The sequence below is a fragment of the Coregonus clupeaformis genome, chromosome 37 (genome assembly GCF_020615455.1).
Source record: "Coregonus clupeaformis isolate EN_2021a chromosome 37, ASM2061545v1, whole genome shotgun sequence".
Classification (NCBI taxonomy): Eukaryota; Metazoa; Chordata; class Actinopteri; order Salmoniformes; family Salmonidae; genus Coregonus; species Coregonus clupeaformis.
In genome coordinates, this window is record NC_059228.1 from 25,811,011 (window position 1) to 25,955,189 (window position 144,179).

At 43.2% G+C, this 144,179-nt stretch overlaps 2 protein-coding genes across 3 annotated transcripts in view; one reads left to right on the top strand and one right to left on the bottom strand.

The window, feature by feature from the left end:
* The window catches only part of LOC121553419 (filensin), a 14,946-nt gene extending 8,544 nt beyond the window's left edge, over positions 1–6,402 (top strand). Inside the window, exons 4-8 of one of the 2 annotated variants that reach the window (XM_041866514.1) lie at positions 2,145–2,237; positions 2,946–3,059; positions 3,930–4,150; positions 4,620–4,711; positions 5,054–6,402. In XM_041866514.1, the coding sequence (XP_041722448.1) occupies positions 2,145–2,237; positions 2,946–3,059; positions 3,930–4,150; positions 4,620–4,711; positions 5,054–5,994 (1,461 nt within the window). In that variant the 3' untranslated portion in view covers positions 5,995–6,402. The remainder of the gene's footprint in view (positions 1–2,144; positions 2,238–2,945; positions 3,060–3,929; positions 4,151–4,619; positions 4,712–5,053) is intronic. The other variant, XM_041866515.1, reaches the window with a different exon arrangement.
* A 3,202-nt stretch (positions 6,403–9,604) lies between these two features.
* On the bottom strand, positions 9,605–104,000 carry pcsk2 (proprotein convertase subtilisin/kexin type 2). Its single transcript, XM_041866442.2, has 12 exons — positions 103,559–104,000; positions 100,238–100,342; positions 88,817–88,930; positions 88,293–88,401; positions 82,666–82,703; positions 71,467–71,543; positions 70,085–70,173; positions 65,961–66,136; positions 38,076–38,291; positions 34,361–34,461; positions 30,793–31,020; positions 9,605–10,214 (listed from the first exon to the last, which is right to left on the bottom strand). The coding sequence occupies exons 1-12, from the start codon at positions 103,742–103,744 to the stop codon at positions 9,728–9,730; spliced, it is 1,926 nt and encodes a 641-aa protein (XP_041722376.1). The 5' UTR covers positions 103,745–104,000; the 3' UTR covers positions 9,605–9,727.
* Positions 104,001–144,179: the final 40,179 nt, after the last annotated feature.

Genomic DNA, 144,179 nt, shown 5'->3' on the forward strand with positions numbered 1-144,179 from the left:
AAAATGAAACGCAACATGTAAAGTGTTGGTCCCATGTTTCATGAGCTGAAATAAAAGATCCCAGAAATGTTCTATACGCACAAAAAAGCTTACTTATCTCAAATTTTGTGCACAAATTTGTTTACATCCCTGTTAGTGAGCATTTCTCCTTTGCCAAGATAATCCATCCACCTGACAGGTGTGGCATATCAAGAGGCTGATTAAACAGTTTGATCATTACACAGTTGCACCTTGTGCTGGAGCCAATAAAAGGCACTGTAAAATGTGCAGTTTTATCACACAACACAATGCCACAGATGTCTCAAGTTTTGAGGGAGCATGCACTTGGCATGCTGACTGCAGGAATGTCCACCAGAGCTGTTGCCAGAGAATTGAATGTTAATTTTTCTACCATAAGCTGCCTCCAACATCGTTTTAGAGAAACCGGCCTCACAACCGCAGACCACGTTTTAACCACTCCAGCACAGGACCTCCACATCCGGCTTCTTCACTTGAGGGATCATCTGAGACCAGCCACCTGGATAGCTGATGAAACTGAGAAGTACTTCTGTCTGTATTAAAGACCTTTTGTGGGGGAAAACTCATTCTGATTGGCTGGGCCTGGCTCCCCAGTGGGTGGACCTGGCTCCCAAGTGCCCACTTTGTCAGGGGCGCAAAATATTTTGCTTGTCCATTCCCAGCGTGTCTCTCCAGGGTGCTGTTGGAGAGACTAATCGCTGCGGCGTCCACCAACGTTCCGTCAAAAAAATCCTCTAACATAAATCATGTAGCTGATAGGATATGGTAGAAAGAGTTTGTGGCCTTTTCTGTAGCCTACAGGCTGGAGATAAAATATATGCAATGTAATGAGATAGACACTTTTTACATCATGCAGGTTTCTCCGATCAAATAGCCTAAATAAACCTAAATGGCGCTCAATCCCCCCCAAAAAAGTGCTGTTATGTTAACAAACAACATATCCTAAAAACAGGACAGGTCAAAGTAAAATGGAAAATATGGAATGGACAATCACAACTGTTGTCCAGGAGTTTCGCCCCATTGTTATGATCAGTGGTTTCAAGTTTGTATCCGTACATTTTTGACAAGCTGATCATAGCGAAAAAGAAAATACTTTTTTTGTTTTACAAATTGTGGGCCTACCACATGGATGGGCATTCATAAAATTCCATTGTGGGCGACATGGTAGGCTACACCCCAGTAAGCATGAGCCAACGTCTTTGGACCGGACATTTTTTGTGGGGTGTTTTACAAATGTTAGGATTCCACATAGATGGGCATTCATAGATGGGCACGGCGATGCCTTTTGGACGTCTTTTTTTTGTGCAGTCTTGACCGGCCTTCATTTCCACATCCACGGACATTGGTTTTTGATCCGGTCCGGACCAAATCTAACCAATCATAGACATCTATGTTTGGTTCAGATTTTGTCCGGTCTGGACCAGCCTTGATTTGGCCCAAACATAAACGTCTATAAATTACTTATTTTCAACTTTCATTCAGAACCAAAAATGAGCCTGATTTCTACATCTGGAAAATACATATTTCCAACGTCTGGAAAATACGTATTTTCAACATCCGGAAAATAAGTATTTTCACCTTTCATTCAGAACCTAAATTGAAGCTAACTTCAACGTCTGGAAAATACGTATTTTAGATGTCTTTTCAATGTAGTTTTGTGGGGGTGGCTTTTTATTTGGTCTCACCTAGGGCGGCAGAATGGCAAGGACCAGCCCTGCTCCCAACCTTCAATATCAGGGCGGACCCTAACCACACGGCCACTGAGTTGGTTATGGATATTGTGTACTGTACTGACCCTGGATTCCAAATACACAATGCACACATAACACTGAGGAAAATAAAGGGATGGCATACAGGATGGATTTATTTCATAAGGTTGGGATTAGAGTACATAGACATTGTGTACTGTACTCTAATCCCAACCTAATGAAAAACACCCCCACCCTGTATGACAGTCCCCTTTATTTTTTATAGTCCAGGATCTAATATTGTCTTGGGGAACGTCTGAAATGCAATGTTTGTGTTTTAAAGGCAAAGTTGATATGTCATCTGATACAGCAGCAGTATGTGTCCAAGACAATTTCCCCTTCAAGTAAAATATAATGTTAACTCACTCACCCCCCTAGAACCTGGCAGAGATCCAGACCTACGTGAACATCCTGCACCAGATCAACCAGACAATAACCCTGGTGCCCAACGTGGCCGTGGGCATCTCTGAGGTAAGGTCACCAGGCATCTTTCTGTGTCCAGGGGAACCAGCTGAGTCAGACCAGGTGTGTCAGACCAGGGGTGTCAGACCAGATAACAATAGAGCCGCAAGGACGCCCAGTGGAATCAGCTACGTGTGCTGAACTTTGTGGATAACCATGTGTCTGTGACTGGAAAATGTGTTGTGATGTGTTCAAATGTGTTAATGTATACTGACATTTCTGTGAAGTGCGACTGCCGTTTATAATAAGCTTCTGTTTGTTAATATGACAGTTCATCCCAGCTCTGTGTGTCATGTTGTCCCTCTACAGAAATGATGTTGATGCTGTCAGTCTGTAAGCTGTTTGCTTGTCTGTCTATGAAGTTGCAAGTAAAGCACTGTAATCTAATACAAAACATACTCTTTCCATGACAGACTGACTAGGTGAATCCAAGTGAAAGCTATGATCCCTTATTGATGTCACTTGTTAAATCCACTTTAATCAGTGTAGATGAAGGGGAGGAGACAGGTTAAAGATGGATTTTTAAGCCTTGAGACAATTGCAACTCAATATTAGGAAGTTCGTAATGTTAGGCATACTCAGTGTACATGTACCTGTCTAGTTGTTCAGTGTGTATTATAACTGGCCTGTGGTCCCTTTGTGTGATCACTATGTGTTATAACTCGCCTGTCTTGTCTCTGTGTGATCATTGTGTATTGTAACTGGCTCTGTGTGAAGGAGCAGGAGAAGCAGCTGGCCCAGAGGAGAGTTCCAGCCCTGCAGAGTCAGCTGGAGGAGTACAAGAGCGCCCTCTGCCTGCTCCAGGCACAGAAGCAGCATCTGCAGACCGAGGTAGGTCCCTGTCTCCATCACTATGATGACTTAGTGACCATCTCATGCTCAAGTGTTTGAAAGTGTCACATTCCAAATCAACCCCTAGGCCCTACTCCCTATGCATATTAGTGAGGACGGGAGATGAGGTAGCCACTTGACTTGAGGTAGACAGTTTATATGTACGCATGGAGTACAGTACATACATTGGTTGTAGTTGCACAGGGGCGCCAGTAGGTGCCGGTCATCACCTTTAGATTAGTGAGTAAAGATGATACAAGCAACAGAGAAGCAGGAAAATACAGGTGTATCTCTTAGAAAAATACTAGTAAAAACTAAAAGACATAGAAGTAAAATTGTGTGAATATAATTGTAGGAAATCTGAATATTTTACTGAAATAATTATCATATATTTCTCTAAAAACTCTAAAGGTTCAATTTTCATTCAGAGACAGGTTGCCATGAAAGGTTGAATACATGGGTTGAACAACTATGTAGTACTACATTTGTCACCACAACATCCCCAGAGAGTACAGTCATCATGATGTTCTGATTTATTTAGTATTTTTATAGCCAGACAGCTGGCACGTTAGCGTAGTTCGATGACCACGGTAATCATTTAACTGAAGTTTATTCACGTTCAGATGCAGGAATGACAACGATTGCATAAATAAGAGTTAGGCAAAAAATTAAGTTTAACTTTTCTATATGACATCCATTCTTTTTTTTTATAAGCAGGTTACAGTAGCATACCATATTATAAAATGTTTCTCTCTCTCTCTCTCTCTCTCTCTCTCTCTCTCTCTCTCTCTCTCTCTCTCTCTCTCTCTCTCTCTCTCTCTCTCTCTCTCTCTCTCTCTCTCTCTCTCTCTCTCTCTGTGTGTGTGTCAGACGTCAGTGTTGGAGAATTCCATCAAGAGCACCCAGGAGAGCTATGACGATGAGATCCAGCTGTACAACGAGCAAATTGAGTCTCTGAGGAAGGACATCGAGGAGGCCGAGAGGTCCCTGGAGAAATACACCAACGAGTGCCGCCACCTGGCCATGTACCAGATCTCCCTGGAGAATGAGCTGGAGAGGTACAAGAGGATCATCGAGAACGAGGACAACAGGTAATTACTAACCACAACACACAGTGACCAGTGTCCTGCTACTGGACATTAGGAAGCACTTCAATGTATTGACGCTGTGAAATCCTGTAGGAGAATATATCAGCCACTTGATGGCAGTGTTGGATATTATATTTACATTTACATTTTAGTCATTTAGCATATTTGTGTGTTTTCCACCTCAGATTTGTTAAATCATGGTTGAATATCTCTTCAGAGGGTTATTTATTTTTAATATAATATTTAATCCCCTTTAATATGGCCTAATCCTTATTTTGTTTACTTTATCAACACATATTTTAAATTCAGTCTCACAATGCGAAAATGGGAAAGTAATTAGAAAAAGGACAAAGGAATTTTCCTCTTATAATTATTAGTATAGTGTTTAGTACTAACACATGCAAATTCACTATCACATGCTGCTGCTGTGGTGGTGACCTAACTGATGTTTCTTTGTCATTCTCTTCCACAGGTTGAATTCAGCGATAATTGGGACTCCCATTACCTTGTTCACCACCAATTACCGCTTTACCCACACACCCACCGTGTCGAGCAGAGGCAGAGGTGAGGACATGCCACGTCTCGTTCCACAGCTTCTTCACACTGATAGTCTCCATACATACAGAGCAGACATGTAACAGCTCATCGTCATCATAGGCTATAACCACACTAGCTAGAGCCCTAATGAATACAGCCACACAGTCATGTGATTCCCACCCACTCAGAGACAAAGACATTAGAACAACAAACAATAGATCCTCCTGAGATCTATTCATGGCAGATAATGGTGATCATGGTTAGGATGATCTATGTCCTGCGGGAGTCCTCTCCCCGTTCTATAATGTGTTTAGAATGTTTAAAGAGTGTTTTGTCTTTTATAAGGTGTTTATTTTGTTTATCTGCCAGACATCACCCAAGCCATCCAGGACATCAGCAGTGTCAAGCCTCGCCAGAAGAACCTGGCCAAGAAGGTCCTGAAGAAGAAGGAGATCAGCCCCAAAGACGTGATGGACAGCAGCCAGGATGAAAGAGTCGTTGGAGCTGAACAAATGGAGGATGAGAAGCGAGGGATGGCGGAGGAGGAGGACGAGGTGAATAGAGAGGAGCAGAAGTCCCAGTACACGGGCGTGTCCCCCCAGGACGTCCCAGACGGGGCTCAGATCAGCAAGGCCTTCGACACGCTCTGTAACATCGTCAGAGACCGTATGAGGAAGTATAAGAAGCCCGAGCCAATCGCTGACTTCTACACTAAGGGGCGCTATGTGCTGGTGACGGGCGACGGCAGCTACCCCCACCCCCATTTCTACACCTCCAGCCCCTCCGCCGGACACGTCTTCGTCACCATCTGCGACGGCATGGTCTCCCCTTATGACCCCTTCAGTCCATACACCCCCTCCCCTGACCCCCCTCATCCACAGCCCATGCCACCCCCTGGCCCCCGTATCCCCACCCCACCTTCCGACGGAGAGGGAGGCAAGGGTGACGATAAAGGCGGAAAAGGTGGTGGGAAGGGGAAATCTAGGGGCGTAGACCCTACTCCCCCCCCACAGCCCAACCCTGCTCCAGCTCCAGCTCCAGCTCCAGGCCCTGACCCCAAAGACCCCAAATGCCCCAGCAATCCCTCCGGACCCAAGGGGGGTAAAGATGACAGTCGCCGCAGGGGCCCTCCTCCCATGCCCTCCCCCCGCGGCGCTAGCAGCATGCCGCCTGACTCCATGAGCTACGAGAAGGTGGAGATGGTGGAGTCAGTGGAAAAGTTCTCCAACGACCGCAAGACCAAGGGCTATGAGGAGACGGCCATGGTGGTGGAGACCATGATTGAGAAGACCAGCAAGAAGAAGCACTGAGTCTGAGATAAGATTGACCTCGACCAAAAGAGCTGGACAGACTCCTCACAAGTTCCGCCTCACCTTATGCCAGCAAGAACAAACACTGAGTACAATATGAGACTCTGCTAAAGACATTCTAAAGACACTGTTCCACCGTGAATGAGACTAACCGCTAAGAGCCAGTCCTCACGTAGGAGACTGCTAAAGACTCCTTCAACATTCCTGATACTGCTCCTCCATTCACTCATGCTATCTGGCTTTGTGTTCAGCAAGAGTTAGCTGGTTCCATAATGCTGCTGTTGTTGTTTCTACCTACGCCGATACATTATGCCTTTAATGTTTGAAAACTCAAAGTACGAACATCAAAACTACAGTACAAGCCCCCCCCCCCAAAAATAAAATAAAAATAAAAACATGACTGATGTGTGAAAAAAAAGTATATACAATTGCCATTTATACATTGATTACATGCTACTGCCCTCATGGATGTTTGCCACCCTTCCAAATCAAACCTTGCCCCAAACTTCCACCCAATACTTAATTTGTTCAATTGGATGCCATTGACTGCCCTCAACACAGTCTTGCTGTGTATAAAACTGCTTTAATAATAAAAAAGAATCACATTTCAAAAGCACAAAGCTCTACTGTCTTTGTGTTTCAATGTTAAGACCGCTGTTATGACACACTGTTGCTTTACAAACGAACACCCCCAGTCCTTCTCATTATCTCATTTCATTCCAAAAAAGATTAAATTATTCATATTACACTACCGGTCAAAAGTTTTAGAACACCTACTCATTCAAGGGTTTTTCTTAATTTTTTGTATTTTCAACATTGTACAATAATAGTGAAGACATCAAAACTATGAAATAACACACATGTAGTAACCAAAAAAGTGTTAAACAAATCAAAATATATTTTATATTTGAGATTCTTCAAATAGACACCCTTTGCCTTGATGACAGCTTTGCACACTCTTGGCATTCTCTCAACCAGCTTCATGGAATGCATTTCAATTAACAGGTGTGCCTTCTTAAAAGTAAATTTGTGGAATTTCTTTCCTTCTTAATACGTTTGAGCCAATCAGTTGTGTTGTGACAAGGTAGGGGGGGTATACAGAAGATAGCCCTATTTGGTAAAAGACCAAGTCCATATTATGGCAAGAACAGCTCAAATAAGCAAAGAGAAACGACATGAAGGTCAGTCAATACGGAACATTTCAAGAACTTTGAAAGTTTCTTCAACTGCAGTCGCAAAAAACATCAAGTACTATGATGAAACTGGCTCTCATGAGGACCGGCACAGGAAAGGAAGTCCCAGAGTTACCTCTGCTGCAGAGGATAAGTTCATTAGAGTTACCAGCCTCAGAAATTGCAGCCCAAATAAATGCTTCACAGAGTTCAAGTAACAGACACATCTCAACATCAACTGTTCAGAGCAGACTGTGTGAATCAGGCCTTCATGGTCGAATTGCTGCAAAGGAACCGCTACTAAAGGACACCAATAAGAAGAAGAGACTTGCTTGGGCCAAAAAACAATAGCAATGGACATTAGACCGGTGGAAATTTGTCCTTTGGTCTGGAGTCCAAATTGGAGATTTTTGGTTCCAACCGCTGTGTCTTGTTGAGACGCGGTGTGGGTGAACGGATGATCTCTGCATGTGTATTTCCCACCGTAAAGCATGGAGGAGGAGATGTTATGGTGTAGGGTTGCTTTGCTTGTGACACTGTCTGTGATTTATTTAGAACACACTTAACCAACATGGCTACCACAGCATTCTGCAGCGATATGCCATCTCATCTGGTTTGGACTTAGTGGGACTATCATTTGTTTTTCAACAGGACAATGGCCCAACACACCTCCAGGCTGTGTAAGGGCTATTTTACCAAGAAGGTGAGTGATGGAGTGCTGCATCAGATGACCTGGCCTCCACAATCCCCTGACCTCAACCAAATTCAGATGGTTTGGGATGAGTCAGACTGATGAGTGAAGGAAAAGCAGCCAACAAGTGCTCAGCATTTGTGGGAACTCCTTCAAGACTGTTGTAAAAGCATTCCAGGTGAAGCTGGTTGAGAGAATGCCAAGAGTGTGCAAAGCCGTCATCAAGGCAAAGGGTGGCTATTTGAAGAATCTCAAATATAAAATATATTTTGATTTGTTTAACACTTTTTTGGTTACTAGATGATTCCGTATGTGTTATTTCATAGTTTTGATGTCTTCACTATTATTCTACAATGGAGAGAAAGAAAACCCTTGAATGAGTAGGTGTTCTAAAACTTTTGACCGGTAGTGTATATTCTTTGAATAATAACAGCTGATGTTTCATATTTGTACTTTCTATGTACTGTATGCAGTTTAAGCACACTTTACTTACTTTATAAAGAGGATAGAAGGGTAGAGGCGATGGATGCCTCGTTTTTTAACTGATCACCTTGTTTGACTTAGATACTAGAGGAATATTAATTGCACCAGAGTGATGACACTAGACTAAGTAAGCTAGTGCAGTGTTTAGGAAACTTCGGGAGTCTCTCAGCCCAGAGTGAAAGGTGTTACTTTGAACTCTGCAGCTACTGAAGGAAAGACATAAATGTTTCATTGAGGTGATCTGGAGGAGCAGACAGCGACCTCTGAACTCTGCATAATCCACTCTCCCTTAGAGGGACAGACAAGAGAGAGAGAAAAAGAGAATGATAGAGAGTGTGTGTGTTTGTGCGTGTGACAGAGAGACAAAAGTAAGACAAAAAAAGGGGGAGAAGGAGAAACTAATAGTGTTTTACACTATATTCCCGGTCTCTTTACCCAGTGTGTGATCTAAATGTCCCTGTACTTTGTGCTCTTGGGTTAACAGATAAGGGCTTCCCATTTCTGCATAGGGTTCAGTTGACTGGCAATGACCATTGTAAGGCAAAATGACTTACCTTAAAAAGTGGAATTGGAATACAGAGCCACGTACCCAGGTTCTGACCTCTATCTCTGTGTTGGTCTTATTTCTGATCCTTATTCAAATGACAAAGAGACTGCCTGTGCATTGCCGAGTGAGGCAAATCACTCAAGTGCTTTAACAAACAGCTGAATAGATTTATTATAGCATACGCTTTGAGGAGCACAGGCGGCAAAATTAATCACACGTTCCTTGTCTTGTTTATATAGAAACAGTTGCTTGTCACAAAAATATAAACAGAAAGAAGTATCACTGCTCTGTTTGCAAGATATTAAACTTTAAGAATGACACAGAAAATTGTTTACAGCCACAAACTGTACAACAGTTGTTTTACCAGAGGTGGAGGGGCGGGGAAAAGCAAGAACACCATATAGTGGATATATTCTGTTTATATACATTTTAGTAAAGTGTAAAAAACATAGACAGAAAGCAAGATGGGATCTTTTAGTTTTCTCTATAGAACAGATTATTTGAAGGTTACACTTTTATCATATCGGATTACAAGAAACATCTATCGGAAGTGGAGGGCTAAACACAGAAAAACTAAAAGCAGAGAGAAAAGAGTGGGAGGGGAGAGAAGGAGAGAAAGAAAATGAGAGAGAGGTGAGAAAGGGAGGGAGGAGAGAAAGTGTGAGAGAGAGCAAGAGAAAGAGAGGGAGAGAGGAGAGAAAGTGATTTAGATGAGAGAAAGGGAAAGTGAGAGAAAGATTGTAGAGATGAGAGAGGGGGAGTGAGAGAAAGAAGTAGAGAGAGAGACAGAGTGGCCCGGCATGCAGACCTGACCAGATGGTGTTTAGTTAGCTACGTCAGCTAGTTTTTACTCAGCAGGCTCTTCAGACTCCTCTCCACCGCCTCGTCCAGCTCTTCCTCCAGCTCCTCCTTTTTGGACATGGCTAATTTGGACTGGTAGTCACGCACTATCTGGTCTATGTAAGGGGCACTTTGTGTTCCATGCAGCATGAGGGTCCACTCCTTCAGGACCCCCCTCTGTGGCTCGTTTCCCTGGAAGCCCACCTCCAGGACCCAGGTCCCGCGGGGGTCCTCTCCCCAGGTTTGGGTAGTCATGAAGGGCCACTTGTCGAAGCCCACCTTGGCATCGTCGTCCCGGGGCCGGCGGCTTAGAAGGATGGACTTGGTGCCCATGGGGGAGGTCATGTTGATGTTGAGGTCACCACGGCGACTGCCATTGACGGTGACTACGGCCTGAACATGTTCCAGGTAGCGGACAAAGTTGTCCTTCCCCTGGCAGGAGTCAGTGGAGATGGCCAGGATCAGCTTGTCACCCGACTGGATCTTACTGCAGGGAGAGAGGGTTGGGGGGAGAGAGGAGAGAGGAGAGAAGAGAGAGACAAAGGGAAATAAGAAGGTGATAAAGGTAAGATAATGAGAAGGGACAACAGAAAGAGAGATGTAAAGAGAGATGTAAAGAGGGATGTAAAGAGAGATGTAAAGAGAGATGTAAAGAGGGATGTAAAGAGGGATGTATAGAGAAATGTAAATAGAGATGTAAAGAGGGATGTAAAGAGAGATGTAAAGAGGGATGTAAAGAGGGATGTAAAGAGGGATGTAAAGAGAGATGTAAAGAGGGATGTATAGAGAAATGTAAAGAGAGATGTAAAGAGGGATGAACAAGACTTGTGGAAAGGGAGACGAAAGTTCGGAAAGGCAGGGTCAGAGAATGAGAGAAATACCGGGAAATGGAGAAAGGAAAGGAAGATGGCGGTAGCAAAAAAAGAGAGTGAAATATAAACATGTATTAAGGAAGAGAGAGGAGAGAGAGAAATAGTAACATTATCAGTATTCTGGTCAGCTCCTTGAGAACGCTGGTGTCCCTGTATCTAATTCAATCTGAGATTTAGCCTGCGGGTGCAGAGTATTTACCATAGCCCAGTCTGTCTAGTTCTGTCTACACCTCCGCCCTCAAATATCCTGCTATTACCTGACCTACTTAGCATGGACCCAGTAGACCCTGACAGAGCACTGGTTGTGCCTCAAATCCTGCTCCCCCACAGAAACACAACAATGACAGAAACCACGCTTTCTTTGCCATTACAATTATTAGAATAAACCGAAGCGTGCAGGCTTTTTGGTTAGGCTTAGACTAATATGTTACCATCCTGCTACCACTATCTTAGCTGGCAATCTTTATTAGAAATTGAAATGCACTTGATCCATCAAAATAAAGCATTACTACATCATAAAATATGTAATTGTATGAATTTCTTCCAGAAAAATAAAGATCTTAAATACTATAGCTAGTACCTGAAATAACTCATGCATTTCAAAATGCTTTGAGGATGTTTCTCTCAAGGACACATCACTGTTTGTGCCCAAGGCAATACCATCGACAACACCATTATCCTTGCCCAGAGAGACCGGTTCTTGAATAAGCAAGAACTGTTACGAAAATGTTAATGACTAAGTGGTGAATAATGAATAGAGGAGAATGAGAAAGTGTGTAGCACAGTAGAACTCCATGGAGACGCCCTGAGGCCAGCCACAGGCACTAGGACCACCCTAGAAAGAACAATACTATGACAGAGCCTGCCTCCTATTGCCTACCATGTAGTTCTAACAAATATTAATAAATGGATGGATAAACAATCTAGGTCCATTTAAGAAATCGTCTTCATAATATGTAATTCAGAATCATTTGTCATGGCATGAAAGCTCATGAAATGTATTCTTACTATGCTATGTAATGTTTAGGATTAAAGAGGACTTCTGGTTTATTTTCCTTTCAAACATTGAACTTGGATCCTACTTAATGTATTTAGAAATGGACTTAGATTAAACAAGAAAAGGACAGAATAAAAAAAAGAAAACTAAATGTCACTCTTTTCAACAGTTTTTTTCTCCATCTTGTCCAAAGCAACAGGCTGTACTACACAATCACGCCTACAGCCTTTCACTGTTTATCCCTCCAGGGTTAAAAGGGCCTAGCAACCCACAATCATATTGGACCACCTAAGAATTCTATTATCTTCATTCCTATTCAACTCATGGCAGAGAGCTGGTGCAGGGAGATCGCCTTGTCCAGATTGAGGGTCACCAGCCAAAGCCTTAGGGGCAGGGATGTTATGTTGTTATTCTCTGGTTCAGAGGCACACACAGGAACCCTGCTGACTCCCTGCTTTGTGGTGAGGGGGTGAGGGGGTGAGGGGGTTTAGAGCTCACTCGGGCAGGGGTGGACCACTGGGTAGATAGAGAGATTGGAAAGCAGAGCTGAGGAGAGGACGATGGGGGTAAAGTGGAACTAATGGCATTATTAGAGTCAGGGGCCACATCTCTGGGCCATTACAGCTCTCTCAGATGAGCACAGCACATGAGAGAGAGAGAGAGAGAGAGAGAGAGAGAGAGAGAGAGAGAGAGAGAGAGAGAGAGAGAGAGAGAGAGAGAGAGAGAGAGAGAGAGAGAGAGAGAGAGAGAGAGAGAGAGAGAGAGAGAGAGAGAGAGAGAGAGAGAGAGAGAGAGAGAGAGAGAGAGAGAGAGAGAGAGAGAGAGAGAGGTATGTTCTGGGAAGCACATTGGTAGAATAATATCCTGAGCAGAGAGGGGTGCTGAGGTCTGATGGTAAGGTGGTTATATTAGGGGTGATTTAGTGGGTCAATGGGATTCAGTACAATACACTGTCGTGTGGTTTCATAGAAAACCGGATGGAGTCTGTTACGGCTCTGACCTACAGTTAATGAGTTTTATCAGCGAATTAGCTGAGTGCTTTTCTTGTTTTCTGATAATTCATATGAGATATTATCAACAATACCTTCAAAACTGTTTTTAATAGATGTTATCATAGATAATAATAAATACATTCTATGTGTAGATTCTTACATGTTTTTTATTCCAATATACCTTTACAATAGAAATACAAATTGAATGAAAAGTTAATGTTGTATGAACTCATTTCAGGCCACTATGTAATATGTAGATGCTTTGATGTGACTGTATCATGTAGACCCATAACCCAGAATGCATTTCAGCCCGGTGGCCCAGCTGGGAAGTTAATGAGTCGAACTGTGAACCTCATTGGTGGCCCCTGTCCGCCACCAAAATGTCACCGGATCACATCACATCCTGAGACAGGAGGGATATTGCATTCTGCACTGATATGACAGTATCTATCATTGAAAAGCAGAATGTGTGTGTGTGTGTGTGTGTATGTGTGTCTGTCTGTGTATGTGTGTGCACAAGTACATAATATGTGCTGCTCTGCGTGTCTGGGCTCATGAATGTGTGCAGAATTCAATTTGTCGTCAAAATGGTTTTCCTGAACAGCAGGTGCAGCGATCTCATCAGATAATGTGTGAGAATAATGAATCCCTATGGTTATAAACCACACCACTAGTGCTTCCCACGCCTCGTCACAACAACGTCACACTTTCGTGTTGTCTCCGTGCTGCTGTGCTGTTTGTTGTGTCTTGACTACCTCGGTTTTTACATTTAATAACCGTTTAATCAAACCTCTGCATTTAACACATTTATCAATGTCTTAGTTTTTGGTGGAGTTCGATGGTGAGCTATATATCTGTACCTGGGGCAAAGACTTTATGTTTTCCTGGGGCAAAAGTTCAGGATATCACCAGGTTGCTTCCCGAGGCTGTGCATCAGTCACCAGGGGCTGATTCTGTCAAAATTTTTCATTCAACTTTTTCACCACGGACGCTTTAGTACCTAGATACCAACAACCGAGCCAGGCTACCAAGAGCTCAACTCATACAACGCTCTATATAGAACTACTAAAGGAAAGCGCTTATTTCTAGCGTGTGAGTCTGACTACAATTGTTGGCCAGTACATGCTGTAATTGTATGTTTTGTGTCCCCAATTACTACAGAAACTGGGGACACACCCGACACAACTGTGAGAGGCTACACCAAATGCTACCACGCAGCCGGGCCGGTGCGTAGCAAGGAACAGCCAGCGACCTGCCACTGTCAACCGACCCAGCCTTCAGGTGGCCTTCGACTCCAGGTGAGTGTAAATGGATGCGTCGGAAGCAGAAAGAAGGAGAAGAATCGTTCTCGGCGCCCCTGCCTTCTTACCCCGCGTCCGGACTTTCAAATCGCTTAGAGCTTCTGCCGGGGACTTAGATGTTCCCTCCATGGCTGTGGATGCCCCTCCAGCTACCTCTCCCTGTCCTGAGGATGGCTCACCCCTCACAGTTCTGGGTGACTTTAACCTCCCTACGTCTACCTTTGACTCATTTCTCTCTGCCTCCTTCTTTCCACTCCTCTCCTCTTTTGACCTCACCCTCTCACCGTCCCCCACTACTCACAAGGCAGGCAATACGCTTGACCTCATCTTTACTAGATGCTGTTCTTCTACTAATCTCACTGCAACTCCCCTCCATGTCTCCGACCACTACTTTGTATCCTTTTCACTCTCGCTCTTCTCCAACACTACTCACTCTGCCCCTACTCAGATGATAATGCGCCATCACAACCTTCGCTCTCTCTCTCCCGCTACTCTCTCCTCTTCCATCCTATCATCGCTTCCCTCTGCTCAATCCTTCTCCCTCCAATCTCCTGATTCTGCCTCCTCAACCCTCCTCTCCTCCCTTTCTGCATCCTTTGACTCTCTATGCCCCCTATCCTCCCGGCAGGCTCGGTCCTCCCCTCCTGCTCCGTGGCTTGATGACTCATTGCGAGCTCACAGAACAGTGTTCCGGGCAGCCGAGCGGAAATGGAGGAAAACTAGACTCCCTGCGGACCTGGTATCTTTTCACTCCCTCCTCTCTACATTTTCTTCCTCTGTTTCTGCTGCTAAAGCCACTTTATACCACTCTAAATTCCAAGCATCTGCCTCTAACCCTAGGAAGCTCTTTGCCACCTTCTCCTCCCTGCTGAATCCTCCTCTCCCTCCCCACCCCCTCCTCCCTCTCTGTGGATGACTTCGTCAACCATTTTGAAAAGAAGGTTGACGACATCCGATCCTCGTTTGTTAAGTCTAATGACACTGCTGGTCCTGCTCACACTGCCCTACCCTATGCTTTGACTTCTTTCTCCCCTCTCTCTCCAGATGAAATCTTGCGACTTGTGACGGCCGGCCGCCCAACAACCTGCCCGCTTGACCCTATCCCCTCCTCTCTTCTCCAGACCATCTCCGGTGACCTTCTCCCTTACCTCACCTCGCTCATCAACTCATCCTTGACTGCTGGCTATGTCCCTTCCGTCTTCAAGAGAGCGAGAGTTGCACCCCTTCTCAAAAAACCTACACTCGATCCCTCCGATGTCAACAACTACAGACCATTATCCCTTCATTCTTTTCTCTCCAAAACTCTTGAGCGTGCCGTCTTTAGCCAACTCTCTTGCTATCTCTCTCAGAATGACTTTCTTGATCCAAACCAGTCAGGTTTCAAGACTGGTCATTCAACTGAGACTGCTCTTCTCTGTGTCACGGAGGCTCTCCACACTGCTAAAGCTAACTCTCTCTCCTCTGCTCTTGTCCTTCTAGACCTGTCTGCTGCCTTTGATACTGTAAACCATCAGATCCTCCTCTCCACCCTCTCCGAGTTGGGCATCTCCGGCGCGGCTCACTCTTGGATTGCGTCCTACCTGACCGGTCGCTCCTACCAAGTGGCGTGGCAAGAATCTGTCTCCGCACCACGTGCTCTCACCACTGGTGTCCCCCAGGGCTCAGTTCTAGGCCCTCTCCTATTCTCGCTATACACCAAGTCACTTGGCTCTGTCATATCCTCACATGGCCACTCCTATCATTGCTACGCAGACGACACACAACTAATCTTTTCCTTTCCCCCTTCTGATAACCAGGTGGCGAATCGCATCTCTGCATGTCTGGCAGACATATCAGTGTGGATGACGGATCACCACCTCAAGCTGAACCTCGGCAAGACGGAGCTGCTCTTCCTCCCGGGGAAGGACTGCCCATTCCATGATCTCGCCATCACGGTTGACAACTCCGTTGTGTCCTCCTCCCAGAGTGCGAAGAGCCTTGGCGTGACCCTGGACAACACCCTGTCGTTCTCCGCTAACATCAAGGCGGTGACCCGATCCTGTAGGTTCATGCTTTACAACATTCGGAGAGTACGACCCTGCTTACACAGGAAGCAGCACAGGTCCTAATCCAGGCACTTGTCATCTCCCGTCTGGATTACTGCAACTCGCTGTTGGCTGGGCTTCCTGCCTGTGCCATTAAACCCCTACAACTCATCCAGAATGCCGCAGCCCTTCTGGTGTTCAACCTTCCCAAGTTCTCTCACGTCACCCCGCTCCTCCTCACACTCCACTGGCTTCCAGTTGAAGCTCGCATCTGCTACAAGACCATGGTGCTTGCCTACGGAGCTGTGAGGGGAACGGCACCTCCGTATCTTCAGGCTCTGATCAGTCCCTACACCCAAACGAGGGCATTGTGATCATCCACCTCTGGCCTGCTGGCCCCCCTACCTCTGCGGAAGCACAGTTCCCGCTCAGCCCAGTCAAAACTGTTCGCTGCTCTGGCACCCCAATGTTGGAACAAGCTCCCTCACGACGCCAGGACAGCGGAGTCACTCACCACCTTCCGGAGACACTTGAAACCCCACCTCTTTAAGGAATACCTGGGATAGGATAAAGTAATCCTTCTACCCCCCCTTACCCCACCCCAAAGAAAGAAAAAAATAACATATTGTAAAGTGGTTATCCCACTGGCTATAAGGTGAATGCACCAATTTGTAAGTCGCTCTGGATAAGAGCGTCTGCTAAATGACGTAAATGTAAATGTGCTGCTGAGTTGTCATAATGCTTCAGCAAATGTACATTATCCCAGGGGCGTTAGAAGACACAATGAAAGTAACCAAATTTATGTCCCTCTTACTGCCCTGAATTTTTATTTTAATTTTTTTATTTTACCTTTATTTAACTAGGCAAGTCAGTTAAAAACAAATTCTTATTTACAATGACGGCCTACACCGGCCAAACCCGGACGATGCTGGGCCAATTGTGCGCCACCCTATGAATGCCTCTGCTGATCCTACAGCTATTGTATGCAGTAATCATGTGCCTATGAACCAGAGTTGTACTGTTAGCACTGAGGCAGTGTGCCCTAGCAATAAGTCTACTGTGTGCAGCTCACCCTGCGCTAACATAAATAACCTGAGCCCGTCTACCTCTGCTAAGCTTCCCAGTAAAGCAAGAAAAATGATTAAGAATCCCAGAAAAGTGTTAAAAACAGCCCACGTTAACATATGTAGCTGAAGAAACACGGTTCATGAAAACAATAATTAGCTAGTAACAGATTACATTCATATTCTGACAATCTCTGAAACTCACTCATCTGCCTCACCTAAAGCCCATTATGGTGGGAAGCTGCTGTAGACCACCAAGTGCTAACAGTCAGTATCTGGATAATGTGTGAAATGCTTGATAATGTATGTGATATCAATAGAGAGGTATATTTTCTGGGTGATTTAAATATTGACTGGCTTTCATCAGGATGCCCACTCAAGAGAAAGCTTCAAACTGTAACTAGTGCTTGCAATCTGGTTCAGGTTTTCAATCAACCTACTAGGGTAGTTACAAACAGCACAGGAAGGAAATCATCAACATGTATTGATCACATCTTTACTAATGCTGCAGAAATGTGTTTGAAAGCAGTATCCAAATCCATCGGATGTAGTGATCACAATATAGTAGCCATATCTAGGAAAACCAAAGTTCCAAAGGCTGCGCCTAATATAGTGTATACAGTGGGGGAAAAAAGAATTTAGTCAGCCACCAATTGTGCAAGTTATCCCACTTAAAAATATGAGAGAGGCCTGTAATGTTCATCATAGGTACACATCAACTATGACAGATAAAATGAGAAAAAAAAATCCAGAAAATCACATTGTAGGATTTTTAATTGAATTTATTTGCAAATTATGGTGGAAAATAAGTATTTGGTCAATAACAAAAGTTTCTCAATACTTTGTTATATACCCTTTGTTGGCAATGACACAGGTCAAACGTTTTCTGTAAGTCTTCACAAGGTTTTCACACACTGTTGCTGGTATTTTGGCCCATTCCTCCATGCAGATCTCCTCTAGAGCAGTGATATTTTGGGGCTGTCGCTGGGCAACACAGACTTTCAACTCCCTCCAAAGATTTTCTATGGGGTTGAGATCTGGAGACTGACTAGGCCACTCCAGGACCTTGAAATGCTTCTTACGAAGCCACTCCTTCGTTGCCCGGGCGGTGTGTTTGGGATCATTGTCATGCTGAAAGACCCAGCCACATTTCATCTTCAATGCCCTTGCTGATGGAAGGAGGTTTTCACTCAAAATCTCACGATACATGGCCCCATTCATTCTTTCCTTTACACGGATCAATCGTCCTGGTCCCTTTGCAGAAAAACAGCCCCAAAGCATGATGTTTCCACCCCCATGCTTCACAGTAGGTATGGTGTTCTTTGGATGCAACTCAGCATTCTTTGTCCTCCAAACACGACGAGTTGAGTTTTTACCAAAAAGTTATATTTTGGTTTCATCTGACCATATGACATTCTCCCAATCCTCTTCTGGATCATCCAAATGCACTCTATCAAACTTCAGACGGGCCTGGACATGTACTGGCTTAAGCAGGGGGACACGTCTGGCACTGCAGGATTTGAGTCCCTGGCGGCGTAGTGTGTTACTGATGGTAGGCTTTGTTACTTTGGTCCCAGCTCTCTGCAGGTCTTTCACTAGGTCCTCCCGTGTGGTTCTGGGATTTTTGCTCCCCGTTCTTGTGATCATTTTGACCCCACGGGGTGAGATCTTGCGTGGAGCCCCAGATCGAGGGAGATTATCAGTGGTCTTGTATGTCTTCCATTTCCTAATAATTGCTCCCACAGTTGCTTGTTTGCAGGTGACCAAATACTTTTTTTCCACCATAATTTGCAAATAAATTCATTAAAAATCCTACAATGTGATTTTCTGGATTTCTTTCCCTCAATTTGTCTGTCATAGTTGACGTGTACCTTTGATGAAAATTACAGGCCTCTCTCATCTTTTTAAGTGGGAGAACTTGCACAATTGGTGGCTGACTAAATACTTTTTATTACCCACTGTATGTTGTTGATGTAAAGAATATTTGTTGGTCCGTGGTGTTAATGAGGAGCAACCAGACGCTGCACTAGACACATTTGTGAAATCGCTTATCCCAGTTACTAATAAGCATGCACCCATTAAGAAAATGACTGTAAAAACGGTTAAATCCCAGTGGATTGATGAGGAATTGAATGATTGTATGGCTAATTCTTCACAAACCCCACTGATATTGCCAACTACTTTTAAAAAAATTTCATTGGCAAGATTAGCAAACTTAGGCATGACATACCAGCAACAAATGCTGACACCACACATCCAAGTATATCTGACCAAATTATGAAGGACAAGCATTGTAATTTTGAATTCTGTAAAGTAAGTGTGGAAAAGGTGAAAAGATTATTGTTGTCTATCAACAATGAGAAGCCACCAGGGTCTGACAACTTGGATGGAAAATTCCTGAGGATAATAGTGGAAAATATTGCCACTCCTATTTGCCATATCTTAAATTTAAGCCTACTAGAAAGTGTGTGCCCTCAGGCCTGGAGGGAAGCAAAAGTTATTCCCGTACCTAAGAATAGTAAAGCCCCCTTTACTGGCTCAAATAGCCAACCAATCAGCCTGTTACCAACCCTTAGTAAACCTTTGGAAAATATTGTGTTTAACCAGGTACAATGCTATTTTACAGTAAACAAATTGACAACAGACTTTCAGCACGCTTATAGGGAAGGACATTCAACAAGCACAGCACTTACACAAATGATGATAAAAAAGATTGTGGGGGCTGTTTTGTTAGACTTCAGTGTGGCTTTTGACATTATTGATCATAGCCTGTTGCTGGAAAAACATATACAGTGGGGAGAATAAGTATTTGATACACTACTGATTTTGCAGGTTTTCCTACTTACAAAGCATGTAGACGTCTGTAATTTTTATCATAGGTACACTTCAACTGTGAGAGACGGAATCTAAAACAAAAATCCAGAAAATCACATTGTATGATTTTTAAGTAATTAATTTGCATTTTATTGCATGACATAAGTATTTGATCACCTACCAACCAGTAAGAATTCCGGCTATCACAGACCTGTTAGTTTTTCTTTAAGAAGCCCTCCTGTTCTCCACTCATTACCTGTATTAACTGCACCTGTTTGAACTCGTTACCTGTATAAAAGATACCTGTCCACACACTCAATCAAACAGACTCTAACCTTTCCACAATGACCAAGACCAGAGAGCTGTGTAAGGACATCAGGGATACAATTGTAGACCTGCACAAGGCTGGGATGGGCTACAGGACAATAGGCAAGCAGCTTGGTGAGAAGGCAACAACTGTTGGCGCAATTATTAGAAAATGGAAGAAGTTCAAGATGACGGTCAATCACCCTCGGTCTGGGGCTCTATGCAAGATCTCACCTCGTGGTGCATCAATGATCATGAGGAAGGTGAGAGATCAGCCCAGAACTACACGGCAGGACCTGGTCAATGACCTGAAGAGAGCTGGGACCACAGTCTCAAAGAAAACCATTAGTAACACACTACGCCGTCATGGATTAAAATCCTGCAGCGCACGCAAGGTCCCCCTCATCAAGCCAGCGCATGTCCAGGCCCGTCTGAAGTTTGCCAATGACCATCTGGATGATCCAGAGGAGGAATGAGAGAAGGTCATGTGGTCTGATGAGACAAAAATAGAGCTTTTTGGTATAAACTCCACTCGCCGTGTTTGGAGGAAGAAGAAGGATGAGTACAACCACAAGAACACCATCCCAACCGTGAAGCATGGAGGTGGAAACATCATTCTTTGGGGATGCTTTTCTGCAAAGGGGACAGGACGACTGCACCGTATTGAGGGGAGGATGGATGGGGCCATGTATCGTGAGATCTTGGCCAACAACCTCCTTCCCTCAGTAAGAGCATTGAAGATGGGTCGTGGCTGGGTCTTCCAGCATGACAACGACCCGAAACACACAGCCATGGCAACTAAGGAGTGGCTCCGTAAGAAGCATCTCAAGGTCCTGGAGTGGCCTAGCCAGTCTCCAGACCTGAACCCAATAGAAAATCATTGGAGGGAGCTGAAAGTCTGTATTGCCCAGCGACAGCCCTGAAACCTGAAGGATCTGGAGAAGGTCTGTATGGAGGAGTGGGCCAAAATCCCTGCTGCAGTGTGTGCAAACCTGGTCAAGACCTACAGGAAATGTATGATCTCTGTAATTGCAAACAAAGGTTTCTGTACAAAATATTAAGTTCTGCTTTTCTGATGTATCAAATACTTATGTCATGCAATAAAATGCAAATGAATTACTTAAAAATCATACAATGTGATTTTCTGGATTTCTTTCCCTCAATTTGTCTGTCATAGTTGACGTGTACCTATGATGAAAATTACAGGCCTCTCTCATCTTTTTAAGTGGGAGAACTTGCACAATTGGTGGCTGACTAAATACTTTTTATTACCCACTGTATGTTGTTGATGTAAAGAATATTTGTTGGTCTGTGGTGTTAATGAGGAGCAACCAGACGCTGCACTAGACACATTTGTGAAATCGCTTATCCCAGTTACTAATAAGCATGCACCCATTAAGAAAATGACTGTAAAAACGGTTAAATCCCAGTGGATTGATGAGGAATTGAATGATTGTATGGCTAATTCTTCACAAACCCCACTGATATTGCCAACTACTTTAATAATTTTTTCATTGGCAAGATTAGCAAACTTAGGCATGACATACCAGCAACAAATGCTGACACCACACATCCAAGTATATCTGACCAAATTATGAAGGACAAGCATTGTAATTTTGAATTCTGTAAAGTAAGTGTGGAAAAGGTGAAAAGATTATTGTTGTCTATCAACAATGAGAAGCCACCAGGGTCTGACAACTTGGATGGAAAATTCCTGAGGATAATAGTGGAAAATATTGCCACTCCTATTTGCCATATCTTAAATTTAAGCCTACTAGAAAGTGTGTGTCCTCAGGCCTGGAGGGAAGCAAAAGTTATTCCCGTACCTAAGAATAGTAAAGCCCCCTTTACTGGCTCAAATAGCCAACCAATCAGCCTGTTACCAACCCTTAGTAAACCTTTGGAAAATATTGTGTTTAACCAGGTACAATGCTATTTTACAGTAAACAAATTGACAACAGACTTTCAGCACGCTTATAGGGAAGGACATTCAACAAGCACAGCACTTACACAAATGATGATAAAAAAGATTGTGGGGGCTGTTTTGTTAGACTTCAGTGTGGCTTTTGACATTATTGATCATAGCCTGTTGCTGGAAAAACATATACAGTGGGGAGAATAAGTATTTGATACACTACTGATTTTGCAGGTTTTCCTACTTACAAAGCATGTAGACGTCTGTAATTTTTATCATAGGTACACTTCAACTGTGAGAGACGGAATCTAAAACAAAAATCCAGAAAATCACATTGTATGATTTTTAAGTAATTAATTTGCATTTTATTGCATGACATAAGTATTTGATCACCTACCAACCAGTAAGAATTCCGGCTATCACAGACCTGTTAGTTTTTCTTTAAGAAGCCCTCCTGTTCTCCACTCATTACCTGTATTAACTGCACCTGTTTGAACTCGTTACCTGTATAAAAGATACCTGTCCACACACTCAATCAAACAGACTCTAACCTTTCCACAATGACCAAGACCAGAGAGCTGTGTAAGGACATCAGGGGATACAATTGTAGACCTGCACAAGGCTGGGATGGGCTACAGGACAATAGGCAAGCAGCTTGGTGAGAAGGCAACAACTGTTGGCGCAATTATTAGAAAATGGAAGAAGTTCAAGATGACGGTCAATCACCCTCGGTCTGGGGCTCTATGCAAGATCTCACCTCGTGGTGCATCAATGATCATGAGGAAGGTGAGAGATCAGCCCAGAACTACACGGCAGGACCTGGTCAATGACCTGAAGAGAGCTGGGACCACAGTCTCAAAGAAAACCATTAGTAACACACTACGCCGTCATGGATTAAAATCCTGCAGCGCACGCAAGGTCCCCCTCATCAAGCCAGCGCATGTCCAGGCCCGTCTGAAGTTTGCCAATGACCATCTGGATGATCCAGAGGAGGAATGAGAGAAGGTCATGTGGTCTGATGAGACAAAAATAGAGCTTTTTGGTATAAACTCCACTCGCCGTGTTTGGAGGAAGAAGAAGGATGAGTACAACCACAAGAACACCATCCCAACCGTGAAGCATGGAGGTGGAAACATCATTCTTTGGGGATGCTTTTCTGCAAAGGGGACAGGACGACTGCACCGTATTGAGGGGAGGATGGATGGGGCCATGTATCGTGAGATCTTGGCCAACAACCTCCTTCCCTCAGTAAGAGCATTGAAGATGGGTCGTGGCTGGGTCTTCCAGCATGACAACGACCCGAAACACACAGCCATGGCAACTAAGGAGTGGCTCCGTAAGAAGCATCTCAAGGTCCTGGAGTGGCCTAGCCAGTCTCCAGACCTGAACCCAATAGAAAATCATTGGAGGGAGCTGAAAGTCCGTATTGCCCAGCGACAGCCCTGAAACCTGAAGGATCTGGAGAAGGTCTGTATGGAGGAGTGGGCCAAAATCCCTGCTGCAGTGTGTGCAAACCTGGTCAAGACCTACAGGAAATGTATGATCTCTGTAATTGCAAACAAAGGTTTCTGTACAAAATATTAAGTTCTGCTTTTCTGATGTATCAAATACTTATGTCATGCAATAAAATGCAAATGAATTACTTAAAAATCATACAATGTGATTTTCTGGATTTTTGTTTTAGATTCCGTCTCTAACAGTTGAAGTGTACCTATGATAAAAATTACAGACCTCTACATGCTTTGTAAGTAGGAAAACCTGCAAAATCGGCAGTGTATCAAATACTTGTTCTCTCCACTGTATGTTATGGCTTTACACCCCCTGCTATATTGTGGATAAAGAGTTACCTGTCTAACAGAACACACAGGGTGTTCTTTAATTGAAGCCTCTCCAACAAAATCCAGGTAGAATCAGGAATTCCTGCAGGGCAGCTGTCTAGGCCCATTACTTTTTTCAATCTTTACTAATGACATGCCACTGGCTTTGAATAAAGCCTGTGTGTCTATGTATGCGGATGACTCAACACTATACACGTCAGCTACTACAGCGACTGAAATGATTGCAACACTTAACAAAGAGCTGCAGTTAGTTTCCGAATGGGTGGCAAGGAATAAGTTAGTCCTAAAAAAAAGCACTGTATTTGGGACAAATCATTCACTAAACCCTAAACCTCAACTAAATCTTGTAATGAATAATGTGGAAATTGAGCAAGTTGAGGAGACTAAACTGCTTGGACTAACCCTGGATTGTAAACTGTCATGGTCAAAACATATTGATACAACAGTAGCTAGGATGGGGAGAAATCTGTCCATAATAAAGCGCTGTTCTGCATTCTTAACAGCACTATCAACAAGGCAGGTCCTACAGGCCCAAGTTTTGTCGCACCTGGACTACTGTTCAGTCGTGTGGTCAGGTGCCACAAAGAGGGACTTAGGAAAATTGCAATTGGCAAAGAACAGGGCAGCATGGCTGGCCCTTGGATGTACACAGAGGGCTAATAACATGCATGTCAATCTCTCCTGGCTCAAAGTGGAAGAGAGATTGACTTCATCACTACTTGTATTTATGAGAGGTATTGACATGTTGAATGCACCAAGCTGTCTGTTTGAACTACTGGCACACAGCTCGGACACCCATGCACACCCCACAAGACATGCCACCAAGGTCTCTTGGCAGCATCTAATGGGGATCCATAATAAATACAGAGGAGAATAGAGGAGAGAAGAGGCTTCTGAAATGAGACACCAGGCAAGATTGAAAAACACAAACCCAGCCAAGCAGAGCCGAGGCCACTACATCAGCAGCACTGATAATCAGAAGTTCTGACCCAGGTACAGTGAGGGAAAAAAGTATTTGATCCCCTGCTGATTTTGTACGTTTGCCCACTGACAAAGACATGATCAGTCTATAATTATAACGGTAGGCTTATTTGAACAGTGAGAGACAGAATAAAAACAAACAAATCCAGAAAAATGCATGTAAAAAAATGTGTAAATTGATTTGCATTTTAATGATGGAAATAAGTATTTGACCCCTCTGCAAAACATGACTTAGTACTTGGTGGCAAAACCCTTGTTGGCAATCACAGAGGTCAGACGTTTCTTGTAGTTGGCCACCAGGTTTGCACACATCTCAGGAGGAATTTTGTCCCACTCCTCTTTGCAGATCTTCTCCAAGTCATTAAGGTTTCGAGGCTGACGTTTGGCAACTCGAACCTTCAGCTCCCTCCACAGATTTTCTATGGGATTAAGGTATGGAGACAGGCTAGGCCACTCCAGGACCTTAATGTGCTTCTTCTTGAGCCACTCCTTTGATGCCTTGGCCGTGTGTTTTGGGTCATTGTCATGCTGGAATACCCATCCACGACCCATTTTCAATGCCCTGGCTGAGGGAAGGAGGTTCTCACCCAAGATTTGATGGTACATGGCGCCGTCCATCGTCCCTTTGATGCGGTGAAGTTGTCCTGTCCCCTTAGCAGAAAAACACCCCCAAAGCATACTGTTTCCACCTCCATGTTTGAGGGTGGGGATGGTGTTCTTGGGGTCATAGGCAGCATTCCTCCTCCTCCAAACACGGCGAGTTGAGATGATGCCTAAGAGCTCGATTTTGGTCTCATCTGACCACAACACTTTCACCCAGTTCTCATCTGAATCATTCAGATGTTCATTGGCAAACTTCAGACAGGCCTGTATATGTGCTTTCTTGAGCAGAGGGACCTTGCGGGCGCTGCAGGATTTCAGTCCTTCACAGTGTAGTGTGTTATCAATTGCTTTCTTGGTGACTACGGTCCCAGCTGACAAGATCCTCCCGTGTAGTTCTGGGCTGATTCCTCACCGTTCTCATGATCATTGCAACTCCACGAGGTGAGATCTTGCATGGAGCCCCAGGCCGAGGGAGATTGACAGTTATTTTGTGTTTCTTCCATTTGCGAATAATCGCACCAACTGTTGTCACCTTCTCACCAAGCTGCTTGGCAATGGTCTTGTAGCCCATTCCAGCCTTGTGTAGGTCTACAATCTTGTCCCTGACATCCTTGGAGAGCTCTTTGATCTTGGCCATGGTGGAGAGTTTGGAATCGGATTGATTGATTGCTTCTGTGGACAGGTGTCTTTTATACAGGTAACAAGCTGAGATTAGATTTATTTATTTATTTATTTATTTGAGATTAGATGAGATTTTTTCTGGAATGTTCCAAGCATACACAGTCAACTTCTGTCCCACTGGAATTGTGATATAGTGAATTATAAGTGAAATAATCTGTCTGTAAACAATTGTTGGAAAAATTACTTGTATCATGCACAAAGTAGATGTCTTAACCGACTTGCCAAAACTATAGTTTGTTAACAAGAAATTTGTGGAGTGGTTGAAAAACAAGTTTTAATGACTCCACCCTAAGTGTATGTAAACTTCCGACTTCAACTGTATATTCATGGAACACTAATAAGAAAAAGTTTTAATGTAAAGTTCTCTCAATACTACCATAGAGTAGAAATTCAACAATAACTGCCCACACCCATGGAAAATCCCAAGGTCACGTCGGAAAGGCCCGATGATTGTAAGTGGAACAAAAGCGGCCAGCTCCCTCTCTCTCCCAGCAAAATTATTACGTTTTACAACTAAGGTCATATGTCTCTTAATTGCTGTCAGCTATTTCAACAAAAGCATATTATAGTCTGCATACATGTGAATACATACATTGCCTACTGTTTATGTCAACACATATTCCTGATCATTTAATAAAATCAGTTTGAAGTGCAGCTCGCTCCCTCCTGCACAGGCTAGCCGGCAAAGGGGCGTTAGATTGTAAACTTTGAGCTAGCATGAGTTAGCCTTGTTTTGTTGCTTGGGTTACCCTCCTGTCATATGGGAAGAGTTCTGAAACAAGGTCCAGATGCAGTAGAAACATATGAGGGATGTAATTACATGGTAATATTGTTTAGAACCATAGGTTATTACACAGGTGGAACAAGGTATGGGGGAGGGAGGACTCAAGGGGAGGCGTTCTGTAATAACGTGTCAAACTGTAATTACATTGCAATTACTATTTACCTACATTGTTGTTACTAAGAGGATTACTATGTAGTTTCTATATAACATCAACTCAATTTGTAAGTCGCTCTGGATAAGAGCGTCTGCTAAATGATGTAAATGTAAAATGTAAATGTAAATTAGGAGCACTCCCTTTAAGAGTGTGCTCCTAATCTCAGCTCGTTACCTGTATAAAAGACACCTGGGAGCCAGAAATCTTTCTGATTGAGAGGGGGTCAAATACTTATTTCCCTCATTAAAATGCAAATCAATTTATAACATTTTTGACATGCGTTGTTCTGGATTTTTTTGTTGTTATTCTGTCTCTCACTGTTCAAATAAACCTACTGTCACGATCGTCAGGAACAGATGAGGACCAAGGCGCAGCGTTGCAGGCAAACATACTCTTTATTGAGCGAAACACGATCAAAACAACAAAGACGGTAACGTGACAGTTCACGGTCAAACACAACCAACTTGAAACAAGAACCCACAAAAACAAAGGAAAAACCGACAGTTTAAATATGGCTCCCAATCAGAGACAACCAGCAAACAGCTGACACTCGTTGCCTCTGATTGGGAGTCACTCAGGCCAACATAGAAATAGAGTACATAGGTCTACACACCCTGGCTCAACATAACCGTGTCCCCAGAGCCAGGGCGTGACAGTACCCCCCCCTAAAGGCGCGGACTCCGACCGCGCCAACTAAATACCACAGGGGAGGGACCGGGTGGGCACTCCGCCTTGGCGGTGGATCCGGCTCCGGGCCTGATCCCCACTCCCTCTCCAACCCCCCAAAGTACCCCTGGTCCGGTCTGGCCCCGCTGGCCGGAGCCGGACTGACGACACGCACCCCTGGCTTGGTGCGTGGAGCAGGAACGGACCGGACCGGGCTGACGATGCGCACCCCTGGCTTGGTGCGTGGAGTAGCAACTGGCCGGACCGGGCTGACGATACACACCCCTGGCTTGGTGCGTGGAGCAGGAATGGACCGGACCGGGCTGACGATGCGCACCCTGGCTAGTGCGTGGAGTAGCAACTGGCCGGACCGGGCTGACGATACGCACCCCTGGCTTGGTGCGTGGAGCAGGAATGGACCGGACCGGGCTGACGATGCGCACCCCTGGCTTGGTGCGTGGAGGAGGAACGGGCCGAGCCGGGCTGACGATACGCACCCCTGGCTTGGTGCGGGGAACAGGCACGGGCCGTGCTGGACTGACGACGCACACCACTGGCTTGGTGTGGAGAGCAGGAGCGGGCCGGACAGGGCTGACGAAACGCACCACAGACTTGGTGCGGGGAGCAGGAATGGGCCGGACTGGGCTGGCGACGCGCACCACAGACTTGGTGCGGAGAGCAGGAACTGACCGGACCGTACTGGGGACACACACCACTGGCCCTACACCGGGATCTGGAACGGGCCGGACCGGACTGGTAACACACCCCAGTACCTCTCGCCGTGCCTCTCCACCTTCCATCCCCTCTTCGACCAGTGGCCCCCGTAACCTGGCGGCCTCCTCTGCCAACCCGTTGGACCGCTCTATCGCGGCCTCCTGCTGCCCCGACGTCGTGAGCCCCCCCCTAAAAATTTTCTGGGGTTCTTTCCTACCCGTGGACCAGGTCTCCATGTCTCTAGCCAGACACTCACTCCACTGCTTCAAAGTCCAACCTTTCTGCTCCTCACTTGGCTTGGCCCAGTCGAGACTCCTACTCCACTGATCCCAGGTCCATCCTCTCTCCTCTTCACGCTGCTTGGTCCTGTCTTGGTGGGTTCTTCTGTCACGATCGTCAGGAACAGATGAGGACCAAGGCGCAGCGTTGCAGGCAAACATACTCTTTATTGAGCGAAACACGATCAAAACAACAAAGACGGTAACGTGACAGTTCACGGTCAAACACAACCAACTTGAAACAAGAACCCACAAAAACAAAGGAAAAACCGACAGTTTAAATATGGCTCCCAATCAGAGACAACCAGCAAACAGCTGACACTCGTTGCCTCTGATTGGGAGTCACTCAGGCCAACATAGAAATAGAGTACATAGATCTACACACCCTGGCTCAACATAACCGTGTCCCCAGAGCCAGGGCGTGACACCTACCATTAAAATTATAGACTGATCATTTCTTTGTCAGTGGGCAAACGTACAACATCAGCAGGGGATCAAATACTTTTTTCCCTCACTGTAGCTGGACCGAAACGCACACAGCAGTCGGTGATGTTAAGTAGTGGTGTGTGTGTGTGTGTGTGTGTGTGTGATGTGATACATTCTCCATTATCAGAGGGGCTATCCAGTCCTGATGCTCTGTATTATAATTCCTTCTCGGTCACAATGGGGACTGCTGCACTTTCCCTTTCCCTCATCTCAGCCCAAAAATAATGCTCTGATCAAAGACCCTCTGCATTTCAAACTAGGACATTTCTGGCATCTCTGCCATCTTTCCCGTAAGAATAATGAATATTTTATTCATTAGAATCTCCCAGTATCTGAACTACAAAGAGCTCAGACACCATACAACGTTATCCTTTATGTTATTCATAATATCATGACTGTATGGATAGAGAGAGACATCCATTGTGGCTGAAGATGGCCATGCCACTGTATTTGACTCAAACAACCCACGTATGAGCAGAGCACATTCCACCCACATGTCTATTCACCAGAGGTGTGTGTGTGTGTGTGTGTGTGTGTGTGTACGTGTGTGAGGGCAGACTCTCTTTGTGTCCTCTCTCTGTGCTTTTCCACACTAATGAATGCTTGTGATTTCTACCGTATTCGTATTGTTCCCAAGAGTGTAAAAGCAGCCTCCTGTACACTGGACTTAAAGGCTTTCATTACAGGAGCTTAGATACACACCTTATCTTCACACACACATACACATACCAGCGACGGACTCTGCCATGACTGGGCTCCTCTGAGACACACACACACACACACTCTCATTCTGCTGTGTTGCCATGGCTGTCCCAACTGTGGACCACTGATTAGGAAGGAAAATGAGAGGGGTGATATTCTATTGAAAGGTCAGCATGGGAAGATGTGGGCAGTCACACACGCACGCACGCACGCACGCACGCACGCACGCACGCACGCACGCACGCACGCACGCACACACACACACACACACACACACACACACACACACACACACACACACACACACACACACACACAAACACTGACTGCCCCCCCAGACACACACAGAGAATCCACCCTCACACCCACAGACAGGCATGATGTCCCTCCACGCCTGTTACTCAGTCTTATTGACAGGGTTGCTAGAGCAAGCTGTGCCAAGCGATGTGATGGGGTCTAATTATAGTGTGTGTGTGTGGGTGCTTGTGAGCCTCACGCAGGGAGACACTGGAGGACAGAAGTCCAAAGCTCCAGAAACAGGCTGATGCAGTACAGTGAATGAGAAAGAGAGTGGGAGGTAGTGGGAGACCAGGGGCAGACACGCAGCTGTAACAGGTAGGTATGGATCATATCACAGAGGCTATCCCCCACAGCACACACCAGATAAACCCACTGTAATCAGCATCAAAGCACTCTGTAACCCACAGGCATATTCTGCAGACAGATAGAGCTAACTATTTGGGTCTAACTGCAGACGGACCACACAGTCAGGTACTGGAGCAGACTTAGCTAAATACAAACAAAGCTATTGAAACAAACTAACATCTTAGTACTAATTCTAGTTTCAGCCTGGTCTGTAATTTACTAAGTCTGAACAGCGCCCAGTCACTTACTGGACATCCTGCAATGATCCAGCCACGCAGTGAAAACGCTCAGGGACGGTCTTCCACTCCTTGGCCATCTTGACCATGCCGCCAGCGTCCAGCACACCGTAACCAAACAGGTGGTTGAACTCCAGGCCCACGCCATTCCTCCGCCACTGGTGCACCTCATCATGAAGCTGGTTCCTCTTGGAGGTCAGAACGGACAGGTGCTGCATGTCCCTCCATGTCAGGTTGGGGCTGGGGAGTGAGGAGGGTAGAGGAGGGGGTGTAGGGGGGGAGAGGAGAGTTATATGTGTGTACCAGTTGGTGTCTGATCAGGCATTAGGGATATAATATAAGCTTTCATCACTACAGTACTTCACAGACAGGGGCAGTAGATGATAACATGTTAATTAATCTATTCTATTCACCTTGACAAGCAAGCAAGCTATCAAAACCACCCATCTACAGCACAGTACAGGAAAGTATCATATGGCGTATCTAGCAAATCAAGTGCTACAGTGCCTTGCAAAAGTATTCATCCCCCTTGGCGTTTTTCCTATTTTGTTGCATTTCAACCTGTAATTTAAATGGATTTTTATTTGGATTCCATGTAATGGACATACACAAAATAGTCCAACTTGGTGAAGTGGAATAAAAAATAAATAACAGAAAAGTGGTGTGTGCATATGTATTCACCCCTTTGCTATGGATCCCCTAAATAAGATCTGGTGCAACCAATTACCTTCAGAAGTCGCATTATTAGTTAAATAAAGTCCACCTGTGTGCAATCTAAGTGTCATATGATCTGTCACATGATCTCAGTATATGTACACCTGTTCTGAAAGGCCCCAGAGTCTGCAACACCACTAAGCAAGGGGCACCACCAAGCAAGCGGCACCATGAAGACCAAGGAGCTCTCCAAACAGGTCAGGGACAAAGTTGTGGAGAAGTACAGATCAGGGTTGGGTTATTAAAAAATATCCGAAACTTTGAACATCCCACGGAGCACCATTAAATCCTTTATTAAAAAATGGACAACCCTGAAGGAGCTGCAAAGCTCCACAGCGGAGATTGGGGTATCTGTCCATAGGACCACTTTAAGCCGTACAGTCCACAGAGCTGGGCTTTACGGAAGAGTAGCCAGAAAAAAGCCATTGCTTAAAGAAAAAAATAAGCAAACACGTTTGGTGTTCGCCAAAAGGCATGTGAGATACTCCCCAAACATATGGAAGAAGGTACTCCGGTCAGATGAAACTAAAATTGAGCTTTTTGGTCATCAAGGAAAACGTTATGTCTGGCGCAAACCCAACACCTCTCATCACCCCGAGAACACCATCCCAACAGTGAAGCATGGTGGTGGCAGCATCATGCTGTGGGCATGTTTTTCATCAGCAAGGACTGGGAAACTGGTCAGAATTGAAGGAATGATGGATGGCGCTAAATACAGGGAAATTCTTGAGGGAAACCTGTTTCAGTCTTCCAGAGATTTGAGACTGGGACGGAGGTTCACCTTCTAGCAGGACAATGACCCTAAGCATACTGTTAAAGCAACACTCGAGTGGTTTAAGGGGAAATATTTAAATGTCTTGGAATGGCCTAGTCAAAGCTCAGACCTCAATCCAATTGAGAATCTGTGGTATGACTTAAAGATTGCTGTACACCAGTGGAACCCATCCAACTTGAAAGAGCTGGAGCAGTTTTGCCTTGAAGAATGGGCAAAAATCCCAGTGGCTAGATGTGCCAAGCTTATAGAGACATACCCCAAGAGACTTGCAGCTGTAATTGCTGCAAAAGGTGGCTCTACAAAGTATTGACTTTGGGGGGGTGAATAGTTATGCACGCTCAAGTTTTCTTTTTTTTTTGTGTTATTTCTTGTTTATTTCACAAGCAAAAATATTTTGCATCTTCAAAGTGGTAGGCATGTTGTGTAAATCAAATGATACAAAAAAATCCATGTTAATTCCAGGTTGTAAGGCAACAAAATAGGAGAAATGCCAAGGGGTGTGAATACTTTCGCCTTCTAGATCACAAAGTAAAGGAAATGATCAACACATCCGATAGAAGAGACTGAATGGATTCTGGTGCATTTTATCATAAAAGTGATGAATGGAATGAAGGTCTGATCTCTTGATACACTTTGATGATAACGGCTCAGATGTGTGAACATTAAAGGGTGTCTGCTTTGAGACAGCTGGCAGCACGTCTCTACTGCTTACCTCTACTCTGAAACAACAGTTTTATTCTGTGCTGACTCACTGAATCCTGATACCACACAGTCCAAGTGTGTTTGGCCAGTAAAAAGGGTCTCGGCACTCACTAATACACACCAGCTTTATACCTCTAGCCAGTGCTAGCATCCGCTGCCTCTGACACTAACATCATTATTGTGTGTTAGGCAAACAGCTTCTCTTTACACAATCCTGGTCTGTGCCATTGGCTAATGGCATAGAGAACAAAACCACCAGCCCTTAATATGACAAAAAGGCTGTCTGAGTTAAAAAGATTGAAAACGATTGGGGACAGTGGGTGAAACCTGTCTAGAAACCCTTGTACTTGCTTCTTGTACTTGAGATAGAATGTTCAGAATATACTACTTTTATATAGTTTTTTGGACCTTATCCCAGCCTTCTGGGAGCAGCTGTACCCTGGAGCCTGGCCTAGCTCTGTTCTGTGGCAGGACTCCAACCTACATGCTCCCACAGTATCTAAAGTAACGATCAAGTCAAATCTATTATATTATTCAGATCAAATGTGCCAATTGACTTCACTAGCATATGTTTTACATTTTCGAGACCATAAGGACCAAATGAAGCTACGTTTTCACATTGGCTGTGAATTCATGATGTATGAAATGAAAGACTCGTAAATGTTGCTGTTGCCACAGTGCTAATCTTTGTTGAACATAATAAAACCCCAAAACAAAATGATGCATTATTAATTATGGATTTTATCATTGTCTAAATGGGCTGAGGTATTTGTCCGGTTCACTCGGCAACATCGTGACATACACGTCCCGGCTGGCTATGCTGGGAGAATACTCCACCAGCATCTTACATCACCAGCTAGCGCTGAGTCGCTCTGGTTCATGTATATGGGCCATTCGGTAATTTATAAAACATGAACGTGCACTTTGGGCCAAATCTACAATATAAACCTTGTGTTTCAGCCATGTAACGAGGTATAAAGAACACACGCCGGGCCAAATATGATTTGTATCCCTGGCATGAACACAGAGAATTAATAATAACTGGGCGAGACAACAAACAGCTTTCCCTGTTTCATGGAGTAGGTCTTTTGGTTTAATGGTAGCTTTGGTAAATATGTGATTCTGTGAAGAGGGAACATATGAAGTGGTCTGGAGAGAAGGACAGAAATGGAGGGGGGAGAGAGAGAGAGAGAGAGAATATGGGAGAGAAAGACAGTGAAGGGAATAGGTAGTTTGTAATGACACAGCCATGGTTTCAGTCAATGTGGAGCTGAAGTTATGAAACACATCTCATCCATGTTAATAGAGTTAGAACAGCTGTAGCCATATTCTCCTCTAATTGTAAGACCTTCAGACACTGACTAGTAATGTGTGTGTGTGTGTACATACTTGGCCTCCAATGCCAAGGCAAACACTCCGGCTGCTTCAGGAGCTGCTGCTGATGTCCCAGAGTGGCGCAGGGTGCAGTTTCCATACAGGTCCGTGGTGGCCTGGAGAGTGGAGAAGAGAAGAGGACACTTCAAAAATGCAAATTCTTCAGTAAACATGTGAATCATAATGAGTAATTTAATTACAGATAATTAGAGATCAAATCAAATCATATCAAATGTTATTTGTCACATGCGCCGAATACAACAGGTGTAGACCTTAAAGTGAAATGCTTACTTACAAGCCCTTAACCAACAATACAGTTTTACGAAAGAATAAGTAAAAAGTAATAATAATAATAATAATATAAAGAGCAGCAGTAAAATAACAATAGTAAAATAACAATAGCGAGGCAGTGGGGAAAAAATGTATTTAGTCAGCCACCAATTGTGCTAGTTCTCCCACTTAAAAAGATATGAGAGGCCTGTAATTTTCTTCATAGGTACACGTCAATTATGACTGACAAATTGAGAATTTTTTTCCCAGAAAATCACATTGTAGGATTTTTAATGATGGTGGAAAATAAGTATTTGGTCACCTACAGACAAGCAAGATTTCTGGCTCTCACAGACCTGTAACTTCTTCTTTAAGAGGCTCCTCTGTCCTCCACTTGTTACCTGTATTAATGGCACCTGTTTGAACTTGTTATCAGTATAAAATAAACCTGTCCACAACCTCAAACAGTCACACTCCAAACTCCACTATGTCCAAGACCAAAGAGCTGTCAAAGGACACCAGAAACAAAATTGTAGACCTGCACCAGGCTGGGAAGACTGAATCTGCAATAGGTAAGCAGCTTGGTTTGAAGAAATCAACTGTGGGAGCAATTATTAGGAAATGGAAGACATACAAGACCACTGATAATCTCCCTTGATCTGGGGCTCCACGCAAGATCTCACCCCGTGGGGTCAGAATAATCACAAGAACGGTGAGCAAAAATCCCAGAACCACACAGGGGGACCTAGTGAATGACCTGCAGAGAGCTGGGACCAAAGTAACAAAGCCTACCATCAGTAACACACTACGCCGCCAGGGACTCAAATCCTGCAGTGCCAGACGTGTCCCCCTGCTTAAGCCAGTACATGTCCAGGCCCGTCTGAAGTTTGCTAGAGTGCATTTGGATGATCCAGAAGAGGATTGGGAGAATGTCATATGGTCAGATGAAACCAAAATATAACTTTTTGGTAAAAACTCAACTCGTCGTGTTTGGAGTACAAAGAATGCTGAGTTGCATCCAAAGAACACCATACCTACTGTGAAGCATGGGGGTGAAAACATCATGCTTTGGGGCTGTTTTTCTGCAAAGGGACCAGGACGACTGATCCGTGTAAAGGAAAGAATGTATCGTGAGATTTTGAGTGAAAACCTCCTTCCATCAGCAAGGGCATTGAAGATGAAACGTGGCTGGTCCTCTGTAGCTCAGCTGGTAGAGCACGGCGCTTGTAACGCCAAGGTAGTGGGTTCGATCCCCGGGACCACCCATACACAAAAACATTTATGCACGCATGACTGTAAGTCGCTTTGAATAAAAGTGTCTGCTAAATGGCATATTAAATTATTATTAAATTTCAGCATGACAATGATCCCAAACACACCGCTCGGGCAACGAAGGAGTGGCTTCGTAAGAAGCATTTCAAGGTCCTGGAGTGGCCTAGCCAGTCTCCAGATCTCAACCCTATAGAAAATCTTTGGAGGGAGGTGAAAGTCCGTGTTGCCCAGCGACAGCCCCAAAACATCACTGCTCTAGAGGAGATCTGCATGGAGGAATGGGTCAAAATACCAGCAACAGTGTGTGAAAACCTTGTGAAGACTTACAGAAAACGTTTGACCTGTGTCATTGCCAACAAAGGGTATATAACAAAGTATTGAGAAACTTTTGTTATTGACCAAATACTTATTTTCCACCATAATTTGCAAATAAATTCATTAAAAATCCTACAATGTGATTTTCTGGAAAAAAAAATCTCATTTTGTCTGTCATAGTTGACGTGTACCTATGATGAAAATTACAGGCCTCTCTCATCTTTTTAAGTGGGAGAACTTGCACAATTGGTGGCTGACTAAATACTTTTTTCCCCCACTGTATATACAGGGGGTACAGGCACAAAGTCAATGTGCGGGGGCACCGGTTAGTCGAGGTAATTAAGGTAATCATATACAATTAGTCAGAGAGAGAGAAGCCCATGAGGGAATTCCTGGCTCTCTCAACCGTCATTGGCTTCCTGGTGAAAGTCAAAACACTAAATGCGGTTCTCATATAAGAGAGAGACATCTCTTTAAAATCAATACACTGAGAGGGGGATTTATTTGTCAGAATATTCTCTGTGATTGAGTAGCCTTGACTGAACATGATCAAATCAAATTGTATTTGTATAGTCTTAAAAAGTTGCCTACGAATTACGAATTACAGAACAAAAAAAAAACAGAAGAACAAGCTACTGTAGGGCAAAGTGGCAAGAGAAATCTCAAAAGAGTAAGTGAAAGGGATTTGTATGACCAGAATGACTATAGTATGACCATCAAGGTCAGATGGTCTTCTCTCTCTCTCTCGCTCTCTCTCTCTCAGAGCATTTATCTATGGCACAGATGATGCACACTTTGTCTTGTGATAACTCTGCCCGGTGACACAATTCCCCAGATAAATACCGTAATAACAACAAAGCAGACAGTTATAGCCCATCTGTCTCTGCTAAGTCATTGTCCCAATCCTCTACTCTGATGACAGATATGAAACAGTCACAGGGTTGTTGAGCAACTGGCTTGTCTTCTAGACCTACAGATCATTTCAGTGACAGAGTTTGTTCTCAATATATCTTCTATATCTTCTATGTATTCTAACAAGAACAATAACCTGAACAAATCCCAGACCACATACAATCTACAAATGGGGAACAATAGTAAAATGTACTGTGTCTAGTCTACATCTTCCTTATAGCAAAATCCTATTTTATACTTGTATGTCCTGTTTGACAGTAAGCAGAGATGAAAAGGGTTTAACAATCTCCCTCCCGTCCTCTTTTCTATCTTCCTTTATTATCCATGAAAACTAGACCATGAGGGGACCTTAATCGGGGACCACTAGATTGTGAGCTGTCTATCTCAGTGCCTGATATTTCGAGGACCCCAGATGTTCTTTGTTACACAGTGTTAGAAAGATGGATGTATAACTGATCACACATCTGCCCCCTCAATCTCCACCTGGTATTTCACATCCAAAGTGAAATCACAGGCTTATAACCTCCCTTGTCTCATCCCAGAGCCTTTCTTCTGCTGAATGGGCTGAGATACATCTGAATAAGGAATAGATTGAATGCCGTGCATCTCTGCGGATTGTTCAAATGAAAGAGGATAGAACAATCTCTCAATCAATCACAGAGAAAGACTGCATACAACTAAGGACAGGTATTCAGTCTTCAGTGAATAGTTAATGTCTCGTAGCGACACAGAACAATGGAAAGTTGGCTGAAAAGACCATGTCATTATGCAACCTTGTCTTTGTTGGGTTGGATTCAAGGATGGAAATCGTACAAATCTGAGCACTCAGTGTACTCAATGTACTCAGACTGAGGATAACAATGGTATGAACTTGGTCAACCATACACGCATGCGAGTACTCTCTCTCTCTCTCTCTCTCTCTCTCTCTCTCTCTCTCTCTCTCTCTTTCTCACACACTCACCACGCCAGCCTCAGGGTTCCTCTTGCGTCCATTGCTGAAGGTGGATGCGAGGGTGGAGGAGCAGCTCTCGTCGTACAGAGCCGTGCGGCCATCGTTGATAGCTGAGTTGATGGAGATGGTCCACATGCTGGAGGCGTAACCATCACAGTTACAGTCGTCATAGCTACCGCCGTCTCCAGAGGCCCACACGTAGATACTGCCTTTCCCTCCTCGACCCTACGAGACAACACATCAACTGACTTCAGGATGTGTGATAGTGGTAGAAGCAGTGGTAGTGGTAGTGGTAGCAGTACATTAGCAGTAGTGGTCCAACAATTAACATTCAAAACTGCTAATATTGATGATTACAATCATGCTATACTGAACAAAAATATAAACGCAACATGCAACAATTTCAAAGATTTTACTGAGTTACAGTTCATAGAAGGATATCAGTCAATTGAAATAAACAAATGTCCTTAATCTATGGATTTCACATGACTGGGCAGGGGTGCAGCCATGGGTGGGCCTGGGAGGGCATAGGCCCACCCATTTGGGAGCCAGGCCCAGCCAATCAGAATTAGTTTTTCCCCACAAAAGGGCTTACTTACAGACAGAAATACTCCTCAGCCCCACATGGTCTGTGGTTGTGAGGCCGGTTGGATGTACTGCCAAATTCTTTAAAACAACATTGGCGGCGGCTTATGGTAGAGAAATTAACATTAAATTCTCTGGCAACAGCTCTGTTGGACATTCCTGCAGTCAGCATGCCAATTGCATGCTCCCTCAAAACTGTGGTATTGTGTTGTGTGACAAAACTGCACATTTTAGAGTGGCCTTTATTGTCTCCAGCACAAGGTGCACCTGTGTAATGATCATGCTGTTTAATCAGCTTCTTGATATGCCACACCTGTCAGGTGGATGGATTATCTTGGCAAAGGAGAAATGCTCACTAACAGGGATGTAAATACCTTTGTGCCCAACATTTCAGAGAAATAAGCTTTTTGTTCATATGGAACATTTTTGGGATTTTTTATTTCAGCTCATGAAACATGGGACCAACACTTTACATGTTGCGTGTATATTTTTGTTCAGTATAATTCAACGTTGCCTGACTATCACTACAACTGCTACTATGACTATTACCACTGCTACTACTGTCAAATAACACAGCAAAACATTTGCTGTTGTTTATTTGTTTATTTGGATCGCATTAGCTTTTGAACAAGCAGCAGCTACTCTTCCTTTGGTCCACAAAAAAACACAAAACATGACAAGTAACAAAACACTGATAGACAAGGAAAGTCAAACAAATGTAAAATTCAACGATATACAAACAATTAAAACTAAAAAAAATATACAAACAATACAACTCAATTATAGTGTGTGTGTTAGAGTGTGTCTGTGTGTTGTTTTTTAATCAGTTTTTTAAAGGTTATTTTGCTGTTTGCTTGAGTAATTGGAGATGGAAGGGAGTTCTATGTGATATGGCTCTGTATAAAAATGTCCGTTGCTGTGAATTCATTTTGGACTTGGGGACTGTGAAGAGACCCCTGGTGGCATGTCTTGTGGGGAACTGTATGTATGGGTGTCTGGGCTGAATGTTATTTGATTATTATCATCAAAAAGGTTGTTTTTCCTAAACTTTAAGCACTTTTTCCATTGACTAAGTACAACACACAAAATCACACAGTAACTTTATCACCAAACCTAATCAGTGTTTCATCTAAAAATAACTTTCATATAAAGTAATTGCCTTTCACAATGCAATGCTCACAATACTTTTCAAATGATTCTCTTCTCATTTGTTTAAATACATTTTACCATCACTTAATCCAACTGCGCTTAATGGTTAATCACTTAACTGTTTGGTAAACCTATAGATTTTAAACTGGTTTGTCTACTATATATGGATATTGAGAACTACAGAAATAAAATATGTGTTTGTAAAGTATAAACATGTAAATTACATGTATGATACATGATAACCATACATAATGACTACTCAAAGTCTGCAGGATATGGACTATGCTTTACCATTATATTTACAGTTAATTACATATTGTAATGCATGTAAATTCACAAAACATGTTACAGTATTCTTACAGTATGATCTATTGACAGTTTTACCCTCAGAATTGACAGAAGACCCCATGGTGGTGGCCGTGTGCTGACCGACCAGCATGGGTGGGCAGTTGTGGAAATGGTGAGGGCCAGGAATGACAACCAGCTGTCCAAAATAAAGCAGGCCATTGAGGAGAACGATGACACCTTTGCCAATGTGGCATCCCTCAGCCTACCAACAATCGCCCGCCTTTTGAAGAGGTACCAGGTATCTATGAAACACATTTACCTGGTGCCTATTTGAGAGAAACAACGATCGGGTGAAACAATTGCGGGCAGAGTATGTTCAGGTACAGCACTATATACTGTATTACTGTTACTATTTGATGCACATGCTACTTCACAATATCATATTGGAACTATACTGTAAAAAGAACTAACCAAAATGTGTAGAGGGTGATGGTGCTTGATGTTGCTGTGAACCATCACAAGTATATCTTTGTTGATGAAGCAGGCTTCAACCTGGCCAAAACTCAGCGCCATAGGCAGAACCTCATCAGCCAACCGTCCAAGTGCCTGGACATCATTGGGGAAACATCTCTATGTGCACAGCTACCACTGAAGATGGTGCGGTAGGACGTAGACCATTACTTGGATCCTACAACGCTGCACACCTCATTGTGTTTCTCAATGAACTCGAGCAGGCCTGTCAAGGTGAAGAGGTCACCTATGTCATTTTTGTGGGACAATGTCAGGTCCACCATACAGAGGTGGTTCAGGCATGGTTTCGGGCCCATCTCCGATTCGTGACCTTATACCTGCCCTCGTACTCTCCTTTATTCAACCCTATTGAGGATTTTTTTTCAGCATTGAGGTTGAAGGTGTATGATCGCCATCCCTCATTCTGCCATGGATGAGGCATGTGATGACATGCAGGCTTCATGCAAATTAATGCGTGCTAAATGTTATGTTTTATTTTCATTCATTTAATTTGTTTCATTTAATTTCTTACATTTGATTACAGACAGTACACCTATGTTGCAATTATATCTGAAAAATAAAATGTTATTTTTTTGTTGCATGAATGATTGTAGAGAATGTCTTCATTGATCATACCTTTGATTACCCATTGGATAGATGTTATGGAAATTATAGATTTTCTGTCAATTTTGTTGGGTAATGTAAGTGTATTGCCTAATGTGAAAATGGTGTAATTTACACTACTGCATATTACTTTCAACACTTCTAAGGGCAATTTGAAATGTGTATCTTGCATTGTTTGCTAATTGATTAACTTTGAGTTAAAATGACTAAATTGAAAATATATTATGTTGCATTTTGGTGATTAAGCCAATTTTCTCATTATATTTCACAATAAACTTATATTTTGAATCAATGGTTGTGTGGTGAGAGATGTTTACAATCCAAATGAATGCACAATGACAGGTTTTGAATGAAAGACTGGCTGTAAAACAAGTATGACCAGTTTGGAATTTTGTACTAGGAGCTGTGAAAATGTACCACATACTTGTGAAAATAATACCAAAGTGATAATTTTTAAAAAATAGGATGGGACAAGACCAGAGCCTGAACAACTAGTACAGTTTATATATTTATTTTTTTTAAATGCGGAATCTCTTTTTATTACAGTATCCCTCTCCATCTTCACAACAACTTTGTCAATATGACTTGCCCATGATAATTGACCATCCAATGTTATATCTAGGAGTTTAGCATCCTCAACTTGCTCAATGGTCACACCCTTTATGTACAACTCCAGTTGAGCTTTAGGTCTTAAGAGAATGTTTGGAACCAAATACAATGCTTTTAGCTTTGAATATATTTAAGACCAGTTTATTATTAGTGACCCATTCTGATACTGACTGTAACTCCTTATTTAGAATTTCAGTGAGCTCACTGGCTTTTGGTGCTGACATTTAGTGTGTGGAATCATCTGCATACATAGTCATTCTAGCTTTGTGTAAGACCAGTGGCAAATCATTTGTAAAAATAGAGAAGAGTAATGGCACAAGGCAACTGCCCTGAGGGACACCGCACTGTACATATGTGATGTTAGAGAAACTTCCATTGAAAAACACTCTGGGTCCTATTGGATAAATAACTTTCCAACCATGTGATGGCAGGCAAGCCATAGCAAGTGAGTTTTTTAATAACAATCTATGATCAATAACATCATAGTCTGCACTGAAATCTAACAATACAGCTCCAACTATCATCTTGTTATGCATTTATTTTAAGCAATCATCAGTCATCTGAGTAAGTGCAGTACAAGTTGAGTGCCCTTCTCTATATGCATCATGAAAGTCAGTAGTTAACTTGTTCTGTGAAAAATAGCATTGTATTTGGTCAAACACAATCCTCTTCAGTTTCCTAAGAACAGACAGCAAACTGATTGGGCGGCTTTTAGACCCTGCAAAAGGTGCTTTCCTATTTTTAGGCAGTTGAATTACTTTAGCTTCCTTCCACTCCCGTGGACACACACACTCCTTTAGGCTTCAGTTAAAGATTTAGCAAATAGGGGTGGCAAGACAGTCTGCTACCATTCTCAATAGTTTCCTATCAAGGTTGTCTGCACCTGGTGGCGTATCATTATTTGGATAACAATAGTTTTTCCAGCTCTTCCATACTAACTTGACCAAATTCAAAACAGTAATCCTTCTCTTTCATTAGTAGATCTTTTATACAAAAATATGATGGTTCACTGTTCAATGTGGTCATTTCACTTCTGAGTTTTTCCACTTTATTAGTGAAATAGTTTAAATGATTGGCAATATAAATAGCCCATTAACTTCAATGAACGATAGAGATGAATTGGGTTTTCTGCCCATGATATCATTTAAGGTCATCCAAAGTATTTTTCCATTGTGTTTTATGTAATTTATCTTTGTTTGGCAATGTCATTTCTTCTTATTTTTGTTAAGTTTAGTCACAACATTTCTCAATTTACAGTATTTTGAGCAGCCTGACCTGTTTGCCACCTCTTTTGCATTTTTTTAAGCAGTTCTCACAGTTAGTTTCTTAACAGGTGCATGCTTGTCAACAATTGGTATGAATCATTTTACAAATACTTCCAGTGCTGCATCTGGAATCCCTTCCTCATACACATCAGACCAACAAACTGTACATTTTCAACAAAATAATCCTGAGTAAACATTTTGTATGATCTCTTATAAATTACTTTAGGCCCAGCCTTTGGCACTTTGGCTTTCCTTGTTATTGCCACAATTGTATGGTCACTACAGCCAATGGAAATGTATATTGCATTGGAGCAAAGCTCTGCAGCATTATTGAAGATATGATCAATACAAGTGGATGTCACAGATCCAACACTATTGGTATGCTCTCTAGTTGGTTGAGTGATGACCTGGGTAATATTGCAGGCATCAGTCACAGTTACAAGCTTCCTCTTGAGAGGACAGCTAGTTGCTAACCAGTCAGTGTTCAGGTCACCCAGGAAATAGACCTATCTGTTAACATCACACACATTATCAAGCATTGCACACATACAATATTATCCAAATACTGACTGTTAGCACTTGGTGGCCTAAAGCAGCCATCCAAGATGAGGCATGTAAACTTGCAACCACAACACTTCAACAACATTTGACATGAGATCTTCGCTAAGCTTTACATTAATAAGGCTCTGAACACCTCCTCCATGGGCATTCCTGTATTTTCTATAGATGTTATATCCCTGTATTGCTACTGCTGTATCATCAAAGGAATGATTTAAGTGAGTTTCAGAGATGGCAAGTTTATTAATGTTATCCGATGTTAGCAAGTTAATGATTTCACTAACATTATTTCTAAGGCTACATATATTTATATGGGCTATTCTTAGCCCTTTCCTTGGTAGCTTATCAGCGATAGATATAATATGGACAAAACATAAATACATATGTGTGTGTGTGTGTGTGTGTTTAAGTGTGTGTAAGTGTGTGTGTATGCGTGTGTGTGTGTGTGATGTTGGGCTGAAGCTACAGACCCTGAGGCTCTCTCATTCCTGCCAGGCGTTTGGGAGGGTGGAAAATGAGTCTGTCATAGCGGATGTAAGCAATGTTCCCATGCTCTCTGGCAGCTTTCATAGTTGTGTTAAGTTATTTCCACCTCTGGATGCTCATATTTTAAGGTTTTTATACCACGACCTGTAGCTACCTTGTCAGAAAGACATCCATAACGTTATAATGTAGAGAAACACCAGTGTCAGGCTTTTAGTTTGTAGTTTATTTTCATCCAGCTCTAATACCTGACACATCTTTGTGTAATGATAGCTCTCATCCTCTTTGCTAACAATCAGTTACATAAAGAAAGCGAGACAGAGGTGGGAGTTTGAAGAGTCGTGCAGAGGAAAGCTGTTAGAGAGGGGGAAAAATGCATGTTGGAGATGGAGAGAAAGACAGTCTTTTATTCACTCCAGCAACAGTACAGATAAAGTGTATTTTAGTGCTAGTGTCACAAACCAACCAAAACAAATCCCAGGTTTAGTCAAACACTATAATTGTTTACTCATTAGCTCTAGTTGTTGAGCTAATAATGTGTAGAGATGTGGGAGGGAGCCATTCCCGGTTGCACAAACAAATACCCGTTTGTTTGGGCACAAACTAGTTGAATCAATATTGTTTCAACATAATTTGTTAACGTATTGTGACGTGGAATGTATGTGGAAAACACATTGTATTTGAAAAAGGGGTAACATTTTTACCACCTGATTATATCATTATGGTAACCAAATGTCAACATACACAAACCTTACTTTATATAAAATATGTTGAATTTGTCCCTTTAAAACAATGTCAGATCTTCAACATTATATCCACTATCAGAAAAGAAAAAAACGATATATAGGCTGGGTAGCACCTCCTACTGTACAATGTGCTATCAATGTGCGTGAGAATGATTGTAGAGTGATCTCCACTTAAAAACTAAATAGGTTTACTGTTGCTATCAAAGTCATTCCAAAGGGTAGGTTTCACAGAGCAAATGAAATGTGACCATACCCTATCATTCATGCAGTATATCATCAATGATGTTATTTACGACTACAGTATATAGTGTTTGAAAGTCATCAACCGCTATTCTTTCAATTCAACCCAGGATTCAACTAAAGAAATACAATGCATAGGCCTAGGATTTTAAGCTCTGGTTGATTTAAAATGTAATGATATGTAGTGATATTGAATTGTGTTTGGTTGTCAATGCAACCAAATATCAACATTTGAAGATGGATGGCTGATAGTTCCATCTGTGCCACTGACTTAGTCTGGCATTAATTCCAGTTTGTTTTTAAATTAATAACTGATATGTTGGATTCAGGTCTTCATCTCAACCAAATATCTAAGTTAAAGAATAGGATGAAATCAAATCAAACTTTATTTAAAGTGCATTGAAAGTTTGATTTTATTTGATCTAGTCCAATTCTTTATCTTAGATTTTTGTAGATGTGAATCCAACATATAAATTATCAATTCGTCGACAAACTGGAATTACAGTGCCTTCAGAAAGTATTCACACCCCTTTACTTTTTACACATTTTGTTGTGTTACAGACTGAATTTAAAATGGATTAAATTAATATTATATGGCTGATATAACGTTTTTTATACAGTATTTGTTCATGTCTTTGATCATGAGCTGTATGGGTGCCAGAAGGTCTGCGTGCCAAGATAGCTTGGGGGCCACTTGTGCTAACCTTAGAAGGAGTACATGATGGAATATCCTGGCTAGGGTGCAACACAATACCATGTAGAGGGATCCTACTGTAGGTGATGAGTGACACTCAATAATGGTTGGCAACTGTTGGATGGAATTAGCTTGCAAAGCCGTATATAAACTGAGAGGTTTTCTATGTAAGTCATTCGGATGACAATAGGCTACGCCAGTACCGCTTGTCATGCGATTCCAGTACTGTAATATTAAATAACTCTGAATCAACTCTCCATCTAAGTGTTTAACTATTCTCTTACATCCTGAAGTACTCGATACCAGAGAAACTCGTCATAACAGATTGTCGTCACGAACAGCATGCAGTTCAGAGCCGAACTAACAGGTAAGCAGACTTTCATTTTTTGATTAGGTTCAATTCTGCTTCTCTGTGGTAAAGCTGTGATGTGACAAACGTTTAAAATTCAATATTTTTTTGAGGGGAACAGATTAGTGGTATTCGAGTATGTATCAAATTAGACAATGACATGGTGCTATGATTCTAAACAGGGTTTGTTCAGAGTAATGAATAGGAGAAGGAGAGTGGGTTTAACAAGATTGGGCATAGGGTCTTTTAATGGGTACGACATTATAAAGTCCTGTAATGTGAAAAAAACATTATAAAGTTGTTCAGAGGTTCAAGTCCTCAACATGACGAGATCATGAAGTGTGATAAAGTGAGGTTTAAGTCCTGTGGTGTGAAAGAATTATCATAAAGTGTGATAAATAGGTTTCAGTCCTGTGGTGTGAAAGAATCATCATAAAGAGTTAGATGTGAAGAGGTTCAAGGCCTCAACCATATTATAAAAGCCCTATGAGAAAATGAATCCATTGTGAAATTACTCAAAAGGGTCAGGAGAGAGAGAGAGCAATAACTCATTCTGCATAAAGAATCAGAGCAGATACAATTAAGCATGTTGAATCATGGCACCAATTACAAAATAGGCAAACAAAATATTATTAAAGATCAAGTTGGGGATTTGATTCAAGTATTTGATTACTAATATTGCATGAACTAATAAAAGTAATGGATAGCCAACTTAGTAGACTGGTATCTGGAAAGACAGTCACCATTAAGAGTAAATCAGAGCTTCATTTACCTCGAAGAGAGAGAAAGGAAATGACGAAATGATTACAGACAAATCCGCATTTAAAACAGACAATGTGTGAATGGATGTTAAGTAAATTAGGATTTTTATATGGGGAACCATATATCAGTGATTTATCAGCATGGACAGATAATGAGGATCCTCAAGAAGGTATTTTTAAAGGGGATAGGTTAAAGATAGCGCAAAAAGTCAGCTAACAAAGTTAAGTAATTGAATGGCACAACATAGGCTATATTATGAACAAAGAGCAGAAAGTAATTTTAATCTCAAGGGTGCATAATAAATTATAGAAGTTTTGACAATTTGATATACATTTGTATAATAAGCTTTGATATAACATTATATTGTGGTTCCGTACATCAATGCCCATCATATAATATCAAGGAGTGGTATGGAGAGCGTGAGGTTATTTTAGAGTGTAGTGGAAAAGTCTATGTTTTAATGAGAGGCTTGACTTTGACAGGGTTTCCTGGAGGTTAGAGAACCGGTGAGGATCCCATGACAGGAAGGTCAGTATCCGGGAAAATAAAGTTGTTGTTTTTGGTTCCGCTGGGAATATGTTTGAAGAAGTTGATTTGTGTCGATTGAGAATCGTTAAAAAAACACGAAGGGATTGTTTGATGTGAGTACCTAGGAGTTTCTAACTTTCTATATGGATTATGTGAAGATATGAAAATAGGATGAATTTTATGTGTGTGTAATCGATTACTAGAGAGGTGATAAAGTAATAATTAGAATAATATATATGTATTAACTTCCTCACCCAAACGTAGACGTACGTCAGGGTTGGGAAATAGTAAATAAAGGTTTTCTGAGTTTGTGCCGTTGATGGATCATTTGATAGAGATACGGTTTAAGAAATGAACTGCCCATAAGGACTGGAATTTATAGAAGTAACTTATAACATAGTACAAAGCCAATTTAGGGTTTCCATTAAACTAATTATCATTGCGGAGCTAACGTGATGAAGTGAAGGAACTTCATTTTGTATGAGATGGTAAGACGATAAACCAGTGTATTTGGGCTATTTGCGGGATTTCTTTGTCATTCAATGGCATAGACTGAAATCTGGGAAGTGAGTGTTGTATCTTAATGGGAAGTGAAGCAAGGGGGACAAAGAGAATAAAAAGAGTATTAAAAAACACCAGGAATAATGAAGCAGTGTTGGACAGAAGCAGAGTATGAAAGATAACATTAACTGAGGAATATAGAAACTTTTAGCTGAGATCACTACAGAAATATTACTGACTCAATATGGTAACAGAGACACTGAACCAAACATGAAGCTACTACAGCAATATAGGATTGTGAAAGTTGTCAAGTTACTTTTTAACCCTACGATAGAGGTAAATGAAGAACGCTGTTTGAGAATGTTTTTTCTTTGTTGTCTGGAGAGTTTCCAGGTGTTGGTCTGCGGGTGTTAGCAACTGGGGCTCGGTGAACGTGAGAGAGCTGTAAGTGTCATAATGGGTTAAGTTTGGTTTATTGGGATCACTGGTTGCTGCGGAAAATTAGGAAGTAAAAAGGGGGGTGAGTGTTACCGTAGTGAAATGGCTAGCTAGTTAGTGGTGCGAACTAGTAGCGTTTCGATTGGTGACATAACTTGCTCTGAGAACTTGAAGTAAGTGTTTAACTTGCTCTGCAAGGGTTGCAGGTTTTGTTGAACGATGGGTAACGGTGCTTCGAGGGTGACTGTTGTTGATGTGTGCAGAGAGTCCCTGGTTCAAGCCCATGTAGGGAAGGAAGCAAACTGTTACACTGATGCTGTTGACCCAGATCACTGGTTGAATTGATACGATTATACGAAAGGGATTGTACTACTAACCCATGGCGGCTAGGATAACATAATACTTTAAGTGGCATCCCTGTGAATGGATGTTGGGTTTTTTTCACTATAACTTAACAATAATTTGTCACCTGCTAAAGTACCGTTAGATGGAAAGACAGCGGTAGAGGATAATAGAGATTGTAGAGGGTTTTCTGTGTTAAAAGGAAAGTAGGTTAATTGGGAGATGAGAAATGTCGAATTGGATTGTTTGAGTAGACTGGTATTAAAATAAGGCTTTCTAGTTATGTGAATGAAAATATATTATTAGGTAGTAGTGGTTTGTGGATAGAATTTACTAATGCCATGATTTAGTCCGCGGGTGAAAGAGAGTCGTGCTCGCTGGGCTATATCGGGATGTAAAGGACGCAAAGGGTAATGTGAAGCAGAGGTCTGAATAGTTGAATAGTTAATTCATGCTAGAAACGATAATCTGTTTCTGTTACGTTGAACAATGGGAGGTAGTTTTTACTTTTATGCTGATGAATAAGTATTTTTATTTTTATTTTTTGTAAGTTCTGGATTTATTAAACAATAGGTTTATATTTTAATACATCAATGCAACAAGTTGAGATGATTAAATTACCGGAAAGGGTTTATAGGTTTATATTAGAAGGTGTAGTCAACTTAATGAAACATGGTATTATCTGATGTGTTTTGAGTAGGATTATTTCCTATAGGATTGGTGGAAGTACCCTACAGTATGTATGTTAAGGAAGACGTAGGAGATCACATCTCAAACACCTTTTTAATAGACGCTTGGAATCAAATATCACTAATTCTTTACGCGTAGTAATTGATTATATTTGCAAATGTCTCCAATATTACATTTAGAGGGGTGACAGGAACAATCTAAGGGGAAACAGATATTTACTATGTCGGTGAAAAGTTATCCAGTAACAATACCATGATAATTTGATATGGGATCAAATGGAGCCGATTTTGGGGTGTAATAATCATTGTGAGAATTAAAAAGAATGAAGTCTAAAGGTGATATGATGTTTTTATGGTATAATGATGTCATGTCATAGTATCATGGGGAACAGGTTAGAGTTACTAGATAAGTGGTTAGGAGACAGAAAGTCTACATTCCATTGTGTCAAAGGAGATTACTGATGTTTAGGATAGCATGAGTGATGGGCAGGATAGTGACTTGGGGTAAAGAGTGATGAACATCAAAGACAGGGAGTGCCCATGGAGACTTGCCAGATGTATGCCAGTAAGAGGGTAACAGAAGGGTATATAAGGTAGAGTGTCTTCTTTGTTCAAGTTGGTTCGTAACATCAAGGGGCAAAGCTCTGGTCATTGTTGTAACGAACCCGGTACCGATCATTAAACATTTGCATTAACTATCTACAAAGTGTCTAAGTATAGCCTTGCATCCTTGATTCTTTGACACCCGAGAAACTCATCATAACAAAAGGGTAATCAATTAAAAAGACTAATTGTAAACTCAGAGAACCTTGAGCATTTTTCATCTTTTGATAGATTTCATGTAATCTTCTTCTGGAGTAGTTATGAGGAATTAGATTGTAACAAACGATTATTGATGTGAGGTAGAACAGTGTATATCTGCATCATGTTTTGTGTGTAATGAATATTTTTGGATTGCTGATTATAATTGAATGTTAACGAAATGTATACTCTCTCTTCTAGGAAAATTGGGATTTTCTTATCTCTCCTTGGAATGTTTCCAAAGTCTGTGAGCTACGGGGAGCAGTTAGTCAAATTTGGCAGTCTTATAATTAGGTCATAAGAGGGTGCTACCAAAGTAAATAAGGCCTGGCCATTTTTGTTTGTTGTTTGTTGTTTTCCAATAACCACACACAACCCACCTATTATAATGGTTATATAGGGTTTTTATTTTTATTTTAGGGGGTTTTAATGGGATAGAGATGATAAGACTTAAAGGGACTTTAACTTTCAGAAGTTTTTTGTTTTATGAGTGAGTTTTGGGTAAACACGTGATTTCTTTTGAGAAGAAATGTAATGAGGACTTATTGTAAACTTGGGATACAACATTTATGAAATGTTTTGGCTGTTGTTATTGATTAGTATATACTATAGAATGAAACACTTATTTGAAGGGTGTGAATGACCTCTGAACTCTGTCCTGACTTTCTAGTGTGAATTGATCACCCACACTGGAAAGCCAAGAGGCATAGGAAGAGGAAATTTTGTCATTTTAATTTCATTAATTATTTTGGTTTAACAGGCAATGTTGTTGTTTTGTTTTTTGAATGCATGAATCACGATGTGAGTAATGTGTCCAAAGGGGGGAAGTACTGGTCGCATGGGGCTTTTTGGTAAATGTGCAAATTGTATTAAGAATATGAGCAGTAGTGATTAATATGTTATGGGTTAGATTAAATGTTTTAGGTGCAAGTGTATTTGTGGTAGGAGGCAGGGTGTAGAGGAGGCCTGTCTAGGAAACTAGTGGACTGCAACATGCTGCAAGAATGTGCACTTCCTAATCTCAAGGCTTCTCCTGACTGATAAGAAGACAGGGTATAGTAGCATACGGTGTCTCACCTAACAATGTTCTTAAGACTTTCTTCCCACAGGTGAAGGCTTCTCTGCCCAACCTAACAGGAGAATCTGGGCATTGTCTGTTTGTCTTTGCAGCAGGGACTCTCAACTTCCCTATTGGTATGCTGCCAGATGGACACACTCCACAGAACGATGTTGATGAATGGAGAAGGACTCTGCATGATCCGAGACCCTAATGACGGAAGAAGGTTCAGAGCTCAAGGGACCATACATCATCACCCAGGCTACGCCAACGGATGTACGGGGAGAGGGGAGATCGACCTGGTATCATCTAATCCACTGCAACAGAGTACTACGAGGCTGAGGACGCTGGAGCTGACAAGAATCAGATGGTGTCTTGATGCATAGCAGGGATAATTTGGCTTAGAAAGTTGTAAACCTAAAAATAAAAAAAACTCTGAACCGGCTGAAGATGAACATCAGATGCGTTGAAGACGTTCCTGTACAGCACCACTTCTACCTGCAACCGGTCTACAACTGCCAATCGAAGCTATCAAAGGATTTTATCTCATGCTTTTCTCGCAGAGTGAGGATGGAGAGAGATCTGTTCAAATACAAAATGTCTCATATTGTTGGTATACAACACGATACCATGTAGGGGGATCCTATTGTAGGTGATGAGTGACACTCAATAATGGTTGGCAACTGTTGGAATTAGCTTGCAAAGCCGTATATAAACTGAGAGGTTTTCTATGTAAGTCATTCAGATGACAATAGCCTACACCCGTACCACTTGTCATGCGAATCCAGTACTGTAATATTAAATAACTCGGAATCAACTCTCCATCTAAGTGTTTAACTATTCTCTTACATCCTGAAGTACTCGATACCAGAGAAACTCGTCATAACAATGGCCTACACACAATACCCCATAATGTCAAACTGGAATTATGTTTATTTAAAAATATATATAGAAATTAATTAAAAATGAAAAGCTGAAATGTCTTCAAGCAGTAAGTATTCAACCCCTTTGTTATGGCAAGCCTAAATAAGTTCAGGAGTAAACAAGTTGCATGGACAGTATAATAATACTGTTTAACGTGATTTTTGAATGACTACCTCATCGCTGTACCCCACACATACAATTATTTGTAAGGTCCCTCAATCGAGCAGTGAATTTCAAACACAGATTACACCGCAAAGACCAGGGAGGTTTTCCAATGCCTCGCAAAGAAGGGCTCCTATTGATAGATGGGTTAAAAAAGGCAGACATTGAATATTCCTTAAAGCATAGTGAGGTTAATCATTAAACTTTGGATGTTGTATCAATAAACCCAGTCACTACAAAGATGCAGGCGTCCTTCCTAACTCAGTTGCCGGAGAGGAAGGAAATTGCTCAGGGATTTCACCATGAGACCAACAGTTACAGAGTTTAATGGCTGTGATAGGAGAAAACTGATGATGGATCAACAACATTGTAGTTACTCCACAATACCAACCTAATTGACAGAGTGATGAGAAGGAAGCCTGTACACTATAAAATATTTTAAAACATGCATCCTGTTTGCAAAAAGGCACTAAAGTAATACTGTGTGTTATGTTTGGGGCAAATCCAATACAACACAATACTGAGTATCACTCGCCATATTTTCAAGCATAGTGGTGGCTGCATCATGGTATGGGTATACAGTACTTGTAATCATTAAGGACTGGGGAGTTTTTCATGATAAAAAATAAACGGAATGGAGTTAAGCACAGGCAAAATCCTAGAGGAAAACCTGGTTCAGTCTGCTTTCCACCAGACACTGGGAGATGAATTCACCTTTCAGCAGGACAATAACCTAAAACACAAGGCCAAATCTACACTGGAGGTGCTTACCAAGAAGACCTTGAATGTTCTTGAGTGGCCGAGTTACAGTTTTAACTTAAATCTCCTTGAAAATCTATGGCAATACCTGAAATGGTTGTTTAGCAATGATCAACAACCAATTGAATTTTTTAAAGAATAATGGCCAAATGTTGCATAATCCAGGTGTGAAAAACTCTTAGAGACTTACCCAGAAAGACTCCAAGCTGGAATCACTGCCAAAGGTGCTTCTACAAAGTATTGACTTAGGGGTGTGAATACTTGTGTAAATGTGATAGAGTATATCTGTATTTAATTTTCAATACATTTTCTAAAATGTCAAAAAAATATGTTTTCACTTTGTCAGTATGGGGTATTGTGTGTAGATGGTTGAGAAAAAAATAGATTAAATCCATTTTGAATTCAGTCTGTAACACAACAAAATCTGGAATAAGTCAAGGGCTATGAATACTTTCTGAAGGCACTGTAAAGCCAGACACTGGCACAAATGGAACTATCCAAGCAGAAGATAAATCTCCTTCAATTGTTGATATTTGGTTGTGTTGACAACCAAACACAATTCAATATCACTTTTGAAATACAATAAATAGCCTGTTACCTTGTCGACAAGTTAAAACTGCTTAGGCATTAAGTCCCATATGGGGGAATTTTAGAGTTTCTGGACCGGTTCCAACTGACATTTTGGTGTATGAAGCGCTCGGTGAACATCGTAGGGTCCCGTGCCTTATAATGCCAAAAAGCCCCATCTGTCTGCTCTCCACTACCACTCTCTCAGCGGAGCTGATTTGAAGTGTCAGGTTTCAGATCACACATTTGCATAGGGAGTGACGTGTCAAATTTTCTGGCCTATCCAGACAAAGAATCGATTCACTCTCCCTCTGAGAGACGGAGCCCAGCCTGGGAGACTGCAAAGGCTTCAGTCGAGCGAATCCAACAGTTGTGGTTTAATCTAGCTGTGATATTCTCAGCTGGATTTTGAGCTTTCAACATGAACAAATACTAAATCATTCATAGAATTTAAACAAGACCACTTTCTCTTAGTCACAGACAGACAAAATCACTTCATGCCTAAAGCTGAAGTTATAACGCGTCTACACACATTTGAATGGTGTCTCTGCGCCACTCAGTGGACACTTAGGAAAAAAGTATCTGTCATCAATTATATTTCACAGTTACAGTGGCTTGCGAAAGTATTCACCCCCCTTGGCATTTTTCCTATTTTGTTGCCTTACAACCTGGAATTAAAATTGATTTTTGGGGGGTTTGAATCATTTGATTTACTCAACATGCCTACCACTTTGAAGATGCAAAATATTTATTTTTGTGAAACAAACAAGAAATAAGACAAAAAAAACAGAAAACTTGCATAACTATTTACCCCCCCCCCCAAAGTCAAAACTTTAGGGTCATTGTCCTTCTGGAAGGTGAACCTCCATCCCAGTCTCAAATCTCTGGAAGGCTGGAACAGGTTTCCCTCAAGAATTTCCCTGTATTTAGCGCCATCCATCATTCCTTCAATTCTGACCAGTTTCCCAGTCCCTGCTGATGAAAAACATCCACACAGCATGATGCTGCCACCACCATGCTTCACTGTGGGGATGGTGTTCTCGGGGTGATGAGAGGTGTTGGGTTTGTGCCAGACATAGCATTTTCCTTGATGGCCAAAAAGCTCAATTTTAGTCTCATCTGACCAGAGTACCTTCTTCCATATGCTTGGGGAGTCTCCCACATGGCTTTTGGCAAACACCAAACATGTTTGCTTATTTATTTATTTAAGTAATGGCTTTTTTCTGGCCACTCTTCTGTAAAGCCCAGCTCTGTGGAGTGTACGGCTTAAAGTGGTCCTATGGACAGATACTCCAATCTCCGCTGTGGAGCTTTGCAGCTCCTTCATGGTTATCTTTGGTCTCTTTGTTGCCTTTCTGATTAATGCCCTCCTTGCCTGGTCTGTGAGTTTTGGTGGGCGGCCCTCTCTTGACAGGTTTGTTGTGGTGCCATATTCTTTCCAACCCTGATCTGTACTTCTCCACAAATTTGTCCCTGACCTGTGTGGAGAGCTCCTTGGTCTTCATGGTGCCGCTTGCTTGGTGGTGCCCCTTGCTTAGTGGTGTTGCAGACTCTGGGGCCTTTCAGAACAGGTGTATATATACTAAGATCATGTGACAGATCATATGAAACTTAGATTGCACACAGGTGGACTTTATTTAACTAATTTTGTGACTTCTGAAGGTAATTGGTTGCACCAGATCTTATTTAGGGGCTTCATAGCAAAGGGAGTGAATACATATGCACGCACCACCTTTCCATTATTTATTTGTATAGTCATTTTTTTCATTTCACTTCACCAATTTTGACTATTTTGTGTATGTCCATTACATGAAATCCAAATAAAAATCAATTTAAATTACAGGTTGTAATGCAACAAAATAGGAGAAACGCCAAGGGGGATGAATACTTTTGCAAGGCACTGTATAAGAAAGGTGAAATCTTACAGTAAGTTGTTTATAATTAGATTGTTACAATATTTAGAAAGTATTTCAGTCATTTCAAGCCCTATTACCCCACTTTTATTGAAATGGAAAACATTTATTTTCATCATATTTCTACTATATACTTGAGCTTTTGTCCTCAAAAGTGAGTACACCTCAGTAAATTATAACAATTTTTACCAAAAAGGTGAGTTCCAGACCTTTTTAAAACTATGCAACATTTCCAGTTATTGTTTATGGCCATCTCATGAAAAATTATTACATTTGGGTATGTCTATTTAGGCGGAAAGCAACATTTTAACAAATTATACTGTCACGGTTTCGGCCGAGGCTGCCTCTCTTCCTTGCTCGGGCAGGCTTCGGCGTTCGTCGTCTCCGGAATACTAGCTGCCACCGTTGCATGTTTCTATGTTCGTTTGCTTTTGTCTGATTGTTGTTACACCTGTTATCGTTTAGTGTCATTAGTGTCCTATAAGTTCTCGTTGTGTTTGTCAAGTGTTGTGTGTGATTGTTTTACTGTCGTGCGGTTGGCTAGTATTCTACTGTTTGCTCGGTTGAGCTATTCTCCATAGTGTTTGGAGTGTTTTGTCGCACCTGTTAGTGCGCCCGTTTGTTTTCGCCTACGTGCGGAGTTCTCGCCTCAGGGCATTTATTCGTGCTTGTGTTTTGTGCATCTACTAAAGTATTTTGGACTAACGTTCTGCGTCCTGCGCCTGATTCCACCACCACACCCACCTACAGCTACACTGACAGAATCACACACCAGCTCGAATGGAATCAGCAGGAGCCGCAGCCGCACAGGAGACGTTGGAGGACAGAGTCCGGGAGCAGAATGACCAGATCCTGCGGATGGGGTCCGCCCTGCAGGAGGTGATCACCACCCTCCAACGCTGGGAGACCCGAGGGACACCGCCAACGCCATCTTCCCTGCCCTCACCGTCGGCAAGTCAGCCCCTTCCCGCTCCGGAACCCAGAGGAGTTCGACTCTCGCTCCCGAGGGCCTACGATGGGACCGCTGCCGGGTGTCAGGGCTTCCTGCTCCAGGTGGAGCTTTACCTGGCCACCGTGCACCCGGCGCCCTCGGGACACGAGAGCGTGTCCGCCCTGATCTTCTGCCTTTCCGGCAAAGCGTTAGAGTGGGCCAACGCTGAGTGGAGGAGAATAGACGCTACTACCATCACGTACGCCAAGTTCTCCCGCCGCTTCAGGGCGGTGTTTGACCATCCCCCGGAGGGGAAAGCGGCGGGGGAGCGTCTGTTCTGCCTCCGGCAGGGGAGGAGGAGTGCCCAGGAGTTCGCGTTGGAATTCCGGACTCTAGCGGCGGATGCAGGGTGGAATGAGCGGGCCCTCATTGATCACTACCGCTGTAGTCTACGTGAGGACGTCCGTAGGGAGCTGGCCTGTCGGGACACCAGCCTCTCGTTCGACCAGTTAGTCGACATGTCCATCAGGCTGGATACCCTGCTAGCTACCCGCGGACGTCCCGAGGGGGGTCCGTCCATTTCACCCTCCAGCGCCTCCAAGCCGTGCCCCATGGAGCTCGGGGGCGCTGGCGCTAGAGAGAGGAGGGGTCGGAGTACGAGGGGGTCCATCTCCTGCACCAACTGTGGTCGGGGGAGGACACACCGCGGCTAGGTGCTGGGGATGGCCTCCTCGGGGAGAAGACGACAGGCCCCGCACTGGGGGAGCCCTTCCAGGTGAGTAGGCGCCCCCACTCACCCAGAGCTCTCTGTTGCACACTTCTGTATACCTGTGCGTTTTCCACAGGTCGCACCTCATTCCCAGCATAAGGCGCTGGTAGATTCAGGCGCGGCTGGGAATTTTTTTGATAAGAGATTTTGTTTAGCCTTAGGGATTCCCCTTCTCCCTGTTGACGTCCCCTTCCCCGTTCATGCCCTAGATAGCGGTCCGTTGGGTGCGGGCTTGATCAGGGAGGTCACGGCGCCACTTAGGATGTGTACGCAGGGGGGTCATCAGGAGATGATCCAGCTATTTCTGATCGACTCGCCTGCGTATCCGGTGGTGCTGGGCATGCCCTGGTTGAGTACCCATAACCCGTCTATTTCGTGGCAGGAGAGGGCTCTGATGGAGTGGTCTGCCCAATGTGTGGGTCGATGTTTAGGCGTTTCCGTAGGGGCTACCTCGGTGGAGAGTCCAAACCAGGTGCCCGCATTGCACGTTCCCCCTGAGTATGGGGATTTGGCTATTGTGTTCAGTAAGTCGAGGGCGACGCAGTTGCCTCCCCATAGGCAGGGAGATTGTGCGATAGACCTCCAGGCAGGAGCTGCGCTCCCACGGAGCCATGTGTATCCTTTGTCTCAGGAGGAGAAGAGAGCTATGGAGACTTACATAGACGAATCTCTGAGACAAGGATACATACGGCCCTCCACTTCCCCTGCGTCCTCGAGTTTCTTTTTTGTGAAGAAAAAGGATGGTGGGTTACGCCCGTGCATTGATTACCGTGGTCTCAATCAGATCACAGTGAAGTACAGTTATCCACTCCCGCTGATTGCGACCATGACGGAGTCATTGCACGGGGCGCGTTTCTTCACGAAATTAGATCTCAGGAGCGCGTACAACTTGGTGCGCATTAGGGGGGGCGATGAATGGAAGACAGCCTTTAGTACCACCTCGGGCCATTACGAGTATCTTGTCATGCCATACGGGTTGATGAACGCTCCTTCAGTTTTCCAATCATTCGTGGATGAGATCTTCAGGGACATGCAGGGGCAGGGGGTGGTCGTGTACATAGATGACATTCTCGTGTACTCGCCTACCCGAGTCGAGCATGTGGCCCTGGTGCGCCGAGTGTTGCGGAGGCTGTTGGAGCACGACCTGTATGTCAAGGCAGAGAAGTGTCTGTTTTTCCAGGAGTCGGTCTCCTTTTTGGGTTATCAGTTGTCTGCGTCAGGGGTGAAGATGGAGGTAGACCGGGTGTCAGCCGTGCGTAATTGGCAAACGCCAACCACTGTGAAGGAGGTGCAGCAGTTTTTGGGGTTTGCGAATTACTACCGGAGGTTTATCCGGGGTTTTGGACAGGTGGCAGCTCCCATCACGTCTCTTTTGAAGGGGGGTCCGGTGCGTCTGCAGTGGTCAGCCGAGGCGGACAGGGCGTTTGGGAGGCTGAAGGACCTGTTTACCTCGGCCCCGGTGCTGGCGCATCCGGATCCCTCTTTACCATTTCAGGTAGAGGTGGACGCGTCAGAGGCCGGTATAGGAGCCGTGCTTTCGCAACGGTCCGGCGCGCCACCTAAACTCCGCCCCTGTGCTTTTTATTCCAAGAAGCTCAGTCCGGCGGAGCGAAATTATGACGTAGGGGACAGGGAGCTGTTAGCCGTGGTACAGGCTCTAAAGGTGTGGAGGCACTGGCTCGAGGGGGCTCAACACCCTTTCCTCATTTTGACGGACCACCGTAACCTGGAGTACATCCGGGCAGCGAGGAGACTGAACCCTCACCAGGCGAGGTGGAATATGTTTTTGACCCGGTTCACATTTAAGATCACGTACATCCCTGGGTCACAGAACGGTAAGGCAGACGCACTGTCTCGGCGGTATGACACGGAGGAGAGGTCCGTGGAGCCCACTCCCATACTGCCGGAGTCTTGTCTGGTGGCACCGGTAGTGTGGGAGGTCGATGCTGAACTCGAGCGGGCGTTACGCACCGACCCTAGTCCACCTCAATGCCCGGAGGGTCGGAAGTACGTTCCGCTCGATGTTCGGGATCGATTGATCTATTGGGCTCACACGTCACCCTCCTCTGGACACCCTGGTATCGGCCGGACAGTGTACTGTCTTAGTGCCAAGTACTGGTGGCCCACGTTGGCGAGGGATGTAAGGGTTTATGTTTCCTCCTGCTCGGTGTGCGCCCAGTGTAAGGCGCCTAGACATCTGCCTAGGGGTAAGTTACTACCCCTGCCCGTTCCACAACGACCATGGTCTCACCTCTCGGTGGATTTCCTAACTGACCTTCCTCCTTCACAGGGGAATACCACTATACTGGTCGTTGTGGACCGGTTTTCTAAGGCCTGTCGTTTGCTCCCTATGCCGGGCCTTCCTACTGCCCTGCAAACCGCCGAAGCGCTATTCACCCATGTGTTCCGGCACTACAGGGTACCCGAGGATATTGTGTCTGATCGAGGTCCCCAATTTACCTCCAGAGTCTGGAGAGCTTTTATGGAGTGGTTGGGGGTCTCGGTGAGCCTCACCTCGGGTTACCACCCGGAGAGTAATGGGCAGGTGGAACGTGTGAACCAGGATGTGGGTAGGTTTCTTAGAACATACTGCCAGGACCGGCCGGAGGAGTGGGCAGGTACGTTCCCTGGGCCGAAATGGCCCAGAATTCCCCTACGCCATTCCTCCACTAACCTAACCCCTTTCCAATGTGTGTTAGGTTACCAGCCGGTTCTGGCACCTTGGCAGCAGAGCCAGATCGAGGCTCCTGCGGTGGATGAGTGGGTGCGGCGCTCGGAGGAGACATGGAATGCTGCACACGTCCACCTGCAGCGGGCCCTCCGTCGTCAAAAGGCGAGCGCCGATCTCCACCGCAGTGAGGGACCGGTGTACGCACCTGGTGATCGAGTCTGGCTCTCTACCAGAAACCTGCCCCTCCGCCTGCCCTGTCGGAAACTGGGTCGGCGGTTTGTAGGGGCCATTTAAAGTCCTGAGAAGATTGAACGAGGTGTGTTACAAATTACAACTACCTGTTGAGTATAAAAGTATTAACCCCTCGTTCCATGTGTCTCTTCTCAGGCCGGTGGTAGCTGGCCCACTCCAAGAAAGTGAGATCAGGGAGACTCCTCCGCCCCATTGGACATCGAGGGGCACCGGCGTACTCCGTGCGGTCCATCTTGGATTCGAGACGTCGGATGGGGGGTCTCCAATATCTAGTGGAGTGGGAGGGGTACGGCCCGGAGGAACGGTGCTGGGTGCCGAGGAGAGACATTTTGGACCCGTCTCTCCTGACGGAATTCCATCGTGGGCACCCGACGCACCCTGCTCCGCGTCCTCCTGGTCGTCCCCGAGGCCGGAGTCGGCGCACGGCTGGAGCCGCGCGTCAAGGGGGGGGTACTGTCACGGTTTCGGCCGAGGCTGCCTCTCTTCCTTGCTCGGGCAGGCTTCGGCGTTCGTCGTCTCCGGAATACTAGCTGCCACCGTTGCATGTTTCTATGTTCGTTTGCTTTTGTCTGATTGTTGTTACACCTGTTATCGTTTAGTGTCATTAGTGTCCTATAAGTTCTCGTTGTGTTTGTCAAGTGTTGTGTGTGATTGTTTTACTGTCGTGCGGTTGGCTAGTATTCTACTGTTTGCTCGGTTGAGCTATTCTCCATAGTGTTTGGAGTGTTTTGTCGCACCTGTTAGTGCGCCCGTTTGTTTTCGCCTACGTGCGGAGTTCTCGCCTCAGGGCATTTATTCGTGCTTGTGTTTTGTGCATCTACTAAAGTCTTTTGGACTAACGTTCTGCGTCCTGCGCCTGATTCCACCACCACACCCACCTACAGCTACACTGACATATACATTAGATTCACGTCTCGACCAAAAATAAAAGTAAAAGAATGGGATGAAGCCAGTTGCTCAGATGGAGATAATCTCATTTAAATGTTAATATTTTCATGTCAACAAAACACAATTCAATATTACTTTCGTAATACAGTAAATAGCCTAAAGTTAAGGCTACCTTACAAACTAATGTAACATTCAACCTTAAAATGATTAACACATCCATGGCACATTTTGAAGTTAAGTGTAACTATAAATGTCTTCTTAAGTAATCACCGACGTCTTGCTCCCGAACAAGCTAAACACCTTCTGTGGGCTCTCGTTCTCCGTGGCCGACTTAAGTAAGATTTTTAAGTGTGTTAACCCTCGCAAGGCTGCCGGACCAGACGGCTGGAGTGTTTACGGACAAACTCTCCCTATCCCAGTCTGCTGTCCCCACTTGCTTCAAGATGTCCACCATTGTTCCTGTACCCAAGAAAGCAAAGGTATCTGAACTAAATTACCGTCGGCCTGTAGCACTCACTTCCGTCATCATGAAGTGCTTTGAGAGGCTAGTTAAGGATCATATCACCTCCACCTTACCTGACACACTAGACCCACTTCAATTTGCATACCGCCCCAATAGATCCACAGACGATGCAATCGCCATCCCATTGCACACTGCCCTATCCCATCTGGACAAGAGGAATACCTATGTAAGAATGCTGTTCATTGACTATAGCTCAACCTTAAACATCATAGTACCCTCCAAGCTAATCATTAAGCTTGGGGCCCTGGGTCTGAACCCCGCTCTGTGCAACTGGGTCGTGGACTTCCTGACGGGCCGTCCCAGGTGGTGAAGATAGGAAACAAAACCTCCACTACGCTGATCCTCAACACAGGGCCCACACAAGGGTGGTTCTCAGCCCCCCCCTGTACTCCCTGTTCACCCATAACTGCGTGGCCACGCACGCCTTCAACTCAATCATCAAGTTTGCAGACGACACAATAGTAGTAGGCCTGAATACCAACAATGACGAGACAGCGTACAGGGAGGAGGTGAGGGCCCTGGCGGAGTGGTGCCAGGAAATTAACCTCTCCCTCAATGTCAAGGAGCTGATAGTGGACTTCAGGAGACAGCAGAGGGAGCATGCCTCTACACACATCAATGGGACTGCAGTGGAGATAGCTTCAAGTTCCTCGGCGTACACATCCCTGATGATCTGAAATGGTCCACCCACACAGACAGTGTGATGAAGAAGGCGCAACAGCACCTCTTCAACCTCAGGAGGCTGAAGAAATTTGGCTTGGCCCCTAAGACCCTCACAAACTTTTACAGATGCACAACTGAGAGCACCCTGTCGGGCTGTATCACCGCTTGGTACGGCGACTGCACCGCCCGCAACCGCAGGGCTCTCCAGAGGGTGGTGCGGTCTGCCCATCGCATCACCGGGGGCACACTGCCTGCCCTCCAGGACACATACAGAACCCAATGTCACAGGAAGGCCAAAAAGATCATCAAGGACATCAACCACCCGAGCCACGGCCTGTTCACCCCGCTACCATCCAGAAGGTGAGGTCAGTACAGGTGCATCAAAGCTGGGACCGAGAGACTGAAAAACAGCTTCTATCTCAAGGCCATCAGACTGTTAAATAGCCATCACTAGCCGGCTACCACCCGGTTACTCAACCTTGCACCTTAGAGTCTGCTGCCCTATGTACATAGACATGGAATCACTGGTCACTTTTATAATGGAACACTAGTCACTTTAATAATGTTTACATACTGTTTTACTCATTTCATATGTATATACTGTATTCTACTGTATTTTAGTCAACGCCACTCCGACATTGCTCGTCCTAATATTTATATATTTCTTAATTCCATTACTTTACTTTTAGATTTGTGTGTATTGTTGTGAATTGTTAGATACTACTGCACTGTTGGAGCTAGGAACACAAGCATTTCGCTACATCCGCAATAACATCTGCTAAATATGTTTATGTGACCAATACAATTTGATTTGATTTAATCTCATTGATCAACGTCTCAACCAAATATTACCCAATTATCCATGTTGAAATTACGTGGTGTGCCCAGTGGGATGCTATTAGTCTTCTTAATTGTTTTCATTTTCTCCTCTCCTCTTTTTGCATGTATGGCCACTGAGCTCACAGGAGTGGATACAGAGAGGTAATGTGGTGGAAAAGCCACTGATCTTGACCCTCAGCATCAGAGCCAGGGTCAGTTCCAGTTCCTGTTAATGCAATTGAATATGGAATTTGTCCATGGGTGTAAAATTACAAATCTAATTGAGCCCTGTTGAACTCAATCCCAATCTAACCCGAATGAGCATACTGGTTGGTTGAGAAAGGGGATGAGAAAGGGGAACTAAGTGTTCCAAGAGGGCATTCTCTGTCTTCAATCATAAGGTATTGCATTGTATTATATTGTTCCAATCCATCTTGTTTTTTCTCTCTCTCTATTATAGCGACTCTCTTCTCGACCATAACAAGCAGATATGATACAGATACACCATGTGAATTGAAGAAGAGCAAACAACATGTCCGGACCATAAAACTTTTTGGGGATGACAAATGGGGTCTCACTGGGCACACTATGTCATTTCAACATGGATAATTGGGTCTATTTTGGTTGAGACGTTGATCAATGAGATTACAACCTAGATTCACCCACTCAAAAAGTTAGTTGAATTTCCAATGTGTTATCACTATGCTTTCAACCATCTAAATGCACAACCAAATTCAATGGAAAACAATGTCAGATATTCTGTTTATTTATACAACAAATGAAAATGTTATCACTGTGCTTCACCTAATAGAAGAACCAAATGACCTGGATTGCAATTGAGATTACATTAAAAGTGTATGGTTCAAGTTACCAATGTCGTTCGCGATTCTGCACAGATTATTACAGCAATTGTGAAGATCTCCACAGACCTGCGACGACCTTTGTATGCTATCGTGAACATGCACGCTTTATATGATTACATAAGAAGAAATGTATAGTTACAGTAACCACTGACTTAGTCTGTAAAAGAATAGGACTAAATCAAATTAAATCAAATTTTAAATGCACTTTAAATAAAGTTTGATATGATTTAGTCCTATTCTTTAACTTGGATTTTTGGTTGAGATGGAGATGTGAATCCAACATATCAATGATTAATTTGTAGACAAACTGGAATTAAAGCCAGGCTAATTAGTGGCACAGATGGAACTTCCCAAGCAGAAGATACATATCCTTCAAATGTTTATATTTGGTTGCGTTGACAACTAAACACAATTCAACATCACTAAATATTATTACATTTTAAATCAACCAGAGCTTGAAACCTTAGCCCTATTGTATTGTCTATTTTTAGTTGAATTCTGGGTTGAATTGAAATTATTGTTGATGACTTTACAAATGCTTTGATAGCAACAGTGAATCTATTTAGTTTTTTAAGTGGAGATTGCTCAACAATCATTCTCACAATAGTACATTGGTAATAGTCAGGGAAAAAAATCATAGCTAAGCAAGGTTGGGCTTGGTTGAACCTTTGGATGGGAGACCAAAGGGTAGCTGTAGAAAGATCCATTCTCCAGTAGGAGGTGCTGCCAAGCCTATAGTTTACTTTCTGATATAAATATAATGTTGAAAATCTGGTTTAAAGGTACAAATTCAACAGATTTTGTAAAAGGTTTGTCTATGTTGACATTTCATTATCATAATGACATAATCCTGTGGTTTCAATTTCACCCTCAGAACAACAGTTTACGGTGATTACTTTTTTTCAAATCCAATGTACAGTATTTTCCATGTAGATTCCACATCACAATATGTTGACAAATTACGTTGAAACAATGTTGATTCAACCAGTTTGTGCACAGTCGGATGATATGAAACACTTAGTATCCAACTCCAGTTTAAGATTTAGCACAAGAGGTGTCTGCATCTCAAAACCCTTCTGTTTATTTGTGGAGGATCTAGGTTCACCAGAGTTACGTACGTGTCGCTCTCTACACATCTATTCCTGCCTCTCCATTTAAATTGCAAAGTGCTGTTTGAAATTCGGTGAGATCACATATGTGCACGGCTTCTGTCTCCGGTGCTCCACCAATAAACCACTCTCATATATCTAGCGCCGTCCCGGAACATTCCGTGTGATTTATTTCCATTATCCACAGCAATTTGCAAAACAAAGCCGCCTCGCTCAAGATGCAAACTAAGTGACTCGCTTAGAGGGAAGTGATTGGACTAGTGTGGGGGTGACAAGTGTTCCCTAACTATTGAAGAGAATTAAGAAAGCATGCATGTCTGTTCAATGGAAAAAATGCTAATTGAATTATTCTCATCTTGGGTTGGTGGAAAATAAAGTACTTTTCTGCATGTGCATCCTGACGAGCATACATAGCATGAGAGAGGCTGAGTGAAATACTGCTTGATTAGTTGTGCTTATCTTAGCCAGGCTTAGAGCACATTTTGCACCTACTCAGCAACGCTGCCTGAGATCAGGTCAGACCAGACCAGACCACCCCCCTGCATGTGGTATTATGATTAATCAAGACGCTAATTGCCACTGGCACTGGCAGTATGCTAAATGACTGTGTGTCGGGGGGGTGTCTGTGAACGTGTGTAACAGCAAGGCTGTTCTTGTGTAAAGCTGTTCTTTTTCCTATTATGTGACTTGAGTCTCATGTACTGTGTGCCTCTTCAAAGAACCCAGTTACCTGAGTAAGACAAGTACTCTACAACCCTGCCATCCCCAGTCAGCCCAGTGTGTGTGTGTGTGTGTGTGTCTGTGTGTGTGTGTGTGTATGCATGTGCGTGTGTGCATGTGCGTGTGTTTGTGTGTGTGTGTACCTTGTTGACTCCGTCAGCCATGGCCTGCAGAGTGAGCTCTCGGGGTCCGTCTACTGTCTTGCCGTCGTCGGTGGGTCCCCAACTGGCACTGTAGATATCAATGACCTGGGGCATGTGGCTGATGGACGATGCCTCGATGATGTCCGTCATGAAGGGCTGGTCTAGCATACGGATACCTGGGGAAGAGGAGAACGGTGAGCAGGTTGGGAGAGACAGGGAGTGTAAGGTACACATTGTCCACTGTATAGATCAGTCAAGCCATTGGTTTCACATTATTAAAATGCTAAGCCACTGTTGACCGAATACCCCCAGCTAGCACATTTGGTTCCTGTTTTTGGTTTCACATTGGCTGTGGGAACAAACCATACGTTTCCTGACTGGTAAATCAGAAAGTTTTTTTTACGTTCTGAGGATAGTTTGCAGGGAGGTTCTGAGAAAGTTTCATTATGGTTCCTTGTAAGTCTTCCTGGGACGTTTTATTAACACTCTGAGAATGGAAATTATAGGTTACCAACATTGAAATTAAATGTAACCATGTTTGACCTTTTAGGAAACCTTCTGTTAAAGTATTGAAATACCAAGAAAATAACTTTTTTTTATCAAGTTCCTTAAATGTGCTGAGAATGCGCCAAAGTCAAGCAACTATCCTGCACCATTTCCAGAAAGTTGTGGGAATGTTGTATGCAAAATAACCATAAGACAACCACGCTCTCATCAAGCTCTAAGTAACATATGGTTCTCAGAAAGTTATGTGCTAGCTGGCAATCTTGTGTATAATTATAATAACTAACATAGCTAACATAAATAGCATTCCTCTCTGTTTGAGCCAGGTGTTTGAGTAGGCTAAATTAGCTAGCTGCATTAGCTAGCTAAGTAAGTGAAAGTGAATAAAATACAACAAAATATCTTTCTCTCTCTCTCCTGAATTTTTAAAAGAAATTAATGTTCAACTATTGTCTTTCTCTCTCTTTGAATCAACTACTCACTACATTGCATGCACTGCAGTGCTAGCTAGCTGTAGCTTATGCTTTCAGTACTAGTTTCATTCTCTGATCCTTTGATTGGGTGGACATGTCAGTTCTGATAGGTTGGAGGACGTCCTCCGGGAGTCGTCATAATTACTGTGTAAGTCTATGGACGGGGGTGAAAACCATGAGCCTCCTAGGTTTTGAATTGAAGTCAATGTACCCAGAGGAGGACGGAAAATAGCTGTCCTCCGGTTACACCATGGTGCTACCCCAGAGAGTAGCAAACAGTGCAAAACAGTATGTTTTAATAAGTTATTTGGTGACGTGAATATATTTAGTATAGTTTTATCTAAAAAGGAGGATTTTATGTTTCACTATTTTAAAAAACAGCTTCCTCCTCTGAGGAGCCTTCACTGTACAAAACATGTTCAGACACCCTTGATTAATCTATTTGGAGGAAAAGTGATGTTAACATAATGAAATCTCCAAACCAATTAATATTAACATCAAAGCCTTCGTAAGGGTGCTTTCCTTTCTCCTTTCAACCTCTATGGAAATTCATGAATTCAAGGTTATAATAACAACATAATGATGAAGATGTCTCTCCACTGGAAATTATAATTCCAAACAAAGCAAAGTGTTGCCAGTTTGTAGATAAACTAGACGACGAACTGAACTGATACCAGGTTTCTGGACGATAGAGGACAAATCAAATCGGCAAAAGTAATTTTATTGTACTCTATAGAGCCAAATCATAGGGGGAACTCAATAAGCAGTGGAAGCAGTGGAAGCAGTGGAAGCAGTGGAAGCAGTGGAAGCAAGGAATTGACTCTATCGATGTTGTTGACATTTTGCTTCCGCCTTTGCGGACATTTATTCCCGTTGTTAGAGCGGTCAGTCCAGTATCTTGTCACACGAATTGTACAAAACATTAAGGACACCTGCTCTTTCCATGACATAGACTGACCAGGTGAATGCAGGTGAAAGCTATGATCCCTTATTGATGTCACTTAAATCCACTTCAATCAGTGTAGATGAAGGTTTTTAAGCCTTTAGAAAATTGAGACATGGATTGTGTATGTGTGCCATTCAGAAGGTGAATGGGTAAAACAAAATATTTAAGTGCCTTTGAACAGGGTATGGTAGTAGGTGCAAGGCGCACCAGTTTGTGTCAAGAACTGCAACGCTGCTGGGTTTTTCACACTCAATAGTTTCCTGCGTATATCAAGAATGGTCCACCACCCAAAGTACATCCAGCCAACTTGACACAACTGTGGGAAATATTGGAGTCAACATGGGCCAGCATCCCTGTGCAATGCCTTTGACACCTTGGAGAGTCCATACCCCGACGAATTGAGGCTGTTCTGAGGGCAAAAGGGGAAGGTGCAACTCAATATTAGGAAGGTGTTCCTAATGTTTGGTATACTCAGTGTAGATAATCTTTGATCACTGTCACCAGCTGTCACTAGCTACAAGGGAAAACATTGCCTATGTAGCCAACTTGATTCTTCTTACATCTACTACTAAAGTTAAAAAGCATCGGATTGGTGTAAACGAGAGAAAGTTTCCTTCCACCATTGAGCGTGCCGTCTTTAGCCAACTCTTTAGCCAACTCTTTAGCCAACTCTCTTGCTATCTTGCTATCTCTCTCAGAACTCTCTTGCTATCTCTCTCTCTCTCTCTCTCTCAGAACTCTCTTGCTATCTCTCTCAGAATGACCTTCTTGATCCAAACCAGTCAGGTTTCAGGACTGGTCATTCAACTGAGACTGCTCTTCTCTGTGTCACGGAGGCTCTCCGCACTGCTAAAGCTAACTCTCTCTCCTCTGCTCTTGTCCTTCTAGACCTGTCTGCTGCCTTTGATACTGTGAACCATCAGATCCTCCTCTCCACCCTCTCCGAGCTGGGCATCTCCGGCGCGACTCACTCCTGGATTGTGTCCTACCTGACCGGTCGCTCCTACCAAGTGGCGTGGCGAGAAGCTGTCTCCGCACCACGTGCTCTCACCACTGGTGTCCCCAAGGGCTCAGTTCTAGGCCCTCTCCTATTCTCCCTATACACCAAGTCACTTGGCTCTGTCATATCCTTCTGAACCAGGTGGCGAATCGCATCTCTGCATGTCTGGCAGATATATCAGTATGGATGACGGATCACCACCTCAAGCTGAACCTTGGCAAGACGGAGCTGCTCTTCCTTCCGGGGAAGGACTGCCCGTTCCATGAGCTCGCCATCACGGTTGACAACTCCGTTGTGTCCTCCTCCCAGAGTGCGAAGAGCCTTGGCGTGACCCTGGACAACACCCTGTCGTTCTCCGCTAACATCAAGGCGGTGACCCGATCCTGCAGGTTCATGCTCTACAACATTCGGAGAGTACGACCCTGCCTTACACAGGAAGCGGCACAGGTCCTAATCCAGGCACTTGTCATCTCCCGTCTGGATTACTGCAACTCGCTGTTGGCTGGGCTCCCTGCCTGTGCCATTAAACCCCTACAACTCATCCAGAATGCCGCAGCACGTCTGGTGTTCAACCTTCCCAAGTTCTCTCACGTCACCCCGCTCCTCCGCACACTCCACTGGCTTCCAGTTGAAGCTCGCATCTGTTACAAGACCATGGTGCTTGCCTATGGAGCTGTGAGGGGAACGGCACCTCTGTACCTTCAGGCTCTGATCAGTCCCTACACCCAAACGAGGGCATTGCGTTCATCCACCTCTGGCCTGCTGGCTCCCCTTCCTCTGCGGAAGCATAGTTCCCGCTCAGCCCAGTCAAAACTGTTCGCTGCTCTGGCACCCCAATGGTGGAACAAGCTCCCTCACGACGCCAGGACAGCGGAGTCACTCACCACCTTCCGGAGACATTTGAAACCCCACCTCTTTAAGGAATACCTGGGATTGTATAAAGTAATCCTTCTACCCCCCTTAAAAAAAAAAAAAAACATTTGTAAAGTGGTTAACCCACTGGCTATAGGGTGAATGCACCAATTTGTAAGTCGCTCTGGATAAGAGCGTCTGCTAAATGACGTAAATGTAAATATGTTTTGCAGCAGTCTCGGTTAGTATGACTGCCACTTTTACAAGTTTTCAAAAATTACTGTGATCACTAGTACTTTTACATCCAAGCCAGCTGTTATTTACCACAGTATTAGAGTAGTCTACATACCTGCCACTTTAGAGTTGTAGGCCACTCCCACTCCGCAGATGTTGTTGTTGGCTGCTGCAGACACCTCACCAGCACACCTTGTACCATGACTACACACAGAAACACACATGTAGATTGGGGAACGGGGAAAAGGTTGGAAAACATATTGGGAATCGATGTATCAGGTCAATGTATCAGATCTTTTACCACCTATTGTAGACTTTGTGACTTCTATGTAAACCTGTTATGGCTATCTGGAATAGGATTACCGGTTGGAAGACGCGCATGGCATTTTGGGGCACAAATCAATAAGAATTAGCATGAGGAATCAGTCCATTGTGCCATCTGGATAACATTAGCTTGAACAATTCCTACCACATTCATCCATTTGAAAGAAGATTAAGAAATTGGTAAAATCTCCGATTTGCATTAAGATCTGATGGTTGGTTGAGGAGTTGGCATTTTAAAAGGTCATACGAAGACAGTCTTGCGTTGTGTGTGTGCACATGCCTATGTGTCTGTGTGTGTGTATGTGTGTGTGTGGGCGGGGGGCTTCTCACAGGGTAGCTGCAGTGAGCCCTCTTGGCTTTCCCAGCATGCTTTGCCACAGAAAGTATGCTATTTATAAACAAACAGCTAATTAGCCACCGAGTCCTGCACTGCACTAATTCAGCAGCGGCGACGCTACACCACACACACACAGAGATATGTGTGGCGGAGAGAGGAGCAGTGAGGGTGGATGGTGTTCTCTATGTTTAATCGTCTAGTCCTTGAGGTGCCCTCGGCAGCAGTGGGTCATGCAGTGTGAGTTAGCGATGGGAGAGAGATACGGCGCTATCGGACATAAGGTTGCCCCTGTGAGCACTGCAGACAGGAGAGAGTGAACCAATGCCAATCTAGCCACCGTATCTCTGTGTATCTCTCATACCTGTAGAAGATCTCACAGAGTGCATTGTCTAGGCAGATTTACATCACTGGAAGGAAAGGCCCAGGAAATGTAACGCAAGGTTGCCTACTCATCCAAATAAAGAGTAAATATAAACTGTGTGTAAATACTCTACAGATGACAAGCTATCAAACTAAGTTAATCCATCATTTATCAGCCAATCTTCACTTCAACTCGTACAGATATGCAGGAATAAATTGCAACACACAATATATTGTAACCCACAGTACCTACCTCCCCTGATATATCTCCTTAATAACTAGTCTGGGCGGTACATGTTGTGGACTGCAGTAATGCAGTAGCTGTGAGTGTCCACAGATATGAATGACTAGAGCTACGTGGCGAGAAAATCAATACAGACAAGGGGACTTGCTATACCATGGCCTACAGCTGCGTGATGAATGCTTATGGGGCAGACGACTTTAGAGGTGCGAGGGGCTGGCCAGCTGGTTTTTACCTGTTAAACCAGTCGTCCGTGTAACGGGGGTACGGGTACGGGTCATTGCTGCTGAAGTCATAGCTGGCCTCAGCGTTCTGAAAAGACCGAAAACAAACAGTTTAATCAGGCAGGCCTTCTCAAATCTAGTCTTGTCTTGTCCAGACCCAACCTAGACTGTGCTGATGTGGCTGCTTTACTAACGACTCAACTGATGTTCTTGTTGCTGCCTCTGTATATTGGATGTTGTGTTTCACTGAGTTGTGACGTTTCAGATTCCTCTATCAATTTTCCTCTCAGTTATGCAATATATGTGAGTAAAATACTTTTCTGGACAATGCTGAGTCCATGTGTTCTTAACCTGGCAGAATAATTAAAGGTTGATTGCTTCCAGGATTTTCTTGTAGAATGTCCTCATGCAAATCATGCTATAATGAAGACCTTTCAGTCTGATGGAAGCATGTCACGTGGAACAGATTAATATGAAGAAAATGTCCAACGCGCACTCGCACAAACACACACACACACACACACACTGTACTAATATGATGGCAATGCATGGTCACAGCAGGGAACAGCGGCTGAGACACTGACACACCAATTACTCCCGCCATTTAATTCCATGTGGCCAAAAGTAATAGGAGTGGAATTACAAGCGGAAAAGCAGGAGAAAACAGATGCATTAGACGCACACATCTGTCGGAGAGTCATCAATCCAGGCTGCATAATCAGCAAATGGCCTGCTCTGCAGCCACACATACTCACGTAGGCACGCACACACAAACAAATCTACAAATCCACCAACCATTACAGGAATCTCTATCCATTCTTTATTCTCTCTCTCTCTCTCTCTCTCGTTCTCTCTTTACACCCCTCCCTCTTTTCTATACCACTTGCTTCCCTTTGAGATTGCCATTTCAGAAACCATCTTGAAAGGATGTTTCTCTCAAACTTTCTTATTGTCTGAAAGCCTAATTTTCCTCTTCCCTTCTCTTTTCCCAAAACGATCAACTAGCCACCTTCAACAAGTCTCTTCCCACTGGGCAAAAACGGGTTGAATCAATGTTGTTTTCATGTCATTTCAACAACAATAAATGTAAGCTGATCAAAATCAAAAAGAAGAATGTGTCACATGCGCCGAATACAACGTGTGTAGACTTTACCATGGTTGCTTATGAGCCCTTCTCAACTAATAGTAAAATAGTAACACAGGGAGTACCAGTACCAGATCAATGTGCAGGGATACGAGGTATTTGAGGTAGATACAGTGGGGAAAAAAAGTATTTAGTCAGCCACCAATTGTGCAAGTTCTCCCACTTAAAAAGATGAGAGAGGCCTGTAATTTTCATCATAGGTACACGTCAACTATGACAGACAAAATGAGAAAAAAAGTCCCGAAAAACACATTGTAGGATTTTTTATGAATTTATTTGCAAATTATGGTGGAAAATAAGTATTTGGTCAATAAAAAAAGTTTCTCAATACTTTGTTAAATACCCTTTGTTGGCAATGACACAGGTCAAACGTTTTCTGTAAGTCTTCACAAGGTTTTCACACATTGTTGCTGGTATTTTGGCCCATTCCTCCATGCAGATCTCCTCTAGAGCAGTGATGTTTTGGGGCTGTCGCTGGGCAACACGGACTTTCAACTCCCTCCAAAGATTTTCTATGGGGTTGAGATCTGGAGACTGGCTAGGCCACTCCAGGACCTTGAAATGCTTCTCACGAAGCCACTCCTTCGTTGCCCGGGCGGTGTGTTTGGGATCATTGTCATGCTGAAAGACCCAGCCACGTTTCATCTTCAATGCCCTTGCTGATGGAAGGAGGTTTTCACTCAAAATCTCACGATACATGGCCCCATTCATTATTTCCTTTACACGGATCAGTCGTCCTGGTCCCTTTGCAGAAAAACAGCCCCAAAGCATGATGTTTCCACCCCCATGCTTCACAGTAGGTATGGTGTTCTTTGGATGCAACTCAGCATTCTTTGTCCTCCAAACACGACGAGTTGAGTTTTTACCAAAAAGTTCTATTTTGGTTTTATCTGACCATATGACATTCTCCCAATCCTCTTCTGGATCATCCAAATGCACTCTAGCAAACTTCAGACGGGCCTGAACATGTACTGGCTTAAGCAGGGGGACACGTCTTGCACTGCAGGATTTGAGTCCCTGGCGGCGTAGTGTGTTACTGATGGTAGGCTTTGTTACTTTGGTCCCAGCTCTCTGCAGGTCATTCACTAGGTCCCCCCGTGTGGTTCTGGGATTTTTGCTCACCGTTCTTGTGATCATTTTGACCCCACGGGGTGAGATCTTGCGTGGAGCCCCAGATCGAGGGAGATTATCAGTGGTCTTGTATGTCTTCCATTTCCTAATAATTGCTCCCACAGTTGATTTCTTCAAACCAAGCTGCTTACCTATTGCAGATTCAGTCTTCCCAGCCTGGTGCAGGTCTACAATTTTGTTTCTGGTGTCCTTTGACAGCTCTTTGGTCTTGGCCATAGTGGAGTTTGGAGTGTGACTGTTTGAGGTTGTGGACAGGTGTCTTTTATACTGATAACAAGTTCAAACAGGTGCCATTAATACAGGTAACGAGTGGAGGACAGAGGAGCCTCTTAAAGAAGAAGTTACAGGTCTGTGAGAGCCAGAAATCTTGCTTGTTTGTAGGTGACCAAATACTTATTTTCCACCATAATTTGCTAATAAATTCATTAAAAATCCTACAATGTGATTTTCAGGATATTTTTTTCTCAATTTGTCTGTCATAGTTGACGTGTACCTATGATGAAAATTACAGGCCTCTGTCATCTTTTTAAGTGGGAGAACTTGCACAATTGGTGGCTGACTAAATACTTTTTTTCCCCACTGTATATACATAAAGGCAGGGTAAAGTGACTAGACATCAGGGTAGATCATAATAAGAGTAAGACTAAAGTACAGAGTAGCAGCAGCATATGAGTGTAAAATTGTGTGGAGATGTGTGTGTGTGTGTGTGTGTGTGTATGTAGTATATGTCAATGTTTGTGGGTTTTGTGTGAGTGTCAGTGTAGTGTGTGTAAGAGTACAGTATATACTGTATAGTCTTGTGAGTGTGCATAGAGTCAGTGCAATATATTGTCAATGCAGATAGTCTGTGTAACCATTTGATTAACAATTTAGCAGTCTTATGGCTTGGGGGTAGAAGCTGTCTCGGAGCCTGTTAGTCCGAGATCCGATGCTTTGCCGGACGGTAGCAGATTTAACTGTCTAGGCTTGGGTGGCTTAAGTCTTTGGCAATTCATCAGGCCTTCCTCTGACACCCCCTGACATAGAGGTCCTTGATGGCAGGGAGCTCGGCCCCACTGATGTACTGGGTAGCGCTTTGCGGTCGAAGGCAGTGCATTTGCCATATCAATCAGTGATGCAGCCAGTCAAGATGCTCTCGATGGTGCAGCTGTAGAACTTTTGGAGGATCCGAGGGCTCATGCCAAATCTTTTCAGCCTTCTGAGGGGGAAGAGGCGCTGCCGTGCCCTCTTCACGACTGTGCGGGTGTGTGTGGACCATGTTAAGTCCTTAGTGATGTGGACGCCAAGGAACTTGAAGCTCTCGACCCAGTCCACTACAGCCCTGTCGATGTGGATGGAGGCGTGCTCTCCCCTCTTTCTCCTATAGTCCACAATCAGCTCCTTGGTCTTACTGACGTTGAGGGAGAGGTTGTTGTTCTGGCACCACACTGCCAAGTCTCTGACCTCCACCCTGTAGGCAAGGGGTTCCCAAACCTTTTTCGTCCACGACCCCATTTTGATATCTGAAAATTATAGCGACCCCAACCATGTGAAAACCATTATGTAATTAACAGCCAATGTTAACTTTTTTATTTGGGGCTATGGCAGTCAATTGCAAAACAGTATTTCTGATTGTCTTCTCAACTCACGATCACATACTTTTAATGTGGGGCTATGACAGATGTGCGTGCTACAGGGCTATAGTAATTTAGGCAGGTTACCTTGGAGTTCTTGGGAACATGGACAATGGTGGTCATCTTGAAACATGTTGGGATTACAGACTGGGACAAGGAGAGATTGATCATGTTGAATCAACATGGAAAACTGAGTCATCAACATAAAGGAATTATAGATTTTATTTAACCTAAATCCAATGACATGGTGACAGATTTTCTTGATTTCCCATTGAATTCACGTTAGTTGACAACCAAATGTAAATCAAAACTAAATGTTGAAATTATGTCTGTGCCCAGTGGGTTGTCACTGTGTTTCCTCTGTTTTTATCTTAGACAATCTCTCTCTCTCTCTCTCTCTCTCTCTCTCTCTCTCTCTCTCTCTCTCTCTCTCTCTCTCTCTCTCTCTCTCTCTCTCTCTCTCTCTCTCTCTCTCTCTCTCTCTCTCTCTCTCTCTCTCTCTCTCTCTCTCTCTCTCTCTCTCTCTCTCTCTCTCTCTCTCTCTCTCTCTCTCTCTCTCTCTCTCTCTCTCGCTCTCTCTCTCATCTTCCTCTCTCCTTCAGCTCAGTCACATTCAAAAGCCCCTGTCTTTCTAATCCCCATTCCCCCTCATTTCTCTATTTGTAGCTTGTCTGTCTGCGTGGCATTCGTGACTCGTGGTTTTTTTTACAGAGCTGTGTGCCCAGACACCAGAGACACGAGGGAGATGGGGGTAAAAGTGTGGCGGTGATCATTAGGAGTATAGTGCTGAACCCATCAGATCATTCACCGGGCAGACTGGCTAGATCAGACCTTAGCGAGATACCAGCTGACATTTCCCAGTGAGGATATAGGGATGACTCAGTGAGGGACAAAGAGATGCCACTGCATTCTGCTGCTCTGCTGTATCAGCCGGGTGGAGCAGGTAACAAGGTGGTAACAAGGTGAAGAGAATGAACTCCAGCAGTGCGGCTGTAGTATGAGTAAGATTGTCTAGTGGAGGCTGGTGGGAGGCGCTATAGGAGGACGGGCTCATTGTAATAGCTGGAATGGAATTAATGTAACGGAGTCAAACATTTGTTTGATGTGTTTGATACCGTTCCATTTATTCCATCCCAACCACTACAATGAGCCTGTCCTCCTATAGCTCCCTCCCACCAGCCTCCTCTGCTCTGTATACAGCGAGGGTTGAGGCTGAAGGTTGGTGTTAGGCAAAAAGGTACTGGTGTTAGATGCTGGTGTTAGGGCAAACATGATGTGGTTTGGACTGATCCTTTGTTCACGCTCATTCTCATACTACTGTAAGCTGTAAAACATATGAACGGGTTCAAACAGGATGTAATGCTTACACATTAACTCAAATTGAGATTGGGAAGCTCAGCTTTGGAGACAGAGTATACATCAGCACAAAACGTACAGATCACTCAACATAATGACAAATACTTGGTGGTTGTATTCAAAACACTCACAAAAAAAAACACTTAGGACAGGCATAACTTAATGCGCTCCTAAGGTTTCCACTGGATTTCTTAAAATGCTACTTACATTTTAGCCGACGCTCTTATCCAGAGCGACTTACAGTTAGTGAGTGCATACATTTTCATACTGGGCCCCCGTGGGAAACGAACCCACAACCCTGGCGTTGCAAGCGCCATGCTCTACCAACTGAGCTACACAGGACTACTTTTGGGAGATTACAAAACAAACTTGATTGCAACCAAAAACCCACAAGAATAAACCAGGAGATCAGTTGATCTCTCGCTGTTACCGTGTCAAGTGATTATGATACTAGACAGCTACGTCTAGGTTCTCTACTCCCGCACACAATGAAATATCAACCTATCAGGAGTATTTTAAACCGTAAAAAAATTATACTTATTAGAGTATAAGAATATAGAAGTAGTAGGCCTATAATTCATTCAAACATTTCACCTTAAATGACAAAATAATATGTGTGCTTTTTGAAATAACTTTATTAGACTACATTTTCATTTAATAAAATAGATGATATAGACCTAACTCATCACGATTGACTTGATTTAATACACATTTCAAATATGGACAGTCTGGGATATTTTTACCCGATCTTGATAAGTAATGACCATACTATTCAACAACAACTTTATTTTTAAAGACAAGTTGTAATCAATGGATTACATAAATTGGAAACAAAAAATGATAATAAGAATAGGCTACACCAAAAAGTAGTGAACTGAGATCACCTGCGTGGGTGATTTTTCCACGTATTGATGGTTTAACGAGAGATTACCTTGTGTTAGTTCACTGGCCAATGTTCGTTGCATTAGGCCCCTTATATTATAGAAGGTCAAAGCCCTGCTTAGATTTTCAATCCCCTGCTGTATTGATTATTACCACAGCCTCAAATTAACTATGCACTAGACATGCTCTCATGCCTCTCTCAGAGTACCACTTATGATATTCTCATTATGAACAAAGGAAGGTCGTTTGATATTTAAAAAGTAAAAATATTCCAAAGCTTGGCCCGAAGCATTTGAATATCGAGTGTCCTTATATACCAGTTTGGAAACACACACTATGAAATTTGTTGTAGATTCATTTAACTCAATAGCCTACTAACTGATATTCTAAGTGTTAATAAAAATTGTGCTCTATGGTTCCTTATTAAAACTCAGATGTCATGAGTATCTTTACCACGACATCTTCGTCATGCAGTACTTGCCAATAAAAGAGACTCAGAATCCCTTAACAACCTAATAAAATACAGGCACACGCACACTAAAACACACACTGTACGAGATGAACCCTTGTGGTTACGTGACATCACCGTGCGTTGGCATAGTTATTTCCCTTGGAGGAAAGAAAGTCATCCTTGTACAATATAAAGACACAACGTCCAACAATAACCCAGTAACAACATCCCAACGCAACATCCCAGTGAAGATAGGGGCACTGGCAAACCTCCAGCTTGCTAGAGACTTCCCAGAGACTAGATAGGAGCATAAATCACATTGTCAAAAGTCCTTCAGATGATAACATTGATAACCGCTTTAAGTTACAGTGAGGGAAAAAAGTATTTGATCCCCTGCTGATTTTGCACGTTTGCCCACTGACAAAGACATGATCAGTCTATAATTTTAATGGTAGGTTTATTTGAACAGTGAGAGACAGAATAACAACAACAAAATCCAGAAAAACGCATGTCAGAAATGTTATAAATTGATTTGCATTTTAATGAGGGAAATAAGTATTTGACCCCTCTGCAAAACATGACTTAGTACTTGGTGGCAAAACCCTTGTTGGCAATCACAGAGGTCAGACGTTTCTTGTAGCTGGCCACCAGGTTTGCACACATCTCAGGAGGGATTTTGTCCCACTCCTCTTTGCAGATCTTCTCCAAGTCATTAAGGTTTCGAGCCTGACGTTTGGCAACTCGAACCTTCAGCTCCCTCCACAGATTTTCTATGGGATTAAGGTCTGGAGACTGGCTAGGCCACTCCAGGACCTTAATGTGTTTCTTCTTGAGCCACTCCTTTGTTGCCTTGGCCGTGTGTTTTGGGTCATTGTCATGCTGGAATACCCATCCACGACCCATTTTCAATGCCCTGGCTGAGGGAAGGAAGTTCTCACCCAAGATTTAACGGTACATGGCCCTGTCCATCGTCCCTTTGATGCGGTGAAGTTGTCCTTTCCCCTTAGCAGAAAAATACCCCCAAAGCATAATGTTTCCACCTCCATGTTTGACGGTGGGGATGGTGTTCTTGGGGTCATAGGCAGCATTCCTCCTCCTCCAAACACGGCGAGTTGAGTTGATGCCAAAGAGCTCGATTTTGGTCTCATCTGACCACAACACTTTCACCCAGTTCTCCTCTGAATCATTCAGATGTTCATTGGCAAACTTCAAACGGCCCTGTATATGTGCTTTCTTGAGCAGGGGGACTTTGCGGGCGCTGCAGGATTTCAGTCCTTCACGGCGTAGTGTGTTACCAATTGTTTTCTTGGGGACTATGGTCCCAGCTGCCTTGAGATCATTGACAAGATCCTCCAGTGTAGTTCTCGGCTGATTCCTCACCGTTCTCATGATCATTGCAACTCCACGAGGTGAGATCTTGCATGGAGCCCCAGGCAGAGGGAGATTGACAGTTCTTTTGTGTTTCTTCCATTTGCGAATAATCGCACCAACTGTTGTCACCTTCTCACCAAGCTGCTTGGCGATGGTCTTGTAGCCCATTCCAGCCTTGTGTAGGTCAACAATCTTGTCCCTGACATCCTTGGAGAGCTCTTTGGTCTTGGCCATGGTGGAGCATTTGGAATCTGATTGATTGATTGCTTCTGTGGACAGGTGTCTTTTATACAGGTAACAAACTGAGATTAGGAGCACTCCCTTTATAAGAGTGTGCTCCTAATCTCAGCTCGTTACCTGTATAAAAGACACCTGGGAGCCAGAAATCTTTCTGATTGAGAGGGGGTCAAATACTTATTTCCCTCATTAAAATGCAAATCAATTTATAACATTTTTGACATGCGTTTTTATGGATTTTGTTGTTGTTATTCTGTCTCTCACTGTTCAAATAAACCTACCATTAAAATTATAGACTGATCATGTCTTTGTCAGTGGGCAAACGTACAAAATCAGCAGGGGATCACTGTAGTTACATTATCAAGTGTAGGATGTCTGTCTAAACGATGCATAAGAGGCGCTAAACAAATTAGTTCCGGCTCTACCTGACATCTGGTGCCCTTTGATAATGGCATCATATTATAATGACGACAATGGCACCGTAGAAGTCCCTACACACACACATGTGCACGTACACACACGAGTACATACAGTGCTATCGTAAAGTATTCAGACCACTTGACTTTTTCCACATTTTGTTACTTTACAGCCTTATTCTAAAATGTATTTTAAAAAACAAAAAACGAATCAATCTACACACAATATTATTCCTCCAGACATGACGCTTGGCATTCAGGCCAAAGAGTTCAATATTGGTTTCATCAGACCAAAGAACCTTGTTACTCATGGTCTGAGAGTCCTTTAGGTGCCTTTTGGCAAACTCCAAGTGGGCTGTCATGTGCCTTTTACTGAGGAGTTGCTTCCTTCTGGCCACTCTACCATAAAGACCTGATTGGTGGAGTGCTGCAGAGATGGTTGTCCTTCTGGAAGTTTCTACCATCTCCACAGTAACTCTGGAGCTCTGTCAGAGTGACCATTGGGTTCTTGGTTCCAAACTTCTTCCATTTAAGAATGATGGAGGCCATTGTGTTCTTGGGGACGTTCAATGCTTCAGAAATGTTTTGGTACCCTTCCCCAGATCTGTGCCTCGACACAATCCGACACAATTCCTTCGACCTCATGGCTTGGTTTTTGCTCTGACATGCACTGTCAACTGTGGGACCTTATATAGACAGGTGTGTGCCTTTCCAAATCATGTCCAATCAATTGACTTTACCACAGGTGGACTCCAATCAAGTTGTAGAAACATGTCAAAGATGATCAATGGAAACAGGATGCACCTGAGCTCAATTTCGAGTCTCATTGCAAAGGTTCTGAATATTTCTGTTTTTAATATTCAATAAATGTGCACAAATTTTAAAAACCTGTTTTCGCTTTATCATTAAGGGGCATTGTGTGTAGATTGATGAGGAAAAAACTAATTTAATCAATTTTAGAATAAGGCTGTAACGTAACAAAATGTGGAAAAAGGGAAGAGGTCTCAATACTTTCCGAATACACTGTATAAACGTGCGCTCTTGCACATACTAATGCAGACCAATCAATAGTGGCTGATTGCAGTGTTTGTAGTCTTCTGGGAAATAGGAATAAATAAACCAACAACAGCTTCGGCCCTGGAAGAGAGTGAAGATTATCAGCCTCCTACACACACACATACACACACACACACACACACACACACACACACACACACACACACACAGGAAGTGTATAGCACTAAGTCAGTTTTAGATCGTTACACAGCGTGATCCATCAGCCCAGTAGAGCATGCTTGTCCTGCATCACCCTGACTGCCACGCTCACGATGGGCTATTTTGGGGGTAAGACTCATCCCTCTTCACAGGCAAGAATCACACACACAAACACACACACACACACACACACACACACACACACACACACACACACACACACACACACACACACACACACACACACACACACACACACACACACACACACACACACACAGGCATCACACAGGAACCACATATCTTATTATGGCTTGAAGCCTTGAAGCTGAATAGAACTGCACACAGTATCAGGCTCTAAGAAATCAAGTATCCTGGCCTATCTTAAATAATTCCCTTTTTTCCAATTTCCTCAGAGGAAATAGTTTACATTTAATCATCTCTCTCTCCTTTCCTCTCTCTCCCTCCCTCTCTCTCCCTCGCTCTCACTCTCTCCCTCTCCTGCCGTCTCATCTTTCACCTTCTCATCTCTGAAGCTCTGAAATCTTTCCAAGATGGGAGGAAAGAGAAGAGAGGAGAAGCAGAGATGGAGGGATGGAGGAAAAGCTGTGTGTGTGAGTGTGTGTGTGTGTTTGTGTGTGTCTAATTGTGTCCCACTACACAGATGCAGCATAGCCTTTCAGTACTGTTCATTACTGTGTCTCTATGAGAGAACACATTACTGGATGGTGCTGTGTTTCAAAAGACATGACTGGTTTCCTGTCTCAGTATTGGGCACCGTGCTGTAAACGCTTCTGTCAGATCCGATAACATTCAAAGCTCTCACTATCAGTCAAAACAACAGCCCTTTCAGGATTTCAGCAGTTGGCCATTTCTGTTTAACACTGAACACTCAGCTTATTGAGTACATACTCCGTAGATGTTCACTAGTACTGCAGTATTAATAGTCAGAGTTAAATAATATATTTTGTAATGTGAGTTCCTTACTTTTACTCCTTAGTCTTTTCCCTATTTCTGGCCAGCAACACTTGAAGTCTTTTGAGGTGTTATTATCAGTATTCTGGAGTTGGAATCTCACATTATGTGGCGCTAGCTACCCTGGCATTATCTGTACCAGTGACAGATCGGCCTGTCATCCCGCCTGCCACAGTGCTGTACGCATTAACATTAAACAGCTTGGCTGGCCGGATGCCTGTCTCCCCGTCCTCCAAGGATACAAGGAGACTTGCCAACCATGAAGGAAACTTGGAATACACCTGCCACTGGCACCGCCACTGGCACTCAACAACAAACCTGTGACAAGTGTCATTTCGAGGCCTGATTTTATTTCAAAACAACAATACAGGGAATTAGAGGAGAGGATTGTGAAATGAGAACAAAGATTAAGCACTTACGTAGTTTGATGCAAGATCTGGGTGGAGATAGTCGATCCCTGAAACATAATTTCAACAGAAATTAGTGAGGTAATGCTACACATTTTTCTTCAAAGGAATGTAGGTCTTGATGGAGATTTGGACTTTTATAAGAAAATCGCAGCCAATAAATGGTCACTTATTTTACGTTGTGCTTATTACATTCTAATGTCGAGCTGGTCAGTACTTCTACATGTCATTTATTCAAAAGGTATTAAGTTCATTAACCACATGTAGATACCTTGTCGTCATGAACTATAATTAACCACATTAATAAGTGGATGACTAATACCTTTAAATGTACTGTATATTTCTAATTGACACATACTGTATTTGTGTTTAGTGAGTCTGCCAGATCAGAGTATTTTTACTTAGCTCCTTAACACCACTGGCTGCAGGGTGTAAATCAGGGGTATCAAACATACAGCCCCTGGCCCGCGAGCACCTTCAATGAGGCCCGCGGGTGGTTTGACAAAAATAAAATAAATAACAAACTCAATCTACTGTACATTTAAATTACTAAAACCAAATCGAAACTGTGTAGAAATTATAGTGGATCTACATTATACAGTGTCTTCACTCTGTCCAGCTGTCACGTACACTCCCACTCCCCCTCTCCGGCGCTCGACGTCGCCGGTCTACTAACCACCCGTCCTGGCAACCCATCCTTTCGCACACCTGGAAACCTTCATTACGCACACCTGCGCCTCATTAAGCACACCTGGACTTCATCACCTCCCTGATTACTTCCCCTTTATATAGCACTCCGTTGTTATCACCCACCAGGCAATATTGTTTATGTTTCCATGTTTAGACGCTGTTCTTGTTTTGTATCGTTCAGTTTTCTTCGTCATTAAACTCACTAACTGCACTTGCTTCCTGACTCCCTGCATCTACGTTACAGAATATTGCTTCACAGAATGGAAGCAGCAACCAACCGAGACATCTCCCAGATGGTCAGCGAACAGGGAGACCTACTTCGCCAACACCACGATCAGCTGGCGCAACTGGGGACGGCGATGGATGAGGTCCTCCGTGTTCTTCAACATTTAGATCTTCCACAAGGGGCATCACCCCCAACGAGCGGAGGATCTTCTACCATGAGTCGACCCAGCGAGCCAGCACCCCAGACCATTCAGCAGTCTGCCCAGGTCAGCGATGCCCGTTTGTCCCTTCGAGACAAATATGACGGGACTCCATCCAAATGCCATCGCCACCACCGAGAGTACCAAGGTTGCCACGTTTATTTCCCTGTTGACTGGGCGGGCGTTGGAATGGGCTACGGCCGTCTGGGAGAGAGGAGAGGAGGAGCTGGGTTCCTATGGGAGGTTCATGGCTCTGTTCAGAGGAGTCTTTGATCATCCACCAGAGGGCAGAGAGGGGGGTGAGCGCCTACTCCAACTACGGCAGGAGGACCAGAATGAGCCGGCGCTCCGCACCTTATTCAGAAGACGATTGCGTGAGGAGGTCCAGACGGAGCTGGCATGTCGAGACAACACCCTCTCATTGGACGCGGCGCACCGCACCTTATTCAGAAGAGGATTGCGTGAGGAGGTCTAGACGGAGCTGGCATGTCGAGATGACACTCTCTCATTGGACGCACTCATCGCGATCGCCATCCGTCTGGATAACCTCCTTCGGGAGCGTCGGCACTCCCATCGCCTCTCTCCCTCCTTTGTTGACCCATCTGAGTCAGAGCCTGAACCCATGGAGGTAGGTGCCACACGCCTCCCAGCGGCTGAGCGACGCCATCGGAGACAACCGGGGCTCTGTCCTTATTGTGGCCAGGAGGGATACCAGCTTCAACGGTGTCCGTTACGTTCTAACCCGAGAGCCACTAGAGCAGAGGGACAGTCCAGTGATCATCCGTCTCCTGGGGTAGGTGTGAGTATTCCATCATCTTCACTCTCCACCAAACCCTTCTTAGTACCGATTTCACTAGCTGGCTGTCCCTCATCTGTTGTTTACACAGCTCTGTGGACTCCGGTGCCGCGGGGAATTTTATTGACCAGGCCCTTGCCTCCTCCCTGATCATAACATCATACCCGCTCTCCTCTCTGTTTCCGGTTCAAGCACTGGATAACAGACCACTGGGATCTGGCACAGTCACACACATCACAGCACCACTCACCATCACCGTGGGACCCCTGCACCAAGAAAGCCTCCCCTTCCTCATCATCCAGGCACCTGTACACAAAGTCGTCCTCAGCCTCCCGTGTCTCAAACTCACGACCCCACCATCTCCTGGCCGAGGATGGAGATTATGGCCTGGGCACCCGGATGCCGGAAGACCTGCTTTCCCTTACCTTGTGGTTCCACGTCGGTTGAGAGTCCTGTGGACTTCCTCATCGCCCCTGGGACTTTACCAATCGACCTGCTAACAGACTCTGCGCCTCCGCGCAGCCGCATCTACCCCTTGTCGGTGGCTGAAACCAAGGCTATGGAGGAGCACATCCAGGAGGCTCTCCAACAGGGTTTCATATGCCCATCCACCTCCCCTGCGTCGGCTGGTTTCTTCTTCGTGGCCAAGAAGGAGGGGGTCTTCGTCCATGTATTGACTACAGAGGTCTCAATGCCATCATCACCAAGTACTACTTTCGCCTCCCGTTGGTGCCGGCCGCCATTGTACAGCTCCGTGGGGCCCAGTTTTTTACCAAGCTGGACCTGCGGAGTGCCTACAATTTGATCTGCATCCAGGAGGGGGATGAATGGAAGACGGCCTTCAGCACGGTGTCTGGGCACTACGAGTACTTGGTGATGCCTTATGATTTAGCCAATGCTCAGTCGGTGTTCCAGGCATTCGTGAACAAGGTGCTTCAGGACATGCTTGGGCGCAAGGTGGTCATGTATATTGACGACATCCTGATCTACTCGGCCACCTTGGAGGAGTATATCACCCACGTCTGGGTAGTCCTGGGACGCCTCCTGGAGAAGCTTCTGTACGTGAAAGCGGAGAAGTGCCAGTTCCATCAGGTCGCCATCTCCTTCTTGGGATATCGGATCAGCCTGCTGGGAGTGGTTATGAAGGAAAGGAAGGTATATGCAGTCAGGTCATGGCCAGTCCCAACCCCCATAAAGGGACTACAACGTTTTTTGGGGTTTATCATATATTACCACCGCTTCATCAGGAACTTCAGCTCCATCGCCTCTCATCTCACCTCTCTCCTCAAAGGTGGTCCCCGTAAGTTGGCGTGGAATCCTGCAGCTGATGAGGCCTTCCGCCTACCCATTGCTGAAACACCTAGACCCTACCCCTTCGTGGTGGAGGTGGACGCCTCAGATTTGGGTGTGGGGGCCGTCCTGTCACAACATCAAGGTAATCCACAAAAACTGTATCCATGTGCATACTACTCAGAAAAACTATCCCCTGCAGAGGAACTATGACGTCGGTGATCGGGAGCTCCTGGCGGTGAAGTTGGCATTAGAGAAGTGAAGACACTGGCTGGAGGGTGCCACGGACCCGTTTCTCATCCTCACCGACCATCGGATCTTGGAGTACATACTGACAGCGAGGAGACTGAACCCGCGCCAAGCAAGGTGGACCTTTTTCTTTACTAGATTGAACCTCGCCTTGTCATACAACCCAGGTTCAAAGAACATCAAAGCCGATGCCCTGTCCCGACTCCACGATTTAGGAGAGGTTCCTGTCCTGAGTGGTCCCATCATACCGCCCTCCCGAATTGTTGCCCCTGTGCTCTGGGACATAGATGTGGACATCCGCCAGGCTCTGGAGAAGGAACCCGCACCGGCTACCTGTCCTTCGGAGTGCACCTACGTTCCCAAAGAGGTAAGAGATCGGCTTTTGACCTGGGCGCATACATCCCTTGCCGCTGGACACCCAGGTATCACTCGCACCACTCAATCCATCTCCATTAAGTACTGGTGGCCCACCTTGGAGCAGGACATCTCCCGCTATGTAAACTCCTGCTCCGAATATGCCCAAACCAAGTCTCCCCGGAATGCACCAGCAGGGAAAATGTTGTTACGTTACAGTCCTATTCTAAAATTGATTAAATTGTTATATTTTTTCTCATCAATCTACACACAATACCTCATAATGACAAAGCAAAAACAGGATTTTAGACATTTCTGCCAAAGTTTTACTGAACTATTACATTTACATAAGTATTCAGACCCTTTACCCGGTACTTTGTTGCACCTTTGGCAGTGATTACAGCCTCGACTCTTCTTGGGTATGACGCTACAAACTTGGCGCATCTGTATTTGTGGAGTTTCTTCCATTCTTCTCTGCAGAGTCTCTCAAGCTCTGTCAGGTTGGATGGGGAGCGTCGCTGAACAGTTATTTTCAGGTCTCTCCAGAGATGTTCGATCGGTTTCAAGTCCGGGCTCTGGCTGGGCCACTCGAAGCCACTCCTGCGTTGTTTTGGCTGTGGGCTTAGGGTCATTGTCCTGTTGGAAGGTGAACCTTTGCCCCAGTCTGAGGTCCTGAGCGCTCTGGAGCAGGTTTTCATCAAGGATCTCTCTGTACTTTGCTCCGTTCATCTTTCCCTCGATCCTGACTAGTCTCCCAGTCCCTGACGCTGAAAAACATCTCCACAGCATGATGCTGCCACCACCATGCTTCAACGTAGGAATGATGCCAGGTTTCCTCCAGACGTGATGCTTGGCATTCAGGCCAAAGTGTTCAATCTTGGTTTCATCAGACCAGTGAATCTTGTTTCTCATGGTCTGAGTCATTTAGATGCCTTTTGGCAAACTCCAAGCGGGCTGTCATGTGCCTTTTACTGAGGAGTGGCTTCCGTCTGGCCACTCTACCATAAAGGCCTGATTGCTGGAGTGCTGCAGAGATGGTTGTCCTTCTGAAAGGTTCTTCCATCTCTACAGAGAAACTCTGGAGCTCGGTCAGAGTGACCATCGGGTTCTTGGTCACCTCCCTGACCAAGGCCCTTCTCCCCCGATTGCTCAGTTTGGCTGGGCGGCCAGCTCTAGGAAGAGTCTTGGTGGTTCCAAACTTCTTCCTTTTAAGAATGATGGCAGACACTGTGTTCTTGGGGACCTTCAAAGCTGCAGAAATGTTTTGGTACCCAGAAATGTTTTGGTACCCAGATCTGTGCCTCGACACAATCCTGTCTCGGAGCTCTACAGACAATTCCTTCGACGGCTTAGTTTTTGCTCTGACATGCACTGTTAACTGTGGGCTTTATATAAACAGGTGTGTGCCTTTCCAAATAATGTCCAATCAATTGAATTTACCAAAGGTGGACTCCAATCAAGTTGTAGAAACATCTCAGGGATGATCAATGGAAACAGGATGCACCTGAGCTCAATTTCGAGTCTCATAGCAAAGGGTCTGAATACTTATGTAAATAAGGTATTTCTGTTTTTTATTTGTAATAAATTAGCAAAAAAAACTGTTTTTGCTTTGTCATTATGGAGTATTATGTGTAGATTGATGAGGGGAAAATGTAATTTAATCCATTTTAGAATAAGGCTGTAACATAACAAAATGTGAAAAAGTAAAGGGGTCTGAATACTTTCCGAATGCACTGTATAAAGGTTTTAGCTCCAGCCCAGAACGACACTCCCAGTGAGGATCTCTATTAAGATAGTGATACAACTTAAACCTTAAGGCCAATACTGGTACCTACCATCGTCCATGATGGCTATTGTGATGCCTCTCCCAGTGTAGCCTAGTCCCCAAGCCTCAGCAACATTGAGGTCCAGTCCGGGGGTCCCATCAGCCTGGCCCGTGTTGACCTAATCAGTCACACAAACAATAAGGAGACAGGCCGTGACGCAGGACACCCAGCCGAGCGGACATTAGATAATTAGTCAACATGAAGGAGGATAGGGGGAGGAAGAGATGAGGTATGGGGGGGGGGGGTAAATGTCACGGATATGGCACTTTGCTGGGATCCTGCTGCGGAGCGTTTAATCTGTCAAGTGGAATGAAGGAAGGCACGTTGGCCCTGGCGGAAAGGAAAGTCACGCTTGCCAGTCTAGGGTAAACACTGGAGGAGGAGGCTAACATAAACAGGGAGATGAGATGGTGTGGGGAATAATGACTGGCCTAATGAGAAGACTTCATCTCCATACAAGGAGCAGCAGTGAATATGTCTGGGATCAGTTGTCAGTGAGTAAACAAGTATAATGGAGGCTGATGACTACTCACCAGATACCACTGTTTGCTGAATAGGGGGTCGGTAATTTTGATGTCAATTTCGTTGATGCTTCTGTAGCCTCGCTTCTGTCGGCCGAAACCCTCCTGGTCCAACACATTCTTTACCTGAGGAAGGAAACGGAAATATTACACCATTAGCCCTTTATATTGAGAGTAATCTGAATCAACTGACATGGAATCGTTTTAAGAAGGTAATACAATAGATTATTTAGCTATTTGATGTTGAATTTTAGGACCCCTTTAGGTATAAAAAAATATACACTACCGTTCAAAAGTTTGGTGTCACTTAGAGATTTCCTTGTTTTCGAAAGAAAAGCAATTTTTTAGTCTATTAAAATAACATAAAATTGATCAGAAATACAGTGTAGACATTATTTAAAAAACATTTGATAAAATATAGATTTTGGCCTTTACTACTAAAGCCCATAGAAACGCACAGAATAATACATTCATAAATGGCAAAAAGGACAGTAAAAAAATACATCATAAGAAACAAGGTTTTGAAGTGTCTGTCCTAAATCCAAGAGATATTTAAAAAACTCAGGAAAGATATATATAGATATATTTTTACACATATTTAATCCCTTTTTTTGGGTAAGGCACAAAACTACCTTCATACTTCCATTTGTTTTCTAATCCGGTACCGATTACCTTCAGACGAGTCCCGTTACACTTGTCGGGGTCGTAGAGTAAAACGGAAGAACACCATATATTTGTGAGAGTCTCCCCTTTCCATAGAGTGGTCATTATAGTTTGTAGGTCAGAACGGTCGGACGCTACAGACGTTTTTGTAAGAAGACCGATTTTTGGGATGTCTCATGGTCTGACAAACATCGCTCTAGCTCTGCCACCTTTCACCGCAGACCCGGAAGTGCGACACTGGCGGATGTGGTGGACTGAGACGCATCCAATACAAAAAACGAATACAGCGAGGGAAAAAAGTATTTGATCCCCTGCTGATTTTGTACGTTTGCCCACTGACAAAGAAATGATCAGTTTATAATTTTAATGGTAGGTTTATTTGAACAGTGAGAGACAGAATAACAACAACAAAATCCATAAAAACGCATGTCAAAAATGTTAGAAATTGATTTGCATTTTAATGAGGGAAATAAGTATTTGACCCCCTCTCAATCACAAAGATTTCTGGCTCCCAGGTGTCTTTTATACAGGTAACGAACTGAGATTAGGAGCACACTCTTAAAGGGAGTGCTCCTAATCTCAGCTTGTTACCTGTATAAAAGACACCTGTCCACAGAAGCAATCAATCAATCAGATTCCAAACTCTCCACCATGGCCAAGACCAAAGAGCTCTCCAAGGATGTCAGGGACAAGATTGTAGACCTACACAAGGCTGGAATGGGCTACAAGACCATCGCCAAGCAGCTTGGTGAGAAGGTGACAACAGTTGGTGTGATTATTCGCAAATGGAAGAAACACAAAATAACTGTCAATCTCCCTCGGCCTGGGGCTCCATGCAAGATCTCACCTCTTGGAGTTGCAATGATCATGAGAACGGTGAGGAATCAGCCCAGAACTACACAGGAGGATCTTGTCAATGATCTCAAGGCAGCTGGGACCATAGTCACCAAGAAAACAATTGGTAACACACTACGCCGTGAAGGACTGAAATCCTGCAGCGCCCGCAAGGTCTCCCTGCTCAAGAAAGCACATACACAGGCCCGTCTGAAGTTTGCCAATGAACATCTGAATGATTCAGAGGAGAACTGGGTGAAAGTGTTGTGGTCAGATGAGACCAAAATCGAGCTCTTTGGCATCAACTCAACTCGCCGTGTTTGGAGGAGGAGGAATGCTGCCTATGACCCCAAGAACACTATCCCCACCTTCAATATTGGAGGTGGAAACATTATGCTTTGGGGGTGTTTTTTGCTAAGGGGAGAGGACAACTTCACCGCATCAAAGGGACGATGGACGGTGCCATGTAGCGTCAAATCTTGGGTGAAAACCTTCCCTCAGCCAGGGCATTGAAAATGGGTTGTGGATGGGTATTCCAGCATGACAATGACCCAAAACACACGGCCAAGGCAACAAAGGAGTGGCTCAAGAAGAAGCACATTAAGGTCCTGGAGTGGCCTAGCCAGACTCCAGACCTTAATCCCATAGAACATTTATGGAGGGAGCTGAAGGTTCGAGTTGCCAAACGTCAGGCTCGAAACCTTAACGACTTGGAGAAAGTCTGCAAAGAGGAGTGGGACAAAATCCCTCCTGAGATGTGTGCAAACCTGGTGGCCAACTACAAGAAACGTCTGACCTCTGTGATTGCCAACAAGGGTTTTGCCACCAAGTACTAGGTCATGTTTTGCAGAGGGGTCAAATACTTATTTCCCTCATTAAAATGCAAATCAATTTATAACATTTTTGACATGCGTTTTTCTGGATTTTTTTGTAGTTATTCTGTCTCTCACTGTTCAAATAAACCTACCATTAAAATGATAGACTGATCATGTCTTTGTCAGTGGGCAAACGTACAAAATCAGCAGGGGATCAAATACTTTGTTCCCTCACTGTATCTCTATCTTAAACTGACGGATTTTGATGGGGATATCGACTCTAGGGGGTCTGAATAACTACCTCATCTCTGTAGTCCCCTGTAGCTCAGTTGGTAGAGCATGGTGCTTGCAACGCCAGGGTTGTGGGTTCGTTTCCCACGGGGGGCCAGTATGAAAATGTATGCACTCACTAACTGTAAGCCGCTCTGGATAAGAGTGTCTGCTAAATGACGTAAATGTAAAATTTACCTCACACGTACAATTATTTGTAAGGTCCCTCAGTCGAGCAGTGAATTTCAAACATAGATTCAACCACAAAGACCAAGGAGGTTTTCCATTGCCTCTCAAAGAAGGGCACCTATTGAGAGATGGGTAAAAAAAAAAAAAAGCAGACATTGAATATCCCTTTGAGCATGGTGAAGTTATTAATTACATTTTGGATGGTGTATCAATACACCTAGTCTCTACAAAGATACAGGCGTCTCTTTGAATGTTCCTGAGTGGCCTAGTTACAGTTTTGACTTAAATCGGCTTGAAAATAATCTATGGCAAAACTTGAAAATGGCTGTCTAGCAATGATCAACAACCAACTTGACAGCGCTTGAAGAACTGTTAAAACAATAATATGCAAATATTGTACAATCCAGGTGTGCTGTAGCTCTTAGAGACTTACCCATAAAGACTCACAGCTGTAATCACTGCTAAAGGTGATTCTAACATGTATTGACTCAGGGTGTGAATACTTATTGAAATGAGATATTTCTGTATTTAATTTTCAATAAATTTGCTAACATTTCTAAAAACATGTTTTCACTTTGTCATTATGAGATTTTTATTTATTTTCATTTTTTATCCATTTGGAATCAGGCTGTAACACAACAAAATGTGGAATAAGTCAAGGGGTATGAATACTTTCTGAAGGCACTGTACATCCCTAATGCCCTACCCCATCCAGTGGTGTCTCTAGTGTAGGGAGGGAGGGGAACGTCACATAAATCAACAGGCTAATTCTATTTGTCCCAGTCTGTGTCATCTGAATCATACAGGCCCTGCAGCTGGGGACGTGGGTCCCTACAGTACCACACAACACACACACACACACACAGCGATTTGAAAGAGGCTGTTTCAGAGGGTGTCCTAGCAGACAAAAGAACTCCCCAATTAGCCTGACAAAGTCCTTGCGTTTGTTCCCATCATCAAAGACACTTTGGGGTGGATCAAAGATACATCTGTGCTAGGATTTTTGACTAAAGAGCTTATTCACTGCTGCAACAGGGACACTTTTGCAAAAACAGGATCAACATCAGAGGGTGTTTTCTTTTCTTATGATTTCATAAAGATTTACAATGGTGTTTCTGAAGGAGAGGTTTGTTAATATCTGGGTTATATGGTCTAATCAAGATAAACTGACTGTGGACACAAACGGTATTCAAGATGAAAGGGAGACATTAATGAGGGGGCAGTGTGTTTCGCTGAAAGCAATGTAACTTAAGCCTATTTAGTATTAAAGCTAGAGTCCTTAATTGAAATACTAACAAAGGGACAACCCCGCCTCTGTTTTGGTAAAAAGCTGAGGGATGGGCCTGGAGAAATGTAACCACTCTCAAATTCATAGACAGAGCTATGGATTCAATGACTGACCATCCATCCATGTTATCAGAATTATAGTTTTAACTATGTTTTGAGGCTATTCAGTGTTTGTTTACATTTACATTGTTTACAAAGATTGCAGTAAAACAAGCTTATATTTTGTGTTTTGATGGGTATGACAGTTGAACCAAACTCACAAGGCATTTAGAAGTTATATTCTTCAAGAACCAATGGCATATATAATTCATGTATACATCCAAAAATGGATGTAGCAAAAATCCAAAAATCCCATTAGGAAATAATTGAACAGTCAAGCATAAAAAGCAGGTATCTCCACATTTGCAAATGTATTAAAATCCACATGCTTTTGTCTATCATTTACTGTACAGCAAAGTACACAACATAATCAAAAGAAAAGCTCAAGTCAATAAAATGGAGTCTGAAAATGTCATAACCAATATTGCTACATGAACTTGTAACCTGGCTTAATTTTATATTGGACCTCATCTAACGGATCAAAGCCTTGAATCCTCTCACTCTCCCTGTCCTTCTCAGCGACTCTGAGGCAGTTATACTAAGGTAAAGGTATAGCAATGAAAGATGAATCAGACAGCGACCAGAGCCAAATCAAGTGACTGTACAGTAATGCTTTATATTCTCTCTAGAGTCGGGCTACAGCCTCATTTCCAGACTGCAGAAGGGCTCTCTATCTGGAAGTTATTAGGGAGAGTAAAGAACCTTGGTCTACTTGTCACCAGCTGCTCAAGGACACTGTAATTTAGTTGGAACTCCTTGCTCAGAATGACTGGTACAGTACACTGTGCTGTCTTAAGATGAGCTCTTTAAATGTAGCTCTCTCCAGCTAATAGCTCATCCTCAGATGGAATTAACATTATTTTGCATAATGTCAAGGTAATTTCCCATCACGGCGCTACTATTGAATTCCAAAATCTTTCAACTCCCTTTACAGGCTTGACTTAAAAATATAACATATTGCAGCTAGTGGCTCAATTTTGCCAAAAAGCAATTCAACCACAGCTAGGTTCAAATCAAATCAAATCAAATTGTATTTGCCACATGAGCTGAATACACAGGTGTAGACATTACCGTGAAATGCTTACTTACAGCCCTTAACCAACAATGAAATTATTTTTTTATTAAAAAGTAAAATAAAACAACAACAAAAAAGTGTTGAGAAAAAAAGAGCAGAAGTAAAATAAAATAACGGTAGGGAGGCTATATATACAGGGGGGTACCGGTGCAGAGTCAATGTGCGAGGGCACCGGCTAGTTGAGGTAGTTGAGGTAATATGTACATGTGGGTAGAGTTAAAGTGACTATGCATAAATCATTAACAGAGTAGCAGCAGAGTAAAAAGTTGGGTTGGGGGTGGGGGGGGCAGTGCAAATAGTCCGGGTAGCCATGATTAGCTGTTCAGGAGTCTTATGGCTTGGGGGTAGAAGCTGTTGAGAAGCCTTTTGGACCTATACTTGGCGCTCCGGTACCGCTTGCCGCGCGGTAGCAGAGAGAACAGTCTATGACTAGGGTGGCTGGAGTCTTTGACAATTTTGAGGGCCTTCCTCTGACACCGCTTGGTATAGAGGTCCTGGATGGCAGAAAGCTTGGCCCCAGTGATGTACTGGGCCGTACGCACTACCCTCTGTAGTGCCTTGCGGTCGAGGCTGAGCAGTTGCCATACCAGGCGGTGATGCAACCAGTCAGGATGCTCTTGATGGTGCAGCTGTTGAACTTTTTGAGGATCTGAGGACCCATGCCAAATCTTTTCAGTCTCCTAAGGGGGAATAGGCTTTGTCGAGCCCTCTTCATGACTGTCTTGGTGTGTTTGGACCATGATAGTTTGTTGGTGATGTGGACACCAAGGAACTTGAAGCTCTCAACCTGTTCCACTACAGCTCCGTCGATGAGAATGGGGGCGTGCTCAGTCCTTTTTTTCCCCCTGTAGTCCACAATCATCTCCTTTGTCTTGGTCACATTGAGGGAGAGGTTGTTATCCTGGCACCACACGGCCAGGTCTCTGACCTCCTCCCTATAGGCTGTCTCATCGTTGTCGGTGATCAGGCCTACCACTGTTGTGTCGTCGGCAAACTTAATGATGGTGTTGGAGTCGTGCCTGGCCATGCAGTCATGGGTGAACAGGGAGTACAGGAGGGGACTGAGCACGCACCCCTGAGGGGCTCCCGTGTTGAGGATCAGCGTGGCAGATGTGTTGTTACCTACCCTTACCACCTGGGGGCGGCCCGTCAAGAAGTCGAGGATCCAGTTGCAGAGGGAGGTGTTTAGTACCAGGATCCTTAGCTTAGTGATGAGCTTTGAGGGCACAATGGTGTTGAACGCTGAGCTGTAGTCAATGAATAGCATTCTCACGTAGGTGTTCCTCTTGTCCAGGTGGGAAAGGGCAGTGTGGAGTGCAATAGAGATTGCATCATCTGTGGACCTGTTGGGGTGGTATGCAAATTGGAGTGGGTCTAGGGTTTCTGGGATAATGGTGTTGATGTGAACCATGACCAGCCTTTCAAAGCACTTCATGGCTACAGACGTCAGTGCTACGGGTCGGTAGTCATTTAGGCAGGTTATCTTAGTGTCCTTGGGCACGGGGACTATGGTGGTCTGCTTGAAACACGTTGGTATTACAGACTCAGTCAGGGACATGTTGAAAATGTCACTGAAGACACTTGCCAGTTGTTCAGCACATGCTCTGAGTACACGTCCTGGTAATCCGCCTGGCCCCGCAGCCTTGTGAATGTTGACCTGCTTAAAAGTCTTACTCACATCGGCTACGGAGAGCGTGATCACATAGTCATCCGGAACAACTGGTGCTCTCATGCATGCTTCAGTGTTGCTTGCCTCGAAGCGAGCATAGAAGTGGTTTAGCTCGTCTGGTAGGCTTGTGTCACTGGGCAGCTTGCGGCTGTGCTTCCCTTTGTAGTCTGTAATAGTTTTCAAGCCCTGCCACATCCGACGAGCGTCAGAGCCGGTATAGTACGATTCAATCTTAGTCCTGTATTGACTCTTTGCCTGTTTGATGGTTTGTCGGAGGGCATAGCGGGATTTCTTATAAGCGTCTGGGTTAGAGTCCCGCTCCTTGAAAGCGGCAGCTCTACCCTTTATCTCAGTGCGGATGTTGCCTGTAATCCATGGCTTCTGGTTGGGGTATGTCCGGTCACTGCGGGGACGACATCATCAATGCATTTATTGATGAAGCCAGTGACTGATGTGGTGTACTCCTCAATGCCACTTTTTTATTAACCGAGTCACTGGTGCTTCCTGCTTTAGTTTTTGCTTATAAGCAGGAATCAGGAGGATAGAGTTATGGTCAGATTTGCCAAATGGAGGGCGAGGGAGAGCTTTGTATGCGTCTCTGTGTGTGGAGTAAAGGTGGTCTAGAGTTTTTTTTCCTCTGGTTGCACATTTAACATGCTGGTAGAAATGAGGTAGAACGGATTTAAGTTTCCCTGCATTAAAGTCCCCGGCCACTAGGAGCGCTGCCTCTGGATGAGTGTTTTCCTGTTCACTTATGGCCTTATACAGCTCATTGAGTGCAATCTTAATGCCAGCATTGGTTTGTGGTGGTAAATAGACAGCTATGAAAAATATAGATGAAAACTCTCTTGGTAAATAGTGTGGTCTACAGCTTATCATAAGATACTCTACCTCAGGCGAGCAAAATCTCAATACTTCCTTAGTATTTGATTTTGTGCACCAGCTGTTGTTTACATATATACACAGACCGCCACCCCTTGTCTTACCGGAGTCAGCCGTTCTATCCTGCCGATGTAGCATATATCCCGTCAGCTGTATGTTGCCCATGTCGTCGTTCAGCCACGACTCGGTGAAACATAAGATATTACAGTTTTTTTATGTCCCGTTGGTAGGATAACCGTAATATTAGGTCATCTAATTTATTTTCGAATGATTGAACATTGGCTAATAGGATTGATGGAAGAGGCAGTTTACTCGCTCGCCATCGGATCCTTACAAGGCACCCCGACCTACGTCCACGATATCTCAGTCTCTTTCTCCTGCGAATGACAGGGATTTGGGCCTTGTCGGGTGTCTGTAGAATATCCTTCGCGTCCGACTCTTTGAAGAAAAAATCTTCGTCCAATACGAGGTGAGTAATCGCTGTCCTGATATCCAGAAGCTCTTTTTGGTTATAAGTGACGATGGCAGAAACATTATGTGAAGAATAAATTACAAATAACACGAAAAAACACACATAATAGTACAATTGGTTAGAGGGCTGTAAAACGTCAGCCATCTTCTCCGGCGCCATTCTCAATTCTCAATGATGTTAAGTTCATAATATTGAGTCAATATTTGTTTTCAACTGCATGCTTGTTGAATAGAGTCAGATATGCAATGAAAGAAATTCGTCCCTGTGCTTACATGTGCAAACACACATGGTGGAGAGCGGACTAGGCATTGTCCGATGTGTTTTACCACCATAGATAAGGGATCAGCCGTTAAGCATTCGCTTTACAAGGCTAGAGGACACTTATTGTTGGCTTTAAAAGGGACCAAGCCCATAAAACACATCTCTTCTTTCACTGCCTAAGTACCTGCGATAGATATAGCAGTCAGTTTGGGCCCCTGACGAGCCTATGTTACAGATAGTTGCGAGCAAAACGTTTTGCATTTTGTCACAAAATAATTTTCAGACTCAGAGCATTGTATGTTTTCTATACTGTATACCTTTTCCTTTTGCTAAACTGTCCAACATAGATGGAAAATGGACTCATGTGCGCTGTATAGCCATTTTATGGTGCCACATAGAACATCTATACCTGGTGACATAAAGGAGAACGTAAAAGAGCCATGCATCTTCCTTCATCTTTCCCTTTCTCCTTCTATCGCCTATCTCCGTCCATCTTCCTTCCTTCCTCCCTCCCTCCCTCCCTTTATCTTCCTTCCTCCTTCCTCCCTCCATATCCCTCCATCCATACCCTCCATTATATGATTCTGGCACTGGTGTTTCCCCTCGAGACAGCCCTCAACCCAGTGTGTCATATCGCCCACTCACATCATCAGAAGGAGCCCGCGCACCATCACCCTCCCCGCTCTCCGCTCCCCACCTAGTCTCCGCCTGCTCCCTGTTCCTGCCTGCCTGCTAGAAGCACCACCAAGCCAGGCTTCAAACGCCACCTCATTTCAAAGGGCTGAGCTGTCCTCCATCTTTCTCTATCTTTCTCTCCCTCCCTCTCTCTCTAAATGATCTCTATTTCATAGCACCAAGATACAGCACATTTAGATGGATTAATTCCCTTCCAACATGGTACTCTGTCTTAACAATGGAGTGTTTTTTTTAATGGCTTTTGACATCAAAGATGGTATAAAGTACAAAGATAGAGTACCTTTTACATTTGTAGTCAGAAATGTAGCCCTATGGATTATAACTGAAAGGTCATGTTCACCTATTGGAACAAATGAGAGGTTTATACCAAGACATGAACGAACAGGGAAGAGAGATAATATCAAAATGAAGACACAAGCAGACATGTGTCACAGAACTGTCTGTAGTTAGCTTGAAGAAGGAGTTGCCCTTAACCACAGATCTAGGATAACATTGTCCTACCCCCAATCCTAATAATTTCTATTAGAGGGATGGAAAAATATCTGATCCTGTATCAGTGGTTAGGGAAAACTGAGAGATAAAAGAGCCGTATGTATAAACCAAACCCCACTTTTTACCCGAGGACGTAAACAGAATCTAATCAATACTCTACTTCAGTCAATAGGGCCACTTGACAATCTGTTGGTTTTCTAAGGAACCTGGAAGATCATGATGACTCCTTATGTCTGCGTAAATGTATTTTCAGACGCTCATAAATGCAACAAAATTGCACCTTCTTCGGTATAGATTTTTTGTAATTCAGATGAATGACTAGAACCTAAAATAATTGAATGTGGTCTTCCCTAGCACAAGAGTGGCAAAAAGGAACGTTATGGAAAATTGCTTTCAAAGTAATCGAAGGGGATTCTATCTGGGTCATCCTCCACAATACAACCCATTGTCCTAGGAGAAACATGCAAAGGACAACAGGAGAACCAGCTAGTAAAAGAGACGGAGGCAGCAACAATGTGCAGCTAACCTCTCCCACCATTTCAGAACCACAGAAAGCTGAAATCAATAACTGCAGGACTTCATATGAGCATGCCAAGCAGAGAGCATCCCAGATATAGACCTTACTGGTTTGACACTATATGGAAATGTATTTATAGAGTCGATGTCCACGCCCCCGCGGAAATCTAATTAGCATAACAATAAAAAGTCCCATATAAATCCGTCGGTTTAAGCACTTCCGCATCTGCGGTGAAAGATGACAGAGCTTGAGTGGTGTTTGTCAGACCATGAGACATCCCGAAAATCGGTCTTCTCACAAAATCATCTGTAGCGTCCCAACAGTTTGGCCAAACTATTATGACCCCTATTATGGAAAGATGAGACTCTCACGAAAACCATCCGTTTTGCTCTACGACCCCCACAAGCGTCTTGGGACTCGTCTGAAGCTGCTTGGTCTGTTTCGCAAGCGTTCCCGGAAGTCTTGCGATGTTGCGCCTCTGGGTTTAGAAACTCGGTGGTTAGATTAAAAGCAACTCATTCATGAAGAAGTATTGATATTCTGATATTCTTTTCAATTTCTGAATGAAATCTGCAGTAGTTTTGAGGCCATTACCATGTACTTGGTATAACCTACTTTTGGTGCCTATTTTCTGTAGGCATTATATCCAAGCCAGTAACCAGGGGCTGTCGATGCCTTTTTCACCTTTATATCGATGTGAATAAACTTGGCTAGATTGAAAGTATGGTGTCAAAACCAATTTCTCAGTTTGACATGAAACATGAGATTAAAAAGTGTAATATTTAATTTAAGAATTAATACTTTCCTCGCGGCACGGGTTGGATGGAACAATACCGTGAAGCTTTCTGAAGTGATTATGTATGCTACTATAAGAAATCACATGGACTTCAGCACTAAACACACAAGTGGCATGACTAACATTGGTTTTAATCATAGCTTGCTACAGCCCAAGACTCTCCTAATCAGCATATTCATACTGCACAAGAATGAGTGATTTAAAAAATACAACTGTATGCAAAGACAAGATGATACCTTTGATAGATACACTTGTTAGGGGCTAGTATGTCCCTTGAGGAGCTAGCCTCAAATTGTAATCATTTTTTCGCAGTGGCGGGGGAACTGGGCCCGTTTCCATGGGAACCACTCTGTGTGTGTGTGTGTGTGCATGTGAGCGTGTGTATGCATGCATGCATGCAAGTGCGTTTTACTTACCCTGCGGTCTTTCTCCAGACGCTGTCTGTGGCGAAGGCTGCGTTTGCTCCTCCTCTGAGGGGTGTCCTGGGGGTAGAAGTGAAAAAGGCCCTCTCCAAAGGGGAGCTGGGAAAGAGAGAGAAGAATGGCGTGAGAGAAGGAAAGAAAGAGAGAGGGAGAGGAAAGAGATGAAGGGATGGAAAGGAAAATGGGGGAATGAGAGAGAGGGGTTGATGGAGGCACAGAGAGTGATGGAGGAAGGAGACAGGTGAGAGAGGAAAGAGTAAGCAATGGACAGAAATATATATATATATAGAAAGTAATGGAGTGAATGACAGAATGGAAAAAGGAGGAAGGGGAGAGAGAGAGAGAGAGAGAGAGAGAGAGAGAGAGATGGAGAGAGAGAGAGAGACAGAGCGAGGGGGGGGGGGGGTCAGCATCACTCCATTCTGTGGAATCACAGGGTCTATTTTAAGAAAGTGTGCACTGCTTGAATGAACTACAATAAATCACAGAGGGAAGAAATTAGATGCATGGTACGAGCGGTGCCTAAGGCTCCTTAGTCAGATTAAAGACCTCCATACGCTGTAATAAAGGCTGTGGTGCCAGGTCACAGTTTTCAATGAAACACAGTCTAATGTGCCTGTCGGATCTATGTGAATCAGTATGCTTATGCAGCTATGGTAATGTATGTTTACCAGGCTCCCCTCCACTCAGCCAGTAAGACTGGCAGTAAATAGCCGATATGAGAGGATGTTCAAGAATATATCCTGGATTCCCTTTTCATAGGGTGTTACGTACAGTAAATGCTGGTGATTCAAAGTAAACATTAGGGAATTGGCTTAATGTGTGTGTGTGTCACTGTACAGATATTGTTTAATGGCGTGTGTGCTATGGAGACAAATATAGCTGGAGATGACATAATCTAGAGAAGATGTATGTGTGAAGCAGTGAAGGAGTGGATGGAGGGGGGTAGCCTACTGTATGATAGAATCTACAAGGAAAAAGACTAGCAAGTAGACACTTTCAGAAACCAGTTAGAGATGCTGCCATTAAACCTCAGTCAAAACAACACACATTCAGTATTTAATCATCCATGTCAAACTACACATCAAATCTTCAGTAGCCAAGAGAGACATGCCATTGTTTTGAATGCCGAAGTGAAAATCTTAATTCACAACACCACAATACCCTCGATTTTTTGCTTCGCCTCAGTGCCTTGCTCCCCAGCCAATTGCACCCACCCTCTTCTTCTGACATCTGACAAGGCAGTTCAGTCAGGGGAATAATTTTTCCTGTTGAGACATCAATGGCTGCTTAAGGTGTTTGATGTGTGATGACAAGGTCTGCATTCACTGGGCTGTTTAAGAGCATTGGGCCAGTAACTGAAAGGTCGCTGGTTTGAATCCCTGAGCTGACTAGGTGGAAAATGTGCCCTTGAGCAAGGCACTTAACCCTAGTTGCTCCTGTAAGTCGCTCTGGATAAGAGTGTCTGCTAAATGACTATTCTGTAAATTATATAAACTGCCACATCTGAAGACAAAGTACTCTGCTGGTTTCTGATAAAATGGTTTTCTACATTGAGAATTCATTGAATTGATCTATGATAAAGTGTATGAAGAGCATGCACACATTATCAACTGAATAATACTTAGATAATCTTGCTGACCCGGAAAATGCTCAGTCTAAGTGTATGGAACAAACACACAAATGCAGTGTAGGCTTACTTGACACCTTGGCATGTACTCCAAAACAAAGCACCAGTGCTCTAGCAATTGAACATGTGTGTGCAAAATAAGCTCAATGAATGGGCTCAAGGATAAGAATTTACTCAGGCTTTCACATAGCAAGTGAAAGGATCTTCTATGGTCACACTTTATTTGGATATTCCAGACTTTCCATCCGTAGATGCCCTACAGATGGTCATACTATCAACAAACTATATTTTGATAAGCAACTGCTTGCTAAGGTTACGGTTAGGGTTAGGTTTAGAATAAGGGTAAGGGTTAAGGTTAGGGTTAGGGCTAGGGTTAGGGTAAGGGTTCTGTTTAGGGTTAGGACAAGGGTTAAGGTTAGGGTTAGTAGATGGTTGAAATGTTACTGATAGTCTGTAGATAGTCTGTAGAGCTGTTACCAGGTGTGTGTGTGTGTGTGAAAACATAGTGACCTCATCAGAATCTTTATGTATGTTTATTCCTTAGATTATATCCGTATATTTATTCAATCCTGAAGAAGGCACTCTGTGCCAATACGTTGGTTAGGTGTACCCATTAAATTGTTGGGAGCATTTTCAGAGTGTGCAACTTTCTTTCTTTCTTTTCATAGTTTACCCTCCGTTAGTCAGCACCTCTACATGTTTTGGGTGTGCGTCAGCTCAGGTAGCCTAGCGGTTAAGAGTGGGGCCCGTAATCAAAAGGTTGCTGGTTCACACCTTTCTGATTCAGATGGGTTGGTCTAAATGCAGAAGACACATTTCTGTTAAATGCGTTCAGTTGTGCAACTGACTAGGAATCTCTTTTCCCTCATGTGTTTTACTATTCCTTAGATAAGGCCTTCTCATTTCAAGCCATTGGAGATATGTAGCATTCAGTAGGTATAGTGTTTGACATAGACCTATATTTATGAACTGACAACAACTATTTTTTAGGCTGAGGCATTACCACCCCTACAGGTCATCAACTAACTAAATGAGTTTTCAATTATGTCTTGAGTGGGCAGAGTCCTCAAGGATGATCCCGGTGGAACTGATGTTAGGCTGCTATTAGCCGGCCCTAATTCACATAATCTATTAAGGCCACATTTATAATTTCCAAAATGACTGGGGGCCAAGAAATGTAGTGGCAATATGGTGGCAGTTTTGGACCAAATTTAACTGTTTGACAGTTTCAGTGATAGCATTCGAAGAAAATGTTAGAATATAGCATAAATTAAGGCTGACGTCATATTTATGTATCGAATATGAAGTTTAGGCTAATGCCACATAAACCGAGATATTATGTAACAAAATAAATGATGGAGATCAACTTAATTGATGGTCGTCTGAAAAACAAAGCAAATAGGCCTAGGCATATTTCAAATAATATGCAATCTATTTAAATGTTTTAATTGAAGTCAAAACAAGTATTTATGTTTCTAAAATAATAGCCAAAATAATATTTATAATATTCTAGGCCGTTTCGAAATGAAAAATGGGAATATAATGTTTTTCAAGTGGAGTTTAGCAATAAAATCTGGGCATGTTCATCAATGCAAATCAAGCTTTAGGCTTGATAAGAATATCGAATCAACAACCCATTAGCCTACATGATGCTAATTTTCTGCACATAATGTCCTATGTCTTACCTTCCGGGCGCTTTGAAACCCGTGCTCCGTTGCAAGTTGGTGTGCTTCATCGTGTGCACCTTCATGCAACTGAACCAAGAGATGATTTGTAAAGATCCCTTCCTCCGTGGCTTGTGTTGCAAGAACCAGCAAGTTTAGTAATATCAATCCAACTGCTGTCCCATATCTGAGAGATCCGAGCATCATGTCTGGCTTGTATCAGGGTGCCTGTCGGAGTGAATTCTGCGGGCGGGATGCTCCTCTGAAGAAATGTCGGAATCAGACCTTTTGGTGATACATCTCCTCTGCTGCTGAGGGCTAGTGGAAGTTGGACCGTCCTTCGGGTTTTAGCGTCTCTTTGCTGTGTGGGCGATGCTACGATACCAGTCGATGGGTGGTTGTGTTTGGGACCAAACCTGCATCCTCAGCTCTCTCTCCTCCTTCATCTATCATTTATCAGCTCCTCCGTTCGGGTTCTCTCCTCGTGACGTTCCACCAATCGGCGCAGGCGGGTGTGTCTCTCTCTCTCTCTCTCTCTCTCTCTCTCTCTCTCTCTCTCTCTCTCTCTCTCTCTCTCTGAGCTCTGGCGAGCCTTGGTGGAGAGGAGTGCCCGCGCTTTCACGCGCACGAGGACACTTTCAGGACCCTGGAGAATTCCTTCTCTGGTCAGATTTGGTGCTGAATACCTAAGTAGGAAAAGCCCGGTAGGAAAGCCCTGAATAGAAACACCTACAGCAACTAGGCCTACATTGTGCTCCTCAAATAACTTTGTGTATGATTCCTTGCTTTGTTAGACCTCCTGGTGTGCAGAAAATTACATCAGTGTCCAAGTACAGTGCCAGGCATCAACATTGGCTGCATTTTAGTCATTTGGCAGACGCTCTTATCCAGAGCGACTTGCAGCAGCAATTACAGTTCAGTGTCTTGCTCAAGGGCACATCGACAGATTTTTCACCTCTAGTTGGCTCAGGGATTCGAATCAGTGACCTTTCAGTTACTGTCCCAACACTCTTAACTGCTAGGCTACCTCCCAGCCCATATAGACTTTGTAGCCTTGGGTATAGAAAAAGTAGTGCCTCAATTATTTATCTTAGGCACAAGGATGTAGACTGTAGCCTATACTTGAATGGACAACATATTTTACTGGTGGTATTACTGAGAAGGGCTGTGGTCTCTATGTGGGCAGCTGGCTCTCAGAAACAGGGGAACATGACAGCTTCTCCTGCAGCTGAGCACCAGAGAGGGAGGAATGAAAAAGGTGAAACAGAGAAGAGAAGACTGTAATGAGAAGTAAAATGAAACAAAGAAAAAAAGCCTATCTGGTACCCAAGTCCTTTGTAGATATTGGTGCAAGTGTGTGTGGAGGAGATTTGTGAATGTGTGTTTGGGATTGGGCTCCCAGATACATACAGATTATATTTTGCTGTGTGATGGGTCTGAGGCTATATCGTCTGCTGTGTGAAATGAACCGCATCTGGCCACTCAGCTCTCTAAAGTGGGCATTGATTGGACGTCTGAACCCAAAACAAACCAGGGTACAGGTCTTTGAGTCCATAACACAATGCCATGTAGACGATTCATTGCAATGACAAGATGGTGTGAATCATCTAAAACCAGCCATGAAAATTCGGTTGTTTTCATTACGTAATTGAAAGGACACTTGTCGGTCGATATAGCATATCTTTGCAGGTCTTTGACTCTTTATAGCCAAGGGCAGACTCAATGGTGCTCTTTAGGCCTTGCACTGGAATCAACAGGAGAATGGAGACAATGTAAGGAGCTTGCAACAACACAACAACAGTCAAAGCAATCATTTCACCATATCTTGCACATTATTCCAGAGCTGTGTTGTACACGACATGCCGTAGATCAATGACATCCCACACTGCTTTATAATAGGCCACATGTCACATTGTGACTGCCCCTGAAATGTCGATTTTCTCAAAGAGAGAGCATTATCTGCTGAGCATGTTTGGGGATATTTGGAGTTGAGCGCATGCCGAATGGCGATTGGTTTTCATGCTCTACAAGCTTATTCGATGATTACTTCTCTCATTACAATTCGCAGACACAATCTTAAATAAGGACAAGCCGAAATGTGTGTCATGATTCTCAATTGAATGATTCCATGATATCTGTAGCAGTATTTCTCTCAGGTACAGTGACCTAATCACGAAGGTGTAGGTTATCTGAGAATCAGTACAGAGGAAACCAGACATGAGTCATCTCGGACTGCTATAATTTCCTTATTTCTTTGACTTTTCTATTATAACATCACACAGGTGTTCTATCGATCACTTAAAGTAACTCTGTGGCAATTACAGTAGATAACATTAAAAAACAACATACCACATAAAGGTTTGGCAAGATGGATCATGCAAGGGAATATGTATGTGGTATTGTCCTACACTGGCCTGATATCATCATAGAGAAAGACATAGATCCTACTAATGACTTTGTTTAAATATACAGTATAGGATCATCTCCAGTAATCAGTGTTTCCATCACCCTTGCAGACTCCCTCCCACACACCTGCCTTTTTACATTGGTGAGTCGATTATTTATTTAGCCAGGCAAGATACGCCTCCTTATTCTTCCTGCGGTAAAAAAACTCCTGCTTGGTTTCCTCAGTGATTGATGCTCACTCCCATTTTGATTGGCACATCCTCTGGTACTGTTGGTCACACACTAGGCACACAAGGCAGCTGCAAACCAGTGTTGACAAACCTGCCAGTGAGTGTACAGTACATTCTGTTTTGGAGGTCTGAAATAGCAACTCTTTGACTCTTTTGTCTCACAAAATGTCAGTCTGTTTCTCATTAAAAGACTGAGATCCCTTAATCCATTCATTAAAAAAGCTATTTGATAATAATGACACAACAATACAGAGTTCAATTAACATTGTGTGGGGGTGTTCATTCATGTCTAATCCAGGTGAAGATAAGACGTCATCCCCATGGAAGCAAAGCCTCAGTCACATAACACATGACAGCCTAGTTCTCTCATCTTTCTCAAATCTTCTCTTATGTCACCTCAGCAAATACATTTGTTTCTGAGGATGACTTGAGTATACCATGACCTCTTCTCTAGGTAGACCAAATGGCTTTTCTCTTACTCTGTGTGATGGTTTCATATACTATAAGGGCTCGATTCAATCCGTAGCGCTGAAAAGCTGCACTACAGCGCGATAGAAATGTAAAGGCAATATTCCCGGCTTCCCGCATTAGCGGAGAATGCGTTCACGGGAAAAAACAGTGCATATGTCAGCTCAACTGTTACATTTCAATCGCACTATAATGCTGAACATCAGCTCTACAGATGCTATAGTTTCTCATAGACCAGCTGAGCTGGGGTACTAATGTAGCCTTCCCCAGAGAACTCAGTCCTGTGAATAAACTCACCACCTCAAAGAGATGTTTTATGCATACTGAAACATGCATAAAACATGCCAACGATGTCGCCATAGAGAAGATAATGCATAACATATACTGCTATCTAATGACCGAGTCATCAACTTTTTACTGTTCCATTAGAGAGCATTGTCTGAACATTGCAAGGTTATAACCCTAGCCTATTAACTGGGTGTAACCTCAGCACGGAGCAAGTCATTCCAAAAAGATCATACAACTTGTATGAGGTCATTGAAATGCATGGCTTCCCTCACAACAATCCTTCAAATGCTAGCTCTGGGTCTGGCGGGGAATCTCACCCTGGCAATCCTGGCAATCGATCGTAAGGAAGAGCAGAGCCCCAGACCTGCACCACACACACACACACACACACACACACACACACACACACACACACACACACACACACACACACACACACAACACACACTCCACACACTACACACACACCAAAACCCCTGCTGTTGTTTTCAAGACTAGAACCCTCCAGGGTTGACCTTTCAGACAGACAGACTATAGATTGTTTTTAAAGGAGCAATCTGGAATTGGTACACACATTTTTTGACTTTTAAATGAATGATATTGTTACAGTCATAGGTCACATGTGTTCATGTGTGCTATCTGTGTACTGTATCCTGTCTGAGAGAGTTGTTATCCGGCTGAATGAAGGTAAAATGATGCTCGCAAGGCAGTGCATGATGGTGGATAATGTCCCTTTGTGCTAGAGCTAGAGCACATGCCTGTACAAGTAAAGGTATGCAATAAACCGGAGATTCATGTCAGTATATTACGTTGTTGTGTGATATTGCGCCTCCTGTGAGTATTAGTTGTCATCTAAATGGGATGCTAGCTGTAGCCTACATAACTCTATAGTAAAACCACAACAATATACACTACCGTTCCAAAGTTTGGGGTCACTTAGAAATGTCCTTGTTTTCAAAAGAACATTTATTCCATTAAAATAACATCAAATTGATCAGAAATACAGTGTAGACATTGTTAATGTTGTAAATGGCTATTGTAGCTGGAAACGGCTGATTTTTAATGGAATATCTACATAGGCGTACCAGAGGCCCATTATCAGCAACCATCAGTCCTGTGTTCCAATGGCACGTTGTGTTTGCTAATCCAAGTTTATCATTTTAAAAGGCTAATTGATAATTAGAAAACCCTTTTGCAATTATGTTAGCAAAGCTGAAAACTGTTGTGCTGATTAAAGAAGCAATAAAACTGGCCTTCTTGAGACTAGTTGAGTATCTGGAGCATCAGCAATTGTGGGTTCGATTACAGGCTCAAAATAACCAGAAACAAAGAACTTTCTTCTGAAACTCGTCAGTCTATTCTTGTTCTGAAAAATGAAGGCTATTCCATGCGAGAAATTGCCAAGAAACTGAAGATCTCATACAACGCTGTGTACTACTCCCTTCACAGAACAGCGCAAACTGGCTCTAACCAGAATAGAAAGAGGAGTGGGAGGCCCCGGTGCACAACTGAGCAAGAGGACAAATACATTAGAGTGTCTAGTTTGAGAAACAGACGCCTCACAGGTCCTCAACTGGCAGCTTCATTAAATAGTACCCGCAAAACACCAGTCTCAACATCAACAGTGAAGGGGCGATGCTGACCTTCAGAGTTGCAAAGAAAAAGCCATATCTCAGACTGGCCTATATAATGAAAAGATTAAGATGGGAAAAAGAACACAGACACTGGACTTTTTCTTTGCAACTCTGCCTAGAAGGTCAGCATCCCGGAATCGCCTCTTCACTGTTGACGTTGAGACTGGTGTTTTGCGGGTACTATTTAATCAATCTGCCAGTTGAGGACCTGTGAGGCGTCTATGTAGATATTCCATAAAAAATCAGCAGTTTCCAGCTACAATAGCCATTTACAACATTAACAATGTCTACACTGTATTTCTGATCAATTTTATGTTATTTTAATGGACAAAAATAATGATTTTCTTTCGAAAACAAGGACATTTCTAAGTGACCCCAAACTTTTGAACGGTAGTATATACCCATTGACTCGTGAAGAAGATAACTTATAAATGGCATGCTAGTTGGCTGTGGCGTCATAGGATTCGGTGCCCTGGACGGTTTTCACGGAAGAATACTGTACCAAGTTAGCTAGCTGAATAAACTAAGTTAGTCTATTCCTAGAAAACATTGAACCGCTGTAGTTTACAACAATTATAGTTTCTGAGATGGAAGTTGGGAGAGTTATATTTGGGTGTTTCAGTGAAACGTAAGTGAGGGAGGCCCCGCTCTCTCGCTTTCCCAGATGTTTAGTTCATTTCATTCCGATCTCCTTTGCATTATTGTAGCCATTTTCTGTAGCCTGTCAACTATGCGTCTGTCTATCCCTGTTCTCTCCTCTCCGCACAGGCTATACAAATGCCTCACACTGCGTGGCTGCTGCCACTTTAACCTGGTGGTCCCTGCGCGAACGACCCACGTGGAGTTTCAGGTCTCCAGCAGCCTCTGGAACTGCCGTTCTGCGGCCAACAAGGCAGATTAATCTCAGCCTATGCTACCCTCCAGTCCCTCGAACTTTTTGGCGCTGACGTAAACATGGATTACCACTGAAAACACTGCTACTCCTACTGCTCTCTCCTCGTCTGACCATGTGTTCTCGCATACCCCGAGAGCATCTAGTCAGCGGGGTGGTGGCACAGGAATCCTCATCTCTCCCAAGTGGACATTCCCTCTTTTTCCCCTGACCCATCTGTCTATCTCCTCATTTGAATTCCATGCTGTCACAGTCACTAGCCCATTCAAGCTTAACATCCTTATCATTTATCGCCCTCCAGGTTCCCTTGGAGAGTTCATCAATGAGCTTGACGCCTTGATAAGTTATTTTCCTGAGGATGGCTCACCCCTCACAGTTCTGGGTGACTTTAACCTCCCTACGTCTACCTTTGACTCATTTCTCTCTACCTCCTTCTTTCCACTCCTCCCCTCTTTTGACCTCACCCTCTCACCGTCCCCCCCCCCTACTCACAAGGCAGGCAATACGCTTGACCTCATCTTTACTAGATGCTGTTCTTCTACTAATCTCACTGCAACTCCCCTCCAAGTCTCCGACCACTACTTTGTATCCTTTTCACTCTCGCTCTTCTCCAACACTACTCACTCTGCCCCTACTCAGATGGTAATGTGCCATCACAACCTTTGCTCTCTCTCTCCCGCTACTCTCTCCTCTTCCATCCTATCATCTCTTCCCTCTGCTCAATCCTTCTCCCTCCAATCGCCTGATTCTGCCTCCTCAACCCTCCTCTCCTCCCTTTCTGCATCCTTTGACTCTCTATGTCCCCTATCCTCCCGACCGGCTCGGTCCTCCCCTCCTGCTCCGTGGCTTGACGACTCATTGCGAGCTCACAGAACAGGACTCCGGGCAGCCGAGCGGAAATGGAGGAAAACTAGACTACCTGCGGACCTGGCATCTTTTCACTCCCTCCTCTCTACATTTTCTTCCTCTGTTTCTGCTGCTAAAGCCACTTTCTACCACTCTAAATTCCAAGCATCTGCCTCTAACCCTAGGAAGCTCTTTGCCACCTTCTCCTCCATGCTGAATCCTCCTCCCCCTCCCCCCTCCTCCCTCTCTGTGGATGACTTTGTCAACCATTTTGAAAAGAAGGTTGACGACATCCGATCCTCGTTTGTTAAGTCAAATGACACTGCTGGTCCTGCTCACACTGCCCTACCCTATGCTTTGACTTCTTTCTCCCCTCTCTCCAGATGAAATCTTGCGACTTGTGACGGCCGGCCGCCCAACAACCTGCCCACTTGACCCTATCCCCTCCTCTCTTCTCCAGACCATTTCCGGAGACCTTCTCCCTTACCTCACCTCGCTCATCAACTCATACTTGACCGCTGGCTATGTCCCTTCCATCTTCAAGAGAGCGAGAGTTGCACCCCTTCTCAAAAAACCTACACTCGATCCCTCCGATGTCAACAACTACAGACCAGTATCCCTTCTTTATTTTCTCTCCAAAACTCTTGAGCGTGCCGTCTTTAGCCAACTCTCTTGCTATCGCTCTCAGAATGACCTTCTTGATCCAAACCAGTCAGGTTTCAAGACTGGTCATTCAACTGAGACTGCTCTTCTCTGTGTCACAGAGGCTCAACGCACTGCTAAAGCTAACTCTCTCTCCTCTGCTCTTGTCCTTCTAGACCAGTCTGCTGCCTTTGATACTGTGAACCATCAGATCCTCCTCTTCACCCTCTCCGAGTTGGGCATCTCCGGCGCGGCTCACTCTTGGATTGCTTCCTACCTGACAGGTCGCTCCTACCAAGTGGCGTGGTGAGAATCTGTCTCCGCACCACGTGCTCTCACCACTGGTGTCCCCCAGGGCTCAGTTCTAGGCCCTCTCCTATTCTCGCTATACACCAAGTCACTTGGCTCTGTCATATCCTCACATGGCCTCTCCTATCATTGCCATGCAGACGACACACAACTAATCTTCTCCTTTCCCCCTTCTGATAACCAGGTGGCGAATCGCATCTCTGCATGTCTGGCAGACATATCAGTGTGGATGACGGATCACCACCTCAAGCTGAACCTCGGCAAGACGGAGCTGCTCTTCCTCCCGGGGAAGGACTGCCTGTTCCATGATCTCACCATCACGGTTGACAACTCCGTTGTGTCCTCCTCCCAGAGTGCAGAGAGCCTTGGCGTGACCCTGGACAACACCCTGTCGTTCTCCGCTAACATCAAGGCGGTGACCCGATCCTGTAGGTTCATGCTCTACAACGTTCGGAGAGTACGACCCTGCCTTACACAGGAAGCGGCACAGGTCCTAATCCAGGCACTTGTCATCTCCCGTCTGGATTACTGCAACTCGCTGTTGGCTGGGCTCCCTGCCTGTGCCATTAAACCCCTACAACTCATCCAGAATGCCACAGCCCTTCTGGTGTTCAACCTTCCCAAGTTCTCTCACGTCACCCCGCTCCTCCGCACACTCCACTGGCTTCCAGTTGAAGCTCGCATCTGCTACAAGACCATGGTGCTTGCCTACGGAGCTGTGAGAAAAACTGCACCTCCGTACCTTCAGGCTCTGATCAGTCCCTACACCCAAACGAGGGCATTGCGTTCATCCACCTCTGGCCTGCTGGCCCCCCTACCTCTGCGGAAGCACAGTTCCCGCTCAGCCCAGTCAAAATTGTTCGCTGCTCTGGCACCCCAATGGTGGAACAAGCTCCCTCACGACGCCAGGACAGCGGAGTCACTCACCACCTTCCGGAGACACTTGAAACCCCACCTCTTTAAGGAATACCTGGGATAGGATAAAGTAATCCTTCTCCCCCCCCTTACCCCCAATTGTGCAAGTTCTCCCACTTAAAAAGATGAGAGAGGCCTGTAATTTTCATCATAGGTACACGTCAACTATGACAGACAAAATGAGAAAGAAAATTCCAGAAAATCACATTGTAGGATTTTTTATGAATTTATTTGCAAATTAGGTGGAAAATAAGTATTTGGTCACCTACAAACAAGCAAGATTTCTGGCTCTCACAGACCTGTAACTTCTTCTTTAAGGGGCTCCTCTGTCCTCCACTTGTTACCTGTATTAATGGCACCTGTTTGAACTTGTTATCAGTATAAAAGACACCTGTCCACAACCTCAAACAGTCACACTCCAAACTCCACTATGGCCAAGACCAAAGAGCTGTCAAAGGACACCAGAAACAAAATTGTAGACCTGCACCAGGCTGGGAAGACTGAATCTGCAATAGGTAAGCAGCTTGGTTTGAAGAAATCAACTGTGGGAGCAATTATTAGGAAATGGAAGACATACAAGACCACTGATAATCTCCCTCGATCTGGGGCTCCACGCAAGATCTCACCCCGTGGGGGTCAAAATGATCACAAGAACGGTGAGCAAAAATCCCAGAACCACACGGGGGGACCTAGTGAATGACCTGCAGAGAGCTGGGACCAAAGTAACAAAGCCTACCATCAGTAACACACTACGCCGCCAGGGACTCAAATCCTGCAGTGCGAGACGTGTCCCCCTGCTTAAGCCAGTACATGTCCAGGCCCATCTGAAGTTTGCTAGAGTGCATTTGGATGATCCAGAAGAGGATTGGGAGAATGTCATATGGTCAGATGAAACCAAAATAGAACTTTTTGGTAAAAACTCAACTCGTCGTGTTTGGAGGACAAAGAATGCTGAGTTGCATCCAAAGAACACCATACCTACTGTGAAGCATGGGGGTGGAAACATCATGCTTTGGGGCTGTTTTTTCTGCAAAGGGACCAGGACGACTGATCCGTGTAAAGGAAAGAATGAATGGGGCCATGTATCATGAGATTTTGAGTGAAAACCTCCTTCCATCAGCAAGGGCATTGAAGATGAAACGTGGCTGGGTCTTTCAGCACGACAATGATCCCAAACACACCGCCCGGGCAACGAAGGAGTGGCTTCGTAAGAAGCATTTCAAGGTCCTGGAGTGGCCTAGCCAGTCTCCAGATCTCAACCCCATAGAAAATCTTTGGAGGGAGTTGAAAGTCTGTGTTGCCCAGCGACAGCCCCAAAACATCACTGCTCTAGAGGAGATCTGCATGGAGGAATGGGCCAAAATACCAGCAACAGTGTGTGAGAACCTTGTGAAGACTTACAGAAAACGTTTGACCTGTATCATTGCCAACAATGGGTATATAACAAAGTATTGACAAACTTTTGTTATTGACCAAATACTTATTTTCCACCATAATTTGCAAATAAATTCATTAAAAATCCTACAATGTGATTTTCTGGATTTTTTTTTGACTGTTTGAGGTTGTGGACAGGTGTCTTTTATACTGATAACAAGTTCAAACAGGTGCCATTAATACAGGTAACAAGTGGAGGACAGAGGAGCCTCTTAAAGAAGAAGTTACAGGTCTGTGAGAGCCAGAAATCTTGCTTGTTTGTAGGTGACCAAATACTTATTTTCCACCTAATTTGCAAATAAATTCATAAAAAATCCTACAATGTGATTTTCTGGAAAAAAAAATTCTCATTTTGTCTGTCATAGTTGACGTGTACCTATGATGAAAATTACAGGCCTCTCTCATCTTTTTAAGTGGGAGAACTTGCACAATTGGTGACTGACTAAATACTTTTTTTCCCCACTGTATACATATTGTAAAGTGGTTATCCCACTGGCTATAAGGTGAATGCACGAATTTGTAAGTCGCTCTGGATAAGAGCGTCTGCTAATTGACGTAAATGTAAATGTAAAATAAATGCCTCAGTTCAACTGCCGTAACTCATCAGAACCCCAAATATGTTTGTAAACAATGTAATTGTAAACAAACCATGTATAGCCTCAAAATGTGGTTGAAACTATAATTTTGATATCATGGATGGTCAGTCCTCACATATTTAGCTTTGTCTATGAATCTGACAGTGGTTACATTTCTCCAACCCCATCCCTCAGTGTTTTTGTTGTTGTTTGAACTGCAGACTGCCACTTTAAGTTTAAATGGGTGATTTAAAATGATTCAACAAAGACGAAAGCAGACATTATTACCTCAAACACTTAAAATATTGTTTCAATATCAGAAATAACTCCCAAATGTTACCTATCTACAAGATCTCACTAAGATTCCCCAAAGGATATATATTTTTATATGGGAGTTTACCAATAGCTTCTGCAACCCATAGTATGAGTTTTCTGCTTCTCTGCTTTTCATAGGAGACATAACGGACTGCTGTTTGAACTCCTAATGAAAAGAACCCAACACACCAAAGAGAAGTCAAAATAATCGAACTATTCAATTTCTGTTGCCGGAGAAACCATGAGTAACCCTCCGAAAATAAAAGTATCCAGATGAAAGTGCATTATGACGGTCGGGTAGAGAGAAGGCATACACAGAGATTAACAAAAAACAATGGGAATTCAGTTGCTTCTAGTTATTAAGCTTTCACCGTATGAACTGGTCTTTGTATCTGTTGGGTAGTGAGGGCAGACGAGGGGGCGTTAGGGTAGAGGGGATGATCATGGATATCCCATCTGCATTGATTACTGGTCCCCAAGTGCCACAGGAAGTGCACTTCCGATGGTGTCTTGCTCTCTCTCACTCTCTCTTGCTCTGTCTCTCTCCCTTTCTCTCTCTTGGAAACCACTGCCTCAGACTCTGTGAGATTGGATATCTGATGTCTGCGGTGGTTTGTGGACGTAGGGAAAAGTCAGAGATTTCAATACAAGTCTTCAGGGTGGGAAGGTAAGCCCCTCAGATTGCATCTGACAATGACATAGTCATTAACTACTAAAGTATCCTGGAGCAACAACAGAACTGGAGCCTTTAGATTAGTGTTCACCTCATTCAACTAAATCAAAAAGACCTTGATTAACTGATTGCCTAGCCTGCAGCTCTCCAAGACTGTTCTTTTTTATTATTATTATTTTTATTTTTTTAGTGGGTAGATCAGCTTTAATATTGCAGATAGATTGTGCCTTCTATTAATGTAATTGTCTGCATCATTTCCAATCCCCCATAAAACTTTTTTGGTCAATATATTATTTTAAACATATATTTTTGTAATATATTTTCCTTCTTTATTATTTTCCCCTAACCCTACCACCCCTAATTGGAGTAAACTAATTACTTAGGCTTCCATTTCCAGCTTATACATACAGTGGGGAAAAAAAGTATTTAGTCAGCCACCAATTGTGCAAGTTCTCCCACTTAAAAAGATGAGAGAGGCCTGTAATTTTCATCATAGGTACACGTCAACTATGACAGACAAATTGAGAAAATAAAATCCAGAAAATCACATTGTAGGATTTTTAATGAATTTATTTGCAAATTATGGTAGAAAATAAGTATTTGGTCACCTACAAACAAGCAAGATTTCTGGCTCTTACAGACCTGTAACTTCTTCTTTAAGAGGCTCCTCTGTCCTCCACTCGTTACCTGTATTAATGGCACCTGTTTGAACTTGTTATCAGTATAAAAGACACCTGTCCACAACCTCAAACAGTCACACTCCAAACTCCACTATGGCCAAGACCAAAGAGCTGTCAAAGGACACCAGAAACAAAATTGTAGACCTGCACCAGGCTGGGAAGACTGAATCTGCAATAGGTAAGCAGCTTGGTTTGAAGAAATCAACTGTGGGAGCAATTATTAGGAAATGGAAGACATACAAGACCACTGATAATCTCCCTCGATCTGGGGCTCCACGCAAGATCTCACCCCGTGGGGTCAAAATGATCACAAGAACGGTGAGCAAAAATCCCAGAACCACACGGGGGGACCTAGTGAATGACCTGCAGAGAGCTGGGACCAAAGTAACAAAGCCTACCATCAGTAACACACTACGCCGCCAGGGACTCAAATCCTGCAGTGCCAGACGTGTCCCCCTGCTTAAGCCGCCAGTACATGTCCAGGCCCGTCTGAAGTTTGCTAGAGTGCATTTGGATGATCCAGAAGAGGATTAGGAGAATGTCATATGGTCAGATGAAACCAAAATATAACTTTTTGGTAAAAACTCAACTCGTCGTGTTTGGAGGACAAAGAATGCTGAGTTGCATCCAAAGAACACCATACCTACTGTGAAGCATGGGGGTGGAAACATCATGCTTTGGGGCTGTTTTTCTGCAAAGGGACCAGGACGACTGATCCGTGTAAAGGAAAGAATGAATGGGGCCATGTATCGTGAGATTTTGAGTGAAAACCTCCTTCCATCAGCAAGGGCATTGAAGATGAAACGTGGCTGGGTCTATCAGCATGACAATGATCCCAAACACACCGCCCGGGCAACGAAGGAGTGGCTTTGTAAGAAGCATTTCAAGGTCCTGGAGTGGCCTAGCCAGTCTCCAGATCTCAACCCCATAGAAAATCTTTGGAGGGAGTTGAAAGTCTGTGTTGCCCAGCGACAGCCCCAAAACATCACTGCTCTAGAGGAGATCTGCATGGAGGAATGGGCCAAAATACCAGCAACAGTGTGTGAAAACCTTGTGAAGACTTACAGAAAACATTTGACCTGTGTCATTGCCAACAAAGGGTATATAACAAAGTATTGAGAAACTTTTGTTATTGACCAAATACTTATTTTCCACCATAATTTGCAAATAAATTCATTAAAAATCCTACAATGTGATTTTCTGGATTTTTTTCTCTCATTTTGTCTGTCATAGTTGACGTGTACCTATGATGAAAATTACAGGCCTCTCTCATCTTTTTAAGTGGGAGAACTTGCACAATTGGTGGCTGACTAAATACTTTTTTCCCCCACTGTACAACATACATTTCACGGACAGTGTATTTTACATTAGTTATCTTTTGTTTGTTTTTAGTCCCAGCCTTCAGCTACCCTCGACCACTCCCATCTATCTCTGAAGACCACACAGTTTTGATTTCTAGCTGCCATATATTTTTCCACTATGCTGTGATATTTCACAAAGTTCTGAACCTTTCTATTCTCATAGTTTCTACAGATTGTAAATGAAAGATAAACACCTTTGCTAAGATTATTATATTATTGATCAATTGACAGTGACTTTTTTGGTCCTTAAATTAAACTGGTAAACTTTTTTATTTATCACAATTATCTTTAACCAATTAGTTTTTTAATGCAGGGCCGACAGCCAAGTTCCTTACCTTCTCCCCTTTCCTATTGACATTTTTGTGGTAATGCTGCAATCAGTTGGTTGTAAATTTAGATAGAGCAGACATTTCCATATATTTTTGTTAACTGCATGTGTGACATACACTACCAGTCAAAAGTTTGGACACACCTACTCATTAAAGGGTTTTTCTGTATTTGTACTATTTTTTACATTGGAGAGTAATAGTGACAACATCAAAACTATGAAATAACACATATGGAATCATGTAGTAACCAAAAAAGTGTTCAAAATATATTTTATATTCTTCAAAGTCGCCACCCTTTGCCTTGATGACAGCTTTGCACACTCTTGGCATTCTCTCAACCAGCTTCACCTGGAATGCTTTTCCAACAGTCTTGAAGGAGTTCCCACATATGCTGAGCACTTGTTTCTTTTATTTTTATACCCCTTTTTCTCCCCAATTTTGTGGTATCCAAAGTCTTGTCCCATTGCTTCAACTCCTGCATGGACTCGGGAGAGGCGTGCGTCCTCCGAAACACAACCGAGCCGCACTCTTTCTTGACACAATGCCCGCTTAACCCGGAAGCCAGCCATCGGAGGAAACACCGTACACCTGGCGACCGTGTCTGCGTGCACTGCGCCAGGCCCGCCACAGGAGTCGCTAGTGCGCGATGGGACAAGAACATCCCTGCCGGCCAATCCCTCCCCTGACCTGGACGACGCTGGGCCAATTGTGCGCCGCCCCATGTGTCTCCCGGTCGCAGCTGGCTGCGACAGAGCCTGGACTCGAAACAGAATCTCTAGTGCCACAGCTAGCACTGCGATGCAGTGCCTTAGACCACTGCGCCACTGGGGAGGCCCCTGCTGAGCACTTGTTGGCTGCTTTTCCTTCACTCTGCCATCTGACTCATCCCAAACCATCTCAATTGGGTTGAGGTCAGGGGATTGTGGAGACTAGGTCATCTGATGCAGCACTCCATCACTCTCCTTCTTTGTAAAATAGCCCTTACACAGCCTGGAGGTGTGTTGGGTCATTGTCCTGTTGAAACACAAATTATAGTCCCACTAAGCCCAAACCAGATGGGATGGTGTATCGCTGTAGAATGCTGTGGTAGCCATGCTGGTTAACTGTGCCTTGAACTCTGTGCCTTGAAATAAATCACAGACAGTGTCACCAGCAAAGCACCCCCACACCATAACACCTCCTCCTCCATGCTTTACGGTGGGAAATACACATGTGGAGATAATCTGTTCACCCACACCGAGTCTTACAAACACACGGTGGTTGGAACCAAAAATCTCCAACATGGATTCCAGACCAAAGGACACATTTCTACCCGTCTAATGTCCATTGCTCGTGTTTCTTGGCCCAAGCAGGTATTTTCTTCTTATTGGTGTCTTTTAGTAGTGGTTTCTTTGCTGAAATTTGACCATGAAGGCCTGATTCACAAAGTATCCTCTGAACAGTTGTTAAGATGTGTCTGTTACTTGAACTCTGTGAAGCATTTATTTGGGCTGCAATTTCTGAGGCTGGTAACTCTAATGAACTTATCCTCTGCAGCAGAGGTAACTCTGGGTCTTCCATTCCTGTGACGGTCCTCATGAGATCCAGTTTCATCATAGTGCTTGATGGATTTTGCGACTGCACTTGAAGAAACTTTCAAAGTTCTGTATTGACTGACCTTCATGTCTTAAAGTAATGATGGACTGTCGTTTCTCTTTGCTTATTTGAGCTGTTCTTGCCATAATATGGACTTGGTCTTTTACCAAATAAACGGTATATCCCCCCTATCTTGTCACAACACAACTGATTGGCTCAAACGTATTAAGAAGGAAATAAATTCCACAAATTAACTTTGAAGAAGGCACACCTGTTAATTGAAATGCATTCCAGGTGACTACCTCATGAAGCTGGTTGAGAGAATGCCAAGTGTGTGCAAAGCTGTCATCAAGGCAAAGGGTGGCTATTTGAAGAATCTCAAATCTCAAATATATTTTGATTTGTTTAACACGTTTTTGGTTACTACATGATTCCATTGGTGTTATTTCATAGTTTTGATGTCTTCACTATTATTATACAATGTAGAAAATAGTAAAAATTAAGAAAAACCATTGAATGAGTAGGTGTGTCCAAACTTAGGTGTAACGAAAAAAAGTGTATATAATAGGCAATTTCAAGCTCTGGTTGATTTCAAATATAATGATATTAAGTGATGTTGTCATTTCAACCAAATATCAACATTTGAAGGAGTATCTTCTGCTTGGATAGTTATGTCTGTGCTACTGACTTAGTCTGGTATAATTGCAGTTTTTCTACAAATTAATAATTTATATGTTGGATTCACATCTCCATCTCAACTAAAAATCCAAGTTAAAGAATAGGACTAAATCAAATCAAACTTTATTTATTAAATTGCATTTAAAGTTTTATTTTATTTTATTTAGTCCTATTTTTTTCCAGACTGTCAGTGGCACAGATGGAACTCTCCAAGCAGAAGATACATATCTTTGAAATATTGACAACCATTGATATTGAAATATAATAAATAGCATATTAACTTGTCGAGAAGTTATTAAATTATATGTTGGATTCACGTCTCCAACTCAACCAAAAATAAAAGTTAAATAATGGGATAAAGCCATTGGCTCAGACAAAACTATCCAAGCAGTAGATACCTATCCTTTAAATGTTGATATTTGGCTGCGTTGTCAACCAAACACAATCAATATTACTTTTTTAATACAGTAAATAACCTGAAGTTAAGGCTATCTTACAAACTAATGTAACATTCAACCCTACAATGAGCAATACATCCATGGCCACATTTTGAGGTTACTATAACTGTACATTTCTTATTACGTAATCATATAAAGCATGCATGTTCAAGATAGAATGCATAGGTCATCACAGGTCTGAGGAGATCTTCACAATTGCTGTAATAATCTGTGCAGAATCTTGAACAGCATTGATCACTTAGACCATGTATACTGAACAAAAATATAAACGCAACATGCAACAATTTCAAAGATTCTACTGAGTTACAGTTCATATAAGGACATCGATCATTTGAAATAATTTCATTAGCCCCTAATCTATGGATTTCACATGACTGGGCAGTGGTGCAGCCATGGGTGGGCCTGGGAGGGCATAGGCCCACACACTTGGCAGCCAAGCCCACCCACTGGGGTGCCAGGCCCAACCAATCAGAAATAGTTTTCCCCCACAAAATGGCTTTATTACAGACAAAAATACTCCTCAGCACCACCCCGACCCCCCCTCAAAAGATCCCGCAGGCGAAGAAGCTGGAAGTGGAGGTCATGGGCTGGCGTGGTTACACGTGGTCTGCGGATGTGAGGCCGGTTGGACGTCCTGCCAAATTATCCCAAAACAATGTTGGAGGCAGCTTATGGTAGAGAAATTAACATTTAGTTCTCTGGCAACAGCTCTTGTGAACATTCCTGCAGTCAGCATGCCAATTGCATGCTCCCTCAAGAGACATCTGCAGCATTGTGTTTGTTGTGTTACAAAGCTGCACATTTTTAAGTGGCCTTTTATTGTCCCCATCACAAGATGCACCTGTTTAATGATCATGCTGTTTAATTAGCTTCTTGATATGCCACACCTGTCAGGTGGATGGATTATCTTGGCAAAAGAGAAATGCTCACTAACAGGGATGTAAATAAATTTGTGCACAACATTTGTGAGAAATCTGCTTTTTGTGCGTATGGAAAATGTAAGGGATTTTTTATTTCAGCTCATGAAACATGGGACCAACACTTTACATGTTGCGTTTATATTTTTGTTCAGTGTACTTTATTTGTATTCTCAACTGCAATCCAGGTCATTTGTCTCTGCTATTAGATGAAGTGCAGTGAAAACACATTAGTCTGTTTTATAAATAAAAACAATATATGACATTGTACTCCCATTTGAACTTTGCTGTGCTTTTAAATGGTTGAAATGGAACACAGCGAGGCACTGAACTAGATTAAAGTGAACCCATCACTCTCTCTCTCTCTCTCTCTCTCTCTCTCTCTCTCTGACTGTCTCTCTCTCTTTATTCTTCCTCTCCCTTTTCTCACTCTTTCTCTTTATCTTCATTCTTCTTATTCTCTCTTTCCACTTCTTTCTCCCTTCTTTGGAAACTAAATTATTGTTCTATCATGTCAGTGCTATTTATATTCCTCACTGCAGGTCAGAGACAGACTGAGTGCCGGGAGATTCCTTTGTCCAGCGGGTGAGTCGCTGGTTTGTTGTCATAGCCTGCTGGGACCTAATTTGTGATGTTCACCTCTGCTGAGATGTTTTCATTTGCCTTAGTGTGAGGATTAAACAGACATGTCATGTTACTGTATTCACAATGAAGACCTCTGACTCTTACCATATAAAGCAGTAATCTAGTCAATGTCGGTCTAAAACCCTCTGTCACCAAATCTGTTGATGTGAATTATTTGTTCAATATATCATGTACGATTTCACATAAACTTCAAAACACGTATATTTTTGCAACAAAATACACATATTTTGCTGTTTTTACAAGTATATTAATAATGGGTGTTGAATGTAATTGTGATACCGAAGGAGTACAATACTGTGTAAATGGGCTTTCTATTCACTGAGTGTACAAAACAGTAGGAATACTTGCTCTTTCCATGACATAGACTGACCAGGTGAATCCAGGTGAAAGCTGTGATCCCTTATTGATGTCACCTGTTAAATCCACTTTAAACAGTATAGATGAGGCGCACTGGTTTGAGTGTGTAAAGAACTGCAACGCTGCTGGGTTTTTCCACTTTGAACAGTTTCCCGTGTGTATCAAGAATGGTCCACCACCCACAGGACATCCAGCCAACTTGACACAACTGTGGGAAGCATTGGAGTCAACATGGGCCAGTATCCCTGTGAAACGCTTTCAACACCTCGTAGAGTCCATGCCCTGACAAATTGAGACTATTCTGAGGGCAAAAGGGGGAGTAGAACTCAATATTAGGAAGGTATTCCTAATGTTTTGTACGCTCAGTGTATATGAGGCACCTGACATGCCTGTAACTGTTGCCTTATTTTCCCCAGTGGGTAGCAAGATCAACTCTATGTCTTCTGTTTTCCTTTTTGGGATTGAAAAAACTCCTCCACCGCATTGGTTTCTTCATTCTAACCTGCCTTCCTATAAATCAGAGTATAAATGAAATGTAAACTGCTTTCCCTGTGCCAAGGCTTTGCATCAATACAGCCCTGCGTCGGGAATGAAAACCTCCTCTGTCTCACATACAATTTCCATTATTAATGATCTCTGGCATACAACCGCCAACGCATCCCAGCAGCAGTAATGTTCTCACCCAACCTCTCTCCCCCGACAGAGAGAGAGAGAGGCAAAGAATGAGAGAGAGAGAGAGAGAGAGAGAGAGAGAGAGAGAGAGAGAGAGAGAGAGAGAGAGAGAGAGAGAGAGAGAGAGAGAGAGAGAGAGAGAGAGAGAGAGAGAGAGAGAGAGAGAGAGAGAGAGAGAGTGAGAGAGAGAGAGGAGATATAGAGGTAGACAAAGAAAGACAAATGGGAGTGAAAGAGAGGGAGAAAAGGAGAGGTTTGAGTAGGAAGAAAGGAGATATAGAGAGAAAGATGGAGCTAGGAGGAAGACAGGAAAGACACAGGAGAGAGTGTGGAGGAGGGAGAGAAAAGATAAATAGAGGAAGTTAGGAAGAAGACAGGTGGGAGCAAGAAAAAGACAGAGACAGAGATATAATCCTGCCATTGTTATTCCACACACACTCTCAGTACGAATGTAGGATAATTGAAAAGGGAAAAACAAGCGGGAGAGGTGAGTACGTTGTGTCCCTTAATGAATTAACTGCCTCCGAAAAAACCTTGAGATGCAAATCAAGAGAGGGAATGAATCAGTCATCCCACTGGGCACACACTGGTTGAATCAACGTTGTTTTCACGTCATGTCAATTAAATGATTTGGAATAGACGTTGAATCTGGAGAGAGAGAGAGAGAGAGAGAGAGAGAGAGAGAGAGAGAGAGAGAGAGAGAGAGAGAGAGAGAGAGAGAGAGAGACTGAGAGAGAGATGGATTAGACAGAAAGCGATAAAGAAGAGAGAGAGAGAGGGAGAAAGACAGCGCAGGCAGAGATAAAGAAGAGAGAGGAATTGGAAGAATTACAATTAAGATATAATAAAATTACTATAGGTAGACAATTAAAGACATTTAATCGTCAGATTTTATTAACTTTGGCTGACTCACTGTGACTTTGGCGTGTACCTTCAAGAGGAAGCATCATGTAACCTCATGAAGACAGACAGTTGATGTACTGAACCTTGTGGAGAGGCTTCCATATAGCCTACAGTGTTTGACAGGGGATCCCTAATATGCAATAGGATAATTATGCTTGTCACCCACCTTGTTTGGGCAGTAATGCTCTATATCCTTGGCACTCATATTTAATCAATGTCTATCATATTATTCAATCACTATAAAAGCATTTTAAAATGACCGTGGAATGTGTTGCTACCCATTGTCATCAGGCAGGGAGTTCGTCGGGGTCATTAGTGGTCTGTTTTAATTGCCATTACCAGTGGATAATACCGAATGTCCCTGCTTGCCAAGCTCAAGCACCTCAGAGTCTGAATACCTGGCCCAGCTCTAATTAGCTAAGCATTTTTCTCCTAATTAACTCTATGAGCTGGATGAGGTCCTCTGATACTGAAATAGGCACTCTCATGCCAACGCACCCATTCCAGCACCTGCCTAGTTAACGCATAGGTCAACCGCACCAATCCTAGGCCTTATGGCCAATTACCAGACGAGCTGAAAGGTGTCATAATGTGTAGCCTTCCTGTATGTATGTGGCTTCCGAGAAGAGGTCTCGACCTATATGGCACATAGAGTGCACTTGACCTACGATTGCGGGGTCTCTGGTGTGAGTCTTGTTCTGCCTTTTCCCACTGACTTGCTTGACATGAACAAAATGTAGAATCATGATGATGACAGTAAATGTAGATATTACTTTAATTTACCCTTCAGGTCAATTGATGTCACGGTTTCGGCCGAGGCTGCTCCTCCTCCTTGCTCGGGCAGGCTTCGGCGTTCGTCGTCCCCGGAGTACTAGCTGCCACCGTTGTATGTTATCGATGTTTGTTTGGTTTTGTCTTCCTTGTACACCTGTTTCCTTTTAGTGTTAATTATGTCTCCTATAAGTTTCTCGTTTTGTTAGTCGTGAGTTGTGTGTAATTGTTCCGCCTGTCTTTTGGTGCTGCTCTTTTTGCCTATTGTATGTTTAGGACCGTCGCACTGTTTTCGTGCGCGGTTAGTATTTTGGTGTTTTACGCACTGCTGCGTAATCGTTCGCCTCCGGGTTTGTTGAGGCCCATTTCGTTATTTTTGTCGTCTAGTAAAGTCTGTTGGACGAAGCTTCTGTGTCCTGCGCTTGATTCCTACACCACATCCACATCAGCCGCTTGACAATTGAATGAGAATTTTTTTTTAAATCAGGAATTACTGTCAGTGAGAAAGGTATATTTAATTTTCTTCTACAGCGCCTATCATAAGTATTCGCCCCCCTTGGATATCTTCACATTTTATTGTTACAAAGCGGGATTAAAATTGATCGATCTACACTGAATACTCTGTAATGTAAAAGTGGAAGAAAATCATGACTGAAAAAAGATTAATGAAAAATAAAACACTAATATACCTTGATTAGATAAATCTACTCACCCCCCTGAATCAATACATGTTAGAAACACCTTCGACAGCGTTTACAGCTGTGAGGCTTCTTGGGCAAGTCTCTAAAGCCTTGATCACACTGCAGGCCTTAATGCTCAAATCATTTTTGTTGTTTTAAATCATTTTTGGAATACTGACTGTCCAAACAGCAAGTTACAAGTGACCAAATCGAATTTGTGTGTTCAGACAGCAGTAATTTTCTGACATGGCTATGCTAGTTGTCATAGTAATGACGGGTGTGTGCGCATTGGTGTAGGCTGATTGGTGGGGGTGCTTCCTAGCACTTAGAAGTTATGTAGCAAGCTAAGGTGATAACAATGCCTGCCATGGATGTTTCCTAGTTGCTTTGAATGTTCAAAATCATAGTGGAAGAACACTTTTAAAGCCTCAAAGGGTAAGATGACCCAACTTTCAAAACAAGTCCTTTTTGGGCAGCCACAGCCGTCAACTAGCTAGCTAGGTAGCTGTTTAGCTTTCTAGCACATTCATTAATTTGTTTGTAAACAATTAACAAGATAGTTAGCTACCACATGTTATTGTCAAACTGTCAACACAGTAGATTGGAAGCAACAAGATATGCGAAATAACAATCTAAAAACCACTTGAGGGCAAATAAATCAGATTTGACCGTTTCGACACAAGTCGCATGGCCAGGAATCGGATTTGTAGGAAATGAAGCTTGAAGTATCTGATTCTATGTGCTTTTTGGCTGTTCAGACTGCAGGAAAAATATTTGAATCAGATATGCAAACAAATAGGATTTGAGTCACTTCAAACTGCCAATGTGAACAAAGCTTAAGAGCTTTGCACCCCTGGATTGTGCAAAATTTGTCCATTATTATTTTCAAAATTCTTCAAGCTCTCAAAGTGTTGGGCATGAACTTGGCCACTCAGGAACATCCACTGGCTTCTTGGTAAACAACTCCAGTGTAGATTTGGCCTTGTGTTGGTGGTTATTGTCCTACTGAAAGGTGAATTCCTCTCCCAGTGTCTTGTGTAAAGCAGACTGAAGCAGGTTTCCTCTAGGAATTTGCCGTGCTTAACTCCATCCCATTTCTTTTTATCCTGATAAACCCCCCAGTCTTTGCCGATGTCAAGCATACCCATACCATGATGCAGCCACCACCATGCTTGAAAATAAGGAGGCAGTTGTGTTATTTTGGATTGGCCCTAAACATAACACTTTGCATTTAGGCCAAAACGTGTATTCCTTTGCCGTGTTTTTCCCCCCAGTATTACTTTAGTGCCTTATTGGATACAGGATGCATGTTTTGGAATATTTTTGTTCTGTGTATTTTTAGGTCACTATTGTGGAGTCACTACAATGTTGTTGATCCATCCTCAGTTTTCTCCTATCACAGCCATTAAACTCTGTAGCTGTTTGAAAATCACCAATGGCCTCATGATGACATCCCTGAGCAGTTTCCTTCCTGTCCTGTAGCTCAGTTCAGAAGGACGACTGTATCTGATGTGTCTGAGTGGTTTAATGCATCATCCACCGCATAATTATTAACTTGACCATGCTTAAAGAAATATTCAATGACTGATTTGTTATTGATACCCATCTACCAATCACTGCCCTTCTTTATTAGGCGTTCAATACTTTACTGAGGGACCTTACAAATGTTGTATGTATGGGGGACAGAGAAAGGGGTAGTCATTAAAAAATCATGTCAACCCCTATTATTTCACATGGAGTGAGTCCATGTAACGTATTATGTGATTTGTTAAGCCACATTTTACTCCTGAACTAATTTAGGCTTGCCTAAACAAGGGGGTGATTGAATACTTATGCAACGACTATATTTTAGTTATTCAATTTCATTAGTATTTTGTGTTAATTAATGACAAAAACAATCACAATTAAATATATTTCAACAGAATTTGAAAAAATACAAGGTGGTGAATACTTATGATACCCATTGTATCTGTATTTTAATGGCAGATTGGGGAGGCTACTGCTACATCTGTCTGTCACTCCCAGATGGGTGTGAACTTTTCCACTCAGGCCACATGACCAGCTGAAGACCACCTGTCAAGACCTGACGGTTAGGTAGGTGTTTGTGTGCGCGTGTGTAGGTATATGTTTGCATGTGTATGCTTTTCAGCCTAAGCCACAAAGCAAGCGACACCTGCTTAACTTAGTCCACAAAGACATATTATCCGTGGGCTAATAGAATGATTACACAGCTAAACAAAGGCAAATAAACACTGGGTCTGGAATGTTCTATTTACATTACCCAACGCCTCATCATAAGCTTATATACAGTACACAGTGTACATTCTGCCAAGTGGCTAATTGCTCATGTGAGAGAGCTTTGACGAAGGTAGGAACCGGGAGGGCAGCTGACCTTGTACAAAAGGAGATGACGATGGTACCACATCGCGCAACCGCCACAAAGCAGCACGCAGAGCAGCATGTGTGTGTGTGGGCCCTGATGGTCTTTCCATTTTAAAAGGACATTAGACCTGATGGTAATGGTACCTCCAAGCTTTCCATCTTCTCTCCAGTACCGCCACATGTACAGTAGCCAGGCAGCCACAGAGCACAGTCCATTAGGAAAGTAAACAGCAGGTATTTTTCATAGGTAAGAATCGAGGGTCAACATGGCTAAAGCAGGCTCCTGGGATACAGTCTGTGATGGTGCTGTAGGTATGATGATAAAACAGGCTTTTAGCACCACTGATAAACATGTGGATGGAGGGAATAGAAAGGTGAAATGATGGAAAGTTAGAACGTGGATAGAGGCAAGAAAGACGTGAGGAAGGTAAATAACATCCCATTTGCATTTCAGCTGTGAGATAAATTCTAATACAATGTCATAATGTATGTGCCACCAGTCAAACATTGTGCCTCACGTAGCTACATCTGAGGAGCTGTCACCACTTTGTTTTCATACACGCCTTGAAAGATCTTGCGTTACTGTAGGTGTGTGTGTGTGGTGTGTGTGTGTGTGTGTGTGTGTGTGTGTGTGTGTGTGTGTGTGTGTGTGTGTGTGTGTGTGTGTGTGTGTGTGTGTGTGTGTGTGTGTGTGTGTGTGTGTGTGTGCACCTGTGTGTTTTTCCATGGTGGGGTGTCCCCTGGCTTTCTCTGATTCCTCATGGTCCCATTGTGGGTTTAGCCTCCAGTCACCGCCCTCTGTCCATCTGTCCATGGCTCTGATGGAAACGAGAGACAGAAGGTGCACTAACAGGAGAGGCTCTTAGCAGAGAGGTGAGAACATACACACTAATCCCCTCTGGATTATTGCTGGTCACTGTCTCTCTGTGACTCAGGGCCTGCCTGCACTGGATGGTAGCAAACACAAAAATCTCTCCAATTTATATAGTGGCTTTATATATTACCTTTTCTGTTCATTTCAGTCATATATTTAGTGCTATTGAACCGATACCACTGTAAAAGTTTTACCTATCGAATATAAGTATTTTGGCCATGGTTTTCAAATGACTTATAGTCTTACATTTCAGTCTGTGTAGAGAATGTTTACCAATCCCCCTGGCTGCAATTTATAGGCCTTTTGTAATGGCTCCTTGATTCAATATAATAGACCCTGCAATGTTCATGAAAAACAAGCAACAGAGAAAATAAACCAACAGTGAACTAACTCTATTTGGTATATTCTGTCCAATATTGGTTAGAACAGAACGATAATCTATCCAATAGCCCATTTAAGATTCATCATCCCCTTGTTAAACGGACACACAAACACAGAGGGATATAATGGCACTCCAAACAAACCCTATATTATCCATTACGTGGAGGCCAATAAAACTAGGGGCTGGATTGTATCTGGATATGTTGAATAAGAATCCCATTGCTCACTGCCTGGCTGCGATGGGGAAGGATACACAGGCCAATCAATACAAGGACCATTAGGCTTAACAAACCCAGCTCATCCATAAACTGCCATGCAGAAGACTCTGTAAATGAACAACAGAATACCCAGGGACACACAGATAGGATCCTGGTATACTCATACAGATGGAACAGGAGGGGTTTGGTGATGGTATTGTGATGTATAGTATTCTATATGGCACTTTAATATTTAGGGCTCTATTTTAACAAACCTAAAGCAATGGTAAATCTTAGCGCTGGCGGTAGCTCTATAGGCTCGGGGGTGTGTCAGAAATATTTTTGCTATTTTCACATTATGGGCGTAATAGAAATAGCTGGCGGTGGCGCGAAAGGGCTGGGTTTTGATTAATATATACAGTGGGGAGAATAAGTATTTGATACACTACCGATTTTGCAGGTTTTCCTACTTACAAAGCATGTAGAGGTCTGTAATTTTTATCATAGGTACACTTCAACTGTGAGAGACGGAATCTAAAACAAAATCCAGAAAATCACATTGTATGATTTGTAAGTAATTAATTTGCATTTTATTGCATGACATAAGTATTTGATACATCAGAGAACTTAATATTTGGTACAGAAACCTTTGTTTGCAATTACAGAGATCATATGTTTCCTGTAGGTCTTGACCAGGTTTGCACACACTGCAGCAGAGTTTTTGGCCCACTCCTCCATACAGACCTTCTCCAGATCCTTCAGGTTTCGGGGCTGTCGCTGGGCAGTACGGACTTTCAGCTCCCTCCAAAAATGTTCTATTGGATTCAGGTCTGGAGACTGGCTAGGCCACTCCAGGACCTTGAGATGCTTCTTACGGAGCCACTCCTTAGTTGCCATGGCTGTGTGTTTCGGGTCGTTGTCATGCTGGAAGACCCAGCCACGACCCATCTTCAATGCTCTTACTGAGGGAAGGAGGTTGTTGGCCAAGATCTCGCGATACATGGCCCCATCCATCCTCCCCTCAATACGGTGCAGTCGTCCTGTCCCCTTTGCAGAAAAGCATCCCCAAAGAATGATGTTTCCACCTCCATGCTTCACGGTTGGGATGGTGTTCTTAGGGTTGTACTCATCCTTCTTCCTCCAAACACGGCGAGTGGAGTTTAGACCAAAAAGCTCTATTTTTGTCTCATCAGACCACATGACCTTCTCCCATTCCTCCTCTGAATCATCCAGATGGTCATTGGCAAACTTCAGACGGGCCTGGACATTGTCACGATCGTTAACGGAAGATACGGACCAAGGCACAGCGTGATAAGCGTACATTTTATTAAGTACTTAACACGACACAAAACAACAAACAAACGATACGTGAAGTCCTAGGTTACACAAAACAAACCTTTATGGAACAAGATTCCACACAGACTAGTGCCAAACAGGCTGCCTAAGTATGGTCCCCAATCAGAGACAACGAGATACAGCTGCCTCTGATTGGGAACCACCCTGGCCAACATAGATCTAAACGATCTAGCACATCAACATAGAAAATATAACACAGAAACTACACACCCTGGCTCAACATTTCAGAGTCCCCAGAGCCAGGGCGTGACAGACATGCTCTGGCTTGAGCAGGGGGACCTTGCGTGCACTGCAGGATTTTAATCCATGATGGCATAGTGTGTTACTAATGGTTTTCTTTGAGACTGTGGTCCCAGCTCTCTTCTGGTCATTGACCAGGTCCTGCCGTGTAGTTCTGGGCTGATCCCTCACCTTCCTCATGATCATTGATGCCCCACGAGGTGAGATCTTGCAAGGAGCCCCAGACCGAGGGTGATTGACCGTCATCTTGAACTTTTTTCTAATAATTGCGGCAACAGTTGTTGCCTTCTCACCAAGCTGCTTGCCTATTGTCCTGTAGCCTATCCCAGCCTTGTGCAGGTCTACAATTTTATCCCTGATGTCCTTACACAGCTCTCTGGTCTTGGCCATTGTGGAGAGGTTGGAGTCTGTTTGATTGAGTGTGTGGACAGGTGTCTTTTATACAGGTAATGAGTTCAAACAGGTGCAGTTAATACAGGTAATGAGTGGAGAACAGGAGGGCATCTTAAAGAAAAACTAACAGGTCTGTGAGAGCCGGAATTCTTACTGGTTGGTAGGTGATCAAATACTTATGTCATGCAATAAAATGCAAATTAATTACTTAAAAATCATACAATGTGATTCTCTGGACACTCATAGTTGAAGTGTACCTATGATAAAAATTACAGACCTCTACATGCTTTGTAAGTAGGAAAACCTGCAAAATCGGCAGTGTATCAAATACTTGTTCTCCCCACTGTATATATATATATTTTTTTCTCGCAGATATACATATATATGCATATACATACATACACATACATATGCACAGACATACATATATATACATATCCTTTAAAAAATATATATATTTCCCTTTATTACTTTCCAACCCCACCACCCATTCCCTAATTGGAGTAAACTAATGAACAACAATGCTTAGGCCTCTACTTCCAGCTTATACATACTATATACATTTTTTGGACACAGTCAATATTACAATCATTCTATTTTGTTTGTTTTTACTCCTGAAATTCCTCTACCCTCAACCTCACCGATCATTTTCATGATGTCCATCCGGTTTGCTTCTATATGCCATATCTTTCTAACTTTGCTCTTTCACAAAAGCTCTCAACCTATTACCTATATACTTATTATGAACACAGTATGCTTTACATTAGTTATCTTGTTGTTATTAGTTGTTGTTAGTTGTTATTAGTCCCATCCTTCAACTCCATTCAACACCACCAATCTCTCTCTTAACACCATCCATATTGGATTTCTATTTGCCATATATTTTTCAATTGCACTGTGATGTTTTACAAAAGTTCTGAACCCTTCTATTCTCATTGTTTCTGTAAATTGAAAAAAAAAAAACATTTTTCTAAAAGTATTATTATATTATTGATCGATTGACTATGACTTTTCAGATCACCCAGTAGTGCTATCTGCAGGGTTAGCTCCAGGTAAATATTGCAATCCTTTAGCCATTCCTGGACCTGTGTCCAAAAACAAGCTACAAATGGATAGTACCAAAACAAATGATCTAATGATTCTGTCTCTTCGCAGCAAAATCTGCAGAGCTGGGAAGATTGTATCCCCCATATAAATAACATTCTATTAGTAGCAATAATTGTATATGATTATTTAAAAAGTTTTGAATCCAGCGTCGTTTCGTTTAAACACTATGCCATGGAATCAGTACATCAAAAATCTCTTCCCAACTATTTTGCAATCTATATGGGACAGCTGTCAATCCTTTGGTCCTTAAATGAAACTGGTATACTTTTTATTTATCACAGTTTTCTTTAACCAATTATGTTCTTTAATGCAGGGCCAAAAGACAAGTTCCATACTTTTTCCCCCTTCCACTTTCCTCTTCCATTTTTGCAGTAATGCTGCAATTATTTGGTTGTAATTTTGGGTAGAGCAGACATTTCAATATGTTTTTGTTAGCTGCATGTGCAACATAACTCCACCAGTCCTACCTATGATATCATTTACGATGATTATACCTTTTTTAAACTTTTTGTTTTTTAATATAGTTTTTTTTATCAATTAGTATATTTGAGTTTAACCACAATATTTGTTGCATTATTTGTTCTGTCATTTCTGGAGGATTAAATTGAAATTGCAACCAACTTTCTATGGCTTGTTTTAGAAATAGTGATATTTGGGAGATTATTTCCTTTTCAAATAACTGAATGTGAGAGGTTGTAATCTGAATAAAGGGAAAAAGGCCATTCTTGAACATGGGGTGAGACAACCTTACTAATTTGCTAGAGAACCAGTTCGGATTTAAGTATATCTTTTGTATGACTGAAGCTTTTAGTGATGGGTCTAATGCTTTAATATTTAATAATTTATGTCCTCTGAATTCATATTCATTATTTAAATAGGCCTGTTTAATTTTGTCTGGCTTGCCGTTCCAAATAAAATTGAATATTTAATTTTAAAAACTGTTCGCTAAGCAAATAGGAAATCTGGGATAATACAAAATAGTTAATCAGGGTGATTATTACACAAATTGACAGGTATTTACCTTTGATTAATAAATTAGTTGTCGAGGCTTGGCCCTTCACTGGCCAATCTGAACATGCTCCATGGCTAAATATGTGGTTGTTCAAGTTGTGTATTTACATTTTTTTTTATATCAATGCCAATTCAAATGCTAGTCCGTTACAGCTAGCCTGCAGAAACAAAATAACAAAATGTAGGCCTATCCCATATTTGCTAAATATGTTAAACATGTTGGCATTCCACATTGTTCTAAGTAGGCTAATTGCATGTCTTCAATATGAAAAATATATATATTTTAAACATAGTATTTGCACTACTGCAAATTGCATTATGTTTGAGCTATGCCAAACGTTATCAATAAGTACGATTAAATTCACAATTGATAAGACCTAAAAAGATGGTGAATAATTTGAATCAAATTAAATTAAACGAAACAACAACTTGTTTTAAATAGACTATGTCTAAATACAGATACAGCACAGGAGGCTGCTGAGGGGAGGACGGCTCATAATAATGGCTGGAACGGAGCGAATGGAATGGCATCAAACACATGGAAACCCGAATTCCGGTAGGGTGCCCCCACCCAGGTAATGGCAGTGCTGGCAGCACTAGCTGCAGTAACCCATGGGGAGGGGGTCACATTCTGACAATCAGAGAGGGGGCATATTACAGTTTTTTTCAATTGTTTAAGCACAATTTTGAAAACAGGGCCCGGTTTGTCAAAACACTACACACAATTAGCACAACCCTACACCAAAGTAGCACAACACTTCAGATCATTTGCAAAATGGAACACTTTTGTCAAAACTATACACGACTTCATAAAAACAATATTTTGTTACCACACGAAACACACACATTTCATATGACTTCAATCTTTTTGAACCAGTTACACACTGCTGTTGCTAACCTAAAACACTTTTAGCAAGTCTAATTCTCAGTGATTAGAGTACTGTAAATGAAGTACACAGAGAAAGTGCAACTATACAAACACTACACAAGACCAATGCTGCAGACTGAGGAAAATATCATTTATTTCTCTCCATATACCCAAATCAGTCAACATGTCAACATGGAGAATCACAACAAAACATGTCCCAGTTTTCATGCTACTACAGTAGTGTGCATAACACTGTTAGCTCAGCAAACAATAGACACACGTAAAATACTGTATACAGTACAGGTTACAATTACAGTAAATAACAACAACAAACATAAAAAAATAATCTGAAAAAAACTGACAATATTGTACAGAAAATACTACAGTAAACATACTATACATTATCTCTTCGCCTAGCTGGATCTGGCCAGAGAATTTCATCAACATCACAAGCAATATCCTCATTAGCAAGACAACGCGGGAAGAACCGTCTTGAATGTCGAATCCATCCTTGCACAGCTGCGGCGTCGACTTGGTCACAGGCGTCCTCCATGGCCTGAATGAGGGGTACCTGAGCCTGGGGCTGGAGATCGTAAACCTTCCACCGCCATGCAGAGAAAAACTATTCGATAGGGTTTAGAAACGGAGAGTATGGTGGAAGGTATAGTACTGTCAACTGTGGATGGTTTGAAACCAGTTCTGGACCAAAGCAGAGCGGTGGAATGACACATTGTCCCAGATGACAGTGTATTGCATCTGGTGCATTTCATTACCTGCTGTGACGATGTGGTGCAATCGGTCCAAAAATGTGAGAATGTGAGGTGTGTTGTAAGGGCCCATTTTGGCATGACGGAGGAGAACTCCATGCTGTGAAATGGCAGCGCAAAGGGTGATGTTACCCCCACGTTGCCCTGGGACATTGATTATAGCCCTGTGGCCAATGATATTTCTGCCTCTCCTTCTTGCTTTTGTGAGGTTGAACCCTGCCTCATCAATATATATGAATTCATGCAGGATTTCCTCAGCATCCATCTGCAAAACTCTCTGAAATACAGTGAAAGACAAGATTGTGTAGTTCAGGATAGGTCTAGTATACAGTCAATGTAAAAAAGTAATGTGTGCAGTATGCAACATCACAGTGCTAAAGTGAACAATACAAACCTCCACATACTCATGCCGCAGCCGTTTGACCCTCTCAGAATTCCGCTCAAAAGGCACTCGATAAAGTTGTTTCATTTTAACCTGATGTCTTTTCAGGATGCGTGCCAGTGTTGACTGAGAGACCTGATGGACATTATTGAAAATGGCATGGTCACCGATAATGTTGGCTTGTAGTTCTCTGAGCCTGATAGCATTATTGGCCAAAACTATGTTTATTATCTCTCTCTCTTGTTCTTGCGTGAATATGGGCCCCCTTCCTCCTTGTCGTTCCCGACCCTCAATCCTATGTAGAGAATAATACATGTAACTTACTGTACAATGTCACAGGAAGGGGTATCACAAGTGCTGATATGGTGCATACAATAAGCGGCTGATTACTGTAACTGTAGACAGATCTTCTTTTACCTGTTTTCCTGTCGAAAAGTCCTTATGACAGATGACACTATATCTGCTAAGATTTGGCTGAACTCTCAGTCCAGCCTCCCTCAGCGTCAATCCGTGGTTCACAACATGGTCCACTAGTGTTGCACGAATGTCATTTGATAAGTTTGGTCCTCTTCTTCTTTGTGCACGTTCTCCTCCTGCTTCAGGTCTTCCTCGACCTCTGGCTCGGCCTCTGCCTCTTCCTCTACCTCCTTCTCCTCGTCTGTGTTCTCCTCCTCTCACCCTCACTCTTCTTCTGACTCCTTCCATTTTGGTTAAGGCAGGTGAAACTACCTGCTGCATTTTTATAGTGCTTAAACCTGATTGGTGTGTCTACAATTTAGCAATCATGTGGTTGTGCACCTGATGGCTGTGTTTAACAGATTGGCTCATAGGTGTGGTAATTTGACAGTCAGTGCTTTGGAATTGCAAGGGCGTGACATCATGATATACTTCTGTGTCTGATGTATACAAGTGTGTTTAGTGTTTTGCAAATCACTGTGTGTAATGTTTTGCAAATAGTGTGAAGCTGACAATGTGCTTACAGTTGTGCAAATCTAGCCTTGTGTTTTGCTCCTTGAGTGTAAGGTTTTGCTAATTGTGGGAAAAGTTTAATTTTAGTGTGTAAGCAATCGTAAAAAACTGTATTGTGGCCCTGGTGGCACAAAATAATCAAAGGTCTGACTGCACATAGATGCTTGGGTAAATGGTCACAACGGGGGACTAGCGTGTGTGTTTCAGGGGAAGGGGGTGTATCTGATCTCCATCACCTAGGACTTGACAATGGTTAATCAAATCTCCCCATTTTTGCAAGTTTTTGCTCAATTTTGCATGCCTTCTCAAACAGCTGCAACTGTATATACATTCGTAAATCAAGTCCTTTCTTGAGTTGGGCTCAGGGACGGAACAACTGTTGAGCATCTGAGTGTGTGTGTGTGTGTGTGTGTGTGTGTGTGTGTGTGTGTGTGTGTGTGTGTGTGTGTGTGTGTGTGTGTGTGTGTGTGTGTGTGTGTGTGTGTGTGTGTGTGTGTGTGTGTGTGTGTGTGTGTGTGTGTGTGTGTGTGTGTGTGTGTGTGTGTGTGTGTGTGTGTATGCATCCCACATCTGTTGCTAGGGGGTAATGATGTTAGGGACAATATAGGATGAATCACAATAATTGTTTGCTAAAATAATAATTGCTTGCCAAAAATATAATTTTTGTAATGGCAATCCTGGTTATAGGAAACAATCCTTTGCATGAACTGCCTACATTATTATGTAAATTAAGATACGCAGGATTTGTTTTATATATATACAGTACCAGTCAAAGGTTTGGACACACCTACTCAATCCAAGGTTTTTCTTTATTTTTACTATTTTCTACATTGCAGAATAATAGTGAAGACATAAAAACTATGAAATAACACATATGGAATCATTTAGTAAACAATAAAGTGTTAAACAAATCAAAATATCAAAATCAAAATTTGAGATTCTTCAAAGTAGCCACCCTTTGCCTTGAAGACAGCATTGCACACTCTTGTTATTCTCTAAACCAGCTTCATGAGGTAGTCACATGGAATACATTTCAATTAACAGGTGTGCCTTCTTAAAAGTTAATTTGCAGAATTTCTTGCCTTCTTAATGAGTTTGAGCCAAACATTTGTGTTGTGACAAGGTAGGGGTGGTATACAGAAGATAGCCCTATTTGGTAAAAGACCAAGTCCATATTACGGCAAGAACAGCTCAAATAAGCAATTGAGCTACAGAGGGGGGTCCTCTGTAGCTCAATTGGTAGAGCATGGCGCTTGTAACGCCAGGGTAGTGGGTTCGATCCCCGGGACCACCCATACGTAAAAATGTATGCACACGTGACTGTAAGTCGCTTTGGATAAAAGAGTCTGCGAAATGGAATATTATTATTAGAAACGACAGTCCATCAATACTTTAAGACATGAAGGTAAGTCAATCTGGAAAATGTCAAGAACTTTGAACGTTTCTTAAAGTGCAGTCGCAAAAACCATCAAGCAATATGATGAAACTGTCTCTCATGAGGACCGCCAAAGGAAAGGAATACCCAGAGTTACCTCTGCTGCAGAGGATAAGTTCATTAGAGTTAACAGCACATCAGATTGCAGCCCAAATAAATGCTTCACAGAGTTCAAGTAACAGACACATCTCAACATCAACTGTTCAGAGGAGACTGCGTGAATAGGCCTTCATGGTCGAATTGCTGCAAAGAAACCCTACTAAAGGACACCAATAAGAAGAAACTTGCTTGGGCCAATAAACATGAGCAATGGACATTAGACTGGTGGAAATCTGTCCTTTGGTCTGATGAGTCCAAATTTGAGATGTTTGGTTCCAACTGCCGTGTCTTTGTGAGACGCAGAGTAGGTGAATGGATGATCTCTGCATGTGTGGTTTCCACCATGAAGCATGGAGGAGGAGGTGTGATGGTGTGGGGGTGCTTTGCTGGTGACACTGTCTGTGATTTATTTAGAGTTCAAGGCACACTTAACCAGCATGGCTACCACAGCATTCTGCAGCGATACGCCATCCCATCTGGTTTAGGCTTAGTGGGACTATCATTTGTTTTTCAACAGGACAATGACCCAAAACACACCTCCAGGCTGTGTACGGGCTATTTGACCAAGAAGGAGAGTGATGGAGTGCTACATCAGATGACCTGGCCTCCAAAATCACCCGACCTCAACCCAATTGAGATAGTTTGGGATGAGTTGGACCGCAGAGTGAAGGAAAATCAGCCAACAAGTGCTCAGCATTTGTGGGAACTCCTTCAAGACTGTTGGAAACGCATTCCTCATGAAGATGGTTGAAAGAAAGCCACGAGTTTGCAAAGCTGTCATCAAGGCAAAGGGTCGCTACTTTGAAGAATCTGAAATATAACATATTTTTTTATTTGTTTAACACTTTTTTGGTTACTACATGATTCTATATGTGTTATTTAATAGTTTTGATGTCTTCACTATTATTCTACAATGTAGAAAATTGTAAAAATAAAGATAAACCCTTGAATGAGTAGGTGTGTCCAAACTTTTGACTTGTACTGTATATATTTAAATCCTATATATAATGCCAATCGAGATGACAGCAATGGAAATACTTTTGGCGGTTTATCTGCTTGTGTTCTGTGGGTGGCACTGTGTGCACTTTTCGATGGACGGGTCCCGGTCTCTCGGGGGCACTGGGATCCGGGGGCACAGGGGTGGTCTGCAGGTCACTGGGATGACAACCCAACTTGGGATGGGGAGGGTTTTTAACGGGTGGAATAGTGGGGAACAATTGGAGGTTTACGTAGTAGCAATGCAAATATCATCGTATAGCTATATGGACACTCAATCACTATGGTACAGATCCTCAAGGTCGATAAATTATTTTAGATATGTTATTGGACCATAAACAGATATGGCTCATTAACCTATACGGTCCAAATAATGATGATCCACGCTTCTTTGAAAATACAGTTGAAGTCGGAAGTTTACAAACACCTTAGCCAAATACATTTAAACTCAGTTTTCCACAATTCCTGAAATGTAATCCTAGTAAAAATTACCTCTTAGGTCAGTTAGGATCACCACTTTATTTTAAGAATGTGAAATGTCAGATTAATAGTAGAGAGAATGATTTATTTCAGCTTTTATTTCTTTCATCACATTCCCAGTGGGTCAGAAGTATTCTGGTAGCATTGCCTTTAAATTGTTTAACTTGGGTCAAACGTTTCGGGTAGCCTTCCAAAAGCTTCCCACAATAAATTGGGTGAATTTTGGCCCATTCCTCCTGACAGAGCTGGTGTAACTGAGTCAGGTTTGTAGGCCTCCTTGCTCGCACAAGCTTTTTCATTCCCGCCTAGGCGGTGAAAGGTGACAAAGCTACAGTGATGTTTGTCAGACCATGATCATCTGTAGCATCCGAACGGTTTGGCCTACAAAACTTTTATAAACCCTCTATGGAAAGATGTCACTCGCACGAACTCGTACATGTCAGTTGTTTTGCTCTAGGACACCGACAAGACTGGTCTGAAGGAAATATATAGAGAGACCGTTTAGTGCAAAAAGTAAGGGGTTAAATACATGTAAGAAAAAATAACAAATGTTTCCTGTTCTTTCTTATATCTTTCAGATATAGGACAGACACTTCAGAACAAACGTCCTTTAGATTATTTGGGGGGACTATCTGTTGTTCCATGTAGTGCATTTGTTATTCAATGTGTGTGTATGGGCTAATAGCAGTAAGACCAAATACTATTTTTCATTTTTTTTTTAAATTGGGGTTACTTCAAGGGGTCTTAAAAATCACAACCAAATAGCAAAATACTCCTTGGTATGACCTTCTTAAAACAATTCCATATAGTTTAGTAGAAAAATACTATATTCTCCACCACCTCACCTCCATCCTCACATACTTCATGCCCCCTATAAAATAATTGGTGCATGACACCTCTGAGTCGCAGCCTGGCAACAATCTCACTGCTGGACAAAGATATGGAGCTAATGGAACTTACAGTGCCTTGGAAAGGATTCATCCCCCTTGGCATTTTTCCTATTTTGTTGCATTACAACCTGCAATTTAAATTGAATTTTATTTGGATTTCATGTAATGGACATACACAAAATAGTCCAAATTGGTGAAGTGAAATGAAAAAAATAACTTGTTTAATTAAATTCTAAAAAATTAATAACATAAAAGTGGTGCGTGCATATGTTTTCACCCCCTTTGCTATGAAGCCCCTAAATAAGATCTGGTGCAACCAATTACCTTCAGAAGTCACATAATTAGTTAAATAAAGTCCACCTGTGTGCAATCTAAGTGTCACATGATCTGTCACATGATCTCAGTATATATATACCTGTTCTGAAAGCCCCCAGAGTCTGCAACACCACTAAGCAAGGGGCAACACCAAGCAAGCGGCACCATGAAGACCAAGGAGCTCGCCAAACAGGTCAGGGACAAAGTTGTGGAGAAGTGCAGATCAGGGTTGGGTTATAAAAAAAGATCAGAAACTTTGAACATCCCACGGAGCACCATTAAATCCATTATTAAAAAATTGAAAGAATATGGCACCACAACAAACCTGCCAAGAGAGGGCCGCCCACCAAAACTCACGGACCAGGCAAGGAGGGCAAAAATCTGAGAGGCAACAAAGAGACCAAAAATAACCCTGAAGGAGCTGTAAAGCTCCACAGCGGAGATTGGAGTATCTGTCCATAGGACCACTTTAAGCCATACACTCCACAGAGCTGGGCTTTACGGAAGAGTGGCCAGAAAAAAAGCTATTGCTTCAAGAAAAAAAGAAGCAAACACATTTGGTGTTTGCCAAAAGGCATGTGGGAGACTCCCCAAACATATGGAAGAAGGTACTCTGGTCAGATGAGACAAAAATTGAACTTTTTGCCATCAAGGAAAACGCTATGTCTGGCGCAAACCCAACACCTCTCATCACCCCGAGAACACCACAGTGAAGCATGGTGGTGGCAGCATCATGCTGTGGGGATGTTTTTAATCGTCAGGGACTGGGAAACTGGTCAGAATTGAAGGAATGATGGATGGCTCTAAATACAGGGAAATTCTTGAGGGAAACCTGTTTCAGTCTTCCAGAGATTTGAGACTGGGACGGAGGTTCACCTTCCAGCAGGACAATGACCCTAAGCATACTGCTAAAGCAACACTCGAGTGGTTTAAGGGGAAACATTTAAATGTCTTGGAATGGCCTAGTCAAAGCCCAGACCTCAATCCAATTGAGAATCTGTGGTATGACTTAAAGATTGCTGTACACCAGCGGAACCCATCCAACTTGAAGGAGCTGGAGCAGTTTTGCCTTGAAGAATGGCCAAAAATCTCAGTGGCTAGATGTTCCAAGCTAATAGAGACATACCCCAAGAGACTTGCAGCTGTAATTGCTGCAAAAGGTGGCACTACATAGTATTGACTTTGGGGGTTGAATAGTTATGCACGCTCAAGTTTTCTGTTTTTAAGTCTTATTTCTTGTTTGTTTCACAGTAAAAAAATTTAGCATCTTCAAAGTGGTAGGCATGTTGTGTAAATCCAATGATACAACCCCCCCAAAAAATCCATTTTAATTCCAGGTTGTAAGGCAACAAAATAGGAAAAATGCCAAGGGGGGTGAATACTTTCGCAATTCCATTGCAACAAAGCACAGCAGTGGTAATGAATGTTAAAGTGCATTATATAATATGTAGGTAAGTTAGGGTGCACAATATTGACCATACAGGCTACGTTATGACACACTGACACCCTGGTCTGTCTCCCAGTAGGGGTTACAGTACACTGGCCTTGCTCTCTCAGCCGTTCAACTGGATCATTTACTCTGTATCACTGCCTTTACAAGTAGGCTAGGAAATTAAATATCAGTCACAGCTACACACACACACAATATATTTACATTTTTGTAATTTAGCAGGCGCTCTTATCCAGAGCGACTTACAGGAGCAATTAGGGTTAAGTGCCTTGCCCAAGGGCACATCGACAGATTTTTCACCTAGTCAGCTCGGGGTTACTGGCACAATGCTCTTAACTGCTAGGCTACTTTCCTCTCACATACACTTTTGTTTCACCACTTAATTGCCTTACTTAGCCTCGCTGCTCTTGCAGTGGATAATTGGTTGTCATGACAAACACTAGGCCTACACTGAGCCGATACATGTACAGAGTGCTGCAAAACCACCATTGCCAAAAAGGAGCCAAAATACCACTGGAGTGACAGGGCCAATTTCTGATGGAAACATGCCACATCCCCAGAGCTAAGTGGATGGAAATTATGAACTATTTCTTTCTGCTCTCCCGTCTCCCCGGTAATCTGTAAATCGATTTGAGGGGGAGGTAAAACCTAAGCACTACCGTAGCCTTCCCCGCTCCGCTCGCAATGAGAAAGCCATGTCTAACAGCCCTATCTCTTGACATTCACGTATGAGGGGACAGTTTAGATTCAGCGGGAGGGGAGAGTCCTCACACTAGCGAAACTGCCACCTGATGTTTGGGGAAAGTGTCAATGCTATTATGCATATTCATGAGTAATTATCCCTCTTTAGAAAAAACTCAGTGACATGTCAAGGTATTGGTGCTTCATGTGAGAAGGACTGCCTGGTGGAGTGTTTGAAATATTCTCATCGTTTAGCTTCTCAGTGCACTGCATCTTGACTTGAACAGCATCTCGAACCTGAAGAAAAACCTGGCGATGAGCATCACATGGCAAATTCATTTAAAATGCTGCTATTTGGATTGACTCTGTTGTGACACATCAGTTTGCTGAGATACTGTACATCAACTCTATTTAGCTCTCTCACTCACTCTCTCTCTCTCTCACACACACACAGCTGTGTTTTTGTGAAATTTCAGGACTTTTTGGAGTGTACATTTTTTTTACCATTACAAATCCTATTTTCCCTAACCCCTAACCCTAACTCTAACCCTAACCCTAACCCTAACCATTAACCTAACCCTAACCCCCAAAACCCTAAACCTAACCCTAAACCTAACCCTAATACCAAAACCATAAACCTAACCCTTAAGCTTAAAATTGCATTTGAACAAATTCAGGACCTGACTTTCCAAAAAAGTTACTGTTTTTCTACCTTTTCAGGACATTAAGGGGAAATGTTAGAACATTGGGGCCCTGATAATGTAGGAAAACATGTGCACATACACACACAAACACACAAACACACACACACACACACACAATACACTCTAACCATTAATAGCCCAGAGAAAACTGCTCTCTGACCTTGCTCAGCATGTCTCTGTCAGCTCTTTGTCTGTGTGCTCAGCTCTGCAGTAGGTACCTCTAGTCTAGCTACCTCTGTTTTGGTCGCTGAAGCACTGGTTAACACTAGAGGAGAGACTGGTCTGATTCTAAAGAAACCCTCCCTCCATAGGTCTGATTGGGAAGAGATTGGCTTGCATTGTCCAAGGTGAAGTGGTATTCTGGTCTGATTCCTACTAAAGTTAACCTTGCTCAAAAATATATTGTTGTGTGATTGTGTCCTTAATAACCGAACAAACAGTGTCCTTGTTTAATAAATTGGAACAGACATTCCCTGAGTATTCCCTAACCACACAGTCATAGCTATCTATTTGTATAGCTCAGACCATATTAGCTTGGGGTCATGGCAGGTCCATTGTGACACGAGGTGGGATTGTGGGGGTGTGAAATATCAGGCTCAGGTGATCACTGGAGTACAGATCTGGACTGACACGTCATGGGGAACTGTTCCATGAGCCTGAGGTCAACTCACATTAAACCTGCCTGGCTACCCAGCTGCCAACAATGTCTAAATAATACCATTGTTCCTGTAACATATCAGTGCAGAAATATTAGTTGTTAATACAAATATGCTATCGGATATTGCCAAACACATTCATTTAAACACAATCCTTGCACAAAGGTTTCAACATATTTTGGTGTGGTCCTGAAAATATGAGTTCAGTTACTGACATACTATCTTTCATGGAGGCAATAGTTTTCTCCAGTTATGTAACCATGGGGTAATAGTGACACTGTATAGTAAAGGTCAACTACTGGGATGAGCAGCACTTCAGACTGCCAGGAATGTATTATATGATGTCTGTTTCCTTT

Bases quoted from the DNA above. Each gene is read 5' to 3' on its own strand.
- pcsk2 (XM_041866442.2), bottom strand. From the start codon at position 103,744: ATGATGCTCGGATCTCTCAGATATGGGACAGCAGTTGGATTGATATTA. The intron at 66,137-70,084 runs GTATGTAGACTA...CCTCTTCCCCAG, and splicing joins CTACAACTCTAAAGTGGCAG to GTATCCGTATGCTAGACCAG. The intron at 31,021-34,360 runs GTATGTACACAC...CTCACTCCCCAG, and splicing joins GCCTTGGCATTGGAGGCCAA to CCCCAACCTGACATGGAGGG.